Consider the following 116461-nt stretch of genomic DNA (forward strand, 5'->3'; position numbering starts at 1 on the left):
TCTCTGTGTGTGAATTGTTATATATCAGGAATTCTGTGAAATTCTGTGGCGCGTGTTCGTTTTGGTATCGCTATATTTAGTTAGCTGTGTTTTTTTCTATGGCCTCTTCACTTTCGATGTCTCGCTTTCTCTTAACCTTATTCTTTCTCTGTCCTTCCATTTTTTTCAATTCCAACTGGCTTCCTTTATTACATACAGTACTTCCTGGATTTTACAGAAAGACAGGGAAAAAGCAATTGATATTTACCAAAAAATAAACAAAATGCAACATATAATGGAAAAAAAGAGGCAAAGTTATTCAAGTTACTGACTTTAGTATGTGAGAATTTTCAGGGAAATGGTCGTTTGAACACCAGAGCTGAATGAAGATAAACGTTGTCTGTTTGAGTTCCGCTCAAAAGTTTATTCATTAAATTTGGAAGGGCAAGTGCCTTGGTCTCCTTATTATATGCACCAAGAAGAAGTCAAGAGGACATGAGGAATTGTGGAAGGATGGTGGAGATTCAGTGCAGGTGTTTACCTGTGCTTAATCTTATACACCGACCCATCAGGAATCAGATCGTAGCAGCATTTAACTCTCGCTGTACATTGTTGTACGAGCTGTGTAGTCGCCATCAGGATTAATAATAATAATAATAATAATAATAATAATAATAATAATAATAATAATAACACTCATTTATGTGACTCGGCAGTTCATTTTATTTTAAAAAAAAAAAACGAAAGGATGTGCAAAACGGAAGCATCTATTTATTCTCATTTTTATGTGCAGAGATAGAAAGTTGATGTTCAGTTATGAGGAAAAAGTCCATAAATCTGTTTGATGTTAATTATATGGTTCACATGTAAATGAATTTGATTGGCTGCTGACTCAAAAATGAGGTTACAGCTCAAATCATTGTGTGTTGCATTCCTTTTGCTTTTAACCACAAAATGTGATCACTAACAGTGTGTTCAACAAAGGTATTTCTCTGAATTTCCAGTCACACAAATGGGCTGTCATTTCATGCGGGCTTTACCATAAAAGTAGTCTTATGTGGTGTTCTGTACTCAAAGAATCTTTGTCTATGTATGGTGGAGTCTGGAGTTTTATAAAGACAATTATCTTTGCATTGTTTGTAATGACATGTAAAAAAAGGTATAATGAAATCTGTTTGATATACAGTATCTCTCTATTTTGCAATTGTACCAAAAGTGGCTTAACTACTGAATAGCTTTGTTTTTTCTCTAGTGACTAGGCACGTGTGTGTAACCGTGAACTAGCGTGTGGTGTGCTGTGTAGGTATGTGACGAGGTAATATAACGTTCACTATTTCATGGATATGACTTTGATCCGCGTTTGATTTCAGGCCGAAGCGGGTGATGACACCGTTGGTAACTGCACTCTTTCTCTAATCATAAAATCTTTGTCCTCCCGGCCCCATCACTCAGCTCCAGCGCGGCAGACGTGTCACATCGTTTGTTAAACTGCAATTATGAGTTATGTTTTTGAGGAAGTTAACTTTGGCTGACCCATTTTACATACTTCTAAACGGGCCTCTGCGTCTTTATTTTGGTCCTTGCAGCGTTCACGGTTCATTGTCGCAGATAAACTGGCCAATGAGATGAGGAAGTGTTTTGATTAACCTCACAGGCTTCGTCGTTTTGTGTATTCAGGTCATCTGGCAAGGTGACCAGAGATGGGAAACTCAACCATAGGCCTCTATGGCTGCATCACGCCCACTCCTATAACTTATTTTGGTCACGAGTGATAAAGATATTTTGTTTTTTGCTGTGTATATTTAGTGTTGTTCATGTTGTATTTGTTTTTTTAACTCTTCTGGAGGTGTCAGGGAAGTGAAATAACATTTGTATATGGTCTTTCATGAAGTGTAAAAAATGTTTTGTTATTTAATGGTTTGTCTGTCTTATCAAAGAGTGAGGTTTACGTGGGAGTAGAATTGCCTCAAACATTTTTTAACCTGATTTAAAGCTAGTCATTTACTGAAATAGGAGCAATTTGCATAATAAAAGCATTGCAAACATGCAGCCTTTTACCTGAACCGCTACTTCTCCACTGTGAAGAAAAATGGGTTAGCTAGCCTACTGCTGTGCAGTTACTATGATTAGTAAAGTGTTGTCATCTCTACAGAACATTACTATAAAACAGAATTTGAAAACACATGGGTAGATAAGTGGGTTTGAGATTTAAAAATATTGTTTATGCGTAATCTTTACACTGGTAACCGTTTAGTCAAACAAGAGAACTTCACATAACTTATCACAGGAGTATACTCAGAGGTTTTCAGCTACAAGCAATTTTAGGTATTACACCCAGTATATTTATGTTTGCTTCATATTTTTAAAAAAAAAAAAACATGTCCTGTTTTGTATGGGCTGAATGCCATTATTGGTATTTTTAAAAATAATTTCTTTCTCTCTCTGTCACTCTGTAGCTTCTGTCTGTTTCCTTGTTGAAAGATGTTTTTTTCTGTTGTTCACTGGCTGATCCTGTGTGGTCGCGTAGATATATAATAGGAAGAAACACAACTTGTGTTGAGACTAGGTTGTGTCAAACTGTACGACTGTATGTGCCACTGTTGAACAATATGTTTAATCCTACTCTGTATTTTTTATGCTCCTCTACTTTAAAAAAAAAAAAAGGATGCATACTGTGTAAACGTAAATGTGTCAACATGGTGGCTGCTGTTAAATAGACATATCTAATTATGCAAACTGTGTAGGGCAAAATTAGAACTCCTGCCGCACAGGAGCAGTGATGCTATTGTAGTCGTTTTTGTCGAGTTGTCTGTTTTATAATTGCAGGTACAATGTGATGTGACAAGGTTAAAGAGCTAATATACAGTGTGTTTAGCATTTTATGCCCGGTTCTAAATGCCAGTGCCAGTTTGCCTCTGTTTAAATTTGGCTTATGTGTTGTGGCTTACCCAGTTTCGCTCAACAGTTAACTGTGAAAACATGAAATCATCCAGTATTTTTAGTTTAATCCATTTCCAACTAAATGCAAAATACAACGTAGCTGTCATGTAAGGCCTCCAGTCGAGCTGAAGAATTGGGAATTTTGTCTTCCAGACTTTTTTGTGGTGTGAAGCGATGTGTACACAAATGAGGCCAAACATTACAGAAGTTTAATCCTGATTTTCCCTCAGCAGACACGATCAGCTGACGGCACTGACCTTCAGTGATGATCAGACAGGGCAGCTCGGTGGCTTTCCGTAACACATTTTATGAGCTTTAAGACACGCTGACCTTATTTTCCGCTGCCTGTGCAGGGGTCATACCCCCCTTATGATAAGGCATTTCATCACAAACCCGAGCAACCACTTAAACCGCGTCCATAAATATTTTACAGAGGCAGAAGGAGTGGTGGAGACACGTCTGATAAAACCCACTTAACTTGTCCGATCCCTTCTTACAAATGGTCTGTGAGTTAATTCAGCAGCCTACCAGGCCCGTCCTCACAACACCTTAGAAGACACAAATCATTAACTCCTTATCTTGCTGCTTGGCCAATCGGTATGCAGCCATTCAGTTGTTTTCCCGTCTAGTGAATCACACCACTGGACTCTAAAAGCCCTTTCACCCACCGCTGATCCAGATCGATGAGAGTAAATGAACCAAGGATTCCTTTGATCGTTTGTTTGGTGTTTTCATCAATAATAATCTTCGTTTTGCCTCCCAAGTTACCCCATCTGCTGCTGCCTCTGCCGCTCACATCGGCTGTACGACGTCTAGTCAAAAATAATCTCACACAGAGTTCAGGTATCACATCACATTAGCTGATTTTTTGTTTTTGTTTTTATGACAGTCTTCCTCTTTAATTTTACTCTTGATGACATAATTTTTTTCAAACCACCTTGTCCACTGGTGAGCATTCAGCCAGGTTGCTCATGAGAGCTGGGATTTTTTTTCTTTGTGTTTCTCAAAGTATATAATGGTCAGTTTAAAGCTATAGAAAAGTAGTGAGTTTGTGTGAATATGGTGTAACCTATTCAGAAAAGCCCTTGTAATAGGAAATTCTGTGTTTTGTAATATTTCTGTATGGGGTGTAATAAATTATTCTACGACAGTACTTTCTATGGGAAAATACTTAAAATGTGACAGTCTTTGTAAGTATTTATCTTCAACTAAATTATTGTTTTGGGTTTTTTGCAGTTTGTAGATAGTGATGATGACAAGGTATTGGTAATCATGAAATTAACTGTTTCATCATCGGTCCGATGCATCTTTTAATTTATTGATGTATATACTGTATGTTTGTTGATAAACAGCTTACTTTATTTTGTATATGACCAATAAACATGTTTTAAAATGTAGAATTGTGTGTTTTGTGTAATGAAAGAATGTATAGATCAAATTTTTATAGTTTTAATAATTTTGTAATAAATATTATTGGCACCTGTCATCATGAATAAGACATGAAGATTAAAGTGAAACCAGTTTTTTAAGCATATGCCTACTGCATTTAAAATAGGTTCAAGAAATTAACAGAATTTGCACCATGTTTAAGTGGATTTATTTTACATTTTTTTAATAAAAAAATTGTGGATATAATAGCCATGTTTTGTGAAAAATGGCTGGCACAGAGCTTAATCAGGTGAAAGAAACTTCCTTATATATTTGTAAAAACCTTTTGTAGTACTTAATCTGTCGTGATTCAAATTAGCACTTTAAGTGCTAAGCATTTCTATATGCAAATAAAAAGAATGAAACATTAAAAGCAATTTTTGCTGCAAGACTGAAACCTATTTTTGCTGTTTAACTCACCTGCTAAAAAAAACAAAAAGAATCAACAAAAATAAATGCTAATTTTAAATGCCACACATTTACGTGTGATATGCATTGTAGGGCTTTGCTTATATGCGTCACAAATCAGAAGTATGACACCATTCAAACATGTAACAGACAAAACACAGCAATCGCTGCATTGGATTGTCATAATTGCTGAAAAAAAGCATGTTTTTTTCTTACTATAAGAAGTCAAAACCTTCATTTGAAGCTTTTGTCTCAAGCAGAAAGACCTACATGTAATGTTAAATGAAGAGTAGCTTGTGTATCCGTCGTGCCGTGAAAAAGTATTTAAGACCATTAAACTAATTTAAATATTAGACAAAGATAACCAAACTAAACACAAAATGTAGTTTTTCAATGATGATTTAATGTTTTAAGGTAAAAAAGCGATCCAAACCTACCTGGCCCTATATGAAAAAGTAATTGCCCTCCTTGTTAAATCATTAACTGTGGCTAATCACATTTTTTGGAAAGCGAGTTCAATTTCACTGACCATACCCTGGCTACCTCCAGCCCTGTTCAATGAAGGAATCACTTAAATAGAACCTGTCTGACAAAATGAAGTTGGCCAGAAGATCTCAAAAAGCTACAACAAAATGCTGTGATCCAAAGAAATTCAAGAAGAGACAAGGAATAAAGTAATTGACAACTATCAATCTGGAAAGGGTTACAAAGCCATTTCTAAAGCTTTAGGACTCCAGCGAACTACAGTAAGAGCCATTATCCACAAATGGAGAAAACATGGAACAGTGGTGAACCTTCCCAGGAGTTGCCGACCGACCAAGATTACCCCAAGAGCACAGCGACGACTCATCCAGGAGGTCACAAAGGAACCCAGGACAACATCTACAAAACTACAGGCCTCCCTTGCCTCAGTTAAGGTCAGTGTTCATGACTCAACAATAAGGAAGAGACTGGGCAAAAATGAGTGCTGACCAAAAAAAAACATAAAGACTCGTCTTACTATGGCAGACACCTGAATGATCTCCAAGACTTTTGGGAGAATATTCTATAGACTGACGAGACGAAAATTGAACTTTTTGGAAGGTGGTTGTCTCGTTACATCTGGTGTAAAAGTAACACAACATTTCAGAAAAAGAAAATTACAGCACCAGTCAAACATGGTGGAAGTGTGATGGTCTGGGGCTGCTTTGCTGCTTCCGGACCTGGACGACTTGCTATGATTGATGGAACCATGAATTTTGCTCTCTACCACAAAATCCTGAAGGACGATGTTTGGCCATCAGTTCGTGACCTCAAGCTGATCAACTTAGGTTGTGCAGCAGGACAACGATCCAAAACATACCAGCAAGTCGACCTCTGAATGGCTTAAAAAACAAAATGAAGGTTTTGGAGAGGCCTTGTCAAAGTCTTTATTTGAATCCCATTGAAATGCTGTGGCATAACCTTATAAAGGTTGTTCATGCTTGAAAACCCTCCAGTGCTGCTGAATCAAAACAATTCTGCAAAGAAGAGCGGGCCAAAATATCTCTACGGAGATGTGAAAGATTCATTGCCAGTTATAGAAAACATTTGATTTCAGTTGTTGCTGCTGAGGACGGCCCAACCAGTTATTAGGTTTAGGGGGCAATTACTTTTTCATACAGGGTCAGGTAGCTTTGAATTTTTTTTCCCTCAATAAATAAAATCAGAATTTAAAAATTGCATTTTGTGTTTGCTTGGATATCTTTGTCTAATATTTACATTTGTTTGATCTTAAACATTAAAGTGGCGATGATATGCAAAAAAATAAGGATTTGAGAAGGGGGCAAATACTTTTTCACGGCACTGTATATGTGTAGCTTTAAAGATGTGGATGCTGTGGCAAATAGGGGAGTGAGGGGCTAATCAATCACCAAATATCTAAAACAATAATAGGTCCCAGAAAAGAAATGATAATTTAATGGACAATATATTTTCAAATATATACGTATGTTTAATATTCTTTTTAAATCCACTTGTATAGACAGGCATTTGTATAATTTATGTCTTTTCTAACGTTTTATTATCGTCATTTATAGTGTTTTAACATATTTTCTAATGTTCTATCGTAGTAGTAGTAGTAGTAGTAATATCTAATATCTTTTGTGGTGTGCCACGAGGTCTGCTTATGTCTTTGTTCAGCCAGTCAGGCCTGTAGATGGCGGTATCAAGTTATCTTCCGCTCTTTCCTCTTGACAAATAAAAACATTGTTTAAAAAAAACAAAAACAAAAACAAAAAAAAAAAACGAAGCATTTTCTACATTAATTGTACAAACTTCACGACAATGCTGTTGACAAAGCCGAGGTGGTTTAATTTTTAAGCTAAGGTTATGTATTTCCGAATTTTGCCGTTATAAAATGAAACTTGTTTTGGTTGAATCCCTCTCGAAATCCACTCCGGGTTTTCCGGGCGTCTCTCCAACTGTCACCGTCCGTCGCTCTGGGAGCAGAGGCGGGTAAAAATGTAAACACTGATCCATCCTGCTGGAGACTTTTTGTCAGGTAGCTAGCTGGACTTCACCGTGTTGCTTTTTTTTTTCTTTTTTTTTAAATAAAAGTGACACTGTGGAGCTGTTTTGGTCTTGCTGCTTTTGACTCTTTAATGTATTTTGAGCTCAACAGTTTGGTTTTAAACACGAAGCTAACTCTCGACAGCAGACGTTATGCTAGCTCAGTTAGCTCAGTTAGCTAGCTAGTGTTACACTGCGACTGCTAACGTTAGCAAACGTTAACTTATTGATGTTAGTTAGCCGCTTAACTGTCCAGCGTTGTTGCCTACCGTGTCCTGATGCAGCATGATGGAGGACTACGACAAGTTTGTACAGCATCGTCTTTCTCAACTGAGGAAAAATGAGGAGGAAGAGCGCAGACCTTCATCTGCATCCTCTTTCATCCGCTTCTATGGACGACCCATCCTTCCTCCCCTGGTACTTGATTTTTTATGACCATCATTATGCCTGATAATGTTAGCAGAAGTAGAGAAAACCTGAGAAAGGTTGTGTCTGTTTTTTGTATAGGTAAATGCACCGTGCTGGTCGAGTTTCTGAAAAACTGCTGTAACAATTAGCATAAAATTCACAGTTTAATTATTCATGGGAAATGCTCCACATTCTTCTAGCTGGTCAGATGTAAAGTTTGCTGCTTTCCCTGTTATACATCGTCATAAATCGCACTTATCAGAGCTTATATACACAAAAAAGGCATGCAAACGGACTTCTTTTGTCATCCATTTCTATTGTTCTGGTTAGACAATGGTTGTATTTAGCCAAAAAGTTTTTGAACTGTTCAACTGGTTACAAATTCTCAACCATCCAATTGATCCACATCAGATCAGGTAGTATGGCCACTACTGAGATACTCCTTTGACCACTGATTGTAAAAGGCAGCTTTATATAATATAATATTTTCCTACAGCATGGAACTAGAGACAGTCTGTCACACGGTGCTCTGGATTAACATGTCCAGCAACATGATAACGTTCCCTAAAATGTCCACGAACTTTACTAATTCTTTTAACAACAGTGGCACAACATCAACAACCTCATTAACTCTGTGTGTAGCACTATGTGATGCAAATGGTGGACACACTGACTTGTAAGTTCTGGTCTATGAGCCCACTCTATCTGCCCATTATTGTTGCGCATTATAATGGATCTAACCCAATGCAACATTCTGCATTTATATTTTTGTTCAGTACATATGGGACTGAGTTTGGGTGGCAGGTCTTTTCACTTACCTGGACTCACTTCTAGCAACAACTGTTTGTTTGAGTGAAAATGTGAAGTTCTTCTTTCCTTTGTACATTTAGTTGCAGGACCTTGTTGCTTGAGTTGGTTAAGCTAGAATGATGATGCACAAGACTCCCGTTTACTGCAAAACCAAAAGTAGTAGCTTGAAAGAAGATCAGAAGCTTGACAAAGCCAGCATCTAACATCAAAACAACATCACACAACAGTTTAACTGTGAATATTTGGCAGAAGGGAATGTAGAAAATCTTTTATCCAAGAGTTCACAGCACATAGATCAGCTTGAGTCAAGCCTGTCCAATTTAAAGTTACAGGATCTCAGACCTGGAGTTAACATGGAAAGAAAACTTGGACAAGCACAGCCAAACTTTTTAAAGGCGATAAGTTCTCTGAGCATATTAAATGTAGTCAACATATGCAACAGGGTCAAAATGATTGTGACTGCTGGGAGGACAAGCAGAAGGAGGATGATGATGATCCCAAGGATGGGGAGTACAGGGAGTGACCAAAAAGTCAGTCATTCAGCTGCTGCAAAAACATGCTCGAAGATGCATTACTTGAACCAAGCATCACTGAAAGCAAATTATGTTCTCCTCATTATAAGAAATTATACGTTTTGTGCTGTTGCTCAGATATTGATCAGTCAAAAAAACAGGAAATATGCAAAATAGACAATGAAAGGATGTGTGCTGGTTTCCAGGTGGCATACTGAACACTATGGTTGTGTGGCCAGGAACATAGACACACCAGAAGTATCTATTTCAACTGTGGTTTATTGTAGACACAAACCTGTTGCAGGGCAGTGGAGGCTGATACCAATCAATGTGGGTTTTATGTCTGAAGAGAAGAATATGTGCCATATGTTATCACTTTCCAATAAACTTAATCCACTGGGAGCGAATGACTATGGCTGTTCTACTACTGGTATAGTTTAGCAAAACATACAGCAGCTGTAATTATTCTAGTTTAAATACCTCAAGCAGTGTAAAAAAGGTACTGCAAATGTGTACTTAAACCAAAGGAGCTCACATTTTCACTGAAACAAACAATTATTGGCATTAGCGAGCCCAGGCTTCTGCTGCAGGTGAGTGAAAATGTCTTACACCTGAACCCAGTCCCATATATGTAAGCTCTGATCAGGCCAATGTCCTCCTCCTTCCGGCTCCTCCAGACAGCAAAGATAATAACAAACAGAGATAAAAAAAAAAAAAAAAAAAAGATAATGAAACCAGCATTACTTTCAGCCATGTTTTGAAGTATGTCATGACAACCTGTGTCTGTTTTGTAATGATAACAGCTTTCGGGCAAACAGAGAGAGGAGATGCAGCGACACAGAGATGAAGCACAGAAAGCTGCCATCCACAGAAAGTTGAAAGATGATCCCAGAATGGCCTACGTGCAAACTATTCTGCACAGCGTCCAGGTATTTTAAGTTCTGGCTTATCAGCTGCTATCTTTGCAACCTCAAAATGTGCACGTGTTTATGTTCTTTATATGAGAGCAGCTTTGATTAAGAATTACAGAGAACACCAATTACTGTTAAAGCACAAAATGCGCTGTTTTAAATGAACAGTGTGATCTTTTGACTTTGTTTTTTTTTTCATGTAGTGTTTTATGATGTCGTACAAGGTTGTGAACTAATTACAAAAATATTTTCACTAATTTAATGAAATTTAATGAATTTTTTATTGTTTAAACTGCAGCTGAGGAAGACGCCAACACTGGAGGAGTTGCTTCAAGAATCAGAGAATAACACAAGAGTTTCATTATCCCACAACATCAGCAGTGGATCAGTGTCTCAGACTAATTCTTTTGTTGGAACGAAGGATAGTCTTTCACCACTAACTGTAGGGAAAGTAAAAGATGGCATTTCTCTTCCTCTGCTGACATCAACGATGTATAGTGCCTTTTTCGCTTCAAATGTGACATCTCAGCAAGTTTTCCATGATACATGCCTTAATGACCAACTTGACAGCCGACAAGGATCGCAGCCAAGTTCCTTTAATGGTGAAAGCCACCACTCACTATCCTCAGGTTATGTGACCTATGAGAATGTAGAAAACACCATGACCTTGGGAAAGATTGGCAACTCGGAGGAAGTTTGTAACATGGGTGGATTTTTTCTTCACAACACCTCAAATACAATCGCCAAGATGCCGGATATTATCAGCCACCCTCCCATAGATGGAGAGGAGCTAGAGAGGAGTGGACTCGAATTGTCCATTTGTAATACCTTAACAGATGTAAAAGACAATTGTTGCACCTCGATTCAGGAGGATTCAGTCACTTGTGACCATTTATCGGCAGAAAAACCTCAAAGTAGTCACCTGGACAGTGTAGAGCATGAAGATAACATGCCCTTTAAAGAAATACTTGACTCTGACAAAGATGAAATTGTGGACAGAAATGAGAGATCTGTCCCTTTGTTAGAAAAAAGTGGCTTTTCAGACAATCCATCACAGGCGTTAAGCACTCGTCACTGTCCAGCAGCAGAACTACACATTCAGCATGACTCCAGTGAAGCCGAACCAGCAGACACCCAGGTAGACGAAACAGACTCACAGCCATCCGAGGAGCCTTATCGTCTGAGCCTCCAGGCCTTGCTGAAGAAATCTCAGGAGTATCGACGGCGCCAGCGAATGCTTAGGAACCAAGCCAAAAACACTAAAATCCAGGAGAGAACCCAAGAACAGCCAAGAGCAAGGGCGGAGGAGCAGAGCCTTTCTGATAAGGAGAATGACGAGTTCCTTTACAAGGGCACTGTGACCACAGAGGCAAAGAAAACTAAAGAGAGAAAAGGCACTTTTATTCAATCTGTGGAAACATCACTAAAGAAACCCTGGGAGAGGGAAATGATTGACAATGACTTCACAGGAAAAAGGACTAATGTTAAATCTGAAAGCGCACATTTAACAGAAGATGTAAACACTATGGTGCTGAGTAGTGTTGAAGAAGAAACAACACTTAAAAATAATAAGCTGAACATTTCACAGGAGGTCACAACAAAGCCTAAACCAATCAGCGCCTTTACCCAGCAACAGCCAACGTCAGCTGGAACCTCCCCTCTTCAAGATGCCTTTCATGTGACCACCTGTCCTACAGCTTTTTATAATGGACTGGGGAAATATCACACTGTCCCAGCACCTACCTTCTGTAGGAGTCCTATTCACTGCAAAACTAAAGGTAGTCCCAAAGATGGAGCAGTTGTTGATGAAGAGACTTCAGAAGGGAAATTTCTGTCCTTAAATGATGACCAGAAAGTTGAAGAAGCTAACCTTGGACAGCAAAACACTCACTCAGCAGTTCCCTCGACTGTGAATGTCATGGTTGAAGGGGATGTAACGAACGTCTTAGCCAAGAGTTCGCAGCACATTGATCAACTGGAGTCCAACTTGTCCAGTCTGAAGGTCCTGATCTCAGATCTGGAGTCAACAGTGAAAGAAAACTTGGACAGTCACAGCCAAACTGTGAGCAAAGCACAAAGTGAATTAAGTTTTAAAGGCGTCAACCTTTCTGAGCAAATTGAACATTATCAACAGAAGCAGCTGGGTCAAAATGATGGTGACTATTGGGAAGACAAGCAGAGGGATGATGGTGAGAGGAAGGATTGGGAGTTTCCGAGAAGACAATCATTCAACAACTGCAAAACCACGCATGAACATTCAGGATCTGAACCAATCACGAGTGACACAGATGATGTTCCTGTCACAGTCCAGGAGAACTTACCTGAGACAGTTCATTTTAGCGAGCTCAGACTGATCAAAACCTCAGCTACAGAGAGAGAAGAGGGCAATGAGGCAGGTAAAGAAAGACTAACCAAGAGTAACACACAGCACAGCGGCTGTAGAAAGCAGACGCCACCCGGTAAATGTATCTTTTCTGTAGCACAGCGGATGCGTGTTCCTGATGTTTTCCGAAATGCCCCACCTGAAAGCACAGCTGCATTTGACGCCTCGGTGCTCTCAGATGCCAGTAACCATCTTGTGCAAAGGAGGATTGAGATGGCAGTTGAAGGTCATGACTCTGTTAACTCGCCATCTCTCAATCGGTCGTACGATGTGGACAGACCATCTGGCCTGTGGTTTCTTGAAGGGTCAGGATCCGACTTGGGCTCACAAGGTTGTCTTGTTCAGGAGAAGAATCTGACTCCAGAGAGTGAAGGTGAAGGTCAGGGAGGGATGTCCAAGGTCAAACGGAGACTGCTCATGCACATGACAGAGGACACTCAGGAAAGGAGTACAGATAACATTGGAGAAGCAGACTCTGTGGTCAGACCCAACTCCAGCACTCCTAGAGGTAAGACCAAGATGGAAAACTGCAAGGTCAAACTGATCCATGCAGGGTAGAGGGTATGCAGTGTTTCACTCCTGTAAAATAGTACTATGGGTGATTCTTAAATATCTGTGTCATGAAGGAAAAATTAGAAAAAAAACGCAGATCAGACAGTGTGTCATGAGTGCAAATGTGCTGAAGGAGAGACCTGCATACCTGCCCTTGGTGGCACATAATTTAAAACCCTATATTAGAATTTTACCTTTAATAGATTATTTTATTGTGTGACCGCATATTGTGTTTACTGTCTTCAGCTGCAATGCATTGCTACGACAAGCAAGAACAACTAAAGCAGGTCCATGCTGCTCAGGTCAGAGCCCTGCAAGAAGAGCACAGGAAACAGCAGGAAGAACTACTACAGGTAAGATAGTGGAGATGTATTGGACAGCTAATTAAATGTTTTTGATTTAAACCCACATAGGAAGCCAAGAAAATAGGTGGCATGTATCTAATGAGGGTGCAGCTATAAGTATACTTGTCCAGGAAAACATAACCAAGCTAAAGCCTAAAATGGTGCGATTTCAGCAAAGTCACTTTCTTCTACATGTTTTTTTTTAGAAATTCACTGTTAAAAAAAAAAAAAAAAAAAAAACTTTAATACAAACAGATTGTGTAAAAAAAATCCAAAAGAGTCTGCATTCTCTCAGCTGCCACTAACAGTCAACAAAAATTCAGGGACTTCACGGGTAGACTGCAGAGTAGTAAAATATTAATAGTATATAGAGCCACCATTTTTTCCTCATAACACCCGTATGGCACTTGGAAAAATGTTGGACATTTTATTTTTTTGTAAAATAGGTATTATAGAAAATCAACTTCATTTGTAATATTTTATAGCATTCTACCAATGTTATGGTGTGCAAAAGAGATTTTTGAGTTCTCTTGGCTTTAGTCCTGGTTCTGCTGTTTCCATAGATGTGCAGGACTTCATATTGCAGTAAAAATGAGCCCATAGTGAAGAAAAAAGGAGCATAAACAGCCTCAAATTGCACAGGGATTAGAGAGTTGAGGGCTTCGATATAACATTGGTTTTGTTGTTCTGCTGAAAATATCAGTTAAAAACAACAAAGAAGAAATAGAAGCATTTTCATGTACATTTTCACTTATATTAAAACAGAAGAATAAACATCTAAATCTCTGTATTCGCTTTGCACGTTACAGTTACATGTAGCGAAGGCTATTGACAACTCATCCTTACCAGTTATGGTAGTAATGCAGCACGCTTTTCAGCACGCAGAATTTCCACATTTAAAGGAGTCATAAATACCTCACCAGTAACACCTGAATGCCTCATCTGTCAAATGCAGCAATGATACCCGATACGCAACCTCTCAAGATCTGTGAACATGTAGGAACTACCACAATATGTTAATTGTTATAATCAGAACAGCTTGAAATACAGTCTTGCAAAGACCTTTAGAATATGACACTGAAGTGGCTCATGTTAAGCACGTCATCCTGGCTGGTATTTTTGCTCTGCATCTCTGAGATATTTTCTAAATTTAGTTTCACTTGCTGTTTTTGCTGTTGTATCCTAAAGGATAAGTAAGTGGTGATATTTTTACACCTATACCAATGATGAGTTAATCCTGTGTTGTCATAACCTGATATATATGTAGCTGACATAGAACTGACATTGATTTCCATGTGATTTATTACAATACACATTTTTATTAGCATTTTTATTTTGAGTCAGTCTTGCTGCCAAAAACATTGACTTGCGCACAAAATTTGCAGGCAAGAAGTCTCCAATAAAACTATCAATTGCTTGTGTCTGACTAATGTTAAAAACTACTGCGCTCCAGCCTTTTAAAAATTAAAGTAAGCATGTGTGATCAGTTTGTAAATTATTACACCACAGAATGGGAAGGGATTTCAGACAGTTTTTTGGAAGGGGTTATGGGATTTTTTAAACATAAAAAATGTATATATTTACAATATTGTCAGCATTATCTTTTAAACCTTAAATTTGACATACAAATGACAAGTTTATTATTGTTTTGCTTTGACTGTCAAAATGGCATAAAATTACATCAATAAAATTAAGGAAAAACTAAATTACATATTTGTGAAACTTGAAACAAGCAGACATATTCCAACTGTAAATATGGTAAAAACATACTCACTGATAATTCCTCCAGCGCATTGGCCCGCTTCTTGCAATAGATTGCATCACGTATTGCCGTACAGACCTAGCACTACGTAACTCCAGCACATCAACCATAATTCACTCCACCAAGGTTTCTGACTTCACCCAAAGTCACCTATGAGGAATTAAAAATTCATGCCTGGCCCAGTATTTTCGGCTTTTTAAAATAAGAGTAGGCTTTGAGAGTCTCGAACCAATTCGTTGAGCTATGATGTAACATTGACCCTAAGTGTTTGTTTTGAAACTAGAAGCAGACATCTGAAAGGCTCTGGCACTCTTCCACCTCCCCACAAACATGTTGTCGCCCTACCTGTTAGAGGGTGCTTTTGGAGACCTGGGTCGTGGGCAGACTAAAGACATCTGCTCATTACAAGAGACCTTCAGACTCTCCCCAGTAAAAAAAAAAACACAGATTCTACCATAAATGTTTCATTACATCCCTAAGAGGCGAGCTGGCATGGTCGCCTATTTCTTTGAGTGTGTGTGTGTGTGTGTGTGTGTGTGTGTGTGTGTGTGTGTGTGTGTGTGTGTGTGTGTGTGTGTGTGTGTGTGTGTGTGTGTGTGTGTGTGTGTGTGTGTGTGTGTGTGTGTGTGTGTGTGTGTGTGTGTGTGTGTGTGTGTGAGTGTGTGTGTGTGTGTGTGTGCACATGCAAGGCTTCAAGGACGCCTGCTGTTCTCTGGCAACCAGTTCTTGTCTCTTCAGCTTGTGTCTGTATTTGTTCTTGGCCGGTGTCCTTGCCCTGTTAATCACAGGCTCTGTTTAATTTATGTATCCTTAACAACAATATAATTAACATAAGCTGTTTAATAGAAAGACTTCTTTTTTACTCTCCTCTGTCCTTCCATCATTTGTGATGTGATGAGAGCGAGCTGGCTGGACTCTCTGGTAGAGGGAGGAGGGGACCAAGGGAATTGACACAGAAAAGGAAAGGATAATTTGTTTAATTCATGAGCGTCTGTGGTTAAGTGCCAGATCGTCCCGCTGAGTGCCACCACTAATGGTCCCTTCTCTTTCTCCTCTTTTTTTCCCCCTCTCCTCTCATCCCTCTTTTTGTTTTGTCTCATACCTCCTCCAACATTGTTTTTACTCTCTGGCTATATTAATTTTCTCCCTCTCTCCTGTCTCATCATCCCGGTCATCCCTCTCCTCCTCCACCTCCGTCTCATCTCATCCCTCCTGCCTCTGTGCCCCATCACTCCCCTTCTGTTTCTCTCTCTCTCTACCCTCAATTAATTTCTTCCTCCTGCCTCATTTGCTGTCCTTTCCAATTCAATATTTTCCAACCTTGCCTGCTCCCAAATGCATGTGTGCCTGCACACACACGTGCACTTTTCCTCTTCCTCCTTCCCTCCACCCTTTACATCTTTCTCCTGTCTGTCTGTCTCTCTCTCTTAGGCGTTGGCAGTACGTTACCGTCTCCTCCAGAGTGTGTCCTTCCCTTGCTCCATGTCAAGCTCACGTCTTGGGGACATGTCGACCTTTCTCTCTCAGGTATTACTATCGTATTTGTTCACAGATGTCAGTGATACACAAAACCTTGTCCTGCTTACCCTTTTGTCTGCAGGATTTTTAATCAACACCAGTTGGCTGACAGTCATGTGAAACTGAACCCCCCCACACTGCTATGTCTTAATCCTAATCAGTACCCTTTATTATCTGATATTGTGTCCGATGTATCTCCCAGCACGACAGCTTAGCTTCACTTAGACTACATTTGTTCAACAAACATGTCTGTATAATGCAACAGCTCTTGAATCAACAAGTGAGTGACAGCACGTCAGCTGCTTATTATTCAGCTTAATATTCTCTATTATAATAATGAGCTGTGAGTCCACTTGCATTGGTGCTCTAAACAGATGCCAACCAAAAGACCTTGAGAAGCTGTGTGGGAAATTAATTGGTTGTCATTGATGGAATTAGCATTCTCCTCTCTCTTCCCCTCTGCTATTCATTATTCACCTCTCTCATCACCCGTTCTCCCCTCTTCCTCCTCAGCCCTCCAGCCCACTCTCGCAGTGCTACCGCCCCCTGCTGTCAGCGGCCGTGAAGGGTTTTCTCACTCGCCGGCTGCTGAGGACGGAGAGAGTGGCGCAGCTGGTGCGCACCATCAGGGTGAGTCCAGACAGCGGTCTGTCTCCGGCAGCACCCTGTTTTACTGTAGTAAAATGAACAAACAGTGCTTGTGTGCAGATTACAGCTGTGTGGGTTTTGTGTAGGACACACAACAGTTCCTGCAGGCCTTTGGGAAGCAGAGTCCGAGTAGAGGGGAGCTCTGTAGCAGACAGGACCTCTTATTGCAGGAGAGAGTCACTCTGCAGGTATAAAGGCAAACACATGTTATAAACAAATCCATTCACCTCTGTTCTCTTCTGCGCTGTCAACAATTATTCGCTCCATTAGCTGTTACCACACCAGGTACTGTGATAACATGCATTCATTCAAGCCATCGTCTGCTCTGTAATTGTGTCGTCCTCCAGCTGCGCGCTGCACGTTATGAGGTCTACGACGTATTCTTCAGCCTGTCAGCCAGAGGGCGGATGCAGTTGATCAGCTGGGACAGAGAGCTGGCCAGGGAGAGAGAGCTCCGACGACAGGTAACCTTTTCAGAAGCTCCGGTGTTGCGGAACTAAGTCCAGACTGAACGTTGAACGAGTCCTGATTTCTCAAGCATGAGGAAAGTCCTGTAGTGAAAGTTAGGGCAACCAGGTGCTGAACAGGGTAACATACACGTACACGTACCTCAACTCACCCCGCCCAGAAGGTCGAGGAGGCGGCATCACAGTCATCCACAAACAGGTCTTCACAACCATCCCACTTTCCATCCCTGCCTCCCCCTCCTTTGAACACCTTGTTTTTAAATTACCCGGTCCCACCCCAATGGTCACTGCTATCATTTACCGCCCACCTAAACCAAACCCCTCATTCCTCCCTGACTTTTCCCACTTTGCCACCCAGCTATTAGCTACATCTCCCTCAGTCCTCATCCTTGGTGACTTCAACTTTCACATGGACAACCTTCACAGTAAATCTGCCTCTGACTTCCTAGACCTCCTACAATCACTCAACCTCACCCAGCATGTCAATTTCCCCACCCACAACCATGGACACATCCTCGATCTGGTTTGCTCCTCTGGTCTTACAGTCCTAAATATCTCCAGCTGTCATCTCTCCATCTCTGACCACCTAGCAATAACTATGGACATCAGCCTCCCCACCCCCCTGCCCAAGGAAAAATGGACAATCTTTTTTAGAAACACTAGATCACTCTCCCCCTCTGTATTCTCCGCCTCACTGACCACTGCATTGTCCATCTCCCCTCCCCCATCAATCAGTAACCCCACTGACCTCATCAACCACTACAATCATACTCTCTCTTCCTGTCTTGATCAGCTTGCTCCCCTCAAATCCAAATTAGTCACTTTCTCCCACTCTGCTCCATGGTACACCCCCGAACTCCACCTCATGAAAGCCCATAAACGACAGCTGGAACGTCTTGTCAAGAAAACAAACCTGACAGTTCACCGCCAAGCCTACTCCGACTTCCTCCAACAATACAAAGACGCCCTGAAATCTGCACGGTCCACTTTCTACTCTGACCTGATCAATACCAGCTCCAACAACCCCAAGTCCCTCTTCTCAACTGTCAATAAACTCCTTGCCCCCCCGGACACCGTCTCAAACTCGTTCACCACCGACAAGTGCAACCTATTCCTCTCTTTTTTCCATAACAAAATCATCTCCATCCACAGCAGCCTTGTCACCTCTCCCACCTCACTTGATCCCCCCTCTCCTCCACCAAACCCTCTGAACTTTCCCCCCCTGGCCCACTTCTTGCCCGTTTCCCCCCTGGACCTGCCCAAATTCATCACTGGAACTAAAAACTCCACATCCTGCCTGGACCCCATCCCCACTGACCTCCTCAAAAACTGCCTCCCTGTTATCTCCCCCCTCATCTCTAACATCATCAACACTTCCCTCAGTACTGGCTGTGTCCCCTCACCCCTCAAGCTCGCCTCTGTCTCCCCCATCCTCAAAAAACCTGGTTTGGATCCAACCTCCCCTCACAACTTCCGGCCCATCTCCAACCTCCCCTTCTTATCCAAAACATTAGAACGTGTCGTCGCTGCCCAGTTGAAAACTCATCTCACCTCCAACAACCTGTATGAAACCTTTCAATCCGGATTCCGCTCTCATCACAGCACTGAAACTGCTCTCCTCAAGGTCACCAACGATCTCCTCCTCTCCTCAGACTCTGGACAAGTCACCATCCTCATTCTTCTCGACCTCTCTGCAGCATTTGACACAATCAATCACTCCATCCTCCTGTCCCGCCTTCAATCCTCCATTAACATCACCGGCACCGCCCTCACCTGGTTCACATCATATCTCACAAATCGACAACAATTCATCAAGGTCAACAACTGCACATCCGCCACCGCCCCCCTGTCCCATGGTGTCCCTCAAGGATCAGTCCTTGGCCCCCTCCTCTTTATCCTGTACCTCCTCCCCCTCGGCAACATCATCCGCCGCCACAACCTACACTTGCATTGCTACGCGGACGACATCCAACTCTACATCTCCACCAACACCACCGCCACCACCACCCTCCCCTCTCTCTCCAGCTGCCTGGCCGACATTAAATCCTGGATGAGGAAAAATTTTCTCCTGCTAAACTGCGACAAGACTGATCTCATCTTTATTGGACCTAAATCACTCACACCATTTCCCCACTCCCCCATTACCATTGATAACACCACCCTATCTCCTTCTGCTCACATCCGCAACCTCGGTGTGATATTTGACAGCAACCTCACTTTTGAACCCCACATTAATCAGATCACCAAAACTGCCTATTTCCATCTCCGCAACATCGCCCGTCTCCGCCCCTTCCTCTCCTTCTCAGCCGCTGAAACCCTCATTCATGCCTTCGTCACTTCCCGCCTTGACTACTGCAATAGCATTCTCTTCGGCTCCACCTCCAAAGTTCTCAATAAACTTCAACTCATTCAAAACTCTGCTGCCCGACTCCTCACCCGAACCTGTTCTCACGACCATATCACCCCCGTCCTGCAGAACCTCCATTGGCTCCCCATTTCACACCGCATCCAGTACAAACTGCTTCTCCTCACCTTCAAGTCCATCCATAATCTTGCCCCCTCTTACCTTACCGATTTGCTCCTCCCCTACACCCCCCCCAGGAATCTCCGTTCCTCCCACACAAACCTCCTTTCCATCCCGCACAGGACCAGCCGGCGACATTGGGGGGACAGAGCCTTCGCCATTGCCGCCCCCACACTCTGGAACTCACTCCCCCATGCCCTCCGTGACTGCACCAACCTCACCACATTTAAATCCCTTTTAAAGACTCACCTTTTTAGATCTGCTTTCCTTAAGTGATTCTGTATTTTATCTTGAATTTGTTTTACTATCTACTGATTTTAATTAACAGTTTTGTTTTATCTTATTGTATTTTATGTACAGCGTCTTTGAGTTTTTGGAAAAGCGCTTTATAAATAAAATTTATTATTATTATTATTATTATTATTATTATTATTATTATTATTATTATTATTATTATTATTATTATTATTATTATACAGAAATATACCGATCAGCTACAGCATTAAAACCACCTCCTTCATACTGTGTAGATTCCTCCTTGTACCAACAACAGCTCTGATCCAACAGGGTGTTAACCTGTGGAGGTGTCCTGTGGTGTTCAGCACCTGGACATTTGACGGAGGATCCTTTGGGTCCAGTGGGTTGTGAGTAAGGCCTCCGTAGGTCAGGCCTTTTCTGGGTAATTCCAAAAACACTCAATCAGATTAGGATCTGGGGAGTTCAGAGGCTGGTTCAACACCTTAGACTCTTTGCTGTGTTCCTTAAGCTGTTCCTTAACAGTTACTGCTGTGTGGGGAGCGTTGGGGCTGGGTGGGTGATGGCTTGACCTGCAAAAATGTTGAGGCAGGTGGTACATCCACATGAATGCCAGCATCCAAGTTTCATGGCAGAGCATTGTATTGTAACAAAAGTATCAATTTTACTCACTTCATCAATCAGTAATTTTAATGTTGTGGTTGATTTGTGTGCCATTTATATATTTTAAAAGTATTTTTTGGCAGTATACTGCCGCTATAGCCAGATCTTTCAGCTAATACCTCAGAATTACTCTTTTATTTATGGGTACTGAATTTTTGGCATCAGAAGCAATTATTAAAACATTGTGTATGTGTTTGTGTTCGTCTGATGCACATTACCTCTGCAGACTTAAGTGTTTTATACATGTGTGTGTTTGTATGTGTGTGCTTGTTCAGAGTGGGAACACTGGCCACCCCAGAGGAAAGAGTTCTCTGTCAGCTGCAACACAAAAATCCCTTGAGAGGAAGAGAGGAATAATGTGAGTTTTCATTGGATCAGACATTTTTTTTTTCTTCTTAGCTGTGAATAGCACACACGTACAGAACCGGGCTATCCAAGTGTTTTCTTAGAAGAGTGATTTTTGAGTCACAGCCAGTTTAATAGCAGCATTCAGCTTAATTTTGTAATGATTTGAAACTCTTGCATCAGAGATTAAGAAAGGCTCTCTGTTTTTTTAGAAATGCTACCTTTGGCAGCTGCTAAAAACCTCTCTTTTCTTCAGAATCCAGAAAAAGGCTGCAGAAAGGCACAGGGGGTTTGTGACGAGGACTGGACAGAAATCTCTAGTCTCTGAAGAGCAGCCGCTGGAAACCAAACGAGGGCAGTTCAGAGCAAATCCTCAGAGGGTCCCCAAGAGCACTTTCTCCTCCAGACCCCGATGACCCTTTCCTAATTGGCCCCAGTGAGGACGCCTAACAAGGCCTCCAGCCATCACATGAATAGTGTACAACTTGTCCCGAGAGCTTCCAAATCCAAAATCCAAATGTGACATAAATTGATGCCTGTTGCTGACTGATATATTACTGTGTTTCATATCTGGCAAACTGGGGATTTTCTTACACTCTCAAAGGGTGTAATATTATAATGGCTACGGCTAACTGTGCAGATACAGCTCAGCTACAGTCAGTAATTACACATCTGCTCTGTCAGTAACACTAATTCTTCACCTGGTCTCTTTTTTGTATTTTTAACCATCATCAGTGTGCTCGTGTAGAAGATGTTTATAGGAAATGTTGACTTGATGGGAAAAAACAGTGTCATCTTTTGGCAGCATTTTAACCCTCCTTACCCCAAGCAGCTGCTAAGTGATTTTAGCGTCACATTTTTACTTACTGTGGGCTCATTTTTCACTGCAGTATAATGTCCTGCGCCTCTATGAAAACAGCACAACCATGGCTAGAAGCGTAGAGAAATTAAATCTGTCTTTTATGCCGGCTAACAAAGTTATAACACCATAAATTATAAAAAGAGGAGGGAAAAGTAGATTTTCTTATATTATTTGTTTCACAGAAAACCAAAACAAGATATGACCAATGAGTCCACAAGTGCCCACAGGTGTTACCGGTACTAGAAAAAAAAATCTGACTACATATGATAGATATTTTAATTCTTACATGTTAATGTGTTTTAACGTCTCTCTCCTCTCTGCTCTCTGTAGGCAATGCCTGTAGTTCAGCCGCAAAGTCTCTTAATTTTTATCACGCTTCTGTTGGTCACAGATGAGTCATTTAAACCTCACTGGTTGCACTGAGGAGCGTGGAATTGTTTTTACTTTTTACAGATTCTGGTTTAGAGCAAAGGGTTTAATTTTGGCAAATTTTTAAATGAAACATGTAGACTAGAGTGATTTTGATAAAATATTAAAATCTTAGGTAAATAGGGTCATGTGGTGATACTTTTATAAGATCACACGCCTTTCAAACGCACAGCGGGGTTTGGGGTTCAGAGGGTTAAAGCTTTGTTTTCTGCACATGAAATATGTGTGGGCTTACTGCAAACATTTTGACATGTCACAGCAGGAAAAGCTCAGTTCCGTTTTGCTTATTTAAGTGAGCCGGTAGCTCCAAGCCTGAAGTGTATGGTTAGCATATGAAAACAACAATATAATATTTATGCAATACAACACAAATAGTTTTTCTCACAGATTTGGCTCTAACCTTTTGCAGCAAATCTTTGTTGAAGAAAACTCCCTCTTAGCTGACAGTTTCTAGTGTGTAGACATGTAGCATGCCAGGTCTGCATTTGAACATTGCTTTGTTTTTAACAGGGAACTTAAAAAGTAAAGCTAGGCACTTTGGATTTGTTCACAGCAGGAAAAGGATGGCTATAATTTGCAACAATAAAAGCAGTTGTAATACATTTAGCTGAGCCAATTTAAGTTGAAGTGGTCTAGTTCACTGTTATGGCTTCCTTAGTAGAAAATTATCTGCAGTGACGAGTCAAAATGTGAAAGTGGTCTATATGAGGACCCTGAAACAGACAAGAACTATAATAATTATTATTAAAGTCAATAATTACACCTGTGTTTTCACTATGTAGATATGCAGAATGTCTGCTGTGAAGTAGATTGAGTAGTTATTTAATTTATTGTGGATTTCAGTGTTAAACCTCTGCTCTCTAGGCTGACCTCGATCACTGAATAATCCAGGTCCTTCATGTTTATGTGCCTACCATCAAGAACAGACTCTCCAGCTGTATTAGCTCAAATTGAACCCTTGTTAGTGTGACATTAACAGTATTTTTGTCCTCACAGTTTCCCAAATGTTAATGTCCAGCTCTGGATCTTTGCGTCGAGGCGAATACTTGAACAGTGTGTTACTCTTTAGTGTTGCCTTAAATATTTGTACTGTAGCAGGATTATATATCAGCCAAAACACATTTAAACCTTTGCTTTTAAACCTTTTTTATTGTTAGGTATTTTGTATGTTATTTATTTGTATTTGGTTGGTAATAAATGTTTTTTAAGGCTGAATTGTTGCTGTGTAGTTTGTAAACAGTGGTGCATCGGCGGCCTCCCGGCAGCAGGGGGCGCTGCTCGCCGCCTCCTCTCTTCTTTACACGTACAACCTCCGGCCCGGCTGGCCGCTGGTGCTGTGAGCTTTGTTTTGAATAGAAAGCTGCTTCTCAGCTGATTTTCAACGGGATGTCGGAGGAGCCAGACACCGCGGTTTCCTCACGGACGGAGAGAAAAGCTTTGGAAAAGGCCAAATTACTGCAACGGGAGAGCGAGAGGAAGATATTCAGACTGGTGAGATGAGAAAATGCGCATATAGAGAAGCTAGTGACAAGCTAGCAGGCTAACATAGCAGTTCATAATGGCAGCGTTGGTTCGGAGCAGCTCAGCCTGACCCGGTTCTCTTCTCTGCTCGCGTAGGTTGGACGGGTCCTGAAGAAACCGGAGGCCGAGCGGTCGGAGGAGGAGGCCGGTGTGCTGCTGCTGCACAGAGACACCGTGGAGGAGCTCAGCAAGAGACAAGTCCGCCGGAATGTGCTGAAGAGGAAGCAGGAGGAGGTGAGACTCAGGCCCGGAGAGTTAGGAAGCTAGCCGGTTGTTGTGGCAAAAAATCGTCCACTGCATTTCCAACTAAAGCTGCTTTTATCTGGACCAAACAATAAGCAATGCACAGCACTTAGTGTCTGTGGTGATGGAAAAAGTATGCCCTCAAGAAATCTTAATGTTTCTTGTAACAGAATAAGAAATATTTATGTCTTACGGTGTAATCAAACATGACATTTATGATTGTAGGTAATACTATACTGTACTATTGTTTCTGATGTTTAAACTGTATATGTTTGTGTAGAGAAACTAGACTGTGACATGATTTACAGATATAAAGTCGAGCAGAGATCTCTTTTGCAGTAATTCTGTAGGCTATAATCTTTAAAATATAAATCCCACGAATTAAGTCAAGTCAGGTTGATGCATTAATAACTTCACTTTAGTCACAGTGTAGCGGGAACCACTTTTTGCTAGGTGGGAAATTGCATTATATGAGTCCTTGGTATGTTATAATGTAGGACAGAGATCTGATAAAATAATGCAGATGCTCCCACATAAGGCAGTCAGTTTTCTGGCACAACACCTGCTAAGTTGGATTTGACCTGCAGTCAGATCAGAGATAAAAACTCCACTGTTTTAAGCTGAATGATTAAGCCAGTCTGGTTATTTCAGTGATTTCTTAGTGACTAGCATAGAGATGACTTTTTGCAGGGTGCTTGAACAGGTACTTAAATACAAAGAAAACAGTACATTGTACTTTACAGAATGTAAAAAGTCATGTATTCCACATAAGTAAAAGAACATGATCAGAAGGTGAAGTTCTCATCAGCCCTTTGTGGGCTGTCATAATTTTAATGAAATTAAAAAATGATTTTATGATTTCCTCACTTAGATTGAGCTTTTGTGGCTATGCACAGCAGTAAGCATGATTAAGCTGTGTAGAGTAAAGGCAAAGAATCTGTTGCCATATTTGACAAAAATCAATTTTCCTCCCTGTTATTCTTGAGTATTTGATGAACAAGATGTCGCTATGCTTGAGTAAAAGTGACCCCAATTAACAAAACTAGTTTGTGTATATAAAATATTATTCAATTTTTTTTTGTCTGCATTTATTCTCATTGTTTAACTCCACAAAAGAGGTGTCAACATTATATGCGATTGATGCATATTTTAGTCTTGCAGCCAGATATTTTAATATTTAGTGCATGTAAAATCTTATTCTCAATTGTCATTTTAACACTGGTGATTTTTCTTTGGGGTTTGCCAAAAATTCCTTTTTGCAAGAAAAACCTTGAAATCAGTTACATGGGAAGTTTACCCCTACATTTGCCACACCTTCAAGTCCATCAAATTAGTATCAGGGGTTCCAGATTCGGTGCCAATGATTAGAATCTGGTTATGAAGTAAACCTGCCTCATTTAAATCTCTGACATCTGGAGTCTGCTGTTCCCTTTGCTACTGAAATCAGTGTTGTCATCATGCAAATATCTACAGAGCTCTCTATGGCATTCAGAAAAAATTGTGGTGGGTGCCTATGATTTAAAGTGATCTCCATTCCACTAAATAAATTATAAATCATCAATAAGAGACTGAGATTTTCATGACTACCAGTTTGTCAAGGACACTCAGCAAATTCAGCCCAAGAGCAGATTGCTTGATGCAAAAAAAGAAAGTTTCCAAGAACTCCAAAATTTGGAGCTTGAAATTGTTTCACTGGGAATTCTGCATTGCTTGATTCTCACAGTGACCAAATCATGTCTTATTAGCATTTGTATTTGCTGAGTAAAGAAATTTAATGTGAGAACACACAAAATTATGCTGATTAAAACCTACTCTGGGTTTTACTTAGTGATAGAGGAGATGTTTATGTTCGTAAATCTAAAACGCCTTTGTTTTCTTTTGCCGTTTTCAGGTGTTTGACGATGCTGAAGAACTGAAAAGTAAAGTCAGGCAGCTTGCTGTGGCAGTCAAGCAAGCAAGTCACCTGGTGATTTACACTGGAGCTGGTATCAGCACGGTACGCCAAACTCTACCTCCTCGTCGTCCGTTAACTTTTTTAACTTTCACATGACTGATGATGTCTTTTATGTTTATTTTTAGGCAGCTTCTATCCCAGACTACAGGGGCCCTAACGGGGTGTGGACGCAGCTGCAGAAGGGAAGGACTGTTAGGTGAGGCTTTACTGTGTTGCGAAATGAACTGCATCTTTTTTTTTTTTTTTTAAGACAATTAAACTCCCCTCCTGTGTTCTCTTTTACTAACAGTTCATCAGACCTGAGTAAAGCAGTGCCAACCTTCACACACATGTGCATTAGGATGCTTCATAAAGAAAAGCTGGTATGTGACACCTTGATAGATCACGTATAGTTGTAGTGCACCATGTTCTGTCAAGGGTTACATGTACTCTGTGTGTGTTTTTTGATATAGGTGAAGCATGTCGTGTCTCAAAACTGTGATGGACTTCACCTGCGTAGCGGTCTACCCAGACATGCTCTGTCTGAGCTGCATGGAAACATGTTTATCGAGGTGAAGCACATGCATCCTTAGTCTTTTTTAAGTTTTCTGTGACTGACTTGCACACAGTTTCTAGTGACATCGAATCTGAAAGATTCCAACTTCCAGGAAAGTCAGGATATTCAAGAATTTACAGTGCAGTTCCCAGAAGTAGCATCTCAATAAACCAATCAATCAAACTTTTTTTTAAATCACAACTTTCATAAACTTGAGTGCAGTTCAAAGATCTTTACAGATGACTGATCAAACGATGAGAAGGCAAAACAAGTTTGGACCATAAAGGATTGAAATAAAACCACATTTGAAAAAAGCCAGGTAAAATAAATGATAAGAAACATAACATGAAAATTAACAAATAAAAATATCATTTGCAAAAACAAGAAAAAACCCTTATTAAAATGTGAAAACAAATAAAATAAATTACTATTTTAAAAACTAGACCTGAGAAACAATAGATAAAGTAGAGGATCCTCACAAGGATTTAAAACTCTTCCTTTCAGACTCAGGCATGTTTGTGTTTATTTCATCTCTCAGGTGTCTCACATCTTTGAAATGCTGCTGGTTGAACTCCAGGTCTTATGACTTCATCACTTGATTGTGGAGAAGAGCCAAGTTTCAGTGCAAATTACTCTCCAGTTGTTTTTTATTTTTAACTTTTCATCGCTTCATTCCACCCTCTGGGTTGGTATAGTGTCTGCTCTGCTGCCTATACTTTTAAAATGCCCCACTGGGGGTGAATAAAGCTCTTTGCAATGAATAATTTAATAAACAAATGAGGTTTGTGGGGGTGAGTTGCATCAGCAGTGTAAGATGTGTATGGATGAGTGAGCAATGTGGGGGTGAGAGGGTTGAAAGTAGCTCAAATGTCAAACAAACCAAAGCTTGGGGATGTGATGTGTTGGGGAGACAGATAGCTAGACTGACAGCAGGGCTGGCTTGAATGCACTGAAGACGTACTATGATGCTATAACCTATGGTCCTGACTGCAGCTGTTACTCTGTACACTTAGATTATCAATAAAAAATGCATTATTGTTAAGACTGTACATTTTTGACATTGTTCATTGTTCTTTCTAGATTGCAAACTCTCCTGGGAAACACTTTTCTAAAGAATACAAGTTGTTCTGACCTGCTGCTTTTGCATTCTGTCCTCAGGTGTGCACGTCTTGTTCACCTGTCAGGGAGTACGTACGCTTATTTGACGTGACGGAGCGGACGTCGCTGCACCGCCACACGACAGGACGCAGGTGCAGCCATTGTGGCGGCGAACTGAGAGACACCATAGTGCACTTCGGGGAACGTGGGACCCTGGAACAACCTCTCAACTGGAAAGGAGCTGCAGAGGCCGCCAAGATGGCAGATGTTATCGTCTGCTTAGGCTCCAGTCTGAAGGCAGGTTTGATGAAGCACAGTGAGTCTGTAATGTGGTTTAGTAAGTGTTGCATAGCAATCAGTTTGCGCTGGACAGACGAGCATTATGTTTATAGTTATGATTACCAATCATATTAATGCCAATAATAACTTCAACCCTTAGATGCACGAGTGATTGGACCCTTCACTCTTCTATAAGTGGGTCAAAAACGACCCATATAAGAGTCTAAGTGTTTTTATGCCATTTTTGTCATTTTGTTTAAGAATAATAATTAATGCACTTTTCCAGATTGTAATACTGTACAGTCTAAACACTATAAATAATATAAGGTAGTCTCACAAATAATGTGTGATGTTTGATTTGCATTTGAGGGCTCATTTTCATGCTGCTTTGTTTGTCGCTTTTCTAGGTGCTGAAGAAATATGCTTGTCTGTGGTGCATGAACAGACCAGCCAGCAAAAGGCCCAAACTGTACATCGTCAACCTCCAGGTAATTTTTTGTGAAAATCTTAAAGGATGACATCGTGGGAGCAACTCGGAGTAAATTGGACCAAAGACCATTTGTTTACAGGTCAGACAGATGTTGTCCTGGGACATCTGGAAAGAGTATAGAGTTATGACCGGCAGATTTTTGTTGACTTCTCAGCTTTTAACTGTACCCAACTTCACATTTTCGCAGATCATTTTTGCCAGCTTTTACAACATTGAACCTGGTTAAAAAACACAGCTGGCTGACTTTTTTACTGACAGATCTTAGGAAATGAAAATGAACGGCATTTTATCTGATGAGCTTCCCCTGGCTCCTCCCAAGGGTGTGTAATCTCACCTCTTTTATTTGTTTTATATGCAAATGGGAGTCGGTGTCGTTATGAAGACACACTCAGTTCCTGTGCATCAGTGTGTACAAAACAAAAGAAAGGATTAATGATTTTAGAATGAGTCCTCCACTTATTTCTCTTCTTTTCATTGGCCAGACTGTTTAGGTATCTGTAGACAATAACTAACAACAAACTGACCTTTGACTCAAACACTGATGTTGTTTGGGGGAATTGGTCACCAGCACATATACTTTAAGCATTAAAGTAGAAGGTTCACCTCATTTCAATATGTTTAAATTCTTCATTTATTCTGCTGGTTTGGGTCACTTACCCTGAAAAATGAGACAGTAACATCACAGAGACTTTGAAATCTCCCTGTACTATACAGACAGAGCCACAACAAAGGCCCAATCAGTCCTGCCTGACCGCAATCTTTCCATGTTCAGTGAAACTAACTGCAGCCATCAACTCACAGATTCAGTCTGTCTAAATGCCATACCAGCAGATGGAAAAACTTATTTGTTTTTGCTGCTGTTGTCCTTTTGAACAGTGCAAGGTGAATTTTTGTCTGTGTGGCTTGGAGTGTGTGTGTGACGACTATGTACCACTGTGGAATTTTTGTTTGTGTGTTCAGTACTTACTTCAGGACAGATTAACTCTGGGGATAATAAAGATTGTCATACTTTACCTTACTTTACCTTAGCTTCCCTTAGTTCCACTTACCTTAACTCACCTTAGCTTAGCCTATCTTAGAGTACAATACCAAATGAGGTGCAAATAAATGTCTGGGTGCTCTGATGACCGATTATGTGGATGTGTTTTTGTTTTAGTGGACACCAAAAGATGATCTCGCTCTGCTAAAGATTAATGGCAAATGTGACGATGTCATGAGCCTCCTCATGGAAGAGCTGAACATTCAGATTCCTGCGTACAACAGGTAAGGATCACGTGAAGCAATTTTATCTAATATACACAGGTAATGTGAAATATGTTGGCTCTATTATTGTAACATCTGTACTTCAATTAGGCATTTCCTTTAACAGTGGGTATAAATATTCTTGTCTCCTGTTTCGAGCACAGATACCAGTGTGTCATTAAGAAAATTCAAATAGAAATATCAGCTTAGATATGGGCACATATAAAGGCTTTAAAATTAAATATTGACATGCAGATATGACGGAAAAGTTGCATAAAAGCAAATATGGCATGTTTTACATGTAAGTTTAAGTGGTTTTCCTATTTTGCCTAGTGAATGTGAATGTTTGAAAAGCACTGTGTATATTTTATTAACAATTGGCCAAATGTCAGATATTAGCAAAAAAACTGTCATATATCCCTAAATTATTTCAACCTTGTCAAATCCAGTACATGGATTTCTCTTGAACAATTGTATACACATACAGAAGAAATAAAAGATTACACATAACTCTTTAGATCTGTTCCCCTTTCAGCTGAGGTTTTTTCTGTCTGTCTCATCAGGGCCGACGACCCCATCTTCTATCTGGCTTCACCTCTTGGACCTGAGGAGGTGAAAAGTCACTCTCGTGAGATCATAGCGCCCCCTACAGGTCTAGAGGACCGTTCAGCTGACCCCGAGGAGCAGACAGAAGTCACATCTGTGCAGGGTGGCTGGTTCGGACGAGGCTATGGCAAAGGAATGAAGAAGAAGAAAAAAGCTGCATAATTGTGGGAACTTCATGGATTCTGTACATTTTGGCCAGTTACTACCCATGAGGTATTCAAACATCAGTCTCATGACGAGGACACATTTGACTGTCAGCTTTAAGGTGCTGTTGATCTATATGTTGATATGTCTGTCTGAATGCAGTGTGTGCATGTGTGTGTGAAAGAAAAACTATGACTGGGTATTTGCTATTGGAAGATGGCACTTTGCACCATGAATTTCTTATTTTGTACAAAATTAAGTAACAGCAGGGTTTAAATGTGGCTTTTGTCATCCAACTCCTGTTCTGAGCTAGCTGGGTTACTCAGAGTCACATTTTAGTCTAGTGCAGCTAGCATAGCATTATGAAACCATTCAATTCCAATACTGAAAGTCTTAAAGAGTGGCAGAAATTACATTTCCTTGTCTGAAGCACAACTCTTACAAGCTTTAATCCTGTAAGAATGGACAGTAAAAGTGACGCAATTTGGAAACACTCCTGCATTATGAGTTTTGCTGCTGTCCTTTTCTATATGTGGTATAACTCGACACAGTATCATGTTTTTGTAGCCATGTTTTACTGGTGGCAATTCTTCCTCATAAGGTCAGATATTTTGTGGAGTATCACTTTAAACACAGTTTCATGGATTTTTGCCAAGCTGGTAACGGGTGCATTTCAGTAACTAAATAAATGTACAACATTCTGCTGGTTTGAGCATCAACTAGATGGAAAATGCTCACTGTAATATTCTATATAATATTATTATATACTGGTGTCTAAGGGGTAAATTGATATATTTATACTCATGGTAAATGGTATCATTCATTGGAATGAGTAGTGAATGCTGGCACAAACACGGCAGCATACCAATAGCCAATTTTTTGAATTTTGTGCTTCGAGTCTTTCAACATTTTCTATGTGTATGGCTGAGAGGAAAATATATTTTTATAGTGCTTTTTTTCAGATGTTCAGAACTTGCGTTTTTGAATGTACCTTTTTGAAACATGGCTTATTGGTTTTGTTCATTTTGAGATATTTGGGTAAATTATTTCCTGAACTCACAGTTGACTTTAGCTCTGCTGTAACCCATCCTCAGGTTTGCAGGCTCTGTAGTACAGCCTCTACTGTATCTTGGTTTACTGAAGTTGTTGAATTTGTTTCATGTTTACATTTCTATCTCATTTCGTTTACAGCAGTGTAGGAAGGAAAGCTTGAGTTTTGATTAATAACTCAAGCTTTGGAAGATTGCAAGTATTTGAAAGATTTTATTATGTTAAGTTACTGTTTACTGAAGTGATTGGAAACAACCAGATTAGTTGTTTATTATTTTGTCTCAGGTATTGTCTCGTAGTATTAATAATCACTTCATGTACCATCAAGTGTCAGGAGTTTTAATGTGACAAGACTAATCATGATAAGCTAGTGCTCAGCATTCCTAAAACTCAAACCAGTGCTCAAACAGAATGTGAAAACTTCTTGTTTTTTCATGTATTTTGCAAAAGAACTGATATATTTGTGACACAATAAATCATGATACTATTAATTTTTATTGTGCTGACTCTTGCTTTGACTGACTGAGTAATGTTTGTACCCTAGCTTTACCTGTTGATTTATCGTGTAATTAAACTGCTTTTTCATTGGTGAATGTGACATACCAAACTTACCATAGGATTTATGACACAGTTTACTTAAATATTGTGCCTATGTGTGTTAAGGAATTAAGTGATGCCATTTGACTTGTTTTGCCGTTTCATATTTCTCAAAGCATCCTGGTTTAGCTGAAATAATAATGTTCTAGTTGTATTTATTAGTGGTGGAAGAAGTTTTCAAATGCTAAGTGAATCCCAAAATGTAAAAACACCATTGTAGAAATTGCCAAAAAGTGAATTCACAAAGAGCAAATGTCCATCAGAGGTGTTTACAAATCAACTCGTGTATGCAACTCAAGCCTTTCTGAGACAAGAGCAAAAGGTTTAAGGTCAAAACCCATACAAATTTGAAGAATCATCAGCCTCTCAGGGTTCTGCCTAACCATTTTGATAGACCTTTGTTCACTATGAAGACAAACTGGCTTCACAGTATTGTTTGTGAGAGTATATCTTACTTCTTCCATTAAACTGGGCAAATAACAATGGGCAGATGGAGAGTTAGATTATAGACCAAAAACGACAAGTTAATAAGAATTCATACATCAGTATTACATAAAATTAACAAGGCATTCGATGCTGGTTTGTGTGCTGTTGTCCCACTCTTCCTGAAGGACTTGACATTTTGGGTAACGGTCACATTGTCAGACATCTAGAGCATCATGTGGCATCATAACCTGCTGTCTGAAAAAATTACTAAGCCCACAAATGGCGGCCTCGTGGACATTCAAGTGTCTGGCTACAGCCTTAACCGATATGCCAGCACCCAACATGCCAATTGCCAACAGCCGGTTGTCATCTTTCTCTTATTATCTGTGGTATTGAGAGAGAGTCTGTGAGCTGGCCGTGCTGTCTGATCATTGTCCTTTAAAGCCACATCTGATGAGAGTGGGGATTAATTTAAAGGTCTAGAAGTTATCATTGGCTGAAGAGCTCAAAAACTTTTTGTGCACAACTGGCTTTTCTGACAATAACAATAGAAATTAGAGTTTTAATCGTTTTCTCCAAGTCAGAAAACCAGACTATTTGCATGTTGCGTTTGAATTTTTGTTCAGTGTAACTACAGTGTAATAAAGAAAAGTAAACGTACATAGGAAAAGTACTGGTAAGTACTTAGAGAAAGTATTTTTAGTTGACATTTCTTTATTGGCTGCATCTTATCACGTGACCTGCGTGATTATGCAATCGGTACGTAAACGTCAGACGGTTCGTTCGATATGACGTAGAGTTGGAGGCGTTGGCCGGGTTACTGTCATTCTGTCTGACACACATCAAGACGCCCTTGAAAATAGTCTTTTAACTGCTGGAAACCTGGATTTAACCACTTAAATTCCTGCAGACTTACTCTACCTCTTGTTTTTAATCGTACTGCCACTAACTTCGCTGCCTGAATCCGTCGAAATGATCAAAAACGGTCACCACGCCACCGGCAGCGATCAGCGGGATGAAGCCGGCAGCAGTAAGCCGGGTGCCTCAGCGTGCAGCCCGGAGAAAAGGAAGCGGGTTGTCCGGTTGTGGTGTGACGGATGGTGAGTCTGTGTAGTCAGCTGACTAAATGTCGGTTTACTGTCCACAATATACTGTCTTGTACGCGGTCATTATGTAACACAGCGGGAACACTTGGTCGGACTAGCATGCTAATGCTAGCTAGCGAGCTACTTAGCAGTTAATAACTTAGCAACAGGAATTTAACGATTACTACCGTTACTGGTTTAAAGTACACGTTATTTACTGCTCACTACACTCTCAATACGTCTTGTTTGTATTTATTTAAATGTAAACAAAACATGCCATAGTGTATTTGTAGCAGTGCAACGTTTCTTAATGTTGGTGTGTGTTTTGCTTGAACTTCATTCAGAAGTTGTAAATGTAAACTTGTTGCTCTGTTATCAGAATTTATGGCACAATTGCATGGTGTGATTTGGGGACAATGTCTTTCCTGTCCACAGCCTCAGAACCTCACATCGCTGCTCAGTTTATGAACGACATTTTTAACTGTGAAAGGATGTGTGTGAAATATACCCAGACGTAGCTGAAACTATGGTTATTTAAAGGATAAGAAGAACGTACAAATGAAAACTTGTGAAGCCTGTGCAGATGTTACAGATGCTGGTTGAGATTGCTTGCAAGTGAAGTTGAGTGTGTCAGGTCTTGCTGCTTTAATCTGTATCCCCTTGATGTGCATCTTATCCCCGTCTTTGTCCTCATTTGAATTCCTGCCATTAGTATTTTGTAGTGTATTTTTAGTAGCGATGAATCCTTTAAATTACACTGAGATTATTCATGGATGTTTATTTACTCTCTTTATCTGTCAGGTTGTCAGTAACACTTGAGTTTGTGCAACTCAGAGCCCACTCAGGCATATCTCTGTTGTTGTTATTTTATATATACTCTGTTCTTATATACTCATGATTTCTCTGCAGCAGAGTGGACAACCAACTTCTCAATTGCAATGCACAAACTCATTCCTGGATACCAGGTTGCTGATAGCTAGGTTGACATGACCCACCGTCGTGTGGTGGTTATAAATATCTAACATAGTGAACATGTTTTTTTCAGTGGATTGCAAAAGTGGCACGTTGGTGTGGTGGATAGGGGCTCACTCTTTTCTGAGGGGCCAAAGGGGGAAATATATGTGCAATAACAGATGAAACATGTGTGGCCAACCAGGAAAAACAACAGGAAACTTGGAGAGAAGGAAGAGGCTAAATATTGCAAGACTCTTCATTGGATAGCAGTTAAGTGTAAGTGTCAAAAGCCCAAATAAATGTGCAGTAGTCAAAGCTGGAGCCTGACCGGATTTAAGGAGTCGATGCCAATGTTGATTTTTAGTCTGAAAAATTCAGATATTGATGTATTGGCCTATATTTATATATATTAATATATATGTTGGGGTAATACTGACAAACTGGTTAGCAACGTACTGAGAAGACACCCATTGACTCCGCACCACAGTCTCCCCAGCTGTACGTAATTTCCTACATGTGCTGCAGAGATAGCACCTAGAGCGTATTTTATTGCTGGATGAACTGTGAAATGATACCATTTGTAAATTACCCAAAAAATGTTTTTCTGTATTATGTTCTATAGAGTGTAAATAATCACACTGTATACTTTTAACTTTACAATACAAAAAAACATTAACAATATGTACTTTTTCTCTCTTGCTGTCCTAAAACTATCAAAGTTGCAGTTCAGCGCTGCAAAGTTAGAGACATACACAAATTACCAATCAGGAAAAACTAAAACCGCCGAACTTGTTAAACTGTAATAATAGTGAATGTGCTGCAAATAGTAGTAAGATCTGCAAGTAACCATCTCATGCACAGCATGAAAAATTAGCAGCAATAAAGTAGTAATTGTGCACAACATTGCAAATACTGCTCTGCATATACATCACTGTGAGGCTGGGCTAATTTCAGCTTAAAGCATACCTGAATTAGCATTAGCCATGCTGGTTATAATGTCATTTTAGATTTTAAATTAGCACACTATAAAAAGGTAATTTGAACCATTACATGATAGTAACTTACTTAAAATAGTTTTTCATGTAGACTCTTAACTACAAGCTACTCTCTCTCTGGTTGGACTGGATATTCCTGAGCTTAGTGTTTTCCAACTGTAGGAAAGTGAAGCTTTAAGGTGCTGAAAAAACCTGAAGAAAACTTGACAGAGGCATTGAACAACATCCCAGTCTTAAATAGCTACAGATTAGGGCCGGGACTGTAACGAGTTAATTTAGATTAATTAATTACGGCGGGGAAAATAACGCGTTAAAAATGATGACGCAATTAATTGCACCCTCCTCTGGCACACCGGTAACTCTGATGAACACTCCAGCCCAGTAGGTGGCGGTAATGAACCTAAAGTCTGTTTGTAGCCATGAAGAAGAAGCACAGGAATCACTGAGTGAAGTCAGGCACTGGTGAACAGTGAAGGACTAGATTGAGCTTGTTGGGCAGAAGGTTTTCTTTTAAAAATCTTCCCGATGGCAGCTTGGATAAAAGCCTGGTTGTGTGCAAATTGTACAACTAAGAGTTTTCTGATCACTGCGTCACTTCAAGCCGATGGTCTCACCTCAATGTAAAACATGTTGCTGTTAGCACCAGAGCTAACGTTAGCTACGAGTCATGCTAACGGTGTAGCCATCCCATAATAGACCACTTTTCTAGACAGTTCTTGAGTTTACAGAAAGTCTTAAAATGTTGAATAAAATCGCTATAATTGCACTTAGATTTGCAGTAATCTGTGAATGTAGCAGACAGATGAAAAATGCAGATAAATAGACATGAAACATTTTTGTGGTTTAAGTTTTTACTCCGTCGAGGAGTAATAACCTAAACAACAAAAATATCTCTTTTAATAACTTAATTATAAAATTTTTGTTTAGGAAAAATTACATAAATAAAAATTAATATTCCTATAAAAAAAAAGAAACAAATCAGAATCAAAATTACACCATTTATCAGACCCAGAAAAGATGAAAACAGAATTAATCTCTGGATTTTCAACTTTCTGAAGCTCCTTGTACTACTTATGCTGATTGTATGTGCCATACAGTGGAAAAAACAACTAAATTCAGGCTTTAAGTCATCAAAATCACGTTTTCTATATGTCCCATTTTCGTTTTTTAAAATAAATTTTAAACTAAACACGTATATGTCTATTCATTGATTCAACTGTCAACCACAATTTTATTTGAATTGAAAAACTTCACTTATTGTGTCAAATATTGCTATTTGACAGAATTGCAATTAATTGCGATTAATTAATTACAAAGCCTGTAATTAGTTTGATTAAATTTTTTAATCGCGTCCCACCACTACTACAGATAAATAAATACTACTGAAAATGACATAGTTTTTCTTAGGTTAAGATCAACTAAGACTTCAAATATGTTGCAATGGGGGAAGAGTTCCTGTTTCCTCCTTTTTTACAACGCAAGCCAACACAAACATTAGCAGTAAAAGTTACTAATTGTTAGAGAAAGCAAATGAACTCTGGCACATGGTAGACAGTGTGCCTGTTAATATTACCTTTCTCCCAGTAACCTTTATCATTTTCACTCACCTTGACAATCCATCAGTGTCCTTTTTGAGATCTAAACAGCATGATTTAGAGAAGCCATTCGGTGTGCTCTATTGGTGATGTCACTGTAGAAACAGAAAAAAATAAGACAACATTTTAACGATCAAAGCTATCCTGCAAGGTCATGTTTAAAAGATATTTAAAAGACAATGATGCTGTGAGCCTGAAGAGCTTCAGGTGGAAAGCTCAAAGCTGCAGGGTATTAATAGTACACACCCTTTATTGTTTTGTGTTGATCTGTGTGTCATATTTTGTCTGAGCACACACATCAGCTACTCTTTTCCATGCTGATGACGTTCACGTCTCACTTTTCTGTCTCCACAGCTATGACATGGTGCACTATGGCCACTCCAACCAGCTGCGTCAGGCCAAAGCAATGGGAGATTACCTCATAGCAGGAGTGCATACAGATGGTAAGACTGCACACATTCTGATATGAATATTTTAAGTGATGGAAATGACAAAAATGTACTTAAAATAATAAAAGTGCTCATTTCAGTAGAATGCTCCCAGTGATTGTTAGACTATTATATTGCTTGTTACTGTTATTAGTCATGCATTAAAATTAAAGATTTTGTTGTTGTAGTTGGTTGAGGTAGATTTTATTTTGAACTATTTTGTACAGGATTGCAACTAATGATTATGGATTCATCTGTTAATTATTTTCTCCTTTAATTGATTGATTTTTGGGTTGTAAATGCTCAGAAAATGCTGAAAAATGCAATGAAAGTATTCTAAGCTGACCTCTAAAGTAGTTGCCAATTTTCTAATAATTGACTGAGTCCCTCAAAGTAACCTTCAGTTCTCGGCAATATTGGCTTTGATGAAAAATGACTTGCATAAAGAAAACAGCATCCTGCATGTTGTAGAATACACACAGTACACTTGTGCTTTGTGCCAACGCTATTTTTCTAAGTTTATTGTGATTTGAGAAAGTGTAATATGTAAATCCAAACACAAAATGTATTTTATTTGCACTGAAAATGTTTTGAACCATTCAGTGAGAAAAAAAAGATATGTGGAACTCAAAGTTTTGTGGCTCTGTGCATGTTTTAGTAAAAGGTGCAGTATTTTCAGAGTTTGAGTTTGAAGCATTTCAAAAATATTCAGATTAGATTACATTTGTTTCCACTTAGAAAAATTAACGTATAATTTATTTTCAGTGACTGACTGCATTTCAAAGTAATCTGACCCAACTATTTCCATAATCATGAAAAATTATTCCATTGTTGATTGTAGGTTTCTCTCATAGACGGATTTGATGACTGATAAGAGGCTCAAAAGCAATCAGATGTAAATGTTTATATTTACTTTAATAATAGAGTGTAGAACACAGATGGAAGCTATGGTTGTTTATATGGCCATAGTTTGAACTCAGTATTTTTTGCCAGATGACCTGTATATTTTCACTGCAGCATTGTAAGAGATGTTGTAAGATACACAGAGCTACACTGAAAGCAACCACCACCTACATTATTCATTAGCTACACCACCTATGTGCCATTAATAATCTATTTATTCTAAACTGTGTTTTCAAAGCCGAGATTTCCAAGCACAAGGGTCCTCCGGTCTTCACTCAGGAAGAGCGCTACAAGATGGTTCGGGCAATCAAGTGGGTGGATGAGATAGTAGAAGGAGCACCTTATGTCACCACCCTGGAGACTCTGGACAAATATAACTGTGACTTCTGTGTGCATGGAGGTACGCCTGCTGAAATCTGCTCTTTGACTTCTGTTTGATGACTTAAAACACTGAGGATCACATTTTGTTCAACAGTCATGCCTACAAATGTACATGATGTGATGAAGCTTCCAGATGTGATGAGATGATGCCTTGTGTTTATTAGATGACATCACACTGACCGTTGACGGCAAAGACACATATGAAGAGGTGAAGTGTGCAGGACGTTACCGGGAATGTAAGCGCACACAGGGTGTTTCCACCACGGACGTGGTGGGACGTATGCTTCTCATGACCAAAGCCCACCACAGCAACCTGGTGAGTTTCTTTATCTGTCTTTAGTAGCTGGACAGTGATTGTTTATTTTATATTGTGTTGCTATAATCTCTTCCTCTCTGCAGGATAACCCAGATTATCAGCAGCACGCAGACAACTTTGGAAAGGTACTTCTGACTTTCTGTTACTATAATCCTGTCATGTCAAGAAATTGTAATATTTATTATACACAGGCTTTACCACATCAGCCCAAAGATAGGAGTGGGTCAGTGGGGTTCAGTACTGTTTATTCTGTTGTCTTCAAGGGTCCCAAAGGCCACAGTCCGTGGACAGGAGTGTCTCAGTTCCTGCAGACATCCCAGAAGATCATCCAGTTCGCCTCAGGAAAGGAGCCTCAGCCTGGAGACACCATCATTTATGTGGCGGGAGCATTTGACCTCTTCCGTATCCTTATCGTGTGGAAATAACCAGATCTGGGTTAAGATTTCTGTGGCGTACATGTTTGCGTTGTTCCCTTGACCACAAATCCTTTGCAGATATTGGCCATGTTGATTTTTTAGAGATGGTCTATAAACAGGCGGAGAGGCCCTATGTCATCGTAGGTCTGCACTTTGACCAGGTACACCTAAATACATACAACTCAGACAACACATTCACAAAAGGATGCGAAATTCTTCCCTCTCTGCTGTGTCGGCAACTTTTAGGAGAGACCTTTGCAACAAGTTAAAGCAAGAGCAGCTCACACTTGAATTGTGCACTTTGAGAGTGTAAGCCACTCCTAAACTTATTGTTTTCCTTTTTATGCAGTGAAACATCTAAAAGGTGAAAATGTATAAGTAGACTGTAATCTCCTCATTGTATTTGTCTTTGCCATTGTCAGGAAGTGAATCGCTACAAAGGGAAGAACTACCCGATCATGAACATCCACGAGAGAACCCTGAGTGTCCTGGCCTGTCGGGTGAGTTCACACAGAGACAGACAGCTGAATGTTCAGCACAGCGGGATGCATTTCTTCACCAGATATTCACAGCGCTGTTGCTGAACTTGGCTCTGGACCCTTCATTCCTGCTGGCCAGCTATCAGTCTATAACAATGAGTCTCTCTGTGCCCCATCTGCATTGTGTGTTTGTGTTACTTATGAGGATGTTACACAACCCTAAGACCACTAAATTGCTGTGCTCTGCTGTCAGTTTTGCACAATCCCTGATGACAGAGAGCAGGATTTGACAGAATTTGAGCAGTAAAAGCAACTTTGCTATCTCCTGTATTTAAATGGGCTCTTTAGTGAAGCTTTAACATGTGAGAAGAAAATGCTGACTGGTGTGAGACTGACCTGAATTGTTTAGCCGTTTGAAATATATATTTTTACCATTTTTTTTCTCTCGTTGTCTTCTTCTGTCTCTCTAGTATGTGTCAGAGGTGGTGATTGGTGCTCCCTATGCAGTGGGCAAAGACCTGTTGGATCATTTTAAGGTGAGTTGCCTTTGAATGGCTTTAAGTCAGATCACATATTTTTCACTGTGTTTATTCATAAGTTGTTTTAACATAGGTGGTTCTTTCAGTTTGAAACTCAAAGGAGTCTTAGCCAAAATAGTACCATAATTATTTTACACACACTGAAGCACACATTCAAGCAATTCCACTGTCCCATTTCATTTCTTAAATTGTTCTTAACTTTGTGTTTAGTTAGGATGACCGGTGTCTGTAATTTTATGATTAACGTAATTAACGTTTATTAACAGATATACTTCCCCACTACAGAGGTCTTCTGTCAAACTCTGTACATGCTTTTGATGCCCACATGACCAGGCAGTCCTTGGAGTGCAGTTTGTACTTTGGTTGTGGCGATGTATGCAAATATGACAAAAGATATAAAGACTGGCTTCAGATGTGAAGAGGGACTTATTCCTTTATTTAGAATGCAACTTTAGCTAAGTATGTATAAAATGGGAGACTATTTCAACAGATGTTTTTCAAGTAGTTTCCTTTACATTTAACAGTGTATTCTAAAACAACTGATCACTTTTCATTGCTGCATTTCTCAGTGTAGTTCATTTGTGTGCCATGTAGTAAAAAACAGACAAATGTGAAACAATTTGGTGCCCTCTTGTGTACAATTTAAACAGAAATGAAAGGCCACCATATCAAATATATTATTCTGTCACACATAGGCAGTACATTGCTACTGTAGGAAGTTACAGTTAGTTGTAATTAAATTCACTCTCATGGTCTCTTTTATGATCGAGCGTTTCAGTTAAACTGGTGAAAAAGCACTGCCGCCCTTTTACCAGGGGGTTTCACCTTTATAGCAGTCACTTTTAGCTGAAAACCTCAGAACTTTTCAGAAAGGCACCAGTATCATCACTGTTGCTCCTTTTAAGGATATTAGTCATATCAGCAGGACCTTCATAATAAAAAAAAAAAAAACTGGAGGTGAAGCTTGTTCTGGTCCTGTCTCTCTGTCCCGAGCTGTATGTTTATATGTCAGACAAAAATTATCACGAAAGGTGAAGCTCGTGTGCAGGACGATGGCAGTTAGAGTGGTGATATGTTGTCAAGATATTGTTGTCATAGAAACAAATCCCACACATTTTATCCACTGCTTTTATGATGAAGTGTCGGTACGAAGTCCTCCGCAGCATCATTTCAGCGCTTTTCTGCCAGAGAAAACTCTACATGGACACATGCCCTGACATTTTCCTTTAGTCATCTAGATGAGTAATGTGTGATTATTAAAAAAGAGTTTACAACAGGTTTTCTGGTCAGATTTAGGATAGACTGGTTACATACTAAAAGATTTAAAATCTCTCTATGCTTGATGATTGTTGGTTTATCCAGGTTTTTTTTGTATTTCTGTGCAGGTGGACCTTGTGTGTCACGGCAAGACAGAGGTGTTTCCAGACAAGGACGGGTCAGACCCCTACGCTGTAAGTACTTTGTTTGTTAACAAACAGTGTTCATGAAAAAGTAGCACATTAATTTAGCAAGACTGTAAACTGTTTTGGGCTGCACAGTGGCGTAGTGGTTACCACTTTCGCCTTGCAGCTAGAAGGTCCCTGGTTCGCGTCCCGGCTTTCCCGGGATCTTTCTGCATGGAGTTTGCATGTTCTCCCTGTGCATGCGTGGGTTTTCTCCGGGTACTCCGGCTTCCTCCCACAGTCCAAAAATATGCTGAGGTTAATTGATTATTCTAAATTGCCCGTAGGTGTGAATGTGAGAGTGATTGTTTGTCTCTGTATGTAGCCCTGCGACAGACTGGTGACCTGTCTAGGGTGTCCCCTGCCTTCACCTGAGTCAGCTGGGATAGACTCCAGCCCCCCCCATGACCCTAGTGAGGATTAAGTGGTGTATAGATAATGGATGGATGGATGGATGTAAACTGTTTGACACCATAAACACTCAAGGACACACTGGTAATCAGGTTAAGCTCAAACAGTCTGATGTGGGGTGGTTTTGGCCACTGCTCTGATCATGTCCAGGCACTCCATGAAACCTCCACATTTGTCCGTTGTTGTCTTTAACTTGCTCATTGTGTGTAATATTAGCACTTACCGTAGAAGTCAGACTGCTGGTGCATCTATGTATCCTGCACAAACACAACAAGCAGAAGAGATACAATACAGAGAAATAACACAATTTGGGGTTAAATTGTCAATATGCATAAATCTAAAGATGAGCATTATGAACTACATGTGTCTAAGACAGATCCTGAGCTTGTAGTGGTCACAGTCACTTCCAGGGACTTCTGCTGTTGCTAAAGACCAGATCAGAAGTGTCTGCATTAGATTTTAGGAGTCTAGTGTGCCTCACTTTGGATTCACATCATTACCCTGTGTGGTCAAAGGGTGGCAGTGTAGCGTTCAGTTTGCACAGTTGAGTTTTGATGATGCCATGCTTCAAAGTTGCCATCAAATACTGCAGGTTGGACCTCATTAGTCGCAGCAGATGACAGATTCACTTTGTCTTGACTTGGTTTGATGTTGTGTGTTTTTCCCTCAGGAACCTAGGAAGAGGGGAATATTCAAGACTATTGACAGTGGGAACAACCTCACCACTGATGATATCGTCCAGAGAATCATTGAAAACAGGTCAGAGACTCTCCTTTAAAAATATCATCCATCTGCATTTTAACTCTCTGTAGTGATTGCTGTTTGTCTTCACTCTGTGTTTACTGACATCTCTGTTGTTGTTCACAGGCTGCAGTTTGAGGCCAGGAACCAGAAGAAGGAGGCCAAGGAGATGGCAGTGATCGAGGCGATGAAGAGGAGAGAGCAGCAGGATCAGAGTGAAGCTGCAGCTGAGGCTGCGCATTAGTGAGACCTCAAACCTGAGCCTGAGTCTGTTTAACTCGTCCAGGTACACTTAGCTTTAAGAAGGTGGATTCAGCCGACTCAGACGGAGAGTCCATGTCGTCGTCTAGTGGACCTGGCCAGTCGGTCTCTCTACTAGTCCACTGGGTGCAAAATCATGCATTTAATCTTCATTGAGGCATTATGCTTCTGTCTTTAGTGGACTCCAGTCTGAAAGGATTTCCAACAGATCTCCTTTAGACAATAATACGAGGAGTCCAAGAATGTGCTCAGTTTTAACCTGCAAAAATCCCTTTACTTGTCTCTTCCTCCTCAGAAAACTATTTTATCTTCAGTCATGTTTTGTTTTTGTCCTTGAATTCGTACACTACATGTCCATGTGCAGGTATAGATGTGGTACATTAGGTTTGTAACTACCCAAAACTTATTGACAAATATTGTTGTCAGATATGTTTTTAGGTTTTTAACCAAATTAGTTTTAATGATCAGTCTTAGAAGTGTCATTAGTAAAATTGACTGTGGTCTGTTTTAACCCATTTTCATTTTTAGAGATCAATTTGTTTTTGTCCATCCTAAAAAAAAAACAACCCATTATTACTATGTTAAATGATCTGTGAAATGGCCTAATAATTTTACCTGTGGATTTTATCTACCTGAATTTGCACCGGATGTGTGTGTGAGTGTTGAGTGAGTTCAATGAGTGAATGTTTGTGCTGTAAATGACAGTAGTGCCTCATTCCTAAAGCTATAAACTGTATAAGGGCTGTGAATTGTATTAACTTCTGATTCCACTCAGTAAAAACTACTGGAGTGTCTCTGCAGCTGTTGCTAAAACTGTTGGTTCCTTCATTCTTCACTCTTCTTTCAAGGAATATGTTTTGAGAAAATGAGAATGTCTCTTGTCTGTTCTCCTTTTTCACAAGACAATCCAAGAAGTGAAAGACCTGGGACCCAATTTCACTGTCAGACATTGAAAGTTACTGGTTTTCCTGTCCTTACATGGAGCATACTGGTTGGTGAATTGTTAATGGTGTGAAACTGTGTGTTTGTGGGTTGGAAGGTGTGGTGGTGGCAGTGTGTGGAATAAAGACGTTTTTAATATTAAAATGGTGAAAATTTTCACAACCCTTCAATCACTATATTGCATAATTTTCACTTTATTAAATAAATAGCTAACATGGCAAAAGAGTCACACGATGGCTGTTTTACTGCAGCAGCATAATGTGTGCAGCCTGAGTCCTGAGATCTCTGTTTGATCAGCACATACTCACAGTTCACTGAGGCAGTGAAATGAGGCCACAGGCGCTGGTCCACTTCCACTCACACCGCTCGCAGATTTGAACAAAAACAGCAAACTGTCACTTCATCACGAACATAAAGTGTCTCTGAGGACTTTCTGCATGAAGGATCTGATCACTCAGGACAGAACAGACATGAAGCATCTCAGTGAGTTTTAGGTTCAAGACCTCTACGCAGATACAGGAGGTGAAATCACACGGACTCTAGTCTGCATGTAGAAGCTTAGAGCGTTTGTTATTAAAGCATATCATGTATTTTTACACTGCAATGTGGGACCTAATCGACCTTTTACACAGGAGCCTCTCAAGAGCCCAAAGCAGCTTCATTTACCAAATTAAAAATAAATAAAAGAATGGGTTTAAGAAGTATTCTCATCTCCTCAGGCTTCAAAAATTCTTTAAGATATCCCAGAAGAAATTAGTAGTTTTTTAAATTTAAGTTTGAATTTAACACAACAGAGCAGTGAGAAACATGAATCTGATGGAGTTTAGGAGATGTTTTCTACCAGCTGGTCCCATATAGTGAGGCTCAAGAGCAATGAAACAACAAGAAAACAATAAAACTAACAAGATAGAAAGACTACCAAGGCCCTAACAGCAGAGGTATAAAAAATATATGTATAGTTTCAATTAGAAAAAGGACATAACTATATAAAAGTTTTAGTGTTTAATATACTCCCTCAAATGCTCAAATACACCGTTTGCCCTGAAAATCTAAGCTTAAAGGACCTCTGCGTAGGATTTAATGTCTTCTAGTAGTGACACTGCACATTGCAACGAACCACGCCTCAACCCTTTAAACCTGTCGAGATCACCATGGTAACCTGTTTTGGTGGCGGTTTAGTTCAGAGTTTGGGATTTAAATCAGCTGTAAGAAGTGCCAGCCCTTCACCACTTCTCGTTTACTCTGAGTGATACAGATTCTCAGCTATGGGAACTTAATATATCTGATAATCTGTTGAGCTGTGTGTTTGGAATGTCACTGAAGGAAGCCATGCAATGACAGCAGCGCAAACTGAATGCAGTACGCTGCCATGGAAATCTACATACATTCAGTTGGTGATGCAGAAAATGCAGGCACAGAGGCTCATTGAACACAGACTATAAAATTATGTCATAGAGGATATTCAATCAGTGACTTAGATATTGCTTTGATCTGTCCAAAAACTAAAGGGATTTCCACGTTAAGTACTTGTTGAGTATCTTCTTTGAATGTATGAATGATGAGTTGAATAAATGACCAGATCAGAGTTCGCTCAACTCATTAAATTAAGTTTATAATACCAAAAAACAGCATATAAACAGATTTCTCGTGCATTATTAGAAAAATAAAACTCCTCAGAGACTCTTTTTTTTGTAGTTTGCGAAAATAGACATGGTGGAAACGTGTTGTGTGTCTTGAATACATGATAAATTAAGTTCATAAAATTAAAGAATTTCCTTCGGGATTGATGAGGTCTTGTCTAATTATTCAAAATAAATCTAGCCATAACAAAGGTTAGTTCTGAATCCACTCCCTACTCCTGCAGCCTTATCATGAATCTCACTGTAACCGGGAGCAGCCTCAGATTGTGTTAAAGACAGAAATGGCTTCAACAGCTGAGACAGTTCTCATGTTAGGAGAAAAAACTTCTTAAGCTTACAAAATGATTCGACCTAATATTTTGAGTTTGTTTAACTTGTTTTCTCAAGTTCCGCTCATTTATCTCTGATAGATTTACACTTTCACAACTCAATAGAATAACTTTAAACCAGTTCATCAACCACAGTGCAGTTAAGTCCCTTCGTCAATTCAGCAGGGGAACTTCAGTTTGTAAACCTAAAATGATTTACGGTGTAGATCAGCTTCAGGAAGAACTAAACAAGAGAAAGAAGGTGAGACTTTAATTTGTAATTGAAGTTGCCAAAGTCTGGGAAGGATTAAATGTGAAATGCAAGCTGCACATGTTTACTCTGTTGGATTAAAATTACTCCTGTACAGCTGAAGTTCACACTAATTCAGTTAATGTTCTCTCTAACTCTGTAACATGAAAGTGAACGCTGAGTTTTCTTGGCTTGCACAGGTGAAATACACGGATGTAAAGCAGCAGCAGCAGCAGCAGCTCTGCGCGTCACTTCCCAGGAAGTCCAAAAGTTTTCCATCTGGCCAGCAGGCTGCGGTGGGAGGAGGCAGTCTGAGGAGTAACTGGGGTCTCTGCCAAGGCGGCACGACACAGTTTGAACTGCAGCATTTTTGTTTTCTGTGAACTCTCGCAACAATCTCCCGGTTTCAGGGAGAAAAAACGCTCACGGAGCGATGCGTAAAACCAGATTTGCTCGGAAGGTTTTAACCAACTGCTGAGTTTGAGGGATGTTTCGGAGATGGCCTGAACTTTTCCTTTCTCCTGCGTCTTCTTCTCCACAGCCTGCAGGTTTAGGAGTAGAAGAAGAGCTCGGAGCGGGGACACACTGGAATTGATTTCAGTTTGGACAACTCCTGCTTCATATTTTTTTGCGTTTTCCTCTCCGGCCTGGGAGGAGATGAGCGCTCAGGATGGGACTGTGCCTCGGTACCGAAGTTACAGAGGAGGAGAAGAAGGCGAGGATTCACAGTTCCAAGATAGACCGAGACCTGTACGAAAGCGCAAAGCGGGAGATGAATGTGGTTAAGATTCTCCTGTTAGGTGAGACTGACAACCTAATATGACCTCAGTCTCTCTTATCATGCAATTTTACCTTTAAAATAGTTCAAAGGCCCCATGCAAACTTTTATTTTTGACCTGCAAATCCTGCTTTGGAGCCACAGTTTTGTTTAAATCTTGCAGATTAACGGATCAAACCTGACCACACGTGATTACATGTTTGAATAAAAAGCACTTTAATCACCTTGCAACGTCCTGCAGGTGCAGCAGAAAGCGGAAAAAGCACTTTGGTCAAACAGATGAAGATCATCCACAGTAATGGCTTCAACAAGCAGGAGCTGAGCAGCTTTAAGGTTGGAAACACACACACACACTCACACACACACAGATAACAGTATATTTGCATACTGTAGGTGGACTGGTGTTTCCAGAAGAACAGAGTCCCATTCAAATCTCTCTATGTTACAAAGCCAGATCCTACAATACAGATACATGACTTAAATAGATCAAAATGCCATTTATTTAGGTTTAGAGTCTTATCAGGTGGCTCCAGTGGAGAAAATTAGGAGATGGGTTCAGGTTTCAGGCACAGAGACGCATCATAAAATGAAAGTACAAGATGTTGAGGGGGAAGCTGTGATGGAGGTGAACAGGAGATGAGGTGAAAAATGAGGAGAAGCTTCCTGAGATTTCTCCTGATCCTCGGGGTCACATCCAAGCTGCAGCGGTTTGGCTCACATCTGCTTTTCCTTCTGTGTGTGAGAGTGACTGAAAGCCAAATTCCTGTGTTTGGACGGGGTGGAGAGAATTGAAACGCCTCAACACACACCACTTTCACTCCCCGTTAACTTGTTTTTACTGAGGATTTCTCTTCTTCCACATTCCTTCCTCTTCAACCACATTTTTCTCTCCTCTTTCCCTCTTTGCTGATCTCATTTATCTCTCTCTCTCTCTCTGCCCTCTTTCCTGTTATGCATAATAATAATGATAATAATGAGCATGTGATGACAGAAGGGGTCTTTCTCAGTCCTCATCATGCTCAAGGTAGCTCCTCTGTCTCCCTGCAATAACCACTCTGTCATTGGAAAAGACTGACGAGGCAAAACTCTTTTTAGTTTGTGAAATGGACCATAAAGCTGCAAACAGGCTGCAGAGTTAAGCTTCTGGAGTTTGCATTGAACCTGTAATGGCTTTCTTAGAAAAGAGCTGCATTTGGATAGAAAGTTGCAAGTCATGTGTGTGATCATCTGTTGTGCAAGAGTTAATATCTGGACACTTTGTAAAAAAAAAAGTTTAGCAGCCGCTCATTGCCCAAGATTATTCTATCACATGTTGATGCTGTGTGACACATGAAGGTCCCGGCTGTGTGTGCAGACAACTGTGTGGGATGTATGAATGCATTCCTTGATATTAAAGACTCCTCTCCTCCATACCCCCATCTCCCTCTGCTGCCTCCCAGGTCTTCTAACAGTCATCTTGTCTGTAGCTCACTGCTATCAACTTTATTGGACTGCTGCTGAAAGAAAAATAACCTCTGAAAGGTCAATTTATTACCTGTTTGAGTGAGGCTGATTATTGAACCTGGGTGTCCAATGAAATGTGCCTGTACTGAAAACTGTCCAAGTGACCAAAGTTGATGTTTGATAATGACTTAGATCAGAATTTTGCCAATTATTGACCATGACTTGAGGAAGAAGTGTCATACAACTACTGGTGCACAGTAGAAAGAAACCTTCTTTTGTTAAGCTTTAACCCTAACTTTATTTTTAGAGCACTTTTCAAAATCTAAGTACCGGTACTTCACAGATCAGCACAAACAAAAGTTGTAAAATCATCAGGTTGTAAAACACAGATAAAAATCGGTTTGGGTGGATGAAAACCAATGTATCGTTGTAAAAGGTAGCACCTTTTTTAAAAAGAAATAAAACACAGGTCAAAGGTAGTTAAATTAAAATCAGGATGCACTCTCTGATAAAAGCGTTTCAAGCAGCTGACTTGATTTCCTCAGGCTAAGGATCTTAAAAAGTGTACTTGCGTGAATGGTGCTGAGAGTGCAGCATTATAGCTGAAGTAGAGACCAGTAAGGCCCTAAAAGTTATCAGTAAAATGTCAAAATGTGCCCTAAAGCATGCTGGGAGCTGGTATAAAGAGGTTAAAGTAGGAATGAAGCGAGAGTGTCTGTTGGTTCTGTACAGTTGGGAGTCAATCAATAGATATTTAGGCTCAGGCAGGTAAAAGGTCTGCTGCTGCAATACAGACGTGATGAGATAAAAGTGTGTAAAATGGTCTCGGTGTCTTTAAAAGCTAAAATGGATGGCATGATTGTAAAAGCTTTATGGTGTGCTGCTCAAACCAGACACCAAGGGAACCAGCTGAGAATCTGCTTTGCCATGTGCTGCGACCCACCGGCAAGAATCTGTTTATTTAAGTTCAGCTAGAACACAAGCAACCTGAGTTTTGTACAAAAGAATCAGTTATCTAGAAGACACTATTGATGCAGAAAGCCAGGTACTATCACCTCTGGTATCTTAGAAAGTAGGAACTCTACAGTGACGTCAGCAGCTCTGTGGTCATGGAACATGGATGTATGAAGGAGAACCAGATCCTGAACTACAGCTTAACGCCTCATCCATTTAATTGACAGTTGCTCAGTGGCATCAACAATTAAAAAAAGTTTCCAACACGAGGCTTGCTGCACACACAAATAGGTTCAAATTAAATAATCCTAGAAGTCTTCTGCACGCTGAATAAAGTTGGAGCACTCCAAAGAGCCATTTTGCAGGGTTTGTGAGACTCAAAAAAATGCATTCAACATTTCACAGCTGCTCCTTTCCCTGTGATTATGTATAAATTATGTGATGAACACAGAAGTTGTAGAAATAAGATTTGACCACTACACCACCCAGCACTGTTCCCAGAGGCTTTTTAAGAGAGCTGGATACGCTGCTGCCACTCAGTCAGTTCTGCTGCCAGTTTGTCCCGGCAATCGCTTGTGGTATTGCAACAGAAAAATCCACAAAGGCCCAAACAGCATTTTTTCCCACAGTCCACCATCCGAAAGACTGCTGACGGGACAAACAACATTGTTTTTACTCTTTCTGTGATGGATTTTGAATCCACGGTGTCATATTTGTAGAGTCTCTGATGCTGAGAGAAGTGAGTCAGCAGAGCAAACACCTGTGTGTGTGTGTGTGTGTGTGTGTGTGTGTGTGTGTGTGTGTGTGTGTGTGTGTGTGTGTGTGTGTGTGTGTGTGTGTGTGTGTGTGTGTGTGTGTGTGTGTGTGTGTGTGTGTGTGTGTGTGTGTGTGTGTGTGTGTGTGTGTGTGTGTGTGTGTGTGTGTGTGTGTGTGAGATGTGAGCTTTTTTCTGTCAAGTGAGCAGGCTCCAGCTTTGAATGTGACATCAAGTTCTTGTTAATACAGAATCAATGCTAACATTGGTACTCTCACAATGCAGCACAAAGATGCTGATGTTTAGCAATATGTCTGCCACGTAGTTTAGTGTTAAAGTGTGCCAACTAATAAGTCAAGAACAGTGGAGGCAGACTGGAATGTCATGGTCTGTATTTAGAAGACACTCATAGGCCAAGTCAGTTTGAGTTGTTTACGGGTGAGCCACATTTCTTCATTACTTCCTTATGATTTATTTTCATATCATTTGTGCACATGATCGTAGCAGAGATAAACAAGCCTGACCTCAGCCTCTGAGTGACTTTTGAGTTTCTCTTTCTGAGGTGTCTACACGGTTCGTTCACTAGCTTTCAAGACAGCTAAAGTCCTCCAGTCATTCATTAAGTCCCTAAAAAAGTCGGCTGTCTGAATCTGTGTTTTTGATACAGTTATCTCTACACTGCAGTTTCAAATCAGAAATGCTCAGTCATGGCGTTGACTCTTAATTTCACTCATTATTGCGGCAGCAAAAAAAACCCCAAACCTGCATGTAGACTTGTTAACAAGGTATAAACTTGATTTTTCCTTGGACTGGGTCTCAAAACTACACCTGTTGGTGGCATTAGATAAAAAGTCAGAACCGCTATTCAATATTTTACAGACAAATAAAATGTATGTTTTGATATTTTAGGACAAAAGTAGTGGACTGACTGAAACCGACCCATATCTGTGTCCTACAGCCACAATGCCAGCTCATTTAGAAGTTTAAACTGCTATGTCATATTATTTAGGTGCTTAAGCACTTAAAGGTGCTTAAGAAGAAGCAGTGAGCGATGCAAATGATTTGCTGGAACACTTGCAGATGTATTTGTCCATGAGCTATACCTCTTTTATCCATAGACAGTTGTGGAAGTGCTGGAGGCCATCCTAGCTGACACCATAGACAGGTCACCACTCTGTTCTAAAGAAAGTCACACCTATGCAAATGAATTAACTTAACATGCATGACTTTGGACTGCAGGAGGAACCTGGAGCAGCTGAAAAAGATCCATACAGGCACAGTGAGAATATACAAACTCCACACAGGCATCCCACTTGCACACACGGAATAATGATCCATCCATTATCTATACACTGCTTAATCCTCATTAGGGTCGCAGGGGGCTGGAGTCTGTCCCAGCTGACTGAGGGTGAAGGCAGGGGTCACCAGTCTATCATAGGGATACACACAGAGACAGACAATCACGCTCACGGACAATTTAGAATAATCAGTTAACCTCAGCATGTTTTTAGACTGTGTGGAGGAAGCCGGAGTACCTGGTGAGAACCCACACATGCACAGGGAGAACATGCAAACTCCATGTAGAAAGATCCCAGATTCAGGCCGGGACGCGAACCAGGGATCTTCTAGCTGCAAGGCGACAGTGCTAACCACCAAACCACCGTGCAGCCCCAGAATAATGATATTACAGTAAAATAAATCTGGTTAAATGTCTCTCAGCAGCACATCTGAGTGTTTCATGCTTCATTTATGCACAGCAGATTTCATGCCCTCTTAGTGTATCTTTAATACCAGCTACGTCAGCAGCATTCAAATCTATTTTACCTGTGTGAGCATGCACTCCTGCATCGACTCATGTGATGCCAGTAGCACGTCTCTTTTGTTGTCTCTGGTGTCAGTTGGGTTTGTCTTTGTTCTCAGGTGACGCCCTTATTTTCAATTGGAAAAACCTCCTTCCCTTCCCGCCTCGGCCTCCCACAGCAAACACAAACACACCCTGCACACACACACACACACACACACACACACACACACACACACACACACACACACACACACACACACACACACACACCAAACCATAAACACACAGTGCATGAGCTCATCGTTCGTTATCGGCCCTTTGTGCACATTGTTCCACGTGTGTTGTTGTGTTTAACTCCTACCTGCTGTCGTTAACCAGTGTTTGTGTGCAGTGCAGTAGTAAACAGCTCAGCCCAGCCTTGAACCGAACAGGATATCCCTGCTCCTCGCTGTCCATTCTCTCAGGTTTCCCCTGAAGCGACTGCTAGAAAAAACCCCCATCTCTTTATTTCTCTATGTGGCTCTGTGTGGCTGCCAGCCAGGTTTGTGTTGCATTAAGCCTTTGATAGGACAGTCAGTTTTAGAGGAATAAGAGGAGGAAAGGTAGGACGTGGGCTCCTCTTTGTCTCATCCTTCTTTTATTTGCAGCCTGAGGCCGTGGTGTTGTTTTTCCTTTGGACAGGCTGATGGATTCAGATTTTTCCCTTCATTCTTTTCCAACACACACATTGCTGTGTCTGTGTGTCTGTGCACTGTTGGTGTATCAGGGGTTATGAACTGAATTTCTATTTTTCATCCTGGAATCTCTGTTGATTCAGGTGTTTGTGTGAAGGATGCGATTCTTTAAAGCACCAAATCGAGCGACTATGAGGTGAATAGAGCTGAAAACCTACAAACACACTCATGGACTTGGTTACACATTGTTAGCATAACAATCTGTGGTTAATGATTAAGTATCAAGCCGCTGCCAGTTCAGCCACATTCCTTGTTCTTGCATTTTGCTCTGATACAAAACCTCTGGTGGTTTTCTGCAGTCAGGGAGCTGATGTGGACCAGAACAATAGTTCAGTGTGTCTGGATGGATTTAGAGATTACTCTGTTGCAATGAGTCTCGTAACATCTCCGCTGATGCACAACGTTCCCACAATACTTGAAACTGCGGCCACCGGCAGCAGGAAACAAAGGTTAAAAAAGGTGTAAGAGAGCCTCTGGATTTCTGTCTGATGGGCTTCCTTTCACATTGACTGTCTCTCACACAAACTGCTGAAAACAGGGTGTCACTTTTCTCCATACTTTTGCAGAGCGCTGATGCATATCTCATAATGGATTCAGATTACCATAGAATGAATGGGCCCCGGGCTCTACGAGTCCGGCACAACCACTGCAACTTGGTTTTAAGCTTCTAAACCCCCAGCAGTTTGTGGGAGTTTTTTTTTTTTTTTTTTGCTCCTGTTACAGTTTTACTCACTGTGGGCTCATTTTTCACTGAAATATGAAGTCCTGAACTTTTTCAGAAATGGCACAACCATGAACTAGAGAAAGCTCAAATATGTCCTCTGTGCAATATAATAAAGTTAAAGTGGCAGAAATCTTAAAAGTACAAAAATAGTGCAATGTTTTTCCAACTGCTCATAGCTGTTACCAACACTGGGAAAAACTTTTAATTCATTTCCATCATTGTCTGTCATTGCTCTGTGTAAACAACCTGCAAAAAGTCTTTGAATTCTTGCTACGTGACTTTTGGCTACAGTTGAGTCAGTAGCAAAAAGACACAGAATTTTTTCATTTTTACAAAATCTGGTCGCTGCATGTGGTTTCTCAAATATTAGATTTTTCAGCTTAGATTTTGTTAAATCAAACATGTCATGATGATTAGTTCGAGGATCACTGGAAAGTTATAATGATTGTTTCTATTTTTGCAGTTTCTGGCTCCGATAAATGCAAATTTTTTTTAGTTATTATTTTAAAAAAAAAAAATGACAGCATGCCTTTCAAACCTGCTGGTGGGTTTTGAAGTTCAGGGGGTTAATATATATTTATTATGTTATGTAATATTTATATGTATTCGTTAAGATGCATTTTGTGCCTTCGCTGACAGAGAAAGTGGTAACAGACAGAAAATATGATGGGCTCGGCATAGCAGGAAAATGACACACTGTAAATGAAATGTTATGTTTCCCAAACATTCAACTTGTCGCTACAAAGGCACGGAGAGCGTGTGATGCTGTTGGAGGTTCAGTCAGCTCCTCCCTCCTCCCCTGTCAATACAAAAGTGATGTAAGCTTTGAGTCAGAGAGGGAGTGACTGGGAACCAGTTGATAAGGAGGACAGAGGTGGAGGGAGGAAAGGAAAAGAATTAAGTAAGTGATGGCAGACGCAAAGATAAAAAAAAAAAAAAAATCTGTATTAGTGATGAGACAGGAGCAGTAGGTCCATTTGTTTTAAGTCCATGGCTGAGCAGTCCAACAACAGACCTGCTTCTTTGAAACACATATGAAGCTTTAGTTTTGTTGAGATCAGTCCACATGATATTAGCTTCAACATGTGTAACTCTTGTATTGCATTATCTTGATTAGAAGGTGCCCAGTGGAGTTTTCTTTACTCCTTCAGTGTTTCACAACAGAATTCATTGTATGCATCCTCAGCCCTGTCTAATGAAACTTTCATTTCTAAACAACTAAGCTGCATTGTCAATTCTGTTTTGAAGGAATTTTATTTGTTTGATATGTCATGAATACATTCCAAATCAACATATCTTTGCCATTTATTTTGTTGCTTTACTGTTGCTCCATTTCCTACCAATCATATATTACAATGCCTATAAAAAGCACTCACCCACATGGAAGTTTTCCTTCTTATTACTTTTAAACATTAAATCATAGTCAATATAATTTGTCTTTTTTTGTCAGTAATTTACTAAATAGACGCTTTTACATCAAGGTGAAAACAGATTTTGTTTGATGTGACAGAAGTGAAACGATTAGTGAACTGAAGCTCGTCAGAGTGCAATAAATGTGTGTCATTGTGTGTGATTGTAGAGTAGAGACACCTGTATCTGGAAGGTCCAGTCATTAGTGAATCAGTACTCCTGGATGTAACTACACCATGAAGACAAAATAACTCTCCAGTAAACTCTGTGAAAGGTTTTTTGAAAAGCACAAGTCAGTGGATGGATACAAGTAAATTTCTAAGTCACTGAATAACCCTTGGAGTACAGTTAAAACATATAAAACATAAAAGATTTTAAACAAAGCTGATATTTCAAATGTTTTGAATCCTACATTATTTATATGTTTACTAGCAATCCTGTCTTTGTTGGCACTTTGCTGCATTTGTTTGCTGAGTAGAAGAGGTTGAAATCAGTATAAAAATGTGCATTTCTCTGTATATGTACAGTTGTGTTATTATCTACATATGTGATGGAAACAAAACAATGACCCAGTTATAAAATTAGTAATCCTTGGCACTACTACCCGTCAAAACCTTCCTTTCTGATTACTTTGTTTAGCAAATGTTTTTTAAAATTGTAAATTAAATGCTGCTAAGTAAGATTTAGGATCAGTTGCTCCACTTTAAAAATAAATACTGTAAGATTAAAGGCCTTTGCGGCTCCTAACATCAGAAGTGTTTGATTTGGATTTATCATGTTAGACGTGTGGATGCGTCCACAACATTTACAAATTTAGTGAAAGTTTTGGCAAAGCTTTCATACCATTTAACATGTATTTGCAATGTAGACACAAATGTTGCTTCTGGGGCTTTTTTGGGGGGGCAAACTAAGTGTTTGTTATTGCTTTTGTCCTTAAAGGCTCTACACACCCACAGCTGTTCTCACTGCCTGATCAGACTAAACATTCCTGTTGAGGTGGGACAATCTGCCTGATAGTGTATTTATTGCCTAGTTCCAGTTTACATCCTGTGAAGTGTAGCTTCAACCTGAGCAGAGGGTTGAAAACACCTGTGTGGATGGCGACATTCACTTTTGAATAATTATTGTTGAAAATATGTTCAGAAACCGAAGAGAGAAAACAACAAAATTAAGCTTTAGACTGGCTAGACGTTTTATTTAGTTTGCTGTTATGGGTTCTGTAAGCGTCTTGAGACAATTCAAATTGTAATTGATGCTATACAAATAAAATTGAATTGAATTGAAATTGTAGATAGTACCAAGCTAGCTGTTTCCTCGTGCGCTAAGCTAATTTAGCATAATGCTAGCAGGAGCCAGATATTTCAACAGAGGACAAGGAGTTTGGTCATCACTGTGAGGTGGTGAAGTAAGTAGTGTAGACCTCAAGTCATTTTCTTCTGACACGTTAAACAAATAAGCTAAATTAGTGACTTTTAGATGTGCTTGTGTTTGTTTAGTTTGGAGAGAGCCAACTGTTATTCTAGGCTAAGCTAGCTGGCTGCTAGCCGTAGCTACTTACAAAAGTGTGTTAACAGTAGGAGAAATTGATGTTTTTGCCACTTCAGGCTTTTAAGAAAAGAATCCAAAGCAGAAATCTACTTGAGCTGTTATTTTACACAGTTTATTTGCAAATACTGTATCAATGCGCATTCACTAGACACTTATGAAATCTAATGCAATCCAAACAACAGCTCTGCTATTAATTATTAATTAGAGACTCAAAAGGGATTAACGGATTTGAATGAAATTTTCAGGGAAGGTCAGGAATGACACATGGACTAATTTGTTAGATTTTGGCAGTGATGCGGCTTATAGTCTGGATCCATGAATTAAAAAAAAAAAAAAAAAAAAATCAGTCGTCGGAAATGGTCCGACTGAGCAGCCTTCATGGAGTACTGTGCTCTCTGAGTGCTTTTCTTATTCTGCTAATGTGAAGCGTCTGCATTTTCAGTTTACGTTGAGTTGTCTAAAAGGTCATAATTCCACTTTATTATTGAGGTCAGGGTGGTTTGTGATGGAGCACTGACTACATTGCATATTTTTTGGTATTATTCTATTGCAATCAAGTGAACAACATGTTTCCCAGAATGTCTTATTGTTGGATACAATTTCTTCCTCATAACACACTATCACACCCATTTTATTGAATGATATGAAATGTGAATCATTTATACCACATTTCGCTGTCCTTCCGCCCGGTCTTATTTCTGACATGTCAGTATATTAGATCTATATCACAGGAAACAGCTGTTGCTCAGTGGAACATTGGGAAACCGTTGCCCACATGTGCAGCATTCCCATGAATTATATGAGACACTAATAAAATGGAGACCAGCTCATCAAAACATTGCTTCATAACACCACTATTGTTCTAAAACTTCCCAGTAAGCTTCATGGGAAGCCATCCGTATCCACAAACTGGCAATACAACAAACTGAGTGCTACTCTGTAAATGAGAACTAGTAGTTAGAAATTAAAGAAGATTAACAGAGAATGTTTTAGTTTCAGGGATGAGAATTTTCCGGGGGGGGCACAGACATTTTCCGAGTTTTTTTTCCATTTGTCATTCTCATCCCTGTAGTTTATTGAGGTTATTTTTAGCAGAATAAGCTGTGCCAACCTTTACAGCTTTCATAGTGACTTATTTATGCTCATTTTCCATTTTTTACCTAGCGATCCAACCTAACCAGCGCAAATGAAGGATTATTGTCTTTATCAAAAGCTCAGTCAGTCAGTTGCAACCTTATTTAGATTAGCTTTTCCATTGACTATATAATTTATTACACTTCTCAAACCTAAACCCTAAGTCCACCATGGTATCAAACTTCTGATTTTTTTGGTGCTGTTTATGGTCGTTAAACAAAGTGCCATAAAGATAAGATTTTTGTGTTTTTAAGACACAGAATGAGTTGTTATCATTGCTCCATAACAAATTTATTGTAATTTAAAGTTGTGTATCTCTGGATGACAAAGAGACAAAAGCACAAAGCAGCTTATTTCTGACACAAATCAATGCAGCAGTTTCAGCCCAGCTCTCCTCGAAAGATGAAGCCCTGTCATCTCACACACACTTATCTCACCTTGCACATTTTACTGATACACACACACACACACTTAAGCACACACAAAGAGGAGAGCGACCAGACTGTGATAGAATCGTTATGGAATGTGAAGCTTATCATTAGCTGGCAGCAGAGTGATGGAGAGAATAAGTCTCACACACACATACACACACACACAAACACACACACACACACATACACACACACACACACACACACACACACACACACACACACACACACACACACACACACACACACACACACACACACACACACACACCTCTGCAAGATTCACTCTCCTCAGTTGCTTCAGTTTCCAGGTGTCTCAGCGCTGTAGCAAAGTTTAAAAGGAGATTTTCCCTCGGTTCTGGTGCAGGTATTCTGTCTGTCAACACAATAACGGAAAAACCAGAAAGCCAGATTTCATGAAACCTGGTGGGAAGGTGGTGCACAGGCAAAGTAAACATCTGCTAAATGTTGGCGCTGATCCAGAAAACTGTCTTTAAACCCAAGACATGAGGACATTAGCCATGATGGAGGATGTTCGCTATAAGTACCATTCTAGATTCATGCGAGTTAAACTCTAGTTTCACTCTTTCACACTCATTTAGCACAATAGTTCATGCAGTGTGATGCATGCAAGCACACACACAAGCTCACATTTTTTGTATGTACATATCAAATGCACAGTGAGTTATGCCTGTAGTGGTACATTTAAGACCAGCTCGCTTTCCTAACTTCATTATTTTTTGGGATACCACACTGGAATTATCTGCATCTAATGTCATTCTTCTTAATGTCCACATAATAACAACAACCATGATTTCACACCTGGCATTAAAATGGGTTCCTGATAATTTCCCTGCTCTATATATGAACAAACGAGTAAACAATTTCCACATGTAAATACGAACTGTATTGTTGTTTTTCTGTCAGCAGGAGGCAGCAATGCTCTTCCTGTGCCGAGTCTGACCAAAATGAACCCTCTAAAGGTCAAAGCGTGCTGGCAACATTAAAAATTTCTCCAAAATTACATTATTTGTCCGATCGAGAAACTGTAAGAACAGAAACTACTGTCTAACTTTTAACTTTGTAATAATCCTTGAACTAATCCTGTACTATGCAGTATAGTCAGAAAAGAAAAACACAAATCTGAGTGCAAAATCATGGTATTTCATTAAAATCACAGTTCTATGTCTCAAAAATTTGTCAGAAACTAATCATTTGTTCTAACCAGATTCTGTAAATAACAAAAAATTCTGCTCTCCTCAGCACAACTAAGAAGCTGCTCGTAACTCGGCTGCAACCAGCAGTTATGTGACAAAAATTCAGGGGCTTTTCCGCTGAACTTCAGGCTGTTTACATCGAGCAGATAGGAAACAAGTATGGACACAAATTAAATGTGTGACACTAACATACCTACATTATGTAGGGTCACCATTTTATATGGTATTGGTAAAACCTATTGGTCATGTGCAAAATGTATATATTTATTTATTTTTTTTGCGAAATAATATTCAAAGATTTTATTAGAAATTTCTTATGACGTATGACATTACAATTTTTTGACTTCTACTGCTTCCGTGGTGGTTCTGTTTCCATAAAGCCGCAGGACTTTAAATTGCACTGAAAAAAAAGTACAGTGGATAAAAACATGACGGGAAGCAAAATATGCCAGGAAACATCTTGGAATTCCGAGGTTGTGCTGCATTCAACATGTTGATATTAACAATAGACCAAATAACTCTGATATTAAAGGTGTCAGTGTGATAAACAGCAGATTCCTTCAGTTCTGTGAAGCATTTTAGTAATTTTCAGCTCAGTGTTTTTTTTTAAAATTTCTTCTAATTAACGCTGGGGTGACTCCTGGACTTATAAATAAGCAACAGTTTGGCTCATTGTAACACGTTTAAAGGTGACATCATGTTAGTGTTGTCTTTAAAGCTTCTTCTGCTGCTCTCTTGTGGCCAAATGTTTATCAAACCTTCCAGATTCGCATCAGTATCTATTCATTTCTGTACAGGTTTAAAATTACACACAACTGAAAACATTTTGAATATAATTGCTCTAGTTCTTTCAGATTCTTAAAGGTTTTTGTCTTTAAGGGAAGGTTGTTGTTGTCAACGATACCTTGTGTGAGCTGAAACTGTTATTTTCAGAAGTAAATGTAGCCAAATTCAACACTGTTGTACGTTTCAGATTAATCAAGATTGAATTTATAACCAGTATTCACGAGTGATGCTGCATACCAGGCTTTTGTCTCGAACCTGACCTCTGAACTTTGACGTTTGGCAGCCTGCAGTGCTGGATAACCTCCTGACCTCCATGAAGTTCGTCCTGCATGGAATGGGAATCCTCCGCATCAACTTGGCCAACAGCAGGAACAAGGTAGGCTGGGTTTTCTCCACATTTGTCTCCGTGTTCTTTCTCGTCCAGCTCCACCGAGGTTCTTACGCTGCACCCAGATCACCACAAGAGGGCAGCATCTCAGCACAGCAGCCACAACATCTGGCAGCACACTGTCACACACACAGCAGCAGTTTGTTTGCATGAAAGAGAGCAGAAAGTTAGGCGATGGGTGGGCGGTTTGATTATGAGGTTTAATTCAATTTGAACTTTATTGTCAAAGTTATCAGAGCTCATACGTTATCCGCCCACTCAACACATCATACTGGGAGATGATGACCAAAGTATTTCCTCTGTTAAATGTCACCAGGATGTTCATGTGTTTGCCACATGTGTTTGTCTATGTGCGCGTCCAGTCATTTGTCCATCTCTACTGATTAATACTTCTGGAGAGCAGAGGCAGGTTCACAAACTTTTCTGTCGCTCAGATGCGCTTCCTTTTTTCCATCTGGCCTCTCCGCTCCTCCCTGATCATTCATCCACGTTTCTGTCTTTTCTTGCAGGTCCACGCCCATTCTGTCCTGTCGTGTGGGCGGTGTTTTGACGAAGAGCAGGTGCTGTTTCCTTTCCTGAGCCATGCCCTGTCCTGTCTGTGGGCCGACCAGGGGGTGAGGGCCGCGGCCGCCCGGGGATATGAGTACGAGCTCAATGACTCGGCGCTGTAGTGAGTGGTACTCCTCTAGTGCACGCATACACTCACACTCACGCTGGCCTGAGGAGATGCAGGGGTCTAATTAGCCGGACTTAGCAGCTGATGCTCGGCCGTGTGCTCGCTGTCAGTGGGAGTCAACGTCTGGAGAGGAAAGAGTGAGGGAGGCAGGTTGCACTAGACTGTAAATATGTGCATCTCCACGGCTGTTATGTGTATTTATTTAGAGCCTATGAAATACACGAATGTATTCAAGTGTGGATGAGTGCATGCAGGAGAACAGCGATGTTGAAAAAAGCAACCTTAGAGAGAGGAATAAAAGGGATTTGAAGAATTTAAATAAACATCACACAAGTGCAGGCACAACAGTGAAAGTGAAAAAGTGAAGTGTAGAGTGTGTGTGTGCGCGCGTGTGTGTGTGTGTGCGTGTGTGCGTGTGTGTGTGTGTGTGTGTGTGTGTGTGTGTGTGTGTGTGTGTGTGTGTGTGTGTGTGTGTGTGTGTGTGCGTGCGTGCGTGCGTGTGTGTGTGCGTGCGTGCGCGTGCGTGTGTGTCAGAGCTGAGACCCACCAGGAGGCCGTCTGTTCTCATCCTCTGCCCCAGTGAGAGGCCTCAGCTCTGGGGTTATCTACACCGACAGGCCCCTGGTTCCTACTGAGAACCATTGTTCATCACTGTCACCTTCTCTGCACGCACACACATTGTACTGTTACACTACTTGTGAGGACCCTTAGTGACACAATGCATACTCTCAAGTCTAATCCTTTAGTGGGGTTTTATTTTTTCCAGTTAAAACTTATAATTCCTTTCTTTCAGCGGTGCTAAGGTTGTATCTGCCAAGTTAGTTGCTATAGGCTGGGAACACCGTGACTTTGTTAAAAAGGTCAGACTTTGCAAGAAACAAGTGAAATACGATTATTTCAGCTGTAATTTCATACAACTTTCCTGTGCAAGAGGTCATCACAGATATTTCTGTTTGGCTCACTTTTGTCTTTTCTGCAAGATAATTAGATTTAGATCATCAGGCTAAACTGTTGATGTGTGGTCAACCTGTTAAACCTGTTAAGCATCTGCAAACAGCTAAAATTCAGGAACATTTCAGCTGAGCTGCAAACTGTGTTTATATAAAGAAGATAGGAGAAAATGAAATTATAAAATATTTTAGTATTTTGAGTCATCATGTTTTTTCCAGTATTAGTTATATCTGTAAGTGCAAAATATTGCACATGTTGATTCAAGGACTTTAACAATTTTGTGACGCAAATAATGAAAGAATGTAATATTTCTGTTTTTTCCTTTTTTTAATTAATATGGCATTATAACTGTGTCATGCTGCACAGGAGACATGTATGAGTTCCCTCTACTTCAGCCATGGTTGTGCTGTTTCCATAGAGGTGCAGGACTTTATATTGCAGAAATAAAATGAGCGCAGAGTGACTTAAAATGCGACAGGATCAATAAACCATTCTTGTTTCCATTAGCAGTAAAAGGCTGCTTTCAGCCCAAAAAAATTTTAAAATCACCCTGACAATGTTTCAATGGTCTTCCTCAGGAGTTGGAGACCAAAACAAGAAGAGTGAATGTTGGACTTACTATGTTCATCAGGCAGCTCCAAATTAAAGTTGATGATCCATATGCTATTAATGTATTAATTTAACCATTATTTATCTCAGGAACTTCAGTGTAAACTTCCAAAACAAAACGTTGCACAAAATCCAAACTAAAATATTGAATCCACTTTCCAACTAAGTAAACAATATTAATGTCCGGTGTTCAGTTTGTTCTGTTGCTCCTAAGTGTTCAAAATTATCAATTAATACAGCATTTTGAAGAATGGCCAAACTGTCTAAGGCTCAGATTGGTCCTCACAACTACAGAAGTAACTCACATGTACTCACATGTCGTCTGCTGTGTGTGTGTGTGTGTGTGTGTGTGTGTGTGTGTGTGTGTGTGTGTGTGTGTGTGTGTGTGTGTGTGTGTGTGTGTGTGTGTGTGTGTGTGTGTGTTTTGTGCAACAGGATGTATGTTGCTGGCCAAGAAACTAATTCAGGATGACTAGTTGAGAATGTCACAGTCAGTTCAAGTAGGTGGAGATGCCGCTTTGTGTGTGTGTGTGTGTGTGTGTGTGTGTGTGTGTGTGTGTGTGTGTGTGTGTGTGTGTGTGTGTGTGTGTGTGTGTGTGTGTGTGTGTGTGTGTGTGTGCGTGTGCGTGCGCGCGTTTGTGTATATGTGTTCAAACAGATCACATCTCACTGAGCGCACGCACACACAGGATACAGTTTATTCCACTGGCTGCTGTGTTAATAGCTAATCTGTGTTTGGAAGCTTAGCCTCAGTGTGTTATTATGGTAAACCACGGTGTGAATATTCATGGTGATGAACCGATGTGCCCCCTGTGGCTGCAGCCTTATCACCGCTCGCCCTGCCTTCCACCTGGCAGCCGACACAACCACAACACCCACAACGCACGAGCCTACGCCCCCCGTAAACGATACCTGATTTCCCTTTTGATCTCAAGTTTGTCTGCAAGTTATTAATTTTGCTGCCGCTGTCTGTCTTCTTCCCCTTGTTTCTCCTCTGTCTTTAACCTTTCTGCACCCTCCCTCTTCTTCCTTCCTCCTCTCTAGTTTCTTTGAGAACATGACCCGCATCACGTCTCCCGACTTCGTGCCCACGGAGACAGACGTCCTGCGAGTACGACTGAGGACGACGGGCGTCATAGAGACCCAGTTCAAAGTCAACCACCTCATTTTCAGGTAGAAAACGCCTGTCACTCTGCTTTTTGATTAACCAGTCTCTCTAGGTTTTCTGCTCGTGACACATTTTTACTCGGTATGAGCTGACTTTTTGTTTACTGCAGTATAAATTCCTGCACCTCTATGGGCAGTGACTGGAAGAAAAAAAATCTTTAATGCCGTCTGACACTGATATAAAGCTATGAATCATTAAAGCACAAAACATAGACTCCTTTACTATTTATTTTACAAAAACTGAAAAAAAGAATCAGTATGTTCAACATTTTCAATTGCCCACAGGTGTTAATAATACTGGAAAAAAGACTGTGACCATAGATACTATCGATATTTTTCTAATTACATTTTTAATTTGCTTCTATACTGGTCTTCTGTATAAACACAACCAGGATTCAGCCCAGTTCATCTGAAAAGTCTCAGAATTTTTATGACATGACTGCTGGTCAGAGGTGAATCACAAAAGGCTTCATAATTGTGATGAGGAGTATGTAATTATTCGATATTTACGGAATCTAGTTAGACCAAACACCTCATTTAACATGAATTTTTGAATGAGATTTTGATGAAATATTACAATTTTAACCTCAGATTTGGTTCATTTTCTCTAGAGAACAGCATGTCACAAGTTGATAATGGTGATTCTTTTCATTTTTGCAGTTTCTCCTTCTGATTAATAATGTCATTATGATATTTTTTTAAAGATAATGTACTTTCCAAACCTGAATGTGGCCGCTTATGACCACTGACTCACTCAACCTACTTCACTTCTTTAGCTGTGACGCTTTTATCTCCGTCTACAACCCGGCGATAGGCTGAGATGTGAGATGAAGATGTGCGACTTCATTCAATATGTCAATACTGCACCTATCAGTTGGCTTTACACTCATCTAGCGACCGCACTCACACACATTGAAAAGCATCCGTGGCTTGGTCTTATCAGCGGAGCGGCAGAGGGCAGGTGTCTGAGCTCAGGAGGCTCGTGTCAGATGACCATATTCATCTGTAAATCTGTAATCAATGAGCCGGTGTCACATAATACAACCTTCTTTATCATCTTCCAATGGCTGAACTCATTTCCTGAAGCCTCTGATGGTCGTAGCAGGATGATGAAGACTAATGAACTTGACTTCTCTGCTGTGTGACTGACGTAGAGCAAGTAAACATCAAAACGTGTAAAAAAAAAAAAATAGACATAATCACTGATGTTTTCCAAGTTTCATTTAGCTGGTTGGAGGTGTTTTTCCTACACCCAGTTCATCTTCAATTAAATGTTAACAATCAGCTGTTGATTCAAATGTTTTAATAATAACATTTTAATAATATTGGTGTCAACGTCATTGGAATTTTGGTGCTGATGTTACTGTTTTTTAGTACCTTATTTTGATGCGTCAAAATTATTCAAATTTTTTAGGCTGTAATAATAATTATAATATTTAATAGTAGAGCACTACATCCAACTGTAAAAGACATAAAAGAGCAATTTGGTTTATAAAATGGAAAAGCATTTAACAAAGTAAAAGGCAAAGAAAATTAAAACCCAAATCAAATCATGAAAAAGCCACATATTGGAAATGTCTGCTTTTGGTTAACATGTAGTCTTAATGGGCTGCATTATAGCCACTATTTCATACATGTTATATGTTTGTTTATCAGTTTTAAATTGATGTCTAAGTTTCAGCCATCTCTGAATGTCTCTCAGCTTTACATTTTCCACAGAGCTCTGACCTGTGGACATAAAATCAAAGCTAATGATAACGTTACACACATTAGCTGCACAACATGCTGACACTAAGGATTTTTCTATTGTTGTAGGAAGATTTTCGTCAAAAATAAAAGTGATCCGCTAAGTCTTCAGTTCCTCAGATGCTGGAGTGCATGAATACCTTTGTGTTCACTCTTGCAGCCAGCATCAGGACATTTGATGTTACTGAATGTGAAGCAGCTGCTAGGGAGGTGAGATCGCGAGATGCTGTGAGATCGCGAGATTCAGTGAGAGTGACGAAATTCAACATGGCGGCTCCCAGCTGCTAGATGAGAAGTAAACAAATCGCCGTTATCTCGACGTATTTGTATTAAAAATAAATAAATAAATAAAACAACAACCTAACTAAATAGCCTGCTCAAGATCGGAAACGGTAGTGCTCACAGTGGAGGACCTTGAGAACTTTATTGACGACTACTTCGTCCGGTGCACCATGGAAGACGCCAACCCGAGCAAGAGGAAGAAAGCAGACTCCTCGACGGACACACAAGACTTGGAGGTCACGGATATCCAGGTAAGTGTTCTCGAGTCTATTAATAAGAAGCTCGATATTCTTAGTTTGCTTCACCAGGAGATAAAAGACCTGAAAGCAAGCCTGGAGTTCACCCACCAGCAGATCGAGGATCTGCAGAGGGACAACACCGAACTCCGGTCCACGCTGACAGCGGTCACTTCAGAGGTGAATACACTTAAAAAAGAAAACAAAACCCTGAGGGAGACCGTCCTGGACATCCAGTCGAGGAGCATGCGGGACAACCTAATCTTTTCTGGTATCCCTGAGTCCACACCGGATAACCCAGAGACCCTTGTTAAAAACTTCATGGTGTCGGCGCTTAAAATCCCTGCGGAAACTGTTAAAAACATCACTTTCCACCACGTCCACCGGCTCGGACCCCGAGGAGGAAACCGTCACCGTCCTATCATTGCAAAGTTCGAGCACTTCCAGCAGAAAGTGCTCGTAAGGAGCAAAGGACGGGAGCTGAAAGGCACGTCGTTCGGGATGAACGACCAGTTTCCCAGGGAAATCAACGAGAGGCGCAAAGTATTATATCCCATCATGAAAGAACACAGACAGAAAGGTAAACGGACTGCACTGGTTGTGGACAAACTATACATAGATGGGCAGCTATTTCGGGAACCCTCCATTACCACCTGGCTCTTCTAAAAAAAAAAAAAAAAAAAAAATGGCTTAAACGTTTAATATATCATTTAGTCATTTATGTTAGAAAATGTTATAAAAAAAAAAATGTCACAGGTGTAAATGTCTCACTCTCCTAACCTACACTCCCCACTGGAGAACCCCCTCCTCCTTCTACTTTTCTCTCTCTCCCTCTCTATACGTCTCCCTTTAGGTCTCTCCCCCTCTCACACACTCACCCCCCACACTCTCACTCACACTCTATGTACTCCCCATGTTTATTGTGCTTGTATGTTTTATAATGTGTTTGTTGATAGTTTTTCAGGCAATGATGTGCTATTATATAATGTATATATAGATCCTGACCTGCTGTATACATCTCTCTCCAACACTCACAGCTCACAGACAGCAACAGACAGCTCACAAGGACACACACAGATGTTATATTACATTACTACATACTCAGTGACAGAACATCTTCTCTCTCTATGTTCAAGTTTAATATCGTAGCCTGGAATGTTCATGGCATACGCTCACAAACAAAAAGAGTTAAAATCATGGACTATGTCTCTAAATTAAAAGCAGATATTTTGCTCCTTCAAGAAACACATTTACTACAGTCGGAAGAAAAATGTTTATCAGACTCGAATTATAGTATTATCTTTTCATCTTGTTATAACAGCAGACAAAGAGGGGTCTCCATTCTAGTCCATAAGAGAATTCCATTCACTTTAAACAGTACAGTAACGGACTCAGAGGGCAGATATATTATTATCCAGGCAACAATCTTTAATAAATTATATTCTATTGTAAACCTCTATGCTCCGAATAATGATGATCCAGCCTTCTTTCACACTGTTTTCTCTCACTTAGCAGACTTATCTGCTAACTCAATAACTATTATCGGTGGTGACTTCAACATAGTTTTAAACCCTTCAGTAGATCGATCTAATAGTCCAATACACGTAAAACAGTCACAATCAGTTAAAGTCATACATGACTATATGAAAGATTTCGGACTAGACGACGTCTGGAGACTCAAAAACCCAACAAAGAGGGACTATACGTTTTTCTCTGCGGTACACAAAACATTTTCAAGAATTGACTTTTTCCTCTTAAATAACTCTATCGCACATAAAGTCACTACTAAAATCCACCCAATCATTATCAGCGACCACGCACCAATATCACTCAGCCTGCAAACAGATTCCATCCCTAAACCTCCTCAGACTTGGCGCCTCAACATCTCTCTACTCAAAGACCCAGAATTTGATCGAGTAATAAGGAGTGAGTGGGCAGACTTTCTAAAAAACAATGACTCTGTTGACTTACCCCCATCTTTGCTTTGGGAAACTGGAAAGGCCGTAATCAGAGGTAAAATAATATCATACTCCTCATACAAGAAAAAAAAAGATCTACAAACAGAGAAAGAAATTGAAGAAAAAATTAAACAACTTACAGAGAATTATGCAATAAACCCAAGTGATCAATTATGGTCCGAACTACAAAATGCAAAACTAAACCTCGATAATATCCTATCCAAGAAAACAGAGTTTTTATTACAACAGCTAAGATATAATGATTTCGAACACAATAATAAATCAGGAAAATTTCTGGCGAACCAACTCCAGCGCAATAAAGAAAAATCCTTCATAACAGCAATTCAGGATTCCTCAGGAAAATATACTCAGTCACCTCAGGAAATCAACCAGACCTTCTATAATTATTACCAGAGTTTATACTCAGCAGCAGTTAACCCAAACATAGAAGATATAGATAATTTTCTCAACAATTTAAACATGCCCAAACTAACGTCAAATTACAGAGACATATTAGATGCTCCATTGACTATGAAAGAATTACAATGTGCATTAGACAGTATGCCAGCAGGCAAGGCACCTGGTCCTGATGGTTTCCCTGCTGAATTTCTTAAACATTTTTGGTCAATGTTAGCACCCCTTTTCTTCAGGACAGTGACAGAGATTAAAAATAATGGTTATATCAGTCCGCACATGAATACAGCTGCAATTAAATTATTATTGAAACCAGACAAAGATCCTACGCTTCCCTCTAGCTATCGACCTCTGTCACTAATCAACACCGACATCAAAATTATCTCAAAAGCTCTCGCCTCTAGGCTGGAGAAAATCATCCCGTCAATAATTCACAGCGATCAAACAGGATTTATAAATGGCCGACACTCCACCAACAACATCAGAAGACTTCTAAATCTAATCTCTTTGACGCAACGCCACAACAAAGAAGCTATTGTTATGTCACTGGACGCAGAAAAAGCCTTTGACAAAGTCAATTGGTCCTTTCTCTTTGCTGTGCTCCACAAATTTGGCTTCGGAGAATCGTTTATCCAGTGGGTATCAGCTCTGTACAACTCACCGAAGGCTACAGTCACCACTAATGGGATCACTTCACAAAGCTTCAGTCTGCAAAGGGGAACGAGACAGGGATGCCCACTCTCTCCCTTATTGTTTGCGATCTTTATCGAACCATTAGCAACAGCTGTACGTCAGAACACCGATATCAAAGGTATCTGCGCTCTGGAGTCTGAACATAAAATTAACCTATACGCAGATGACATTTTACTTTATCTACAAGAACCCAAAACTTCAGTAAAGGAAGTATTTAACCTCATCACAACCTTCTCGCGTCTTTCAGACTACTCCGTCAACTGGTCAAAATCAATTATATTACCTTTAACAGAAAACTCGTGGAAGCCCGCAGCCCAAAACTCGCATTATTCTTTTCCTACTGGCAACATCAGATATCTGGGCATAAATATTTCCTCCAAACTCTCAGAATTAGTTCACCTGAACTTCACTCCACTTTTGGACAAAGTCTGTGATGATCTGAGGCGTTGGAACAACCTCCCCATCTCCCTTTTGGGACGAATAGCTACAGTCAAAATGAAAATATTACCTAAAATCAACTATCTTTTCTCCATGATTCCATTTAAACCCACATCAAAGTGGTTCCAATCGTTAGACTCCGCTATTGGTAAATTCTACTCAAAGAATAAAAAGGCTAAAATCAGCTTGACTACCCTCCAGAAGAATAAATCCGAAGGGGGACTGGAGGCTCCCAACTTCATGTATTATTATTTATCCAACCAAATACAATATCTCACCAAATGGATACATCCACATGAAGAATATAACTCCTGGCTAGAACTAGAACAGTTAGATTGTAACCAGATCAAAATCTCTGACCTTCCCTTTATCTCTTCTGCTCTTAAACATCACTCCTGCTTCAAGAACCCTATGATCGCTTCCACCTTGTCTGCTTGGTGGAAAGCACTGGAAATCACAGGCTCTCAATTAAAACCCAGTATACTCTCCCCAATCTGGCACAACCCTGATTTTGCAAACAACAAAATAGCTCTTTATTTCAGCACATGGGCAGAGAGAGGAGTCACTCACCTCCATCACCTTCTGGATGATAACACATTTAGGACATATATAAACTTATTCCAAACATTTGAAATAAGAAATGGAAATTTTCTTCAGTACCTACAGGTAAAGAAGACTATTACAAGTAGAATTCCATCGCTTCAGACTACTTTACAGCCAACGGATTTACAGCCACCTGAATTTGTCGACTACATTGTGAAACTCTCTCCAAGAAATAAGAAGAATCTCTCAAAAATTTATAGTTTACTCTCAAAGACACACTCTATACACCTACCAACTCAAAAATGGGAAAAAGACGTATCCAAATCTTTTGACTCTGATTTTTGGACCCAAATCTGTGAAAACACATTTAAAATGACTAAAAACACCAACTTACAATTGATCCAATTTAAGGTGCTTCACAGAACACATATAACACAATATAAACTGTATAAAATGGGCTTCTCACGCTCAGACACATGTACGCAATGCACCCAAAACATGACGGACACTTACTTTCACGCTCTGTGGCTTTGTACACCCGTCTATCAATTCTGGGTAACAATCACACAGAAACTCTCCAATATTTTGGACTGCGGGATTCCACATTCCCCGACCGTTTGCCTAATTGGTGATCTAACGCAAACAGCCCTTCCAGACATTCATATCCAACCCACACTTGCAGCTATCGCCATCGCCAAAAAAACTATTTTAGTTAACTGGAAAGATAAGAAAGCCCTCAACATCATCCATTGGCTGAACCTCCTCACAGAACACATTTCACTTGAGAGAATATCTGCTATCAGAAAAAACCAATTGGATTCCTTCAAAGAAAAATGGTCTCCATTTATTAAATCAATAAATATTAACCTATAGCCTCCGCTTGTATGTGGGCGTATGCCACTTCCCTCATAAAATTGTAATTATTATTCTGTCTGTGTGTATGGTCTGACTTCTGTCTGCTTTATTTCAGTTTATTAACCCTCTACCTTTTTAAGTAGGATGGCACCATGGACTTCAAGGCTGTGTGCATGCACTGGTGGTGTCCCTTCCCTATTGCTCTTGGGGTCGCTCTCTGGCTCTGCGGGGCCAGCGTGGCTCGGGCCCCTCTGCCTGGGGGTGGGTGTCCCCGGTGTCTCTCCCTTCGAGCCCTGGGTCTGCTGGGTTTGTGCGCTCTCCCGGGGCCTTGGGGGGTGGCGGCGGCTGGTCTCTTCTGGGGCGCCCTGGCTGGCCCTGGGGTTTGGGGTGGGTCGGCCCTCCGGTCGCTCCCCTGTCCCTTCCTGCTCTGCTTCCCTCCTCCTCCCTCCTCTCCTGCCTGGCCGCTCGTCCTCGTCCCTCTCCCTCCCCTGGGGGGGCTGGGGGCCCTCCGCTGCCTGGGGGTCTGGCATGGGGGCCGGGTGGTCTCTCTGGGGGGGTGGCTCTGGCTCATCCGGGCACAGGCCTTGGTACTTGCCTGTGTGCCGCCACTGGAGATAAGTTTCTGCTGGCTGGGGGCTTCTGTCCGGGCCCGGTGCTGTCCTTGGGTGTGGTGGGGTGGGTGGGGTCTCGGTGGTGCTGCGGGGTGGGTGCCCTGCATCCTGGACGTGCCGGCTCCGGGGTGGGCGTGGGGGCTCGTGGCCCTCGCTCCCTGGTGGTGCGGCCTGGTCCTCCCTCCGGGGCAGGGTGCTGCATGCGGCTGGCCCGTGGTGGGGCTACGGCGTCTGCCGGGGCGCTGCTCCAGCGCTGCGACTTCTGGGGGTTTCGGTGCTGGCCGGGCCGGTCGGGTTCGTGTGGGCCCACCTCGGCCTCTTGCCTCCGGGCTCTGGGGGCCCTCTGCATCAGTACCGGTGGTCTTACTACCTGTCTCCCCCGCTGCTCTCTCCTCATGGGCCGGATCCACACCAGACTGCCTCTTACTGTGCACTTCACATACTTCACACATCACTGTATATAGTTACTCTTAGGCACATATAGGGACACAACAGCTAGGGCCCCGAGAGCAGGTGGGGGCGGGAACGATGGGCTCTGTGGTGGGGCGGATGGCAGGGCTCTACGGCCTTGTCTCTTCCCCATCACCCTCTTGCTTGCCTCCCCTGCTCTCTAATTTCTTTTTAATGCACCACACACACTCACACCTTGGGGGTAGGTCTGGGACGGCTCGGGGAACTTGGGCCAGGGTAGGCTGCAGAGTAGCCATCCTCTGTGGTCCTCTGGCCTGCCCCCTGGACGCCTCGCCCAGCCTCCCCACTTTTAATGCACCACATGACACTCAGGGTTACACTATCACGGTGCAGGGATAATGTCTCCAGTCTGGGATCGGGAGACATATTAATAGGGAGTAATTGGGGGATTTCACTAATATGGCCTCGCTGGTGGGACCCGGCCCCCTTATGGCTATGGGGTGGCGGGGGTGGACCATCATCCATGTTGCTGTGGCTGGGGGGTCCCCGGGACCTGGGGGCTGTGGTCGGGGGGGGTTCTCCTGCGTGCCCGACGGGTCCGGGCAGGTGCGATGGCTCTTGGTGGGCTGCGGGGGCTGGATTGGCCGTCTTGGTGGGCGCTGTGGCTGTGCTGCGGGCTGGTGGCATGTGGTGGCTCTGTCCCGGTGGGTTGTCAGGGCGCATTGCGGGGGGTGGGGGCCCTGGGTGTACTGCGCTCGCCTGGGGCCTGGTGCGGGGGGTATGCGGGGTGCCTCCCTGTCGGCGTCGCCGGGCCCCACCACACTGTCCATTTTTACTCTCTGGACTCGCATCGGGTCCCGGCTCCGATTTCCTCTGGCCGGCTCCCGGTGGTGGCCTGCCTTGTGATGGGCTGGTTGCCGCCCCTTCGGTGGGCCGCTCGGCCCCTGTGTCTGGCTTCCTGGCTGTGTGGGGCCGTTGGCCCCCTCGGGGGGGGGGGGGGGGGGGGGGGGGGGCGGGGGGGGGGGGGGGGGGGGGGGGGGGGGGGGGGGGGGGGGGGGGGGGGGTGGGGGTTTGGGTGGCGGGTGGGTCCTCGTGCCCCGGGCCGCCTGGGTCGGTCTGGGCGCGCTGGGGGTGTCGGTAGCTGCTCCCTCTTGTTCTCTGGGTCCTCGTCGTTCACGGTGGCCCCGGTGGCTCTCTGGGGGTGCCACCCTGTGGCTCCTACTGCCTGGGGGGGGAGGTGCCCTGTTGGCTTGGCCCTGCCTTGCCGTGATTGCTGTTCTGGGCTTCGGGGTTCTTCACACTTGCATGTTTGATCAGGTCTCGCCAGCTACTGCCGAGTCCCATTTCAGCAAATGATGGGTCCCGCCAGAATGTGCTGAGAATCTCTCCAGTCTCTACCCTAAACTCATTCTCTCTCGCACTAGCATCCTCTTCTGGCCTATTCTATTCTATTCTATACTATCAAGACACACACAATTATGGTGCTCAGTACCGTTTGTTCATTTATTATTGAATCTCTTTTTCTTTTGTGTTGGTTTGGTTTTCTTTTCTTTTTTCAAATTTTTATTTTTTTTTTCTATTGATGGACAGTTAGTAGTTGGGCATAACACACCACCTTACAATCTTTAATTGCAATAGCAACGCCTGTTATTTTCTATCCCTGTTCATCCTGTTCGTCCTGTTCGTCCTGTCCAGTCTTTGTTTCCCCCACACATCACTGAGGTGTAGCACTGCCCTCCCTGGCTTATAATAGGGAATTCTAATAAAGAAGGTCTGCTTAGCTTTCAGGGAGGGCCGGTGATGGTCACACACATGCACTAAATATTAAAATATTTGGTTGCAAGACTAAAATATGCATCAATCTCATATAATGTTGACTCCCCTTTTGTGGAGTTAAACAATGAGAACAAATGCAGACAAAAAAGAAAAAAAAAAAAAAAAAAAAAAAAAAAAAAAATAGACATAATCACTGATGTTTTCCAAGTTTCATTTAGCTGGTTGGAGGTGTTTTTCCTACACCCAGTTCATCTTCAATTAAATGTTAACAATCAGCTGTTGATTCAAATGTTTTAATAATAACATTTTAATAATATTGGTGTCAACGTCATTGGAATTTTGGTGCTGATGTTACTGTTTTTTAGTACCTTATTTTGATGCGTCAAAATTATTCAAATTTTTTAGGCTGTAATAATAATTATAATATTTAATAGTAGAGCACTACATCCAACTGTAAAAGACATAAAAGAGCAATTTGGTTTATAAAATGGAAAAGCATTTAACAAAGTAAAAGGCAAAGAAAATTAAAACCCAAATCAAATCATGAAAAAGCCACATATTGGAAATGTCTGCTTTTGGTTAACATGTAGTCTTAATGGGCTGCATTATAGCCACTATTTCATACATGTTATATGTTTGTTTATCAGTTTTAAATTGATGTCTAAGTTTCAGCCATCTCTGAATGTCTCTCAGCTTTACATTTTCCACAGAGCTCTGACCTGTGGACATAAAATCAAAGCTAATGATAACGTTACACACATTAGCTGCACAACATGCTGACACTAAGGATTTTTCTATTGTTGTAGGAAGATTTTCGTCAAAAATAAAAGTGATCCGCTAAGTCTTCAGTTCCTCAGATGCTGGAGTGCATGAATACCTTTGTGTTCACTCTTGCAGCCAGCATCAGGACATTTGATGTTACTGAATGTGAAGCAGCTGCTCCTCCTGAAACGTTTCTGTGTAGAACATGGATAAAGCTGGGAGGGTTTGTAGTTGTACAGGGAGTAGAAGAATTGCAGCAGGCATCTTCATATTCTCACAACTTGTTTTTTACCGCTTCAAGTTTATATCACACACAAAACACAACAAAATGGATTTACACAGCATAGATGTATTCAGATTCACATGAGACATTTAAGATTTATTCCAGACTAGTAGTTCTTGTTAAAATCAGTGGCTTACATTTTAGTGTATTGGTTTTACTTTGTAATTTTCCTTTGCGGCTTTATTGGAAGGGTAACTAAAGGGTAACTAAGTTTTTCTTTGTGTGTGTTAGTGTGTGGCGACAGTGTATCTGTCATCATATTCAGCAAAATCAGATTACTTCATCCCTCTTTCTTAGTAATAGCTACCTGAGGAGCGACTCCTCCTCCGTCTTCACAAAATATAAACCCGTCTGTCATCCCTGCTCCACGTTACATCTCATGTGGAATTAAAATCGTAAAACACATTACCTCAGCTTTTCATAGATCTCTGTTTAGCATATAAACATTGTAAAAAGAGCCAGTTTGTCAGCTCACGACTTCCACCTGCGACGTATGTTTGACACCTAAATGAATCTCTGCATGCAGCTGACTTGTGACACATTTGACCTGATTTGACAGAGTTTTTTTCCCTTCAGAGAAAAGTTTGCAAACACTTTGATCATAATCGAACGCGTTGTCCTGTGCAGATAAATGCTACTTTTTCCTCAAAGTCTTGCTGGTTGCGTCACTCGCTGCTTTTATTGTTTCTAATTACTTTTGCCGCGATGGTGACGTCACCGCCAAGGTTCGGATGCGGGTCTCAGGTGGTGCTGCAGGACGGAGCTCAGCCTTCACCACACCGTCGCTCTTATCAGCCTGAATTCTTGAGGAGATAAATTACTGGGTTTAGTTAATTGACACACAGCGCCATGAGAGATGTGCGTCAGTCTTTGTGTGATGTGTGTATCGAGGTTTCTGTGTATGACTTGAAAAGATTAAACGCTCGGGGTTGATGAAGAGCTTAGCATACGTTAATGTAATTATTTGAAACTTGGCCACAAAATCGATCTTAAAGGGATTTGAAGAAGTTTTTCCATTCAGATTTAGAGAGTATGTAGTTTTATTGACATGTGAATGAACAAATGATTGTTCTTAATTCTAAACAGACGCTGGATTTCATGTTTAGATTCTTAAAATATTACTTTTCAACAGTTATTTTAGTTGTAACTCAGCTGAGGTTTCAGAAAGCACAGGGGACAGCAGGGTTATTATGGAAATGGTGTTTTCTTCTCCGTCTTGTGTAAATCTTGAGGCTGCACTTGTAGCAAACACAACGTGAAATTGTCTCCTTCGGTTTAATGACTGTCTCTGTCTTGTTGGTTCCTACTTAAGGCTTCTCATCTGTGGCAGCATCTGCGCCCTGCACTCCCACTTTTATTATTATTTAAGAATTGCTTTACGTCTCACTGTGAGCACTATTAACTGTGACTGTTTTAAGTTATTGCAATTCTTTTGGTAATGTTGCAGGATGTGCTGTTTACCAATAATTCTGCAGTCACAAATTAACCCTCTGAACCCCAAGCAGTGCTTATTTTCTTCTGTCACATTTTTTAAGAAATCATCTGCTAAGAAAAAAGCAAAAGTTGATTTTCTTTGATTATTTACGTTACAAAAGCAGGTGTTTCACTAGCTACGCAAAGGTGTTGCAAGTGCTTGAAAAAATCTGGTGACTACAAAAAATTTATATTTTACTACTTACATTTTAAATTTGTTTCTGCACAGCCTGCAGTTCAGTCCTAAAATCCTTGAATTTTTGCCACATGGATGTTAATTACAGTCACTAATGCCTTCATGTTTGCTTCAAGGAGCACAGAATCTGATGATTCTCTCTGTTTTTACAGTTAATGGCTGTGATAAATGGTATAATTTTGATGATTTTGTAAGAATAACACAAAGGTTTTTGGGTTTCGAGGGATCAAAGAATGACAGTGTTTAATTATAGGCACACCAAAAGCCGTATTAAATTTGTACATTTCGGATTAATTACCTAAAATGTATCAACAGTGTAATTTTGTCAGTGTGCAACCAGTCAGGTGAACACAGAGAAATGAGAAATTTTCACTAAGCAAGCATCTAATTGAACATAAATGGAAATAGAAGTTACAACATAAAAATACATAGTTGTTATCCAGGCAACTATCAGAAATTTTGAGCCAGCAAAATTCCATTTCTGAGAAACAAAGAGGAGGGAGAAAACAGTAAAGCTGCCTGACTGATATACAGGCTGATAAGAGCTTATTTTCAATGCATTGCGTTGTTGCATCCACTGCCTGTAAATAATAAGAGAATGGAGCTGGAAAATGGTTTGTAGAAACAATCTTATTTACCAGAGAGAACCCTTTCCAAAATGTTAACTGTTCTTGTTTGATCAGCTGCATTTTCCTGTCCGCTACACGATATTTACACTAAACACAAATTTAATTTGTGAGGTATCTGTCACATAGAAACATACACATAGTAAAATATTTAAACATTAACAATGCAAAAGACTCTCCCAATATTTAAGGTAAAGTTTAAATCCCCTCTGTGTCGAACATACGCTGAATAATGAATTTGACCAAATGTTTAGAATTTAAATAATTGAGTTCCATTCACAGACAAACTACTGATCCCACATAGAACAACAGTGTGATGACTCTTGAATTTTGTGTACCTTTATCCTGCTGCACAAAAAAGACAACTTCTTGCCTCCAACAAAGTTTTCCCAAAAACATCCAAACATCCAATTATTGCTCTACCAACTACTGTAGCTCATGAGGTAACAGCCAAATCAGTCAGCTGGTTTTCCCAAACTGTATTTAAATATTTAACCTCTTCAACCGTAAAACCCGCCGGTAGTTTTGAAAAGCACATTGTCTTAAAATACACCAAAACTGCACCATTTATCAGAGCCAGAAAGAATTGTTTCAACTTTCCAAAGGTCCTTGAACTACTCATCTGTGATGTATAAATCTGTAGCTTTTTTTCCATCTTTATAAAGAAAAATACATTCCACTAGGTTTTTTCTTTTAATGCTTTATGACATTTAAACTGTGTTACACTTCATAGAAGACATTTTGAGTTCTCTACTTCTAACCATAGTTGTGCTGTTTCAACAGAAGTGCAGGACTTTATAATACAGCGAAAAATAAGCCCACAGTGAGTGAAAATGTGGCAGGAACAAAAAAAAAGCCCAATAACTTTTTGGGTTTCAAAGGGTTAAATTCCTGCAAGCACCACATAAATTCAAGGGGAATCATCTGCATTGTTTGTAGTATTTGACACATCGCATTGAATAGGAGATAACACAGAGTTAAGAGGTTGAACGTGTGGGCTTTTGTTTATTTTTGGCTTTATTTGACATGTTAAGATAAGAGGCAGACAGGAAAGTAGGGAGAAGAATTGGGGGAAGACCTGCAGCAAAGGGCGGTGAGCTGGACTCAAAGCCATGCTGCTGCATCGGGGAATCTAGTCCCTGTTTATGGGTCACCCACTCAACCTGTTGAGCCGTCTGGTCACCACAAATTTTTAAAAGGAACAGTTATATTTTGGGGAAATTTTGACAGAAATCTTGCACGATGAATTGCTGATTAAAAAAGAGAAAAAACAGACTCCACATCTTATGTCATTATTCAAACACTGCACCAGATTATGGGCTTTGATCATCTAGAGTCTTTTGTATGTATATTTATGTGTATGGGCGTGCGCACAGCGTTGTAATTTCCCACCCAGACACGGCCTATTTAGCATAAAGAGGTGCTGTTTGACCTGTGGCCTCTCTGTGTAATAAGAATCGGAGTCTTTTCCTGCATCATTAACTTCAACAACTCTGATGATTCCAATTACAACTCTGCAGATGGGGGTGAATAATCGCGGGGCAGGAATAGCCGGAGGGGTGAGAGGAGGACAGAGTGATGTAACCCGACATGTTTAATATGGATGCTACCAAATGTGTGCCTTTACCCAGGTGAGGTTAAAGTTGGATCCCTCTGTTAGCAGACAGCCTAATCAGTTTTCATTTTGAGAATATTAGGACCACAAAGAGCTTTTCACCAATTTGGTAGTAAATATTTCCCCTTTTCATTCAGTGCTGCAGCCACATTAGAGCATCAAATTAGACTAAAACAGCTCAATTACCATTTTTTTTTTCTAAGCTTAGAAACACATCTGCTCTGGAGTTTGTACTGAAATTTGGTAGTTCAGGGAAGAAAATTGACCTTCTGAAGGGAAGCAGTTTCTGGGCACAAACAGAGAAAAATAAAAAATGTATGTTGTGCTTTGTGACAAAGTTATCATACCATAAATCATTTTAAAAAAAAAAAAAAAAAAAAAAAAAAAAAAAAAAAAGTTAAATTTCTTGGATTTATTGACCAGAGTTGCAAAGGCCTGGAATCAACTTGTGTAACATGTTGGTCAAGTGTCCACAGGTATTACTAACACTGGAAAAAAGGTGACCCTACATATTTTAGACATTTCAGTGCTTTTAAATATTTGTTTACATACTTGTCTACTATTTGCTCTTTGTGAACGTTCCTGCCGTTCAGAAGAAGTCCTTCAGTTATTGATATATTACTGCTGGTTGCAGCTTAGTCATTAATGACTTCAGAGTTCCACTGTGGAATGCAGAATTTTTTATTTTTTACAGAATATGTTTTCTGCTAATGGTTTAATTTTGGTTATTTTTAACTGAGACATGCAAAATAAACTGATTTTGATTTTTGGTTTTACAGTGGAATGACATGTCACAGATGGGTAGTTTCAGGAGTGTCAGAATGTTGAAAATTGGGTGAATTTGAAAAGATTTCAAAGATATGCCAAGTGGACATGCATGGATCAAACCCTCCAGCCTAACATTGGTGCAGTTCCCCATGTGCTGCTACAACAGCTCTGAACTGTCAGGGCATAAATGGGTGTTGGCAGCAGAACTTTAGGGTCTTGCAGATTACAGGGTTTTTGTCTCATGACATGGTGCATTATCCTGCATGGGGAGGCTGCTGCTGTCTGAGAGTACTGTTGCCATGGGGGCTGTGCTTGACAATGTTTAGGTGGGTGGTACGTGTCAAACTAACATCCACATTAAAGCCAGGAACCATGGTTTCCCAGCAGATCATTGCATTGTAAGAAGATGATCAGTGTCATTCACTTCACGTGTCATTGGTTTTAATGTTGTCGCTGATTAGTGTATGAAATCTAATGTAGATGTATGAACAAAACTAAGCAAATATCATTAATTTTAATGAAGTTGTTTTATCGGTGTGTTAGTTCACCACTATGATGATATTCAAACAGTTATTGACAGTGAAGGTGATAAAGATTATACCTTCCAAAAAACAGCGTGTTAGCATTCTGACATTAGTAATCAACTCAAACCACTGCTGTGGCGTCTCAGCCGTCTACAACCCCTGGTAAAAATTATGGAATCACCAGTCTTGGAGGATGTTCATTCAGTTGTTTAATTTTGTAGAAAAAAAATCAGATCACAGACAAGCCACAAAACTAAAGTCTTTTAAAATGGCAACCTTCTGGCTTTAAGAAACACTAAAAGAAATCAAGGAAAAAATTGCGGTTATCAGTAACAATTGCTTTTTTAGATCAAGCAGAGGGAAAAAATTATGGAATCACTCAATTCTGAGGAACAAAATGATGGACTCATGTAAAACAAACAAACAAAAAAAAACACTACAACACACCACTAGTGCTTTATTGCACCACCTCTGGCTTTTATAACAGCTTACAGCCTCTGAGGACCTAATGAGTGACAAACAGTACTCTTCATCAGTCTGGCTCCAACTCTCTCTGATTGCTGTTGCCAGATCAGCTTTGCAGGTTGGAGCCTTGTCATGGACCATTTTCTTCAATATCTACCACAGACTTTCAACTGGATTGTGATTCGAACTATTTGCAGGCCATGACATTGACCTGCTGTGTCTTTCTTCAAGGAAAGTCGTCACAGTTTTTGCTCTGTGGCAAGATGCATTATCGTCGTGAAAAATGATGTAATCATCCCCAAACATCCTTTCAATTGATGGAATGAGAAAAGTGTCCAAAATATCAACATAAACTTGTACATTTATTGAAGATGTGATGACAGCCATCTCCCCAGCGCCTTTACCTGACATGCAGTCCCATATCATCAATGACTGTGGAAATCTGCATGTTTTCTTGAGGCAGTCGTCTTCAAAAATCTCATTGGAACGGCACCAAACAAAAGGTCCAGCATTATCACCTTGCCCAATGCAGATTCGCCATAATTTAGTCCTCAGAATTGAGTGATTCCATAATTTTTTCCCTCTTCTTGATCTAAAAAAGCAATTGTTATTGACTACCACAATTTTTTTTTCTTGATTTCTTTTAGTGTTTCTTAAAGCCAGAAAGTTGCCATTTTAAGTGACTTTAGTTTTGTGGCCTGTCTGTGATCTGATTTTTTTCTACAAAATTAAACAACTGAACGAACATCCTCCAAGACTGGTGATTCCATCATTTTTGCCAGAGGTTGTAGACCAAGATGGTGGTAAGTGAATAATACAAGGCTCAGCATCTCTCCAGATTATGCAGATTAGTAGTTAACATCTCAGCCAACAGGAACTTTTGGACACTGCATTTCATTGTCTTGTATTCTGTGCAATGACAATAAAGTTGAGTGCAGTCTATTTAAGAGCTAAAATTTTTACTTTCAGATTTGATTGTTTCTGGTTGTGACTAGTTTGAAAACTGCTGGATGCCGACTTGATTGATCGACTCTAACACTCAAACTAAGTTATTGCGTGTGCAGCTGCAAAGCTTAGAAGGACACCTGTTACCAGACAGTGTCATGAGGGTGCACGTGACTTGTGAGTTGATGTGCATAATGAAGCTTCACTCAAAGTCCCACTGCGCCTGGCTTCAATTTCCACAGAAAGTTTCCAACATAAATCGTGTCTCATCTGTACGTCGTTCTGCTCCTCCTGTTTGTTCCCCCCGTCGGCCGCCTGTGTTTCCATATATTCATTTCCCTTCTCAATAAAGAGCCGCATTACCTCGATGGATGCTCAGATGGAATGTGGGAGACGACACATCTGGCTTTTAAAATGGCTGAAGTGGGACAAACTGATCTGTGGCTCTTTCTGCTCTTATTCCCGCTGTGGTTCTTTTTTCTCATCCTTGTGGAGAACATTGACCTTTATGCTCTTTGTGCTGCTGTGCTGTGATTGTTTCGGGGAAAATGTTGTGATTGTCTTGGTGGAAATTGAAAAAGGGGGTCTGCAGAGGCGCGTGACACACTTCCTTTTTGTGTGTGAGTGTAAATCGCATATTTGAGAAATATCTGACCTTATCCAAAACCAATACAATCTGTCATTGATTAGACTTTCCCCCTGCAGTGCTACAGTAGGTTATACCATCTGTATGGACGGTCATGAACACACCACGGGAAACAGCCTCATGCTTTTCTGCTGGAAATTGAATCCTGATAAAGGACATGTCAGTCACAATGAGATGTCATTTCACATATTTACCAGCAGACACACACACATATACACACAGCGCTGCCTCCACTGTCATCCTGATGAATGATCCATGAACAGACTGTCTATCCTCGTTAGTGTAATCACACTGAGGGGATCAAATCTTTTGCATCTGGATTAAAATAATGTTCTGTTTATTAATGTAATGTTGGTGTGAATTACTGCTGTGTATGTGTGTGCACATGCATGCGTGCGTGTGTGTGTGTGTATGTGTGCGTGCGCACTCTGTCTCTTTGCTCTCTTGAATGTTCCTCTATTGAGTGTGTTGATCTGTTAAATCAGAGCCACCTGGGTCCTGTGCAACAATGTGAATCTCTTATTCCCCTACACATTTTTAGGCTTTAGTTTCCATTTCTTTATCTTGCGACACATTTTTGATTTGTGGTTGTTGTTTCTGTAATGCTGATTCTGTAATAATGTTGAAAATTCTGTCTATCTTGTTGCTGCTATTAGCAAGACAAATGGAGATTTTGGGATTATTTTCAAAATATTCTTTCACTTCCAGTAGATTAATGCCTGTTAGGTAAAAGATGATGGAGGATTCGGTGAATAATAACCAACTATGCATTTACCCTCAGCTCTATGGACTGTTTTAGTGTATTTGAGTTTGTTGTTTTGAATTGTACAACCCAACGATTTACTGCTTTGGTTCTCACCACCCTTAACACAGTTCATTGTACATCATTTGCTCAGTATCAAATGACAGATGCAGCTGGGGAACATTAGCACTTAGCAGCTGAAGAGCTAGATATTTCCATCAGCTTGTAAAAACTGAAACAGAGCTACAAGGAGAGCAAATAATGGAGTTCACGTGGCCAAAAGCACAACTCAAGATGTTGTTTCATATATTCTGGATGTGTAAATAAGCAGCTGAGGTGGGAGCCCATAATGTTACTCATTACGGAGATCAACTTTGTAAATATAAAAATAAAGTTACACGCTACCATAATGTAAGTTACGGTACTTAGCCTAACTAATATAACTATTGTGGCTAAATACGGACAATGTTACTCATTTTGGACATTTTCTGGAGATAAACAACAGGTTAACATCTTTGGTGCCTAAGAACACAGAACAACTTCAGAAGTCTTGTGGAGTACAGCTTGAGGGGGACCTATACCCACATTAAAGCAGGTGATGTTAATGTTAGGGTTTATTAGTGTGTTTGCTAACAGGTTGAGGTGCGGAGAAGATAAACCATCAAAGTTAGGTTTACGTCATGTTTTACTGTCCCACGATTGACCAAAAACATCAGTTAATTTGGCGTTTAGTGGAAAGAGCTGTCAAATTAAGAATGTTGGCTCTCAGACTAGGTGCTATGTTGGACAGACACCAAATGCCGCATATCATCACAAGCGCACTACCCTCACTGTGAAGCATGGTGGTGGCAGCATCATGATGTGGGGATGCTTCTTGGCAGCACACCTCGGAAAGCTTAAAAATTCATAGGGTAAAATCAATGCAGCCAAGAATAGGAAGATCCTAGAGGATAAGCTGATGCAGTCTGCAAAAGAACTGCGACTTGGGTGAAGATTTGTGGTCCTGCAAGACAATGAGCTGAAGCATACAGTCAGAGCTAATCAGAAATGAAAGACGGGTTGAAAGACAATAAGTTAAATGTGGCAGAGCGGCCGAGTCTAAGCCCAGACTTTAATCAAACTGTGATTTTTGTGGCTGGACTTCAAATGGCTGTTTACTCATGATTGCCCATGTAACCTGACATAGTCTGAGCAGTTGTTTGCAAAGAAGATTTGGGTAAAAGTGCAGTGTCCAGGTTGATTAAACCCTAGGCTTCATTCTGAATCACATTCTTTTCATAAAATGACTGAGAATCTACGCAGAATGTTCATAGTGTTGTACTGCCACACTTCATGGATATAGAAGTAATGTGAAAGCTTGCCTTAATGCTGTTTTAGATTTTGTTTATTTTCAAGACTTGTATGATTTGTTAGTTTTTCTCTTCAGTCTGGGTCCTCACTTGTCCACGTTTCTTCCATCCGTGGTCAAACTGTCACGTCTTGTCTGTGTGCAGGATGTACGATGTTGGAGGTCAGAGAACCGAACGAAGGAAGTGGATTGGTTGTTTCGAGGATGTCAGAGCAGTTCTGTTCGTGGTGTCGCTCAGCGGATACGACATGACCCTGGTGGAAGACCCCTCCATGGTACAAACTGCACTAAGTCACCACCCGCAAATATTCATGCTCTCCTATGCAAGAAACTACTTGTTCTGAGTCACCCAGTCTGAATGTGTTTTGTGTTTTCAAATGAAGTTCATAGTATATGAAAGTGTCTTCTCTCAGCTCTCCGCTGCAGCTGTTTGATTGTGTTATCGTCTTCTCTTTGCAGAATCGTCTTCAGGAGAGCTTGAAACTCTTCTCCTCCATCTGCAATAATGTCTTCTTCCGCAGCACATCCATGGTGAGAAATTCATCACTCTCCCACTTCCTCAAACTCAAGAGGAAAGATTTGAATTTAATGTATATTGAAGACTTGGAGAGTTTTCCTCTTGGTAATTTGCAGAAAATTGTTGGCAAATAACTGACGGTATAAAAGTCCACAGAGCACCATCCTAGCAAAGAGAGATATGATGAGATATGATATGAGATATGATATGAGATATGATATGTTTTATTCAGAAGCGTGGTTTGTTATGGTTGCTTTTGGTTTGTAGTGAAATCAGAAATATAGTACTTGTAAACAGTATTCACCCCCTCTTGAAAGTTTTCTCCTTTTGTTGCTTTTCCACATTGAATCATGGTCAATTTAATTTGTCTTTTTTGACAATAATTTACAAAAAAGGCTTTCATGACAAAGTGAAAACAGATTTCTACAAAGAAATGTCAAATATTTACAAATATGCAATTGCTTATTTCACACGTGTAACTCTGCCTAGAGCAGTCTTAAAAACTGAGTAACTGTGAGAAAGAGATGAGTGAGGGAGGCCACCAAGACAACTCTGACTCCTCTGAACAAGTTACAGCATTCAGCGGCTGAGAAGGGAACGACTGTACATACATCAACTGTTGCCTGTTCTTCACCAGTCAAAGCTTTATGGGGAGCGGCAAAAAGAAAGCCACTGTTGGAAAAGCTCTTATTAAACCATGACTAGAGTTCTACTGAATTAATGTGGGAGACTCTGAAGTCAACTGGAACATGATTCTTTGTTCTGATGAGACCAAAATTGAGCCTTTTGATCACCAGACTTAACCTTGTGTTTGATGGACACCAAACACTGCACATTATCACAAACACACCATCCCCGCTGTGAAGCATGGTGGTGGCAGCATCATAACGTGGGGATGCCTCTCGACAGCAAGCCCTGGAAGGCTTGTAAAGGTAGAGGGTAAAATAAATTCAGCACAGTGTAGGGAAATCCTGGAGGTCAACCTCATGCAGTCTGCAAGAGGACTGTGTTTGAGAGATTTGTTGTCCAGGAAGTCAATGAGCCAATGCATACAGTCAGAGCTACACAGAAGTGGTTGAAATTGAGAATTCATGGCTGGACTTGAAAAGTGTTGATCCCCGTGCAACCTGACAGCTTGAGCAGTTTTGCAAAGTAGAATGGGGTAAAGTTGCCGTGTCCAGGTTGATTGAGACTCCAGATCACATGTTTTTCCTACAATGAATGACTGAGAAACAACACAGGATGTTTATGCAACACTTTCTATCCTGTTAAGCATCTTTTGATCCTCCTTTTGCCCTGAAACCTATATTGGAAATTGCACTGTTTTGCATTTTACAAGGTTCCATTTGTAATACATGGCATAAAAGAACATCTAAGCTGTATCTTTTTATCTGAGGTTTTTCTATGAAATGACAGACATGCAAACAACCGAAGCTTTGTTTTAAAAGTCATGAGAGAAAAACATGGAGACAGTGAGATGCATCCAAAGAGGGCAGTTTCCTGTGTTGAGTCTGACAGGTCAGTCCAGGTGGGCGGAGCACATGGATGAGTAAAGGAGAAATGAGCTAAATCTCTTTGCTACTCTCCATTTGTTCTCTATGACACCATGAGACAAGAACAACGCTAATGTGTTTGATAAATATCATTTCCACACACAGATCACAGCCTCGGCCCTTTGTCTCCGAGTCCTCTGCCACTCGCAATTAAGCTGCGAGTTGTAATTAGGATGAGCGTTGACGAGGTGACATTTTCCCCTGTCGCTGTTTTTCCGTCCCCATTTCCGGTAAATGATCACATTAAAAACAACCGTGTAATGAGCTTGTTCAACTTATTCCACCTAACTCGTGTTTGAAGCCCCCTTAAAATACAAGTCACTGTGCCTTGATGCAAGCGTCAACTGCTGTGAACTCTGCAGCCTTTTATTGTGTTTTTACCAGCTCTGATTAACCCGTGTAGAGTAAAACTGACATTTTCTGACCAAACCCTGGCATTGTTTAGCTTTATAAAACAAAACTCAGTGTGTTTATGTTGTATGATTATGAAAATAAAGACTCAATTCAAACCATTAGAGATTCCCTTTTGAAGGAAATGTCTAAACATAAAAATTTCTGTGCTACACCAAAGCGTCTCTTTTAGTAGGTTATACTTTATTAATCATAAAAAAAACTTATTTGAGGCTTCAATAGAGCCAAATGGGTAATAAAATGTCTGTGTGTGACGTGTTTATGTGCAGGGTTGTGTGTGGGCCTGCACGTTAACACAGCTAACAGGCTCATTAAACAAAAGTGTGTAATGATGCCTTTTTTTTCGCGTGGGAGGAGAATTTGTAACCTCCACCTCAATTAACTCTTCACTGCGGCTGGTTAGTGGTAATTACACACCTAGGTGTTGCTTCGTATCCTCTTCATTGAAAATCTGCTCTGCCTCATCCCTCCCTCGTTATTATCGGGGGCTTTTTGTGTGTGTTTGGTTTTGCGATCAGACAAGCCAGAAAAGACAGAACTTGGAAGTAGTTTTAATTGGTTGACTACAAAGCCAAAAGTACTCATGCAGCGTGGCGGCGGCTGAGCACGAGTTGAGGCATAAACAGCAGAAAGACAGATTAATGAAAGCAGCCGCTGACCCTGTTGAGCTCACATGAGGCATCGATTGCGCACTGATGCGTGGAGCGAAGTCATTGATCCACCATCATCGCCCCCCCATGCTTGTATCATCACAGCCATTGATTTTTGCATTTTGCGTGAATATATGTAATTGACAATACATATTCCTAATATTGGTTTCATGGTTTGGGTAGTTATTGCCGTGTTGCAGGTGGGAGTCACCAAATCAAATTAACATTGTGCTGTTCTCATGTTCTTTCCGATTGATTTTCCTTTTCCACTGGGGGTGGGGGGGCTGTTATGAGCTTGTTCTGCTCTCAGTTGATTGTTTTCTGTTTTGTTTTTATTGCAGATTTTATTCATGAACAAGATAGACCTTTTTCAAGACAAGATTTTACACTCTGGACGACATCTGCGGTTGTATTTGCCACAGTTTAAAGGTAGGACACTAATTGTTGATGCCGACATGGACATTATAAGATTCCAGGAATAACACTGTAGTGGTGAAAGTGCTTCAGGAGCTACAGCAATTTTAATTTGGATTTGTCTTTTTCGACTTTTTTGCTCCGACACATGAGGAAAGTGGAAAAGGTTAAATATCAATACAGAAGATACAAAAGTGACCATGTCAAGTGTCGCTATATACCCTGATTTTTAGGTGTCACTTACCTGCAGTTCCCCTATATGGACAAGTAAACCACTGTGGAACAAATTGTTGGATCATATGCAGAGGAATCTATAAATGTTACTTAACATTAGCCTTTATAAATATAAGAATGTAAACACATCTTAGCTTGTGTTAGTTGTAGGGTTAATATTGTTTATTTGAAATCCAGAAATCCGGAATAACATGTATATTTAAGAAAAAACATGGTGACGAAGATGATATTCAGTTTATAGAGGTTTTAATTTACCTGTAGGCTATGTTTTATTGATAAGGGAGAAGGACATTGCCCTTAAATAGAATGCTATCCTCTACAACACCACCACAAAACACCCTGTTAGACTTAAAGCCGAACTTTCTAGAGATAAGAACACTTGGACTCATAACAAGCCAATTTCACGACTAGCACAGTTAGTGATTTTTGTTTGATGATATGACTCTAAATAAGTCTTTCATTAAAGCACATAAAATCTTAAAATAAAACTAATTTCAAGCTATTTAGTTGAGCATAGTTGGTGCAAAAGAAGCCCATCAATAGACACAACCATTTATTTAGTTTAACTCAAATGAAGACAAAGTTGCTCTTCAAGACAATCAATCAATCAAAGTTTGTTTCTATAGCCCTTTACAGCAGCCCAAAAGGTGGCCAAAGTGCTTCACAGTGAAAAACAAGAGAATAACTTAAAAACAACACAGTAACTTAAACCAGAGACAGCAGTAAAATATGCAATAAAACAATAAAAATAAATGCAATTAAACAGCACTAAAATATACATCTAAAAGGAATAAAAATAATAAAATGTCACTGTGCCGCTAGGTATTAAAAGGTATTTTAAACAGAAAACAGACAAAACTGAGTTTTTATTAAACTAAGTTTAATTAAAAGGATGTTCCTTAGAAAGCTCCAAGTAAGTCATTTATAATAAATCTAAATGTAAGATTATTAATCTCCGTTAGGTCTGCAGTTTTTGCCGTGAAGCTGTGACATCACTAATATACATAGTTGGATTGACACGTCTCTCAAAGTTTTAACATAAACTGGAGCTTGTTATCGACATAAATGAAGAATTTGTGGCACAAAAAATGTCTGGTTCCTGAAACACCAAACATGTTCAGCAGGGAAACCTTTCAATCATCATCTGATGGACACTATTAAACCTGCATGTTTCTACAGCTGCTGCACCGGAACAATCCTCCCACACAATGTGTTATTTTTGGTAGATTTTTCTATCTGCTCAGCGTTTTCATTGTTGTGTCAGCGATCTGCGTCCCCTCTGCTCTCATGCAAATATCAATAAAAATATGGAAACCCTTTGGATTGGGGTCAACCGGCAGAGCAAACATCCATGACCTCAGATATGATGACGAGTCGTAACACCGTGACCTTTAGCTCCATCAGATGAGCAGGAAGCTGCCAGTCGTCCACTGAATGTCTTCATTTGAATTAATTTCTTAGAACAAAATTTAACGGATGCATAGTGATCTTTAATTTGTAGATTTAAAAGCTCGATTTCCTTTTGTTTCTGTGTTTTTGTTCTGTTTTGCAGCTTTATTACCACCACTTGGAGCAATAACGACTGACCCGTTCAATCTGTTATTTTAAGCATTTTATTTCAACTTCTGTGTGCTTAATCATATAAAAAAGCAAACAAACACGGCTTAGAGTTGCAACATTTTATCAATTAGTTGTCAGCTGTTCAATATTTTATCATAGATGATGACATTGTACTTGTGTATTTTGAGTATTTCCATGTTCTGCTACTTTATACTTCTATTCCAGTACACTTCAGAGGCAAATGTACTATTTTGTTCCCCCAAGTTTTTTTTACATAGTCGTAGCTTGTAACTTTAGAAAAAAAAAAGATAACTAAATTATAAAATACTTTCTTCCAGATGAAACAAGTGGATCCCAACTTTGTTGTTTTGTGTCTAATTTGGGACTGTTCTTTAATTTGAATAACAGTAGAGTAGTGGTAGTAGTTTTAAAATTGATGACAGATTTGTTCAGCACAACTTGCTTTTTCGTCTTCTTTCCCATCAATCATCTCAAGATCTCTCGGATTATTCGTGACCCTTCAGATGTACCAGACCCCGAAGGATAGTTTTATACTTTCTGCATCCACGAGTACATGAGCGTCTGCATTATGTACACTTTGTCATCCCCAACAGTTATCTTTAAAGATTTTAAAAATTTCAGACAAATCAGAGGTGGTTGAGCAGAAATGGTTGTAAAAATGAGGTGATTTGAGATGCAGTGACCCAGTATAATCTATCAATCCCAGGGTCCATGTTACTGCAGAAGTACTTTAAGTTTTATACTTGATGTACACTTTACTTATAATAATTGTGTACTTTTACTTAACTCTGATTTTGAAGAGCAGGGCTTTTAATTTCAGTGGAGTATGTTTAATACAGTAGTCTGTGGCATCACTTGGTGCCAGAGCTGGTAGTTTATTGCTTGTTGTGACAATAGATGTTATTAATTATCGGCCTCACACTAATTTTAGAATCATATTTGTGTCCTTTTTCCCGCGAAGCACAAAAATAATAATTTATTTTTTTCTTTTAAATTAAGAAATAATTTCTGCACATACTCCAAAGGGTGCAAATATCTCCACTTAGCCTAATCCTTCAGCCAGATGTTTCACTGTAAACTCTGATCACTCTCCTCCTTTTGTCTCCTCCAGGTGCAGACTGCGACGTGGATTCGGCCGCCCGCTTCATCGCCGCCACCTTCGTCTCGCTCAACGACACTCCCAGCAAACTCATCTACCACCACTTCACCACGGCGACCGACACCTCCAACATCCAGGTCGTCTTCCAGGTGGTCATGGACACGATAATCAAGGAGAACCTGGAGGCGGTGTCGCTCCTGTGACCCCAGAGTGGCGGGAAGAGACCTCACTGAACTGCAGATATCTCATTTTAAAAGAGAAATACTTTTTTAAAAGGCAGTGAAGATCATCTCATCCGAGGATGTCGCCTGCTGCCTTCTTCCATTCAGTCCAGGCTGGAAGCTCTGATGCTCTTTGCTGCTTTTAATCCTTTACTGCTTTCAAAAACTGTCTCTCAACACATGAAGGTGAAGGACCACTTGGCCAATCTTTTGTTTTTGGGTAAAGCCCTGTAAAATGTTCACTTTAGCAAGCTTGTCTTTAAACCAATGGGCATTCATATGTTTTGTACTGTACTATAAAATCAAACCATGAACAGTGACGTTGCTTTTTTCTGAAGACTTGATGCATATATGTTCATTTGTGCCTTGTGTGGGGGCAAGAACAGAGAGGTGGGTGAGGATTTACTGTCTGTTCGTTAACTTCCTTGGCTCGCTCATGCATACCATCATGTGTTTTCCGCTCATCCATCACTGTGTCTCCGCTGTGCAGATGCTGTGCGTCACACCCTCCTAATGAGGAGCTGATCACTGTAAAAGCAGCACCGGTTTGTGTTTGCTTGAGCTGAAATCACCCACACGGCGTGCATTTTAATCTGAGCCTTCACCCGCTCTCCAGACGCTCTTCAATCAGCGATGATGCTGAGAAAAACGAATGTCAGAAAGTGTGTGTTTGGGGAAAAAACATCCCTGAAGAGACTGACTTGTGTTTAATTCCCTTCCTTTCACCTGTGATGGTTATTGTTGCAGAATCTGGCACACGTAAGCCCTGTTTGTTTGTTTTTTCCAAGCAGGATGATGCCTCCTGTTTGTGATTTGTGTGGCATAAACTCTGCTGGGGTTTGTTCTGAGGGCTCCCCTGAGCTACTGGCTTTATCAGCAGCTACTCTGACTCCAGTGATAAACAAGATGTGGAAATAACTGATGCAGCCTGATATGGATACTGAAAGAAGGGAGGAAAGCACCCCCAAGTGCCTTACGATGAAGTGGTTTTACCGTTTTTATGTCATTTAAATGCTTCATCCGTGTATGAAATGTTTCTCCTTCTTTTTCCACCTCAAGAATTAAGTTTCATACTGTATCTCTACTCTTCAAGTGTCGTGTTCTAAAAAATATATATATTTTATGGTTTGTATTGCATTGAAATTGCAATACAAAATAAATATGAGATTAATTTTCCTTTTCGCTTTGAGGTTGATCATGTAAATGGGTAAATCAATAATGCTGGATCACTTATGTGTACAAGACTTAAAGACAAATTTAGACCACACAGTAGGCAACCAGTGTTTGTTGATTTTAATAGATAAAATAAATAAAAGTACTTTCCAGGAAATCTGCTCCGCAGTCAACTTTCCGGACATTTAATACATTGTGGCAACGCAGGTACATGTCAGGGGGTGAAACAGGAAAGATTAAAAGTCGTCTGGAAAGAAAATGGCTTCATCTAACATTTCTCGCAGATTTTTTTTCTTGTTTTTTCTTTTACACTCCTGTTTACGCAGCCAAAGCAAAAGTGAACAATGCTTGTTTGTTTTTTTTTCTTTTTTTTTCAATGAGAGAACATTCAGAGTCTGCAGCGGTCCATTATCAGCAGTTATCGGGTTTTCCTCTGCACCATCACCCTCCAAACCCCACTACACTCATCCATCCCACATTTTTTTCCTTCCAGATTTGCGCTTCGGGGATTCGGTGGAAGAAGATGTCTGTCTCCTGCGCGGTTCAACCGGGACTCAGGCGGACAGACAGTCCAGGGAGTCCAGGGTGAGGAAGACGTCCGCCTTGCACTGGAAGGTGCCCGTCCCGTCCCGCAGCAGCTCGCAGCTCTTCAGGTTTGGAGAGATGTCCCTCACGCAGATGGCCTGCAGAAGGGGAAATTCAAACTGAAAAGGTGATTCTAGTCATTTTTCTTCGCAATACCACATTTATGTAAGATCCAAGAACTATCCTTGTTCTTAAAATTAACCTTTTAAACTTTTATTTGATTGATTTATAACTTTAAAACCAAATGATCTGTGCGTATTTGCTTTGCTGTTAGTAGTTATCGGAACACATTATTTTATAACTTTACATATTGTTGTCGTTTGACGTTTTCCTGAGGCAGAAGTGACTTAAAATCCTGTGTTTCTCTAGTTAATTTGTAAATAGCCGTTTTGAGAACATTTATTGCTGTTGCCTACGATTTGATCCTCTAGTTTCCGCCTTTTTACGCACGGGTTCTTGACTTATTTATTATTTGTTTCCCTGTTTTTGTGAAACAAGACAGACCTACAGTGTAATATCTGTATGACATATATTTGACTTCGATATTTCTAACTTTAAATCTAAAAAAAAAAACGCCGTAAGTGCGGTTCTCGTGGATCTAATTGGAAAGCAAACTTTACGCGTCTTTTTTTTTCATTGTATGATCGGTGTAAAAATACACAGAACCTCTTCAGACAGCGGTAAAGTTCGCAGAATCTTAACTTCACTTACCATGCTTTTTAGGATGGAGATCTGCCTGTTCGTCTCTGTGATCACGTTGTTACCTGCTGTCTCCCCGCTGTCCGGCAGCGTCTCTTCGGACTCGGCTCTCCGGACGTACGGTGACCTCCTGATACCGGACAGCAAACCGGAGGCTCGACCCACCGAATAGTAACTGGGCCCGGTCGACTGCTTGTACCAGGCTTCGACTGGATGGCAGGAGATGAGTAGAGACACTCCGACACACACCACGGCAAACCGGACAGACCTCTCCATGTCTGGAACCGTCTTGGCACTTTTACGCAAAGGGAAAACGGCGCTTTTCTCGTCTGTTCTTGGTCTGTTTGTTTTTGCTGAGTGTTTCTAAAACTTTCAGCTGCTTATATAGGCTGACAAGGTGACGTTGTCATGACCCAGGAGGTTCGTCAAATCAGAGCTGGGGCGGGCTGGTGATGATCCGTCTTTGGAGACAAGAAAAAAACAATCCAAATTGATCCGTTTTGATGGTTTGGCGGAGCCTGGGGAGGCGGGTGTGTATAGGGGGACGTCATTCAGTCTCTGACGCTTGGAGGGGTTCAAATGAAATAGATTAACATCAGGGCATACACTAACACGGGAGGTCATAACTCAAAGATGTCCAGATTGCTTGTCAGTGAGGAGGGAGGTTGTGCGTTTCACTAATTGGACAAAATAATTGAACCAACATTTCCTGAATGAGTGTATTTTATAGATGTAAATCAGGCAGATTGGTACATTTCCACTGTAACTCCTGGTTGGGTATTGACACCTGATGAGTCACAATGATGAGAAATTTATACACTGATAGGCTACAACATTAAAACTACTGACAGGTGAATTGAATGGCATTAATCATTTTGTTACAATGCAACGCTCCCCAGGGAACCTTGGCATTCAGGTGACAGCAGCTTCCCCCAGCAGGTCAGTGCACCACAGCGAACCCCAAAAACTTCTCAGGAACACAACAAAGAGCCCGAGGTGCTGGCTCGGCCTCCAAACTCCCCAGATCCCATCCATGACATGCACTGGAAAAAAACAGATCCACTGTGGCTCCGCTCCACAAACCACAGGAAGCCGAGGATCCACTGCCACAGTCCTGGTGCCAAACACCGCGGGTCTAGAGTCCATCCACAGACATGTCAGAGCTGCTTTGGTAGCACGAAGAGGATCTACACAATACAAGGCCGGTGGTTTTAATGTTGTAGCTGCTCAAGCCATCGGCGCTGACCTGCTATGCAAGGAAGCAGAGTCAACACAAGGCTTCCATAGACTTTAACCTGAGTGAAAGTGGACAATTAGGAGTGAACAGATCAATAAGCACTGTGAATGATCGACTGATGTAAATTGAGTTAAGTTTTAACAGCTTTCTAAAACGGGTGTTACTGCAAATCAGTCGCACTTCAAAGTGCAGCTCTGAAGGAAAACGGGCCTTTGTCAATACAAATCCTGTTCGTTGATTTGCTGACCTCACTGGTGACCTGCTATGGACTCCACCGCTTCTGCAATCAGCAGATCAGTCTACGTCTGTTCAACTGAATAATAACAAAAACAGATAAATGGTGTGTAATTATGTTGCTCTTCTATCATACAGGGTTATGGGAGGGTCTGGCTGATGGGAACATGCACCTAAAATGTATGAACAGATAAGAAAGACTTGAAAGATGAAATTATCCAGGAGAATAAAGAAGGAAAATGCAATACTGAAAGCAATCCTACCAACAAATCCAATCTAATCTGTGTTTATTTTTGAGCTTTAAAAACAGAACTGACATACAAAAATATAAATTACAAACAAATATCATGTATTTCTAAAGGTAAATGCACTCGTGCAAGCAGACATCTTGTCAATCAAGATGAGTGAAAATACCATTAGAGTCCATCACAGTCCATTGTAGAGAGGTCTGCAGCGAGGCTCTAGTTTATCCTCCAGGATGTAGTCTGGTCCGCAGACCCAGGGGTCTCCTGTCTCCCACTGCCACTTCTGCAGACGCTGCCTCAGGTCCTCCAACACGGTGCTGAAGGACGGGTCCGATGCCAGGTTCTTTGTTTCGAGAGGGTCTGTCCTGTGGTTGTGAAGAATTTGTTAAAATTTAAACTTCGAAAACAGATTTTAGAAACAATGAAGTATCCAAACCCCAGCAGCAAAAAGAGGGACATTTTATTTATTGAGCTAGCAATTCAAATATATTAATCTGGAAGTTTTATTCAAAGTAAGCCGCTTTTCTTCTGGAATCACTTATGTTTTTATTTTTATTTAATTATTATGTTGCTTTTTTTAAAAGGCAGTTCATAATTTGTTCTATTAAATGAACTCACACTGCTCATCCTCAGCTCTCTTTGTTATTCATTTGGCAGTGAATGTGGAGCTAAAGGTCTGCAGATGTGGTTGACTCAACCAGTTTATCATCTTCCTGCTGACAGTTAATCTACCTCCATTTAAAAGTCACAGCAAAGAAGACAAAACTTGTCATTTTTGTTTTTAGGAAGAAAGACAGCAGTTTTCCACTTGCTATTATACCTTAAAATTTCAGCAAAAAAAATTAACAGGCATATAAACTGGAAAATGAGATTTTTTTAAAATTTTAAAATGAATCATAAAAGTATGAGATTTTAAATTTTGATAGTAATGAATATGGACTTATCTGCTCATTGACGGTAAACAAAATGAATGCAACACTTGATTTTTTTAAATTATTTTGACCTCTGCTGTGTATTGCTGTGCTCTTGGGAATCACAGACTTTGTAAGGCTTGTTTGTACATGTTTTTGAGCCAGAGGTGTTTTCTCTTCTGAATGTTAAAATGTGCTTGTGAAACTATTTCCTCTTTCAGGTTTACCTCATTTCAATCAGTGTCTTGAGTCATCCATCAATTAAGGTCGAGTTTTGTGTCTTACTGTCCTGTGAGGATCTGCTGACTCAGTTGTCTTTTTAATTGAATGGTTTGTATTTATGAATCATCACAGGGAGGATTTTGCACTGAAACAAGTCAAACACTGAACAAAGTAAGCGTCAGCAGCTGTGACAGACCTGGTGTCGAACAGCTCCCAGCGCTCTCTATAGTAATACTGCTGCAGACTTTTGAACCAGTGCGTTGGCTGACTCAGCTGGGTGCGGTTCAGCAGGTCCTGAAAGGTGGGCGACACATACAGATCCTGATCGATGGGGAAGGGCATTCGGTAGTGTAGATTGTGGAGAAGGTGGTATGCCCCCTGGTGGACCGAGCGAGTTGGATAGTACATGGTTACCTGGAATCAAAATGACAGTAGAGCAAGTCAAAGACCTGGTGTTTGACTCCTTCATGAAACGGTATCTGGGTGCTGGTGGTGTCTTGACCTCATGCAGGGACTGGCTGGAGTAGACGGTGTGCCAGCTGCTGGGCTCAGTGACCAGAGCTGGAAGTAAAGAGCGACCGGTGAGGTACACCGGGGTGGCCGGGCTGCCGGGGAGGCTGTAGGACGGGTAGGAAACAGAGAACCAGTCCAGGATGGTGGGAGTGATGTCTGTTGAAAAAATAGACCAGAACAATACAGCCAATGAGACAACTGTCACCTCATATATGGTAACAACTGACAATTTAATTTAAAATTTAAATCCTGCACACATACTCATAGGTAGATATTCATGTTACTATGCTAAACAGAGGGACGTCTTTTCTATACAATGAAAGGATAAGGATAAACTTTATTGATCCCACAGCGGGGAAAGTTCACTGTTACAGCAGCTCCAAAAGAAAAAGTACAAAAGCAGTGCAAGGATAAATGAGAAAAAAACACAGTGCAAAAACTGCAGAGAACATTATATACAGATGATTTTTTTTTAAATACTATGTAGAAGACTATATACAAGAGGATGAGGTATCAGTTATTGCACATAAGTAGGCGGATAAGTGTGTAAATTGGGGGAAGAAAAAAGTGAGGCAGTAAACAGAAAGAAATACACATATTGAGCAAATAACATTGAACATAGCATATAAGAAAGCTTAACATCAATTTTTGCAAGTTAGACATTATGTGGGAATTTATTTGGGTAAATTATTTCAGTTCATCTTTTTTCTGAGGTCTGCTAATTTATTATTGGTATGTCTCCCTCTTGTGGCCACTTAAGCACATCAGATAACCACGCTGACGTCCCTGCTTTTCTATATTTAGCCGATCTGCTCTCAAGTGAGGAAATAACTGTGATTCACAAATTAAAATAATTTGAGAACCAGTGTAAGTAATAAACTTAAACCTGCAGCTGACACCGTGCTCACAGGAAGAGGCTGCTAGACTGTTTTTAAATTGGAAAACATGATTTCTCCACCAGGAACTTTAAATTTCTCATTCCATTTCTTACCCAGCAGGCTGACGTAGGCGTTGCTGGCGTCTCCCCACCGCTCCCTGTGCTCTGGAGAGGACACCAACATGGGCTCTGCGGTCCCAGACTGATACAGGTTGGTTCTGCCATTCGGGAAGGGGATCCCGTTATCTGAGCTGTAGATGATCAGAGTGTCGTTCTCATAACCGGCTTCTCTGAGCTCCTGAAGAACTAATCCAATACCTGCAGAGGAAATTGGCACCATTACAGTTTACTATTTCACAACTGTGTGTTTTTGTATGCATTTGCAGGTTCCTCACCCTGGTCCAGTCTGCTCACTGTGGTGTACTGAGCAGCCAAGTCGGCTCGTGCTGCAGGTGTGTCCGGCACAAACGGAGGAACCTGAAGTTTACAAGACTGGATTAACATGTGCTAGCAGCTCCATGCTTTAATTCAGTAAGTGTGAGGTATTTTCCTACAATAAGATAACATTTTTGGGCTTGCGATTTGCATCAGCGGATCCAGGAGTAAAAAATATGTAATACAGAAGAATCATGGCTCATTAGATGATAATGACTAGAAGAGAGACAATGAGAAGTTTTGACACTTCTATTAGTTCTTCTATTGCCAAAATGCCCAAATCTATGCCTGGTAATAAGTTCTCAGTGACTAAAACACAAGCTACAAAATGCTATGATATAAGAAATATGAAAAGTATTTTAAAACAGGAATTTAATTGTTTAAACAAATGAGGGACACAGAAGCAAAAATTTATTTTATGTAATTTATCTCTATGTTTTACAGCTAATAAACCTTATAATAATAATAATAATAATGGATTAGATTTATATAGCGCTTTTCAAGGCACTCAAAGCGCTTCACAATGAATCCATTATTCATTCACTCACACATTCTCACTCAGTGGTGGTAAACTACATTTGTAGCCACAGCTGCCCTGGGGCAGACTGACGGAAGCGTGGCTGACAATCTGCGCCTACGGCCCCTCTGACCACCACCAACATTCACACGCATTCATACTCCAGTGTGAGTAGCAGCACTGGAGGCAAGGTGGGTAAAGTGTCTTGCCCAAGGACACAACAGCACATGACTAGGACAGAGCGGGAATCGAACCGCCGACCCTTCGATCATTGGACGACCCGCTCTACCACCTGAGCCACAGCCGCCCCGCGCCACCTTATTCTTTATAATAAGAGTTCTCTTCTAATATTAATTGGAATTTCTTTCCACTTGATAAAACATTAAACCTTTAATCACGGACCTTTACTTGCTCTGGTGTGTAATATTCTGGCGTCCAGTCAGGAATTCTACCCATTCCCATGTCACCATTTCCAAACTTCTCACAGAAAGCGCCGTACTGGGGCTGTGAATGTCCACATCGGTGGGTGTCGTGGAAGGCAACATAAAGGAAAAACGGCCTCTCTTCATCTTTTATTTCACGTGTATTTCTTTGTTCTTCCTCTTGCCTTCGTTCAAAGGCTTCTTCTTTATGGCTCTGGAAAAACTTTCGGACCAGGAGTTTGATTCTGGTGATGTTCCTTCCCACCTGGAGGACAGAGTTGTTTTCTTCTGTGTAGGCAAAGTCAAAAGGGTAAACAGATCCAGGACCGATGTGCTTCTTTCCAATTATACCTGTGAGGACAACAGATGAGAAAGAGAGAGTGCGTATGAAAAGTGACAGAAAGCAATGCTGTTCATGAGTGTGGATATGAGAAAAACTGCTTATTTACCTGTGTGCACGTTGGCCTGTTTGAGCAGCAGCGGCAGACTTTGTACTTCATCAAAAGAGTTGAAGTGATGAACCCCCTGATGGAGGCCGTACATTCCATTCTGATGCTGAAAAGACCAGAAAAACCCTATTCAATATTTTGAAGTCATGCACAAATGACAGCTATACATGTGTTTGTGTGTTACCTGTGGCAGGCCTGTGAGGATGGTGGAGCGGCTCGGGGAGCAGCTGCTGACAGATGTGAAGGCGTTGCTGAACACCAGGCTGCGCTGGGCCAGAGAGCGCAGGTGTGGCGTGTGGACCACTGAGTTGTTATAAACCTCCGTCTCAAAACCTGCATCATCGGCTGGAAGAGGGAAGAGACAGAAATTCAGCATTATGTGTGGGAGGTGTCAAATCAATCCACTTAAACTTCTTAGCTCTTACACTATGTGGCCAGAAGTGTCTTTTCTGTCCCACTGGGGGAAATTTGCACTGCAGCCAGAGGGACAACAACAATATACAATCACACACCAAATATAAATGTATAAATGTGCCAAAGCAGAGCAAAGACAAAGCCACGGTGCTGATTTTCGTGAAGCATATCAATATTACTAGGGATTTAAAAAAAACAAACATTGCAGTTTTGATGACCTCCAAATAAGTGCCCTAAAACATCAGCCTGAGGGCAACAGTTTCAACTCCCTATGCAGTGGATTATTCTGGCAGATATATAGACTAACTACAAAACAGCTTTCCATTCAAATATCATTCTTCACAAATGCTAATTTGCAACTCCTGACCCTAGAAGGTTATTTATTTATGCACTGGAAAAAGAACACTACACACTCTTGACAACAAACTTAATACTTACAAACCTACTTCAAATCAGCTTGCATTCTAGATTTTGGAGCCAAGCTAGAATGTTAAATGCTTTACATATAATTATGACGCACCTAATTAGATTTTAAAGTAGTCATTTATAACATTAGTCCTCCTAAGGACCAGTTTGTTATAAATGAAAATCTAGGCCTGGCTACTCTCAAATTTTTTTCTGACCACTCTAGTACATCCTTTAATTGACTGTTAAACATCTAAATCTAAAAGCATTGTCTACATTTCTAAGGTGAGTTGGGTGATAAGGCCTGGTTGTTGAGCCTTGTTATCACAACAGTATTTTTCTTTGATCTGGTTTTCCTAAACTTTGTCATTAGCTTTGTGCTAATACTTTACTAAAGAGCATTAAAAAGCATCTTGTGTATTTAGGGATTTGCATTAATATGTGAGCATATGTAAGGTTAAACTTTATATTGTTAGCTGTCAGTTGCGTGAAAATGCATCAAAGGCTGATGTTGTGGAGTAATGCTAAAGTAATGTAACAAGTATGATCATGAATTATGTTCTACAGGGAGCAAATAAATACAATGCATTGTATAGTTTTTTTTTTAAGTAATGCCTAATGTGTATTGCATTAGTATTTTGGGAATGATCTTTATTCATACTGCGATACAACATCACAGCATGTACCAAGCTTGAAGATTTTATGCATTTTTGACATTTTCAGTTAGTTGTCAGTTTGTTAAGCACATCTTGCTAAGTGTTTAATTCAGCTTTATTTTTGGTTTATTTTGTGTTGCTGTTGAGCTGTATTGTTTCATACAGTAAGGTGTTTCTGCTACTTAGTCTACCCCAACTGATATAAATGAACAATATAAAAGAAGAACACAACAGCACCACAGCTGTCAGTTGACTGAACATCTGTTAAACACTTATATCCTTCTGTTAGTTGTGTTGTGTATCTCATAACCGAGCAACTGAGCGTTTTTTTCAGCATTCTAATGAGTTCAAGAGAGATTTAAAGTCTCAAACGCGGTCACTCCACAACAATGTTCACTTACCAATTATTAGAAGCACATTTCTCCTCTTTGATTCCCCAATGTAGCATGATGCTAACACGAGAACAAGTAACTCAGGCAGCATGATCCCAAAATCTCGCCGAAAAGTCTCAAAATCTCGTGAGACGCATACAATGGGTCAGAACTGTTACACTGAATAAAGAAAAACGAGTTCAGTCGTTAAAATAAACACATCATTTGAGCTATGTAACAGCTTCATTCCTTAACAGAAACGAAACTTTCGGCGTCTTCCTCAAACAACGTAAGCCCCGCCCACCTGTGGTCACATGACAGAGGTCACATGACGACAGAAAACAGGAACTCTGTCCGGCGCTTCATCAGCAAAGTGTCATCGTTTTTGGGAAGTGTGTTTTTTTTTTTTAACCAAAGCAGCAACAGCGGGTTTAAAAATCACAGCCGGACCACGGAACAATGTGCAAGAAGAAGACATCAGATTTGGCAAGAATATTTTATTATACTCTCTGTTCTGTTATATTCTATTTTTTTTAAAAATCTGTATCATTACATTACATTGCATTTTGTTTTGTTCGTGTTCTGTTCTTTTATGTTTTACTGTATTTCTGATTTTTTTGTTCTCTTCTGCACTATTCTGCACATCTTACTGTTTCTGTCAGTGTAACATCTTATTGTTCTGATAATTAGAAGCTACCTATATAACACAGAAAGTTCTAACGGTTTCAGTCCAAACCTAGTAAAGCCAGTTAAAAGTTAGAACTGCAGAAGCCTCTTGGACTGGACATGAAACGTCATCAAGAACCAAAAGGAGAAGACCAGCTGTTTTCTTTTACTAAAGCTCTTTGACTGAGAATCTGACACATTATCAGACACAATTAGAGTTAAGTGAATGTCACTCTGCAGGATCAGACTTCTGGCAGCTTATGTGACACTGGGGTGTATTTATAAGACTGTTTCTTTGTTAGGGAATATTGTATCATGTGGAGAAAGTTCTGGCTGTTCTACAGGTATGCAAAGAATCAGCCTGCCATATGACCATCATATGATTGTAAAGATCTTAAAGCTCATTTAGTTCAAGGGTCACAGAACAGCATACCTGTTCACTGAAGACCTGACAATACTAATTTGAACTTGTGAACAGATGTGTAATTATGGTTGTTGTATGTGTGAAATAGCTGCTTACTTGTCTTTAGTTGACTTTTTTGTTTGCTTTTCGATCACACGCAGGTGGCAGCATGCACCTGAAGATGCAGCATCTTGTCGTTTTCAAGAAATTCAAGCAGATGAGATGACACAAGCGGGCACACAGTGCATTTTTGTTGCGTTTACCTGACTGCTGCACGTCTCAGGAGGCAACCCACAGCCAGAGAAAGACAGCAGTGCCCCGCAACTAATGACATTTAAAACAGAACTGAAAACTTCATCGCTTTGTGTGAGTGTCTTCTATCCTATAGTCACGCTCTTCATGCACACATGTGAGTATGTGAAATATAATTTGTCTTTGTCTCTTTATCCCCTACAGGTTGTCCTTGCCCTCTAGGTCTTGTGCGATGGACCAGCCTCTGCTTAGAGGGGAGTCAGCGAGGGGCTGCTGTTCTTACAGCACCCTGAAGGCCTGGCTGCCCATCCTGTCTTGGTTACCAAAGTACAAACTGAAGTGGCTGCAGATGGATGTCCTTGCAGGCCTCACTGTTGGGCTGACAACTGTACCACAGGCGCTGGCTTATGCAGAAGTAGCCGGACTTCCTGTGCAGGTAGGTGGCAGCTCCCATCATCATCTGTTAGATTTCAAAATTTTCATGTTTTCAACTTTCATTTAGTTTCATCCGTCTCCTGATGTCTCAGCGGCATCTTCAAACTACAACTATCTGTTTTACTGAGTGAAGATGTACAGTTAAATCTGAGATATCAGATAGGATTACAAGTTGATTTTGCGCATTAATAACAAAATTTTCTCAAATTTCACTTGTGCTTTTTCATAAACTTTGCCATACTTGTTCTTTATTAGATTATAAAATATTTAATTGATCAAAAGAATATTAATCTTCAACTATTATCATACTCACAATTGACATTTGCTGGTCCCAGTTTTTTTAAAATGGGATGATTTTCATTTTTTTCTTGTTTTTACCATGTTGTATTGTGTTGTGAACATTTGATTGACATTTAAAGATGTCAAACTTGATTTTGGAAATTGTAAGGACCATTTTTCACTGTTTTCTGGCAATTTATAGACCACATAAGAAAATAAGCAAGATTTAAGACCCTCCTGGAAAAGTTTTAAGACCGGAATACATCATCTACTTTCTCTCTATGTAATTAAGAGATAACAGTGAACTTTAACCATCCAAGTAAACTAACAAAAAGCAAAACACATTTTTAATAGAGGTGGGTTTGCACATTAATGCCAATGTGTAAAATCCTCTGTTCAGTCTTTATCCTAAAATCAGTTCTGTTTCTGCAGTACGGGCTCTACTCTGCCTTCATGGGCGGCTTCATCTACACCCTCCTGGGGACCTCTAAGGACGTGACACTGGGTCCGACGGCCATCATGTCCCTCCTGTGTTCCTCTGTGGTCGGGGGTCACCCACAGCGAGCTGTGCTGCTCAGCCTCCTCTGTGGACTCATCCAGGCTGTGATGGCATTACTGAGATTAGGTGAGGGAAGTCATGTGGAAACCTTGTGACACAAAGTGTTGGCTTTCTAAATTTAGATGACGCATGTGAACCAAGAAGTTCACTTTTTTTTTCTTTTTTTTTTTTCAAATTAGGATTCTGCTTATAATGAGACACATTGTTTAGACCCGATAGCACTGATAGTTAAGCATCACCTCCTCTGCTCTGTATCACAAATCCAATAAAATAATGTTACTATATTAGAAATATATGCTAGAAACAGACGGATTGACGTGTGCAAACTAAGGGTTTAGGAACAGAGCTGCAGAGATCCAGAAAGTGTCTTAGTTTATGTCTCTAGAGCTTCGTCTAATTCTCAGAAACTCAGTGTCTGTGAAATATGTGGATCTCAACTGATTGTATTTCTGCTTCAGTGTCTTGGTTTTGTAAATCATTTGCTGTTTTGCTTGTCTTCTGCAGGATTCCTGTTGGACTTCATCTCCTACCCTGTAATAAAAGGCTTCACTTGTGCTGCTGCAGTCACCATTGGCTTTGGCCAAGTCAAAGTAATGTAACTAAAAAAGCCATTTGCACACACAATAAAAGAAACAAAAGAATATTTAATGGTATTAACACAGAATGTTAGAAAGGTGTAGTCTTGATTCAGTTTTTTAAGACAAACGTCTAATTATTAATAACTAAGTAAAAAGAACATGCTCAGGAGAAATCCTATAGGTATGAATTTTTTTTAGAAACATTGTTTTTATACATATTTTGTCCATCAAAGAGCACTGATAAGATTACTTTTTAACTCGAAAATGTCCTCCCCAGTAACATCTTGCTTAAAACTCTTTAAAAGTGAAGACACTCTAAAAAAAAAATCTGAGCTGCACCACTGAGTTGATTAATCCATAGACAAAAAACTTTCATCTTACAAACAATTTTGATAAGTGATTAAATGTTATTTGTCCTTTGCAAATCATATCTACCAAAAAAGTGTCAGACTGTCAAATGTGAGGATCTATACCTTTTATTTGTCTCATGTGATAGTAAACAGAATATCTCTATTTTTGAAAGAAGCAAGCAATTTGAAGGCATTAGCTTTGGCTTTAGGGAAGTATAGTGCTATTTTATTTGGCAAGTGATTAATGCATTAAAATATAATAAAAAATATTTTTTTGCCACCCTAAAATATGTTGGTGAGTGTGTATGTGTAACTTTCTGATGCAGGATCAGCACTTCTGTCTTGACCTAGGAGTCAAACTAGTGGTTGATTCGGGTCAACCGTTTCTTGCATCTGTCCTGAACATACCTTTTTTATAATAAAAAATAGTATATTCTTGCTCTTTAAACACCTTCTTTCTGTTGAAAACATCGTCCTATCGTCTCACAGTTCCAAACACAGAAGCTCAAATGTAATTAAAGGAGTACTTTGATTGATTTTGGTGGGAAAACTCATCTAAAATGTAAAAAGAAAGCTCCTCTTTTTCGCCTACCATGTTTGTAATGCCAGTGATTTCAGCTGGTGTTCCTTTTTCTAGAATATTCTGGGTCTCCAGGGCGTTCCCCAGGAGTTCTTCCTGGAGGTTTACTACACGTTCCACAAGATCCCAGAGGCCAGAATAGGTGACGTGGTCCTGGGGCTGCTTTGCCTCTTTCTGCTGATCATGTTGGTGTTGATGAAGGCGAGTCTCGGCTCTGACGATTCTGATGCCTCCACCTCCTCCAGCGTCGCCAGGAAACTAGTGTGGACTGTTGCTACCAGTCAGTACCTGAGTGGTTGTGATTGTGTGTCTGACTTTTGCAAACAATAACATAAAACCTGATCCATTCTACTTTTTGACATATCTTTCTCTTTGTTGTTTCAGTGCGTAATGCCCTGGTGGTCGTGGCTGCATCCCTCATAGCGTTTTCCTGGGATGCTTACGGTCATCACGTGTTCACAATCACTGGACAAACTATGAAGGGACTCCCACCGTTCAAGCCTCCACCCACTTCAGACACCACCGCAAATGGCACTGTTGTCCCCTTCAGAGAGATTGTAGAGGTAAAGTGAAGAAGGATGAGCCGGTCACTGGATAAAAGCTCTGGAATTTTTTGCTAAATGATTGAATTTCAACTTCCAATTTACAAAATCTCTCCTGCTCTGAGAAAGAGCAGCTGACTAATTGATCTTTCTCTCTGTGTCTCTCATAGGACTTTGGAGGAGGACTCGCTGTGATCCCCTTCATGGGTGTGCTGGAGAGCATTGCTATTGCAACAGCTTTTGGTTAGTGATTTTAGTCGTGTTCGCACTCTAATAATTGCACTGTCATCTAAAGGTCAGCTTAAGGAAATATATCAACAGCTGTTGGAGAGACTGCACTAAATGTTTATACAGACATTCATGGTCTCCAGAAGAGGAAGCTACTTTTCTTCTAGTGCCACCATGACGCTGACTTTTGTGTTTTTGAGGGAGATGTCTCCACAGCTACTGAATGACTTCACATGAAATTTAGAGCAGGTCTGTTATGTAGGACGAGCTGTTAAAATCCCTGAATTCCCCTCCTCTTCCTAGCTTCTGCAGGATAGACAAGTGAGTGGTGCTTCTCCAGGAGGTTATGTCTGTTAAATGTGAAGGTTACTTCCATGAACTTACCTCCTTTGACATCAGGCAAATCCCCCTAAGCCCTTTTCAGACATCTAATTTTTTTTCCATTAATCTTAATGGCAACTAAATGTGTCGGCTTCACGTCTGAATGCGCAGCTCAGTCATGTTTCCGTAAAAGCTGCAACAGCAATCTTACAAGGTCAAACTCAAGTCTGCACTGCATGTTATGAGGTTAACAGACGGACGCGCACAGGACTTTCAGCTGTGTGAGGCAATTTAGGGAAGACTGTTTTTTTAAACATTCCAGTATCTATATTAGTCCAAAAGACACAATTGGCTTGTCAGAATGAAAAATCATCTTTCTCATTCTCTTTATCCTTTTTCTCCACATCTACAAAATAAATGAATGAGTCAAGGTTTGCAGTAGGTCTGTAATGAAGGACTAGCTGCTAATATCCCTTAATTACACTCTGAGATGCAGGAGGTGGCGTCTGCTGAATGCAAAGGATACATCTACAAGACGCTATCAGGGAAGACACCTCAATACCTCTCCAACATCCTACACCCCTCCCATAAAATACCACCTGAGGTCCAGTAATTTCATAACACTTCTCTATCCCAAAGGTTCGCACTGTCTTTGGCCGGAATTCCTTTTGCTTTGCTGCAGCGATCGATTGGAATTCCCTCCAAAAATCTCTGAAACTGTCATCGCTTCCATCACCTTACATCTTTAAGCAGAAGTTGCAGCAGATCCTAGCTGAACGCTGCACATTGCTGACTGATTTCACTGAATTGTTAGCATTAATTTAGGGTGTTTTTAATCTCTGTTTTAACAGTTGTGTGTCCTTTTTTGTGTATGGTTTATTTGTTATCTTTCTTCCTGCTGGGGCCTCTTGCCAGGTCATCACTGTAAATGAGAAATTGTTCTCAACTGATCTTACCTGGTAAAATAAAGAATAAAAAAAGCTAAAGTAAAAAATAGCATAGGGGTTATCTACCTTAATATTCTACCCATTGTAGACACGTTACCTTAAGCCCCTTTCAGAAGTGCACTCTTCTCGGTTGATCCTGATGGAATCTAAATGGGGCTTTGTGTCTGAATGAACACCCTGGTGGCTTTTTCGTAAAAGTTACAATCTTAGAGGTCCCAAGTGTCATTTCATACTACATGTCGTCTCATTGACAGATAGGCATGCACAAGTAGCGTGAAACAATTTAGGGAAGGCTTTTTCTACATTCCAGGTGTGTTATTGGTCCAAAAACATCACAGGGAGGACCAAACCTCCAGCTTGTGCGCAGCATAAATCTCAAAACACCTTTCTTACTCTCTTTGCCCCACTATAAAAAAGATGATTGCAGCTGATCATATCCTTTAATTCCACTCCTGAGACATCCTTCCTGGACTCTACAAGATAACTACAACTCAGTAGTGGCATCTGACTTATCAAGTCCTCTTCGCTCAGTGTTTCGCTGATAGATCCACGACACCTCCAGAGTGAATTCTGACATCCTTGGCTCACTCTTTTGATACCATTCGCTCACTATGGAGCCCAGGAGGAAATCCTTCTCATCATCCAGAGACACTGAGTCTATACCTCAGCAGCTCTGCAGAAGCCTTTGACTGCTGATATTTATGTTTCTGTCCAGGTACAGTGAAAAATTTCTGACTTTTTAAAGAAATAGTTGCAAAATGAATTACGTCTCTATCAGCCTCAGCTGTTTGTTGTTTGTTTGCAATTCTTTTAAAGCAAAGGAACCCTTTGCACTATTTCATGAGGCAGGTGGGTAGGAGACAGACTCTCGCACACTGTCTAACTTGCAAAGACACTACTACTAGGACTATGACTACTACTACAACTACAGATTTGCTTGATGAAGATCAAACACCTAAACCTGGAGTCTGTTTGAGTTATCTGCAAATATTAACACACGTAACTAATATTATGAACCTGCAAAACATGATGGCAAAAGCACTCTTCCACACACTGTACATGCATTAAGTAACGAACAAAGCATTAAAAAATGATTGTTTCCTCAGTCTGTTGGCTGATTTTATCCTCTTGTTTCTCCACAGCCAGTCAGAATGACTACAGGATCGATGCCAACCAGGAGCTGCTGGCTATTGGCGTGACCAACATCATGGGCTCCTTTGTGTCGGCTTACCCTGTTACTGGCAGCTTTGGGAGGTTTGTGTCTGAGAGTCCGTGACAGAGAGAAAAACAGAGAGCTGAGCTGTCAGATCTTTATCTTGTCATGTTTTCTCTGCACACACAGGACAGCAGTGAACTCTCAGACCGGTGTTTGTACTCCAGCTGGAGGAATCGTCACCAGTGAGTCGTGATGCTTTTAACTTGTCCTGTTCTGCCCTCTTGTGGTGATCTGTGTTATCATGCAGTGTATTATCCCGCATCTTGTGTCTTTGCTTCTTTTTTCTTCCCACTGTCTGTTGAGATGGAAACTGTTTTCCTGGAGTGTGGCAAAGGAAATGTCAAGAGTAAGCTTTTGTTGATAAGGCATTAAAGACAACCTTAATCTTAAACAAAGACAGCTCAGTGTATGAACATTTTTAACTGAAAATCAGAAAACAAACTGTAAATTTACCCCTTTTCAAGCAATAAGGATGCACCTTCAGAGTTAAACATAATAATCACAATATATGTTCTTGCTTTTCTGGTTCAATTAAACATCGAATAAACTAAAAAGAGTTTTTTTTTGTAGGCTTTTAGCTGAAACACCAGCCATGTATTGCCAATAAAACACAAAAACAATGTCCTTTTTATTTATTTTTGGATTTAAAATCACTTTTTGCATCAGTCTATTGTACATGTATTAAAAAAAGGCACTACAGGCAAATAGATTAAAACTATAACTAATAAACATCAACATGAAACTTCCCCAGTTGATTCCTTGTACTTAAGAGAATTGTTTTTTATATGGATTTTATGAATTTTAAATGAGCGAAGGGAATTTTAGTTAGTTGAGTATGTGTTAATTTACATACATTACACAACAGATATCTAAATCAATCAATCAATCAATCTTTATTGGTCATTGCACACTTTCATATACAACGAAATTTCATTTGAGCTGCCCTGCCAATGACAGCTCTGTGTTAATGTTTATTTTAAAGACCGTGTTCAAACTTCTGATTTCATATTGCTGACACATTAGAGTCAGAAGTTTTTTTATTCAGAGGGGATTTTATCTTTGCATTAATTAGAAAGTTCTGGTAACGACCAGAAAAATCATACTATACATGATATATGAACAAACATAAGAATAATTTTGAGAAAACAGTCTTTAAAAGTATGTTTTTTTAAAATTTTATACATTTTAGTGGAAACCATCATTTTTGGGTAAACAATTAACTAATACATATGACCATAAAACTTCCCCAGCTGATTACTTTAATTCAGCAATAACGTTTTGTATTGTTTTTGTTGCAATGTTATATAATTGTACATGCACTAATTTGCATACATGGCCAATAGACAAAATGTAGTAAAATAAATATCTAAATGTGTGTTTTGGTTGTTTTCTTTCTGATAGTGTGAAAGTGGAAAAAAATTCCAAATTGACCAGAGCATTAAAAAAATGTTTTTTCTCTGTAGTGTCTCATCTTAATGTAACTTTACATACATTGTTTTCCTGCTGAGTTGTAAAGTTTTTTCACATTTAGCCTGTGCCTTTTTGCAGGTGTGATAGTGCTGCTTTCCTTGGCCTTCCTCATGCCGGCCTTCTACTACATCCCCAAAGCTTGTCTCGCTGCTGTCATCATCTGTGCCGTAGCGCCGATGGTGGATTACCAAGTCGTGGCTAAGATGTGGAGGATACGCAGTAGGTTTCTGCTCTCCGTTTTACTTATGTCTGTCTCGCATGTCTACAATTCTACAATTCCACAATTTCATTTAGCAGATGCTTTTATCCAAAGCGACGTACATGTGAGAGTAGATACAGATCTGTTTGTCTAATCGATGTTGCTTTGTCTTCCACAGAGCTGGACCTGCTGCCTTTTGTTGTGACGTTCCTGATGAGTTTCTGGCAGGTGCAGTACGGCATCATGGGAGGTGTTGCTGTTTCTGGAGCCCTGCTGCTGTACAACGCAGCCAGGCCACAAATTAAGGTACTTTCTTATTCTTAATAAAGCAAGCGCTTGACACTTTAAGGATGAGTTAGCTGTGAAACTTTAACTGTATTTCAAAGGCTGCACGCAAATACTGGTTTGCGTTTTGCACAATAGCTTGCCTGGGATAGAGATTTTTTTCATTTTGTAGGCACCAAACTGTTGCTGGTTCAGCTTCAAACGGGATTCAACCTGGAGTCAAACATCTGAAACACACACCAGAGTATGATGATTGAGCTCTAGGAGTACATTTTCAATGACAACAACAACAGCAATTGTTTAACCGTAGGCCGTCTTTTTTCAAACTGTTTCATACAAATGTCGATGTCCCTTTAGTATCTGTTAGTGCTACATATGTGTAAATGTTTGCCTGGATTCAGGAGGGATACTTTCTTTTATTTATTTATTTATTTAAGATGGGACAGTGCATATTAATCAACATGAGTCAAGAAATATCCACATGTAAATATGCCAGATTTAGCCTCGAGGGCTAATTTTCATCTGTAGTCCCAGGGCAGGTAGATGTTAAAATGACACAGGACAAGGCCACACAACAGAAAAGTTAAAAGGTTAAAAAGCAAAGACAGTGTAGACAGTAGATTGAAAAGAAAAAACTTACATGCAGATAGCAAAGATAAGACATAATCAAACAATACACAGACCTTAATAAAAAGTAATACTAATAATAGGAAAAAAAAGAAAAAAAAAACACAGGTATTAGTAACATTAGATTAATACACTACATGTCTTCATTGGAGGATTTAATTCACTGGATTAACTAAAACCACGATGTAATGGTTAATTCATGTCCTCCACCTTTATTTGATGGTTATATCTAAATTTCCCAGTGAGGGATCAATAAAGTTTATCTTATCTTATATGGAGGTATTTCCACTGCTACACAGCCATATTTAGAGAAGTAGAGTCCTGTATCTAAAAGATCAAAGTTAATTATTAGATTTTAGTGCCTTGAACAGGGATTTTTTATTTTTATAGCTTGTTAAAGCTGTATAGTGCAGTTTACATAATTCTACAGTAGCTTTTTTTGGATAATAATCTCCTAACAGTGATAAAGTGTGTGTTTATGTCCATGATGAAAGCCAAAATGCTTGTCTTTGTGAAATTTAAACTTTTTTTGTAATTGCATAATTATTATCCAAGGAAATGTTTGCAGTTATTGAATAATCAAGGATTACTTGGAAATACTGTAGTATTCTTTCTGAATGTGTTTAGCACATCTAATGTCTTTGTTTATGTATGGAAACTAGACTTTAATAGCTTTTATATATAAAACAAATAAATTACTTCCCTATGGACTATAATCTTTCAAATATAACCCTCATGAAGAAATCAAGTCATTTTGATGCAATAATAGTAGGAGTCCGAGTTCATGTGGGGCTGCTGTCATGGTCCTTTAAAGCTTTTTTACCTGCTAAAAAGATCTGTATCAGTTATAATCTTACGCATACACCAGCTAACACATTGTATATATGCTTACATTCTGATCCATATTTGCTTTTTTGGTTGTGTATATTTTTAGAAAGTGTTTAATATTGCTTTGTATAGTTTATTTTTAATGCTGCTATATGGAGGGTGATAAACTGGTTTTCATTGTTTTTGTAACAGTGACAATTCTAAATTACCTCAGAAGGAGAAGGATGATTGCAAAAGAAGTCATTTTTTATGACTGTCTGACCCAGATAAAAGCTGCTGTAGATGTATATAAACTGAGTGATACAGCTTTAAAACCAATTTATGCTTTCTGGGAAGGACGTATGTGACGTGAATTTTTGTCATCTTTCCATTTCCATGAGGTCCACCTGCAGTCCTAAATATGTAACCACATGGACATGGCGACTACACAGACACCAGGAAAAAAAATAGTGCTTGAAACAAGAGAGACTGTATAATTCTTTAGTAAAAAGTTGTAATTGAGGTGCTTGTTGTTGGACTTTGGAGGTGCTTTAATATGTATGTGCCTGAACACAGTGGGGAATTCTAAATTCTCCAGAAATCCTGTGCTCCAAATACACAGCCCAATTTGTAACTGGCTGCTATATCTTGTAAATAGTTTCAAACTTTCAGAACCATCCACAGGAACCTTATGTGTTTTTTTGTGTTTGATATGAGGGGCAACGTAGTATAAATAGATGCGCATATGCTGTCCACTTTCAATGTCTGAATAAGTCTGCAAGCTCAGACACAGAAAGCATTCAGACGCAGAAAGTATGAGGTCAACCAATGTCTCCAATAACAGTTTCAACAGACCAGAGGGATTCACCTCAGCACAATGTCATACTCCACGTTGCTTTTCCACTGTGGCATCCAGGAGTTCACTTTGTGACTCAGAATACAATAAGCAAAGGTTTCATGTAGACAACCAAAGGCTTACTGGGATGTGTTGAACCTTATAACTCAATCACATCTAACATAACTTCAGTTGTTTTTGTGTTGACAAGGTGTGTCTGTGTGTGCAGGTGTCTGACCACAATGTGCTGCTGATGGAGTTGAGCAGTGGCCTCAGTTTTCCCGCCATGGAGTATCTCAGCCACATCATACACACTCAGGCTCTGCAGGGTGAGGATTTCTTTAAAAGTAAAACGTTGGTGACCTCCACTCTTTCAGTTGTCATTGACTGACAGGTCTTTTCCCCCCTGAACATCTCTGCCCCAGTGTCTCCTCCACGGTCTGTGGTCCTGGACTGCCATCATGTGAGCATCATAGATTATACAGTGATCAACGAGCTGAGTGACCTGCTGAGGCAGTTCAAGCTACGACGAGTGCAGCTGGTCTTTTCCGGATTGCGAGTACGCCTTTCAGTCCTTCCAGACTTTTACTGAGTATTGATGGAGTATGTAGTGGTAACTGTTCTGCTCAATCTGTCTCTTCCTCTTTCTTTCAGCCCTCCGTTCTGAAGGTTCTCCTAGCGGCTGATCTTGATGGCTTCAGGCATACGGACAGCGTGGAAGAAGCGATGCAGATAGAGTCGAGAGACCTCATAGATGACTGACAACAAAACAGTCCAATCACAGTCTGGAGAGGTGAAGTTTTTTAAAAAAATATTTTTTAGGCCTTTATTAGATAGAGAAGGTGAAGAGGCAGACAGGAAAGTAGGGAGAAGAGTGAGGGTACGACATGCAGCAAAGGGCCACGAGCGGGAATCGAACCCCGGCTGCTGCGTCACGGACCAACCCCTGTACACGAGTCGCCCGCTTAACCTGTTGAGCTATACAGGCACCTGAGAGGTGAAGTTTGAGCCTGGACAGAAGGGAGGTAGCAACAACACTGATCAGTGCCATCTCTTATCTGGGATTATCAGGCTACTATGAAGTTAATAACTACCTTCAACTTGGCAGTGGCTGACGGAAGTGCCCTTTTTTCCAGTAAAGCAAGGAGTTGCACAGAACGCGTTATCTGTTAAACCTTGACTCTTGAAATCAATGCGGATTCGTAGAGATGATGACACTATCAAACCATTGCACAACACCATTGGACTAAAGGTGAGATACTGCTTTGTACATGCAGTGTCATGTATAAATTATTTTATATAAATATACAGTTTGGAAAGTTGACAGTGAAGGATAATAGAAATGTCTTATTTTTATGTTTTTAAAGAAATGCAGCACAGGTGAAAAATTTGTACAATGTTTTTTGTTTTACTCATACATATGATTCTTATTTGACTATTTTATTAACTCAAATGACCTGATGGGGATGTTTAGTGAATAAAACATTGACATTTTCATTTGTATGCTTGTTTGAGTCCCACCACCATCTGTCATTAACATCTCATCAATAATCAGGCAACATGAGTGTCAAAACACTCATTTTCTTCCAAGCTGAACTTTCCACTACAAACTGTGTGGTCATCTAACGAATTTTCAGCCGTTTTGACAAAACTTTCCCTTCTTCAGTCTTGGATTCCTCTCACAGGATTTATCCAGATGAAGTGCAGCGAAACCAGGAATGTGTGTGTGTGTGTGTGTTTACACTTAGTGTAAAGAAAATGTGGCTTGAATGAATTTGACTTACAGGACGTAGCAACTCCATTTTGAGACGTGCACTTAGCAAAAGGTAACTTTAAGCAACTCACAATGCAATTTGGAGAATTAGAATTGGTCGATTTCCGTACTGCAGAGTCACACATTGAAACTCTGCTGAAATTCATGTCTTGTAATTTAGCACTGGGTTTTTTTTGAAGTTGCAAGATGGTTTACTGTGTACTGCTGTGCAGTGGCCTATGATTTTCAGTGGGAAAAATATTTCATGTGAAAATTTCCAAACATAATGTTTAATTAAAAAGTCAAAATAACTTCAAGATCTCATAGTACCTCATTAACGCAGGCTGTTGTGGTTCCAGGAGTCTCCAAAAGCAGCATAGGAGGCAGAACAGTTTAAAATTTGGGTGTTACGATCCAGCCTTTAGGTCAACTGGATGCAACAACAACAAAAAAAAACAGATGTTATTTGGTTCAGGTAAAGGAATTTATTGCTCAGTAGCAAATTGAACATAAAAATGGTCAAACAAAGCAAATAAGACTGGTGGGTGTTGCCAAATCAAAGAACATAATAAAACCAAATGAAGGCCAGCAGAGTTCACAAATTACCTAAAGAAACACAAAACTAACTCTCTATCCAAACATAAACACAGTAGCAACACCCACCACAAGAAACAGAAACTAATACAAACAGTGCACAGAACGAACTAAACAAAACTGGTGCCTCGAAACACACATTTAAAGTCTCAAAGTACCAAACGGCTTCTACACGAAGTTGGCGGACTGCTAACTGGAGCCTCAATCTCCACTAAGTCTGGAGGCTCCACACCAAATTAGCAGCCGCCAAGAGAAGCTCTAAATCGTCCATAGTCACCCCTCAGTGACAACAGAACCGACAGACCACACAGATGCACCAGATGAACTGGTCACAAATACCAGCCACCCAGAATAAGAGTTTTGGTTGCAGATATATACTCTAATGTGGTGACTGCTGGGGTCTTCTGGGAGGAGTTGTCATGGTGGTGGACCAATCCGACATGTCGGGAGGTGGGGAGGACCAGGGCTGGGAAGAAGTCTGGAGCTCCAAGCTAATCGTTCCTCATGAGTGCCAGGTGTAATCTGGAGCTCAGTCTTCAACCAGGTGAAATCAATCATCTCCCCATAAGCCATCCAGACACAGAAGCTGTACAAAGTCCATCTCCAAACACACACGGCCACCACAGGCCATAACATTGAGTTTGGGAGGCAGAAACCCCCTTCCTTTTAAGATCAGGC

At 40.4% G+C, this 116461-nt stretch overlaps 8 protein-coding genes across 11 annotated transcripts in view; 6 read left to right on the forward strand and 2 right to left on the reverse strand.

Moving 5' to 3' along the window:
- The window catches only part of mafgb (v-maf avian musculoaponeurotic fibrosarcoma oncogene homolog Gb), a 20026-nt gene extending 15707 nt beyond the window's left edge, over positions 1–4319 (forward strand). For all 3 annotated transcript variants that reach the window (XM_023290409.3, XM_023290410.3, XM_023290408.3), the window contains exon 3: positions 1–4319. This exon is cut by the window's left edge and continues 1158 nt beyond it. The gene's annotated coding sequence lies outside the window, so the exon portion shown is untranslated.
- A 2896-nt stretch (positions 4320–7215) lies between these two features.
- Positions 7216–23892, forward strand: si:ch73-100l22.3 (uncharacterized). The gene is made up of 10 exons (XM_023290380.3): positions 7216–7701; positions 9818–9943; positions 10224–12816; positions 13107–13213; positions 16398–16493; positions 16998–17114; positions 17219–17320; positions 17480–17596; positions 21317–21399; positions 21643–23892. Exons 1-10 carry the CDS (start codon positions 7570–7572, stop codon positions 21800–21802), a joined length of 3633 nt encoding a protein of 1210 aa, XP_023146148.2. The 5' UTR covers positions 7216–7569; the 3' UTR covers positions 21803–23892.
- A 32-nt stretch (positions 23893–23924) lies between these two features.
- On the forward strand, positions 23925–32330 carry sirt7 (sirtuin 7). The gene is made up of 10 exons (XM_023290382.3): positions 23925–24168; positions 24295–24432; positions 26333–26437; positions 26521–26591; positions 26685–26757; positions 26848–26946; positions 28089–28325; positions 28715–28795; positions 29954–30060; positions 30603–32330. The coding sequence occupies exons 1-10, from the start codon at positions 24064–24066 to the stop codon at positions 30805–30807; spliced, it is 1221 nt and encodes a 406-aa protein (XP_023146150.2). The 5' UTR covers positions 23925–24063; the 3' UTR covers positions 30808–32330.
- A 1320-nt stretch (positions 32331–33650) lies between these two features.
- On the forward strand, positions 33651–44920 carry pcyt2 (phosphate cytidylyltransferase 2, ethanolamine). Its single transcript, XM_023290379.3, has 12 exons — positions 33651–33962; positions 37846–37934; positions 39061–39222; positions 39368–39519; positions 39603–39644; positions 39783–39921; positions 40014–40096; positions 40358–40435; positions 40885–40950; positions 42339–42404; positions 43477–43565; positions 43674–44920. Exons 1-12 carry the CDS (start codon positions 33835–33837, stop codon positions 43789–43791), a joined length of 1212 nt encoding a protein of 403 aa, XP_023146147.2. The 5' UTR covers positions 33651–33834; the 3' UTR covers positions 43792–44920.
- Positions 44921–45071: 151 nt separating this feature from the next.
- On the forward strand, positions 45072–92668 carry gnav1 (guanine nucleotide binding protein (G protein) alpha v1). The gene is made up of 9 exons (XM_055009785.1): positions 45072–47748; positions 47968–48059; positions 60949–61041; positions 61563–61723; positions 64334–64462; positions 84958–85087; positions 85272–85343; positions 88285–88372; positions 91284–92668. The coding sequence occupies exons 1-9, from the start codon at positions 47619–47621 to the stop codon at positions 91472–91474; spliced, it is 1086 nt and encodes a 361-aa protein (XP_054865760.1). The 5' UTR covers positions 45072–47618; the 3' UTR covers positions 91475–92668.
- A 102-nt stretch (positions 92669–92770) lies between these two features.
- On the reverse strand, positions 92771–95551 carry npb (neuropeptide B). 2 transcript variants are annotated; one of them, XM_023275268.3, is made up of 2 exons: positions 93962–95551; positions 92771–93348 (listed from the first exon to the last, which is right to left on the reverse strand). In XM_023275268.3, the coding sequence occupies exons 1-2, from the start codon at positions 94223–94225 to the stop codon at positions 93220–93222; spliced, it is 393 nt and encodes a 130-aa protein (XP_023131036.1). In that variant the 5' UTR covers positions 94226–95551; the 3' UTR covers positions 92771–93219. The 2 variants fall into 2 exon arrangements, with proteins under 2 accessions (XP_023131036.1, XP_023131035.1); XM_023275267.3 differs by having other exon boundaries at positions 92771–93369.
- A 139-nt stretch (positions 95552–95690) lies between these two features.
- Positions 95691–102169, reverse strand: sgsh (N-sulfoglucosamine sulfohydrolase (sulfamidase)). The gene is made up of 9 exons (XM_023275292.3): positions 101888–102169; positions 100196–100356; positions 100012–100117; positions 99543–99913; positions 98584–98665; positions 98303–98506; positions 97301–97467; positions 96995–97212; positions 95691–96030 (listed from the first exon to the last, which is right to left on the reverse strand). The coding sequence occupies exons 1-9, from the start codon at positions 101967–101969 to the stop codon at positions 95847–95849; spliced, it is 1575 nt and encodes a 524-aa protein (XP_023131060.2). The 5' UTR covers positions 101970–102169; the 3' UTR covers positions 95691–95846.
- A 919-nt stretch (positions 102170–103088) lies between these two features.
- slc26a11 (solute carrier family 26 member 11) lies at positions 103089–114933 on the forward strand. The gene is made up of 14 exons (XM_023275291.3): positions 103089–103292; positions 103383–103614; positions 104325–104517; positions 104956–105041; positions 106017–106239; positions 106344–106522; positions 106672–106744; positions 109140–109251; positions 109340–109395; positions 110762–110902; positions 111061–111188; positions 113666–113765; positions 113862–113995; positions 114091–114933. The coding sequence occupies exons 2-14, from the start codon at positions 103411–103413 to the stop codon at positions 114196–114198; spliced, it is 1737 nt and encodes a 578-aa protein (XP_023131059.1). The 5' UTR covers positions 103089–103292; positions 103383–103410; the 3' UTR covers positions 114199–114933.
- Positions 114934–116461: the final 1528 nt, after the last annotated feature.

This window comes from Amphiprion ocellaris, chromosome 4 (assembly GCF_022539595.1).
Source record: "Amphiprion ocellaris isolate individual 3 ecotype Okinawa chromosome 4, ASM2253959v1, whole genome shotgun sequence".
NCBI lineage: Eukaryota > Metazoa > Chordata > Actinopteri > Pomacentridae > Amphiprion > Amphiprion ocellaris.

Excerpts from the sequence above, each read along its gene's own strand:
- si:ch73-100l22.3 (XM_023290380.3), top strand. The coding sequence starts at position 7,570 with ATGATGGAGGACTACGACAAGTTTGTACAGCATCGTCTTTCTCAACTG. Across the intron at positions 9,944-10,223 it reads CTATTCTGCACAGCGTCCAG|CTGAGGAAGACGCCAACACT; the intron begins GTATTTTAAGTT and ends TTTAAACTGCAG. Across the intron at positions 16,494-16,997 it reads TGTCGACCTTTCTCTCTCAG|CCCTCCAGCCCACTCTCGCA; the intron begins GTATTACTATCG and ends CTTCCTCCTCAG.
- slc26a11 (XM_023275291.3), top strand. The coding sequence starts at position 103,411 with ATGGACCAGCCTCTGCTTAGAGGGGAGTCAGCGAGGGGCTGCTGTTCT. Across the intron at positions 105,042-106,016 it reads TTGGCTTTGGCCAAGTCAAA|AATATTCTGGGTCTCCAGGG; the intron begins GTAATGTAACTA and ends TCCTTTTTCTAG. Across the intron at positions 110,903-111,060 it reads TAAGATGTGGAGGATACGCA|AGCTGGACCTGCTGCCTTTT; the intron begins GTAGGTTTCTGC and ends TGTCTTCCACAG.
- sgsh (XM_023275292.3), bottom strand. The coding sequence starts at position 101,969 with ATGCTGCCTGAGTTACTTGTTCTCGTGTTAGCATCATGCTACATTGGG. Across the intron at positions 100,357-101,887 it reads AAATGTGCTTCTAATAATTG|CCGATGATGCAGGTTTTGAG; the intron begins GTAAGTGAACAT and ends TCCCTCTTCCAG. Across the intron at positions 98,666-99,542 it reads ACACACCAGAGCAAGTAAAG|GTTCCTCCGTTTGTGCCGGA; the intron begins GTCCGTGATTAA and ends TGTAAACTTCAG.
- npb (XM_023275267.3), bottom strand. The coding sequence starts at position 94,225 with ATGGAGAGGTCTGTCCGGTTTGCCGTGGTGTGTGTCGGAGTGTCTCTA. Across the intron at positions 93,370-93,961 it reads TCTCCATCCTAAAAAGCATG|TTTGAATTTCCCCTTCTGCA; the intron begins GTAAGTGAAGTT and ends TCACCTTTTCAG.
- sirt7 (XM_023290382.3), top strand. The coding sequence starts at position 24,064 with ATGTCGGAGGAGCCAGACACCGCGGTTTCCTCACGGACGGAGAGAAAA. Across the intron at positions 24,433-26,332 it reads TGAAGAGGAAGCAGGAGGAG|GTGTTTGACGATGCTGAAGA; the intron begins GTGAGACTCAGG and ends TGCCGTTTTCAG. Across the intron at positions 30,061-30,602 it reads CAGATTCCTGCGTACAACAG|GGCCGACGACCCCATCTTCT; the intron begins GTAAGGATCACG and ends CTGTCTCATCAG.
- gnav1 (XM_055009785.1), top strand. The coding sequence starts at position 47,619 with ATGGGACTGTGCCTCGGTACCGAAGTTACAGAGGAGGAGAAGAAGGCG. Across the intron at positions 61,724-64,333 it reads CTCAATGACTCGGCGCTGTA|TTTCTTTGAGAACATGACCC; the intron begins GTGAGTGGTACT and ends CCTCCTCTCTAG. Across the intron at positions 85,088-85,271 it reads TGGTGGAAGACCCCTCCATG|AATCGTCTTCAGGAGAGCTT; the intron begins GTACAAACTGCA and ends TTCTCTTTGCAG.
- pcyt2 (XM_023290379.3), top strand. The coding sequence starts at position 33,835 with ATGATCAAAAACGGTCACCACGCCACCGGCAGCGATCAGCGGGATGAA. Across the intron at positions 33,963-37,845 it reads CGGTTGTGGTGTGACGGATG|CTATGACATGGTGCACTATG; the intron begins GTGAGTCTGTGT and ends CTGTCTCCACAG. Across the intron at positions 40,097-40,357 it reads TAGGTCTGCACTTTGACCAG|GAAGTGAATCGCTACAAAGG; the intron begins GTACACCTAAAT and ends TGCCATTGTCAG.